This window comes from Eleutherodactylus coqui, chromosome 1, assembly GCF_035609145.1.
Source record: "Eleutherodactylus coqui strain aEleCoq1 chromosome 1, aEleCoq1.hap1, whole genome shotgun sequence".
In the NCBI taxonomy this organism is placed as follows: domain Eukaryota; kingdom Metazoa; phylum Chordata; class Amphibia; order Anura; family Eleutherodactylidae; genus Eleutherodactylus; species Eleutherodactylus coqui.
Window position 1 is genome coordinate 105,388,581 of NC_089837.1, and position 115,127 is coordinate 105,503,707.

Genomic DNA, 115,127 nt, shown 5'->3' on the forward strand with positions numbered 1-115,127 from the left:
TCATTCCCGAAGAGGAAAGGGGTTCGAGAGTGTTGCTATACCACAGGACCCTGGCGGACAAGCTGATGGTAAAATTCCCATCCGACAGCGCTAGTGGCAGAAGGCGCAGTTCCGAGGGCCAAGTAGCAGGGGAGGTGCGGAGATCGAGCAGCATGTACAGCCCAGGCAATGCAACAGTCTTTAAGGGCCTGGACAGCTTTATGGCTCCCCACCAAGACTGTGTCACCGCACCCCAGTCAAGGCTGAGTCGGCGGGAGCACTGTAAAAGGATGGTGAAGGAGTACATAGCCGATCGCACGACCGTCCTCCGTGACGCCTCTGCCACCTACAACTACTGGGTGTCGAAGCTGGACACGTGGCCTGAACTAGCGCTGTATGCCCTGGAGGTGCTTGCTTGTCCTGCGGCTAGCGTCTTGTCGGAGAGGGTGTTTAGTGCGGCTGGGGGAATCATCACAGATAAGCGTACCCGCCTGTCAACCGACAGTGCCGACAGGCTAACACTCATCAAGATGAACAAAGCCTGGATTTCCCCAGACTTCTCTTCTCCACCAGCGGACAGCAGCGATACGTAAGCAATACGTAGGCTGCACCCGCGGATGGAAGCTACGTTCTCTCTCACCATCCAAAACGGGGACATTTCTGCTTCATCAATCTGTGTATAATATTCCTCCTCCTCCTCCTGCTCCTCCTCCTGAAACCTCACGTAATCACGCTGAACGGGCAATTTTTCTTAGGGCCACAAGGCTCACTCATATAATTTTTCTAAAAATTTTTTATACGTTTCAATGCTCTTAAAAGCGTTGGAACTTTAACTTGAAACAATTTTTCGTTAAACTGGGCTGCCTCCAGGCCTAGTTACCACTTAAGCCACATTAACCAAAGCGATTAATGGGTTTCACCTGCCATCTTGGTTGGGCATGGCCAATTTTTACTGAGGTACATTAGTACTGTTGGTACACCAATTTTTTTGGGCCCTCACCTACAGTGTAATCATAGCAATTTCTATGTTCTTCGCCTGCACTCATGGTACAGAAAGGTGTGTGGGGTTGGCCTACACTTTAGCTACATAAATGTAACTTGGGCCTTGGCTATACTGCAGCTACTGAAATGGAACTAAGACTGCGCTCCCACTATACTGCTGCTTTGGAATTGTTCCTGGGGCCTGTGTAGGCTGCTACTATTACTTAAATGGAACTTAGACTATGCTCCTCCTATACTGCTGCTTCGGAATTGTTACTGGGGCCTGTCTTGAGTGCTACTATTACTGAAATGGAACGAAGACTGCGCTCCCACTATACTGCTGCTTCGGAATTGTTACTGGTGCCTGTCTTGAGTGCTACTATTACTGAAATGGAACGAAGACTGCGCTCCCACTATACTGCTGCTTCGGAATTGTTACTGGGGCCTGTCTTGAGTGCTACTATTACTGAAATGGAACTAATACTGTGCTCCCCCTATAATGCTGCTAGTGATATGTTAGTGGGGCCTGTCCTAATGCTACGGCTGAAATGTTACGAATTATGGGCTCTGCCTATACCGCTGCTAATGGTATGTCTCTGGGGTGTGGAAACAGAGGCTTCCCAAAGACATGATGGCGGCGAGGCCATTTCCCACCAACGCGGTTACTGTTAAGGTGCATATAACCACGGACACGTGGAGAGGACACATAGTGCCTCAAAAACATCCCCCTCCTCCTCCAACAATGAAAACATTCTTGGCAAATGCCTTTGCATTGGTTCGTCTGGTGGCAGTCCAAGAATTTCACCTTTACCGACACAACAAGAGAGCCCCCCCACCATCCCCCCGCCACGGCCCACTTAATCCTGGCCACATTCCGAAAACCAACAAAATAAAACCGCGCTACTAGGTCCGCAGTCACCACCACATTACCACCAACGCGGTTACTGTTAAGGTGCATATAACCACGGACACATGGAGAGGACACGTAGTGCCTCAAAAACATCCCCCGCCTCGGCCAACTTAATCCTGGCCACATTCCGAAAACCAACAAAATAAAACCGCGCTACTAGGTCCGCAGTCACCACCACATTACCACCAACGCGGTTACTGTTAAGGTACATATTACCAGTCTGACTGGGGCATGCAGACACCTTGACAGAATGAATAGTGTGTGGCACATAGGTTCCCCATTGCTATGCCCACGTGTGCAGCTCCTGATGGCGGTGGCACAGGATTATATTTCTCATTGCTTCTGTACAGCATTGTGGGCTATCGCCCCACCACTTTTAAAGAGGGTCGCTGTCTAGCCGTGCCAACCCTCTGCAGTGTGTGCCTGCAGTTCCTCCTCATGGCAGACGCACTTATAAATAGACATGAGGGTGGTGTGGCATGAGGGCAGCTGAAGGCTGGGCAGGGACAATTTGGTGTACGCTGTGGACACTGCGTCGTGCAGGGGGGAGGGGGGTTGGGCAGCATGTAACCCAGGAGAAGTGGCAGCAGAGTGTCATGCAGGCAGTGATTGTGCTTTGTTGTAGGTAGTGTGGTGCTTAGCTAAGGTATGTCATGCTAATGAGGGCTTTTCAGAAGTAAAAGTTGTTGGGAGGGGGGGGCCCACTCTTGCCGGTATTGTGGCTTAATAGTGGGACCTGTGAACTTCAGATGCAGCCCAACATGTAGCCCCTCGCCTGCCCTATCCGTTGCTGTGTCGTTCCCATCACTTTCTTGAATTGCCCAGATTTTCACACATGAAAACCTTAGCGAGCATCGGCGAAATACAAAAATGCTCGGGTCGCCCATTGACTTCAATGGGGTTCGTTACTCGAAACGAACCCTCGAGCATCGCGATAATTTCGTCCCGAGTAACGAGCACCCGAGCATTTTGGTGCTCGCTCATCTCTAGAGAATACCTAAGTGTAACAAAATACAAAACATACTAGCATATGCCACTCTTCAGGCAGCAGTAAAGTAATCTAGCACTATTGTGTATTGAGTAGTAACAACAATTTTGAATTACATTAGTTAGTTCTCGAGCCTAATATTGGAAAAAAAATTATAATCTAGACAATCAGTAACTTGCATTAACTATAAAAATCATCTAGTAGGCCTAATCCATAAACATTACATGAGGCTTACTATTGTCCTCAGCCAGTTATCTGCAGCTTCCATGGAAAAGTGTGCACTCAGAGCTCACCATTTATGACAGACCATTATGCGGTAACACAGAATCTAGTATGATTACTACCTTGTGATCTAGGACTGTAGACAACTTGTCATCTAGAAAGGCAGAGCGTAGCTCTGCCCTGATTTTCTACCATTTTATCTCCTGCTTTCAGAGGATTCTCTCTCTGGTAAACGGGGCTTTGAATTTTTCTGGCTTCAGCAAGTGAGCGCTGAAGAGCCGCCACTCGATCATTCACAGCCATTCAGTGATTGACATCACTGAATGGCTGTGACTGGCTGGCGCTCGATCCAATCACAGCACTCACTTGCTGAAGCCGTAAAAATTCAAAGCTCTGTTTACCAGAGAGAGAATCCTCTGACAGCGGCGAGGATTACACAGCAGCCTGCCGCAGTGCCTGGGATATCGTCGCGGGGGACACAGATGCTGACTACGAGGTGCGCCACGCCCCCGAAAATAAGACACTGTGCCTCTTTTGGGGCAAAATTTAATATAAGCCGGTGTCTTATATGCGGGGAAATACGGTATCTTATTAGGTAACCCATTGTAATCCCAATACAGGGGGTGTGATTTGGAAACAGAGACACTACATTATTAGTGAGTTTCGCACATACACATCTTGTCCAGGAGGGATACAGTCCATCATGACACTTTTTCCTGCACAAATAAGAAGGCATGATGATCCCCAGTTCATTAGAACTAGACAGGGGCCACCGAACCATGTATAACCATTTTTGGGGTAGTAGTGTTCTTGTAACAAACGGGTGCCAAGAGAAAATATATATACATACAATTTTTTTGTTGTTGTTGTTATATGACTTGACCTCCTTCATAATGAGGTAACGAGCAATATACACACACAGCATAGAGGAGGATATTATAGGAGCATGGGTATACATAAAACAGTTCTTCAATTTTCTACCACACGTACTTCATGATTTTTAACACACATATTGTCTCAATTATTTTCTAACATATTATTCAACCCAAACCCATGTTACTATAACCATAAGGGTTCCTGCACACTTGCATTTTTCTTGTGCATTTTTTTCACATGATATGGAGGCGTGTGAGCAGTTGCGCACAGGCAGAGGCAGAAGCATCATTTTGTATATCAATCTATTATGCGGCACAGTGTCAAATGCTTTAGAGAAGTCCAGATATACGAGATCAATAGACTCTCCCTGGTCCAGCTTAGAGCTTACTTCATCGTAGAAGCTGATCAGATTGGCCTGACATGATCGCCCACTCAAAAACCCATGCTGGTGAGGAGTTATTCCGCTGTTCTTCTTGAGGTATTCTAGGATGGCATCTCTCAGAAACCCTTGAATATTTTTCCAGTTACTGAAGTGAGACTTAGCGGCCTGTAGTTACCAGGCTCTCCTTTGGACCCCTTTTTTGTATATTGGAACTACATTGGCAATGCGCCAATCCAGTGGTACGACCCCGGTCTTGATAGTATCCATAAATATTAAAAATAGCAGCCTAGCTGTCACATCACTTAGTTCCCTTAGAACCCTTGGGTGTATTCCATCTGGGCCCGGCGATTTATCAATTTTAATCCTCTTTAACCGGCTCTGCACTTCCTCCTGTGTTAGGTATGTAATATTTTGCGAGGGATTCATTTTATTCCCCTGCATCTCGTGTGACATTTCCTTCTAATGGAGAAGAGGTCTATGCAAACCAATATATACTCTAAGACAGTGGTCCCCAACCTTTTTGGCACCAGGGACCGGCTTCCAGCAAGACCATTTTTACAAGGCCCAGCAGGGTTGGGCGGGACATGGGCGGGACTTTGGTTATATAGGGCGGGGTTATGAAGGGGGTTGGAGTTTAGTCCATTCTTATTTAATTATGACATTTAGAATGTCCTGGCAGTACACACATAGGGCAGTATATAATCTATCCCCCCCCAGCACACACATAGGGCAGCATATAATTTATCTCCCCACCCCTCAGTAATAAACAGCCCACACCTCTCAGTAATTAGCAGCCCCTCCCCCTGTAATAAGTAGCTCCCCCCAGTAATAAGTAGCCCCCCCCCCAGTAATAACCATCCCCCCAGTAATAAGCAGGTCCACCCCCACCGTAATAGGCAGCCCCCCCAGACAAAAAGCAGCCCCTTCCCCTGTAATAAGTAGCCCCCCCCAGTAATAAGCAGCCCCCACAGTAAGCAACCCCCCAGTAATAAGAAGTTCCCCCCCAGTAATAGGCAGCCCCCCCAGTAGTAAGTAGCCCCCCCCCAGTAATAAGCAGCCCCCCCGTAAGCAACCCCCCCAGTAATAGGCAGTCCACCCAGTAATAACCATCCCCCCCAGTAATAGGCAGCCCCCACCCCCAGTAATAGGCAGCCCCCCATAATATGCAGCACCCCTGAAATAGGCAGCCCCCCTCAGTAATAGGCAGCCCCCCCAACCCATATACTTACCTCCTCCCTGCTGTCGCTCTCTGTCTGCTTGCCCTGACGTCAGCCTGGAACGCTTCCTCCCCGAGTCCTCTCCTGCGGAACTAATGAGCAGGGGACTCGGGGAGGAGAATTGTGGCTGCACAGACGTCAGTGTGCGCCAGGATCAGCGCGATTACCAGCGGGGAGCTGCGGCGCCCCCACTGGTAATCGCTTCAGTACGCCGCGGGCCACAAAACACAAGGCAGCGGGCCTTGTGTTTAGAGCAAAATTTCCCGGCGGTGCCACGGACCGGCGCTGAACATCCAACGGCCCGGCTCCGGTGATTGGGGACCCCTGCTCTAGGAGACCTACCTCAGGTAGCTGTATGCGGTCATCTGCAGTGCCTGTAATGGTTAGTCTGGCTCGCAGCGAAGAGGTATGTTGACTAGTTGGTTTGGATTGTAACAGGCGCATATCATGCAGTCCAGTACAAACCCGGTCACAGGAGTGTTGCGACCTGGTGCAGAAAGAGAGGGGGGCAGGGCCACAGGGGATCCCAAAGGGATATCCCTATAGGGCAGAGAGAGAGGGAGCGGGGCTAGAGGGCTTCTCCCAGGGATTCCGTCATGGGAACTTGAGAGGTGGTGGGAATAGAGGGTGGAACCTTTTTTTTCTCCCTTTTTGTTGTTTTTGTTTCTTTGTTAGTTTTATAAAGACATTTTTCTAAAGCTGATTGGTGTCCGGCGGGCACCATTTCGGCCCTCCTATAAGGACTGGAGCAGTTGGCCGGTCGGGGAAGGGGAACACCTAAGGAAGATTGCAATAGATATGATTTGTGTATGTATATTAGAGGATGGTGACCATATACACCATGCAGGATTCAGCACGTGAGGGTCTATGATTACCATGTGATTGCATCTGGATGTTTAAGCTTTATTTGCTAGCTATAACTGTTATTATATATTTTATACGTTTGTTAATTGCTATGTGTAAAAAACATATTAAAAACATTTGAAATTAGGATAAATTCTAGAAACAAACAGAAATCTGCTCAGAGACCTTATTTGTCTCCATTTCAGCAATGATAGATAGCCCATGGTTCTATGAGAGAAGCTATAATATTTTCTATCCCCCAATTTGTCTTGTAACCTTCTCTTCTCCAGTTCTCTGTCTTTCCTTAGTTTATATTTAGATATTATGATTGTTTCTATCAAAGGAATGCAAGGCTGTTTTCCAAAGCCATGTACTGAGGTCGCATGAGAAACAGGTTCAATTGACCTGAGAGAAGTCACTGAACTTGTTGAGTTTTTAATAAGCAATGATAATAAATGAAATGTAATACATTATAATTATTTATGAGGCATCTTCTAGCCTTGTTTCAAATGTATTTGTGTAAATACTTCTGCAGAATAATAAATTGGATGACTTCCTATCACATTCAATGCTGTTTCTAAGCTTCCTCAAGCTTGAGCATTAACTCTAACAAATTTGGCCCCCTGAAAACATACCAGCTAGCGAATATTTGCACTAACAGATTTGGCTTCCCAACATTGGGCTGGAAAGTCATTCTTCTAAAGGCAGCTATCCCAGATGGAAGCATTTCTGCATTTTGGAATAGATGAAGTAGCTCCATAAAAAAAACATTAAGAAAAGCCATTTTCTTATGAAATTTCATCAGTCCCTCCCCTGAATGCATTAACGTTCTGTCATTGCTGGAAAGCAAGGTTATTGTAACCAATATGGTTCTCGGTGGGAGCCTCTGGTATTTTAGCCTGTGCAGACCTAGAGTGTAGTCAGAGGAGAGCCAGGAGTCAGTAACAGGTGATCATAGTTTGCAGTACAAGGTAACAAGCAGGTCATGTAGTCAGGAGGAATGCCAGGGGTCGGTAGCAGTATCTCTCAGTTTGCAGTACAAAGGAGGAAGCAGATAACATTGTCAGGAGGAATGCCAAGGGTTGATAATAGTAGGTCTAAGTACAATGAAGGAAGTAGGTAATGCTGTCAGGAGGATTGTCAGAGGTCGGTAACAGTATATCTTAGGTTGCAGATTAGCAGGCAGGTAATGGAGCTTGACTATGGCTTGTGAGGCACAATATTCATGCACTGTATCAGGCGTAGGGCCAGGCTTTTAGTGTGCCTAATCAAGAGCAGGGTGGAGCCAAGACAGGTAACTGGATCAGGGATATGGGAACCAGGCTAAGGTCCAGCAAGGCAGCTGTCCAGAAGATTGGATGGCTCAGCAGGGAGAGCTGCCAACTGGAGCACAGGAGGTCCTGGTTCCACTCCCTGACAGTCATTTTTGTCATGACACATTTAGTTGTTGATCAAAGAAAAAGTTTCCTCACTGCATCTTTCCCATAACGACTGTGCGTACACATAAAAGACGTACATGCATTCATTGTGGTAGAGTGCCAGCCGAGTTGCTTTCTCAATTAGTCAGATGGACTGCTAAAGAGACAAAAATCTCTGAGAACAGGACTGTGCCGTAAGGGCAGCTCACAGAACGCTTAGGCCGGCTTCACACGAGCGTGACGGGCTCCGCAGCGGAATATTCCGCAGTGAAGCCCGTCACGGCGCCCCCCAGAGACCCCATACTTACCAGCGGAAGATAGCGTGAAGACGCTTCCCCGCCCACCGCCTCCGCGTCACGTGACGCGCCGGCCGCGTCATATGACGCGGCGGCAGTAGGCGGGAAAGCGTTTTCACGCTATCTTCTGCTGTGTTACAGCGGGAGATAGCGTGAACAGACGGCTTCCATTGACTGCAATGGAAGCCGTCAGCGTGTACACCCGCGGCAAATAGAGCATGCCGCGGGTGAGGACGGGAGATTTCACGGTGCGAAATTCCGCGGTGGAATTCCGTATCGTGAGCATTGAGCTATTAGGTTCAATAGAACCTAATAGCAGGGGGCAACGCAGCGGATTTTTGCCGCGAATTTACGCGGCGTAAATCCGTTCGTGGGAAGGAGGCCTTAACAAGCAAGTTATGGGAAACTCACAGGGAAGCAGTGGATGGGGAATGGTAATGTCCAAAGGATAACTAGAGAAATAGTTGGAGGACACCTATGGATGAGTGATGCATGATAAATATAAGGAATACTAGTTATTAGGAAATTATAGTATCAGTGTTTCTGGTGGCCAATGCGCCACAGCTGTGCTACATGCACGTCACACACAAAGAACTGCTAAATACATTGTTCATCCCACACAACAGGGATCAGAAGCAGCACAGCAGTGGAGATGAAGGACCTATGATAACATCACCATCATGATCTGTCCTTATCACATGCCGGTGATGTTCATCCACAGTTATTTTTTACACATGCTATGAATGATTTTCAGGGACGGGCTTATATTTTAACTAGCTGATATACCCGGCTTCGCCCGAGTTAATTTGGTACTGGTGTTTATCTGGTGTTCACACGGAAAATCTTATGAAGTCGTGGTTACTTTAGAGATACTGAGGAAAAACATATGTTCACCATTTTGCATAGTTCTCTGCGTTACCCAGGAAACACCACGTGGAGGTAACCATGCGCCGTTTCCTTCATATAAAATGACATCAGGAAGTGAGAGAATTAGATTACGTACATAAAATTTGGACTCATTCTTTTGCGCTTATAATTGAATAATCGAGTTGGGACCTAATAACTTTTCATATTTATGACACAATCAATGCTTGTGCCAAATTTCATGTTTCTATGACATTGGGAAGTGAGAGATTTGGATTATGTACGTAAAATTTGGACGCTAATTCTTTTGCGCATAGAATTGAATAATGGAGTTGGGACCCATTAGCTTTTCCTATTTATGACATAATCAATGCTCGTGCCAAATTACCCGTTTCTATGACACTGGAAAGTGAGAAAATTAGATTCCGTACGTAAAATTTGGACGCTAATTCTTTTGCGCATATAATTGAATAATCGAGTTTGGCCCCATTAGCTTTTACTATTTATGACATAATCAATGCTCGTGCCAAATTTCCTGTTTCTATGAAACCGGAAAGTGAGAAAATTACATACCGCACATAAAATTTGGACGCTATTTCTTTTGCGCATAGAATTGAATAATGGAGTTGGGACCCATTAGCTTTTCCTATTTATGACATAATCAATGCTCGTGCCAAATTTCCCGTTTCTATGACACCGGAAAGTGAGAAAATTACATTCCGCACGTAAAATTTGGACGCTAATTCTTTTGCGCATAGAATTGAATAATCGAGTTGGGACCCATTAGCTTTTCCTATTTATGACATAATCAATGCTCGTGCCAAATTTCCCGTTTCTATGACACTGGAAAGTGAGAAAATTAGATTCCGTACGTAAAATCTGGACGCTAATTCTTTTGCGCATAGAATTGAATAATGGAGTTGGGACCCATTAGCTTTTACTATTTATGACATAATCAATGCTTGTGCCAAATTTCCTGTTTCTATGACACTGGAAAGTAAAGAAATTACATTCCGCACGTAAAATTTGGACGCTAATTCTTTTGCGCATAGAATTGAATAATCGAGTTGGGACCCATTAGCTTTTCCTATTTATGACATAATCAATGCTCGTGCCAAATTTCCCGTTTCTATGACACTGGAAAGTGAGAAAATTAGATTCCGTACGTAAAATCTGGACGCTAATTCTTTTGCGCATAGAATTGAATAATGGAGTTGGGACCCATTAGCTTTTACTATTTATGACATAATCAATGCTTGTGCCAAATTTCCTGTTTCTATGACACTGGAAAGTAAAGAAATTACATTCCGCACGTAAAATTTGGACGCTAATTCTTTTGCGCATAGAATTGAATAATCGAGTTGGGACCCATTAGCTTTTCCTATTTATGACATAATCAATGCTCGTGCCAAATTTCCCGTTTCTATGACACTGGAAAGTGAGAAAATTAGATTCCGTACGTAAAATCTGGACGCTAATTCTTTTGCGCATAGAATTGAATAATGGAGTTGGGACCCATTAGCTTTTACTATTTATGACATAATCAATGCTTGTGCCAAATTTCCTGTTTCTATGACACTGGAAAGTAAAGAAATTACATTCCGCACGTAAAATTTGGACGCTAATTCTTTTGCGCATAGAATTGAATAATCGAGTTGGGACCCATTAGCTTTTCCTACTTATGACAATCAATGCTCGTGCCAAATTTCCCGTTTCTATGACACCGGAAAGTGAGAAAATTACATTCCGCACGTAAAATTTGGACGTTAATTCTTTTGCGCATAGAATTGAATAATGGAGTTGGGACCCATTAGCGTTTCCTATTTATGACAATCAATGCTCGTGCCAATTTTCCCATTTCTATGACACCGGAAAGTGAGAAAATTACATTCCGCACGTAAAATTTGGACGCTAATTCTTTTGCGCATAGAATTGAATAATGGAGTTGGGACCCATTAGCTTTTACTATTTATGACATAATCAATGCTTGTGCCAAATTTCCTGTTTCTATGACACTGGAAAGTAAAGAAATTACATTCCGCACATAAAATTTGGACGCTAATTCTTTTGCGCATAGAATTGAATAATCGAGTTGGGACCCATTAGCTTTTCCTACTTATGACATAATCAATGCTCGTGCCAAATTTCCCGTTTCTATGACACCGGAAAGTGAGAAAATTACGAATTGAATAATCGAGTTGGGACCCATTCGCTTTTCCTATTTATGACATAATCAATGCTCGTACCAAATTTCACGTTTCTATGACACCGGAAAGTGAGAAAATTACATTCCGCACGTAAAATTTGGACGCTAATTCTTTTGCGCATAGAATTGAACAATCGAGTTGGCACCTATTAACTTTTCCTATATATGACATAATCAATGCTCGTGCCAAATTTCCCGTTTCTATGACATTGGGAAGTGAGTGATTTAGATTATGTACGTTAAATTTTGACGCCAATTCTTTTGCGCTAGATTTGAATAATCGAGTTGGGACCCAATTTATTTTCCTATTTTGGAGATAATTATGCTTGCGCCAAATTTCATGTTTCTACGACATCGGGAAGTTGGAGAACTTTTGGCGAGTCAGTGGGTGAGTCAGTGAGGGCTTTCAGCTTTATATATATAGATGGGCCAGCAGCCCATTGCATTTAAAAACATAGGCCCTAATCTGGACTGTAATGGGTTACCTAATAAACATGTACAATGTGTGGAACAACACATGGTAGAAAATCGGGCTAGAGCGTAGGATGTCCTGCTCTTTGAATGACTGTCTGGCGTCCTAGGTGGCAAGGTAGTTGCCATGCCATTTTTGTGTTACCGCATGATGATCTGTCATAAACGGTAAGCCCTGAACACACACTCAAGAGAGCTGTAGATAATTTGCCGAAGCCAAATGGTAAGCCCCAGGTAGTGTCTATGGGCATGGATAACAGGATAGTTTATTTGCCCTTTCACAGTATGAAAGGGGGATAAGTGAGAGCTACAGCCTATCTAGATTATCAAATTTTCACAGTATGGGGGAACTGGTTAATCAAACTAATGCAATTCTATCTTAATTGATTGTTGTTAATAATCAACACACAATAACGCTAGATTATTTTACAGCTGCCTAAGAGTGGCATATGCCAGTATGCTTTGAACTTTGTCACACTTGGGTATTCTCATGCATCATATACCTGACTACAATTTAGAGCAAAAAGGGAATCCTGGGAGCTAGATAAAACCTGTGAAGGACTCCCACAATGTTGAGTAATACTGAAGTAATAGCTCTGGGAGCATCAATAGTGGGGTTCTGGGGACTAGCCATGATTATTGGCCTCACACAGCATGTGATATGCCAAGAGACCTTAACGCTACCTTACAGGTCTTGATTTATTACTGTTGGATGTACAAGGTATTCAAAAAGCTGCTCTAAAGAATGGAGCTACAATTGCTGGTATTCAGTCCTGGATGTGAGAAATTTGAAGGTATGCGTTGTTTCAATCCGACAATTCGGAACCTATTCATAAAAATATTCACAATATCAAAAAATTAGTACAGATAATCGGGCAAAATCAGAACCAAGGGTGGTTTGATTGGCTTTTCGGTTCCTGATTTAGTGAATCTTGGTTTTGTCTACTTTTCAGTACACTTTGTAGTGGAGTGGTAAATTGTATAATCCTTTGCTGTTGCATTCCTAATCTAGTGGGTTTTATATAATAATTGGTTCACGGGTCCACAAATACACGGATTCTCAACTCATGTTATTAAAGGAAATCAAACCCAGACATGACTAAGTGGTTGCATAATGTTTGCTCTGGCTATAGCTGTCCCAGCACACAGGACACGAGTCTCCTATCTTCAGAGCTGAAAAGTACAAAATTTTGATCCAGCACCTATCTTTAGACCCAGGATTAGACTAGTGCCTCCTTAGGGGCAGGGCAGGGTAGAACTGAGAGGATTATAGATAATTCTTCAGTACATCCACCCTTCCTAAAAGTTAGGCAAGGCAACACATTCCTTACCTAATTGATTAGCTCAAGTTTCTGGGATGAAAAGAAATCATGCTAACTGTGGGTGGGCTATGTAACATGAGGAAACAGTCACAAAAGGGGGGATTTGTGAGAGAAGCCATAATATTTTTTTAGCCTCCAACTCGTCTTGTCACCTGCTCTTCTACATTTCTCGGTCTTACCTTAGCACATATTCAGATATTTTGATTGTTTTTATCGCAGGAAATTAAGGCCATTTACTGTTGTCTCATAAAAAAACAGCTTCAATCGGCCTGAGAGAAGTCCTGCCTCTAAAGAAAGGTCCCTGCACTTGTTGAGTTTTTAACAACCAACGATGATAAATGAATAATAAATTATAATTATTTACAAGTGAGGCCTCTCCTAGTCTCATTTCAAATGTCTTTGTATAAATACTTTGCCGATTAACTAATAAATCAGACGACTTCCCATTACATTTAATGCAGTGAGTGATTTCTACCTCAAGCATTAACTCCATCTGAAGCTTTCAGGGATCTAGTGTTTAAAGTGATGTGATTGGCAATTTCCTTCTCCTGGACCAATACAGACCCATGTCCTCTCCCATTCCGTGAAGGGACTTGATTTTTTTTTTTTACTGCTTTATGTGACTATATGAATGTTAAACATACTTAAATTCAAATCATGTTTCCATGTAACAACTGTCCAGTCTATTCAGTTTTTTTTTAGCATGAACAATCACACCAATAATTTAAATTCCAGCAAAACCTACAGTTTAAGCTGCAATATGAAATGGCTACATCATCTGAAAAACTGCTGCGGGTAAAGCAATCCTTAAAAGAGCAACTGACATAAGTCATAAAACTATTAAAAAAACAAACAAAAAAAACTATAGCACAGCTGCCTTTATATCCTTTTTTCCTTTTAAAATGCCTTCACATAGGCTGTAAATGCTGTGAAGATCTGCAGTATTTACAATACCAGCTTCGTGGATGAAATTTAAAGATATCTCATCCACAAAGCAAAAATTAGCATGTGAAATCTGCATGTCAATTTATGCTGCAGATTTTGACACCAGATTTGAACCTTTGCAATGTAAAGGTTGAAACCCGTGGCAAAATCTGGCAACTGGATTAGCTACAAATTTTCCACTGCAGAAATCTTGCAGTGAATAGAGCCTATATAAAGCCATTTTTAACCCCTTAGTGAAGGAGCTTTTTTGCTTTTTTCCATTTTTGTTTTTTCTACCCCCCTTTTAAAAAATCGTAACTCCTTTATTTATACATTGACGTCGCTGTATGAAGGCTTGTTTTTTGCAGGACGAGTTGTATTTTTGAATGGTACTATTTAATGTACTATATAATGTACTGAAAAACTTGGGATGGCTTGATAGGCAGTCTCCTAAGGCAGCCCTGGGGCCTTTCAGAAGGCCTCCAGCTGCCATGACATCTGCACGGCTCCCACAATCTCACTGCGGGGGGGCTATAGAGGACCCCCGAACATTGTTTGGGGGCATTTAAAGGGTTAATAGCTGCAATTGGCCACGCGGCCGATTGCAGCTATTGCCCGCGGGTGTCAGCTGTAATAAACAGCTGACGCCCACACTGTATGGATAGAGATAACAGCGCTATCTCCCTCCATACATGTCTTGTAATGGCAGGACGTAAAAACACTATTGGGCCATCACTAAGGGGTTAAAGGACTGTCTCCACCTCTAGCTCCAGCGGCCTGCATTGGTACTGTAGGCCACATCCTATTCACTTAAAAAGTTGCCTGCAGTACCAATCCAGACCACTACACGATGTAAAGACTGTAGGGAATAAAGTTACAAATTTTGTTGCATGCAATATTTGTGCTAAAATCTGGCGAGGGTAAAAGGGGGGCTGTACCCAGAAATATTCCAAAGACTTTCACGATTGCAAAGACAAAAAATGGCGCAAATTTAATTGTAAATCTACACCTGCTCATTGCTCAAATTTTATAAAGAAACGTGTGCTTAATAGATTTGGTGCGATTTGTTTAAAACTAGCATTTCAGCCTGTTTCAGGAACATGGGAGAAAATCCTGCAGTAGTCAGTGTGAGCAAGTTTATTACCTGGTAAAATATTTATGCCTTGATTTATTGTTCCTTTAAGTGTGCATCCACAAAGACAGTAAATGCTGCAGAAAATCCCCAGTGCAAAATTGGCAGCAAATGCAGAGAATCCACAATATCGAAATACACACCTAAATAATGTGGAATCTGCCATGGGTTTTAACCCTTTCCAATCCACTGTCTGACGTCTGAAGACATTAAGATTTAAGGCTGTACAACTCCGATGTTGGAAGACGTCCGTCGGGGTTCTCTTACTGTATATTGCCAGCCTCTCTGCTGTCGGAGCCTATTCAATGTGTCACCTCATGCAGTACTGGCTTTAGCCAGCATATAGCGCCATTGTATAATAGCAGAAAAAGAGTAAGTCCCCTGGGAAAACCAGGATACAAATTGGATTGGAAAGGGTTAACCTTTGCATTACAATGGTTGCAATCCATTGTCATAATCCACAGCATAAAACTGACATGCTGCGGATTTAGAATCCAATGTATTCCAAATATGCTGCGGATTCCACAAGGATAAGTTTTTTTAAACTCTCATCCACATATGTACTGTAGGGTTTCTGGCAGGAAACTCTGTAGCATTTACGCCTTGTGTGGAGGCACCGCAAGATCTTGTTCTGTGTCCGATGATGTCCAGAACCAGTGGATGTAAAATTCACAGCATTACACAGTCAAGCATGGAAGCTTCCATAACCACAGCATCAAATAAACATTAGAAGACTTTTTTGTCCCTTAGTTATTTCTTGAACATCTTACATTCAGCATTTCATACAAAAAAAAAAATAAACAACTCAATTGTCGACAAACTGTACACAAGGATTTGCGGTTTATAACTGTCTCTAGAGAAGAGGACAAGTGATGGTTGTGTGGACTGAACACCACGTGAAAAACCTTAAACAGAAAGAGAAAACAAATGTGGTTGGATTCTGAGTTCTCTGAAGTCCTTAACATTGCTTCCAGTGTTCCAGTTCTTGCAAATAGTTCTAGAATCTCCAACAAGGATCTCTTCAGCATGGTCACAGTTTTTATCCACTATAAGTTCAATTTTGGTTCAATATGGACTTTCTGTTGGATGATCTTATCGATTTCTTCCACCTCCGCTGCTACCTCCGCTACCCCGAGGACCCCCTCTCCATTGAGAGTTCATACTGCTGCTTGTACCAGATCCCCCTCTGCCCCAGCTCCCTCGATTACTCCTAGATGAACCTTCATCTTGTTCTTGAGAGCTGGAGCGGCTTAGTCTCTGTGACCTGGGTGCTGGTCCTGAGAAAGTCATTTAAAAAGAAAAAAAGTTATAATATAAACAGGAAGGACAAGAGGATTGTTGTATGCCTTTACAATATACCTAGGGCAATATAAAAGCGTAAAAGAAAAAGAATTAGGACCGCCATAGGGTGTCCTCACGTTTGTTTATTCTACCCCTGTTAAAGGGGTTGCCCGATTGTAAAACAATTCTTAAATATAGCAGATGTGTTGTTAAAACATCAAAATCAGCGGTTCTCATCCAGCGATCCAGCAATCAGGAGGCTGGAATCGGCACATGTGATGGGGGCGGAGCTACGCGATGACACGTAGAAGGGGCGGAGCCAGAATGCCGCTCGTGCCGGAACGAACGGATGGGAGAAGACCCTTCTGCACAAGCGCGTCTAATCGGGAGATTAGACGCCGAAATTAGACGGAGCCATGGAGACGGGGACGCCAGCGCAGGGAAGGTAAGTGAATAACTTCTGTATGGCTCATATTTAATGCACGATGTATATTACAAAGTGCATTAATATGGCTATACAGAAGTACTTAACCCCACTTGCTTTCGCGAGACAACCCCTTTAAGTCCCCCTGCTTTGTTATTCTAACACGTCTGCAGCTATACTGAAGAAAAAAAATTGTCAAAAAGACAACCCCTTTAAATTGTCTGTTTCCCAGGTGCAATACTTAAAACCTCCATTTTTCTACTGAACTAAACTTGCAGCATCATAGGGATCTATAAGTTGTTAAACTGGTTCAGTAGAACCGCTGGAGGCACACGTGGTACACTTCGGATACTGTTGAACATGGCTACAATAGATCCATCTGAATGTGGCCTGATAGGTACGATGGCGCAGACAGGCTTTAGGCATCAAGCTTGTATGATGGAATATCAATAATTACACCAAATGGCCACTTTGACAAAGCCAACTATCTAATAGTGCATTGGACCCTCCTTTGCTGTGGTTGACACATGGCAGGAGGGGTTAATTGATTCACACTGATTACACTGAATTCTGACCATTCCATCAGCACTGAGTAACTCAAATCTGAATCTGAGCAGGGGATGTTTTTCTACTACTCAGTGATCCAATTTTTGTGCTCTTATGCCCACTGTAGTCTCTTTTCTGTAAGACAGCAGTAGTGTTGGAACCAGTTGTCTGCTGTTATAGCCCATCCACGCTTAGCAACACGACTTGTGCATTCAGACAAGTTAGCTGTAGCACCAGCATCGTATTTGGCAGCAATTTTCTTGACTTTGCACTGCCTCTTCATCAGAAGGATTCTTGATATTCTCCTTTGACCCCTTTTGTATACATGTTGTTTACTTCCACAGGATCACCTTTTGCTGGATGCTTTTCCTTGATCACATCATTCTCTGTATATTTTCCCCCTTTGTTGTGTGAGAAAGCCTCACAAGGTTGGCAATGAACTACTAGCCCCAGCTAGTCTAGCTTTGATGACCAAGCCTCGTTGCAAGTTGCTTAGATTGTCTGAATCCACATTTGAAGAGGAATACAAGCACAGTTCAGGGTACGTGCACACGGCGAATCCAACGTGGATATTTCAGTGCAGATTCTGCTTCTAAAAACCACCGTAGAAATGTGTGGCTAGGTTGCATATTCTACCAGGGATCCACATGCGGATTTAGGCCTCTGGATGTGCAAAATCCATGTGCAGAATTCCCAATGCAATTCCTCACTAATCTGCGTGAAGAAGTGACATTTACAGGGCTAAATTCATGTGCAGATCTGCGGTAGAAAACTCTGGTTTTGAGGTGAAAAAATCCACATTGAATTCTGCAGTGCACACATACCCCTCAGGTTCTGCTTCAGGTGATTTCCAAATTTACAGACCTTCCAGCACCATCATAGACTCCTTTCTTTTTAACTCAACAAATCCCAACAAACGTAAAATATATACCTTTCTCCGTGTCATCCGATAGACCTGGTTCCATATCTCTGTGATCAGGGGTTCCAGGGCCATCATGCCAAGGTCTCTTGCGTGGCGGTAAGGAAGCCATGTCCATTCCTTGCAACGAAGAAGAGCGTTCCCTGCTGGCTGGGGAGAGACCTTCAGGGGTTGGAATGTCCCGTCGAGGGCTGCCTTGGAAGTGATCAGGACCTGGCACGTATATGATGGGGCAAAAATAGGTTTAAGGTGACTATACCCATTAGAAAGTAGTAGGTTGAACAAGTAGTCGTATGGCGAACATTCATTTAGCTGATGCAGACAGATATTTTAGTCCATACTGGCCATTACAGTTGTTCAAACTGGTCATATATGTTCAGTGACACTTTTTCATTCTAGACCTTTGAAAATGAAGAGTTACCTGCATCTCTGCCTGGATCCCGGGACTGGTGATTAGGGCCACGATCTGAAGAAGGAAACTGATCTGGAGTTGGGAGAAGTCCTTTTCTTGCTTCTGTTCAGCAAAGAAACATTGTCAGGAACTGTTGCTCTTATGGAATAACTATAAGCCTACTAAAGCACATCTGTATTCCTAATACTGCAATGCGTTCTAAAAATATTGAAATCCCACTTCAAAGGAAATAAAAGGAGTTACAATGCAATGCGAGTCATTGCTTGCCGTTATTTGCTATATTAGTAAGAAGTAGGGGACAGATGGAAGACCGTATGGCTGCAGGTTTACACTACACAGGATTCTATTTTGTAGCCTGCATAAAAAAAATTAAAAAATAAAAAAGTCAAAAAACTTCCTACAAATTAAATGTGAAGGCGCACGTAAGCCATGGCTGCAACAAATACAGTAACAGAAACACGTGTCTCAGCACTCATATACATTTAATGTCTGAATAAAATTGTACAACTCTTGTTTATACTAACCACATAAAATGTAAGGTTCTTAACTCCAATTTTGAGCAAAACATTTGGGCTCATCCGCCACATACAGGTGAACCATATTGGATGGGTTTCTAACTCTAGAAAGGAACGTCTCCTCTGGCCAAAGGCCTCCAAATGAACTCTGGGAAAGCAGGATACTTGGCTATATACTCTCATTGAAGCACCTGGGACAGATGGGTGAATATGGGGAAATAGGTGACACGAACCTTGCATTTTATGCAGTTAGTATAAATAACAGTTGTGCAATTCTCTTCAGATATAAAACGCTGATGGGTGCTGAGGCATGTATGTCTCTTACTCTATTGGTTGGAAGTGCTGAATTTTTTTTTTTCGTATGCACTGCATTGGTGTGGGAGTGGCTGCCCACACTTTAGTCCTGTACTCCTTTCACCCATGTGTCCCAGATGCTTCAATGAGAGTATATAGCCAGGTATCCTGCTTTCCTAGTTTATTTGGAGGCCTTTGGCCCAAAGAGCCAGGAATCCATCCAATTAATTTAGCCTGGATGTAGCGGATGGGTCCACAGATTTTAATCTAAATATGAGGTAAGAGGGTGGGGGTTGGGGTGTTCTTGTTGCTTATTTATTTTCTGTTTCGCTTTTTTTGCTGTTGTATTTGGCTTTCAGGCTTCTAGCCTCTCATTCTTTTTCTATGTCCTTTGATTAGCAACAGCCGATGAAGGTAAAATAAAATTTCTAGCCAAATATTATCTGCCAGGAGAAATGTATATAAATACATAGTAATGATGATTTTTCCGTTTCTGTATTTATGCATAATGAAAAACAAAGTTTGGTACGGTGTTAGCCAGTAGAGCAAAATGTGATTGTTCCCAGCTAGTGAAACCATGTAATTTTGTAGATCTGATACCTTTTAATGGCTACCAAAAATACATGATGTAATAGCGAGCTTGCGAACCTCTCGGGCTCTTCGTCAGGCTAAAAATGGAATAGATCTGAAGAGGCATGAATATTTATACACACTTTTAACATACATATGACAAGGCACAGGCATGTATGTGATTGGTTTGTACTTAAAAGGAATGCTGCAACAGAAAACAAACTTTTTTGTCTAGGCACTGATAAGGGAGTTAGTTTTATGGTCCCTGTTACTGTTGGGGTGGGGGGCCTTAGGCCAGGAATGCTACAAGAGGTACACAAACATTTTTAACTATACATTGATAAGGGATTATAAATTTATGGTCCCTGAATTACTCTTGATGTGGGACTTATCTGTGCAATAAATGTCTCACACTTCCCATTCACGCATAAATCCTGGGGAATAATTTAACCCAGTATTCAGCGTGTCAAAGGTGGTTATCAATTTATATTTCCAAATTCTGTGGTTTTGCGACTTAAAAACCACCCTTCAATATCAAAACTCTCATATCTCCTAGGTCATGTCCATGGTTATAGAAGTGCTCGGCCACAGGTAATTCTCTCATTCTGTGTTTAATCGTGTGGTGATGAGACCTCATCCTCGCTTTCAGTCTTTGCCCTGCTTCTCCAACATAAAGACCCCCAACATGACATTTACTGCACATGATCAGGTACACAACATTGGACGTGGAACATGTGAATGTCCCCGGGATCTTATAGTCCTGCTGTGTGTTGGGGATCCGTATCCTGTCCACAGTCAGTATATATGTGAACAGGTCTTGCAGCTCCTTATATTACAGGGATAAGTTCATTTTTGTGTGTCAGAGGTCAAAGCACTCCTGATTATAAAGTTCCTCAAGTTAGGAGGTTGCCTGTAACACAAAAGGGGCGGGTCCAGGAATATGGTTTTCAGACGGTCATCCTTGTGTAGGGTACGGTGGATTTTTGGCATTTATGCAACGTGATGTACCATCGAGATGGGCACCTGCGATGCCAGCTGCCTGTTTGCTTATTATGCTGGCTAAATAAAAGTTCCTTTAAAAAATAAAAATAAAAAAAAAAAGAGCTAAAAGCCTTACATTTTTATGTGGTTAGTATTAATAGGAGTTGTGCAATTTTATTCAGATATTAAATGTGTATGAATGCTGAGGCACAGGCTTCTGTTTTGTAGTTTGTCACTATGTCTGTAACTCAGGTGTCATTTTTTCCCAGACTCCTAACTGTAGAAGGGTGCATTCACACAATGCTGATCGGCTGCACATTTTGCCACAGATTTTAGTGCAGACTTGCAACGGATTTCACCTTTTTCAACTGAATTCAAATTGAAGACGGTAAATCTGCTGCAAACCAGCACTGGTAACAATGGCAAAGTCTGCAGCAAAACAAGTCCCTGTACCACAGCACATTTTTCATGGCACCTGTGATCCTGGAGAGTTGTTATATCCTGGAGCTGAGGGCTGTCTGTCTATTTAAGGCCCATTTAGACATAACGATTATTGCTCAAAATTTGCTCTAAATCTATCTTTTGTGCGACAATCGTTGTGTCTAAATGTGCCCATCTTAGTTTTTTGCCAAACAACGGTTTTCAGTTTCACTTGAAAAGCATCATTGACAGAACAGCTGATAAGACGGACCGAATGCTGTGCTCTGCCCATGGTGAGCTGATTACAGCTGATAACATTGTATCAGCTGTTCTCAGCTGTCAGCCCTGCCAGCAGATTAAAGCAAAAGTAATCAGGAAACAGCTGGAGGTCTGTTCCCTGACTACAACTCCCAGCGGCTCACACACTGCTACTTGGTGCTAGGCATTAGTGCCAAGTAGTAGTTTATGCAAAATTATCGCTCCAAAACCATTTTTTGAGCGATCATCTTTGAAGTGTAAATGCACCCTTACTCTTACTGTGCAGATTATTTATATGTAAATGACTGCACAGATAACAAAGATAGGGTCTCTTTAGGCCCATTTACACTGGAGGAATGTCAGGCAAATGATGCCCGACACTTGTCCCTGCATATACTCGCTCACGTGCTGTTACACAGGAGCGAGTATCTCTGGCTCTGTGACAGAGCAGCCAGCTGGGAAGCAGGGCGGCTGGAGGAGATTTCATTCCTCACTCTCCCCCACCCCTCTCCATTCACTTCAGCAGCGGCCGTTCAGTACTGAACGGCTGCTGTTTACACTGAACGATCATCGTTTAGGATTTTATGCAGTTTAAAATCCTGAACAATGATCGTTCAGTGTAAGCAGCCGTTCAGTACTGAACGGCCGCTGTGTTAAATACTTTTGCTGAACACAGTATTTGAAATATAAATAAAATTCGATTAAAATAACATCAAATTCAAACATCTTATAAAACGTATACTATAACCCAACTAACTAGTTTTAATTCAGAAAAGTGAATAGTAGACGTTAGGCCACCTGCACACGAATGGGTCGGATCTCGCATGAGAGAGCCCACAGCAGAATCTGGCCCTGTGCCCAGCCAGTGTCTGCATGCACTTGTCTTTTTGTCTTTATCTGTACTGTGGATGGACCCAGTAGCTCGCCGGACAAATTAAAAAAAAAAAACAAAACTTTTTTAATCTTTCCCCACGCCGACGCTAGGACAGGACACGGAATCCGCGACCTGTCTGCAATGTTAATTACGGATGGGCTGCGGCTCATACGGCTTCTATTGACTTCAATGGTAGCCATTCGTGCAGACACCGCACATAAATAGAGCAAGCTGTGATTTTCCTCTGCTTGCGGAAACCGCAGTTTGTTTACGCGAGTGTGCAGGAAGAAGCGATTTTCCATAGCATGAACTGGGGTTCGGACGCCCACTGCGGATTCCGCAATGCAAATCAGTTTGTGTGCAGGCGGTCTTAGGCTCTGTGCAGACTGTGTCTGAGACATAAATTTTAATTAACTGAAGACAGTAGCACTGGAATTCTGAAGGTGTCCGGAACCTTTATGTTTCAAATGTATCCATATGGCTCCCTTCACCCAGCAGAAGCCAAAACAGTCTTTTTGTCTTTGCCTTGCCAATATAACACTTTCTTCACTGTAAAAGAAAGTGCAACACACTGCGCTACCCAAAACAATGGATTACCACCCAAAAATGTATACCATGTGTTACATGTGTTATTACAACGGGAGTCAGTGAAAACATATACCCTGTATGCCTATACAGTGGCATACATCAGAGCCTTCTGGCAGTGCTATACATCAGGAAATCTTTCTGATGTGAATCTCCAGGCTTCAATGCAATGAGCACAGAGTTATAGTTTAGCGATAGGTACTGTAAATGCTTTTATTATAGGTCACCTCTCTGAGGACCACGACCACGTCCCCTGGAACTATCTCGCCCTCTACCAGGTTCATCCTTATCAAAGCTATCATTAGGACCAAACTCTTCAGAATTAGAAAATCCTTCTCTTCCACGAGAACCACGACCCTCATGCCTTGGGGGACCACTCCGACGGAAACTAAAAAAGTAAAAATTAATGTAGAGTGTTTTGTAAGGCTCATGAACAGACTCAACACAAAGCTTATACAACAGAATGGACAACTCCGAAGAGTAAGGATAGAAAATAAAGTGGCCACAAGGAGCAAGGTTCATGGTGTCAACTATGTCATTTGTCAGAGGGTAAAACACAGCATAATTACTAATTCTGACCCCTTTATTGCCAGACACAATGTACATCTTGGGTTTATATCTCTATGGTTAAATATGATGATCTATTTCTTATGTAGGACGATTGTTCCATCTTCACTGGATATAGGAACATGCTGCTTGCGCTGTTATAAGAAACCTCATTTAAACATACTTCTGTGTACAGCCCGCATATAGGTGGGTTCCGACTATTTTTTTAAATTTTAAATATATTTTTTATTTCGATTTTCATCATTTTCCTTATTGAACAAAAACAAATAAGAAACAGAACAAAAAGTGTTCCCACCCTCCCCCATTGAGTCTCTCTTGTGTATCCAATATATAGATCGTCCAGCATCCCGAGTACACAGCAGGAAAATTAGTCCATGGAATTTTCCATCCTTTCAGATTACCTATTTAACTTCATCCCTTTGAAAGTACAACTGACTATTCACTGAAGTGTAGATTGAGCTCATTGAGAATAGTGTACTTCACCCATACATGTACAACAACTTTATAACATTTGCTATTGTATTTTTACATTATATTGTGATATAAACAATCAACCAGATACATTTAGACACGGTTCCGACTATTTCAGTAGCAAAATGAGAAGCAATTCAGTACCACGTGATGCCTACTTATAAGAAGCAACCAAATGAGATGAGTGGACTATGAAAATACAAGCAACTCACCTATCATCTCTTTGTCCCCGGAATCTTGCTTCCTCAGAATCCCTGGCATACTGGTCATCAGAGTGTCTTCTTCCCTCCCATCGACTTGAATCTCTTCCCTCTCGGTCAGGGAAATCTCTATGATTTGAGGAAAACTGTGGGCCTGAACCACGCCTCCACTTTTCATCTTGCAATGGTGGACCACCACCTCTCCCATCAAAGTCACGCCCTCGTGGTCCATAACGATCATCCTGGTGAAAGTCATCTGGGCGCTCATGTACCTCAGAGTGTGGACCCCTTCTGTCAGGTGGTCCTCTATTGTCTCTTGAGTCCATCCACTCTGGTCCACCTCTAAAAGGACTTTGCTCACGCCTCCGTTCAGACTGATGATTTGAAGGACCACGAATGTCACCTACAAGGTAAGAAGAGGTTAAAAATATGACCATTCAAGAATGTGAAGACTGCAAGTTTCCATCAAATACCTATGTGGCACAACTTCGTAAGTTGGCAGAAGACATTACTTTTATAGATGTGTTTTCTTTTTCTACAAAAGGTATTTTAATGCATCCATGTACACAGAGTAGGGCCAGTTTCACACAGGCATATTAATGTGCCCATAATACAGTTGAGTGTTCCGGCCCAGCCGCGGCTCTACTGACTTGAACTCAGTGTACCATAGATTCCTCTGGGCACTTGGCCGCATTATGGGCACACAAATGCTACTATAATACACTTGTGTGAAACTGGCCTAAAAGAGTAAAATTAACTTTGTTTATATGAGAATCATCCCATCAGACAGCAGGTCACAAACATGGCAACTGAGTTTTGGGGCTATCTGCATTGTTTCTTGCCAATTTTTGTTCAGAATTAATCCTTGAAATGCCACAACAGATAAGCTGCTTTAGCGGCATTATAGGGCTATTGTTTGCTACTCAATCTTGAACAACACAATGTATATGCAAAGTCTTTGCAGCCAATGCTGCAATGGATAAAAGGTCAACAGAAAAAACTACAACCAAGACAAACAAAATACCTTTGTTAGCATTGGGTCCTTGGCCCAGTGGTAGTGGACGTCCTTGCGAGTTCGGCTGTCCTCCTAGGCCTGGTAATAACGGAGGAGGGGCCTGACCTTTGCTACCCTGAGGAATAAATTAGATAAAGGCTTATAACAAAGCCTTTCCACAATTGTCTATAACCATCCAGCTCTTGCCATTGTTAAAGAAAAGACCAACTGTGTTTAAAAATCTCAAAACCCTCTCATCTGGTTTGATATTGTTTAAACTCTTATTTTGCAGAAATACATATATATGGAAAATATGGAAGATCGACAATTATGAAAATATGCAATCTTATTAAGCTTCTTGAATTGCGCTTGCCATTTCTTCCGTATGCATGAATGTGCCACATTGGAAAGCTATAGGAAGGAACTAATGGAATTATATTTTGCTCATTTGCTCCATCTATCTCATCCCCTTCACCAATTTGCTTACCAGAATGTGTAAATTCTCAAACTCTAATGATGAATAAATAATGACTTATATTCGAACATAAATTTGTGCATGGCTGACCGACTACGAGACTAGCTACAGATTTGAACAGAAGCAGCCAGTTTCTCCATTAAAAAGAAACAACTCTTAGCTCTGTCGGCAGTAGAGACGGCAATTTTTCTTAAAATCCGGCATCTTAGTTAACACAACTACAAAAGTAAAGAATGACTAAAGCCCCATTTACATGCAACGATGATCGCACAAAATTTGTTCAAATGACTGATTTCGAGAGATAATCGTTGCGTGTAAATGCTTCCATCTTTCACTCTTAAGGCGGAACAATGATTTTTGGGTGAGCATAAAATCCATCCTTCAGCTGGAGAGAGATAGCAGGGACCGCATGCTGTGCTCTTACTGGGAGCAGATGATTACATTGCATTCAACTGACAGCTTGTGGAAAGATAATGCAACTGAGTGCAAATTCTAGACCACATGCTGGGGTTTGCAAACAGCTGCTAGAGGCTCATTTACATGCAAATTAAGCTGATCAAGTGCTAATGGACATTAAACAAAATAATTGCCAGAACTGCCAATCTTTTAATAGTTTGAAAGATTGTCTTTGCGTGTAAATGAGCCTTAAAAGGTTTAGAAGAAGATGCATAGTTATCACTTCAATCAGGATTGTTTGCAGGTTACTGCCAAATTTACAGGCAATTACAGTTTTTCACCAAAAATAAGAAGATTTACTTTTTATTCAAGACCAATATGTTGTTGTATAACTTTCCCAGTCAACTAACAGTTCCCTAAAAACACTGTATTGAGCTACATTTTAGAAAATTGAGTAATCGGGTAATTGAGATGACTCGTCAGCTAAGGTATTTGAAATCCTCAGCATTTGTTCCCCAAAAAGATCTCCGATTAGCGTTACATAACAAGGTTTCTTTAGTGAAAGGTCTTTAAATACAAGCCCCACCGAGGTTTTCAAGATTTCTTCAGTATTGGAAAAATATAATAACTGTCAGTGGAATTGCTCTCTATGGCATATCCTTAAAAGAAAACATTGTGTGTGATTGTGAGTGTGGGGTGGCGGTAGGGGGAGTGCTAAATACAGTTAGAATAGAGAATGTGGGTGTATTATGCAAAGTTAACTTTTAACGTTTTTCCGCTGCAGCCCTTTTTGTTTTCTTCGTTTTCGTGTTTCCATCCATACTTTAAAAAAAACCCATAAATTTAGTTTTCAGAAAACATTGCTAGATGGGGGGGCTTGTTTTTTGTGGGACAACTTGTAATTTTCAGTGGTACCATTTAATGTAAAGGTCCTTTGCCTTGATATGTAGGACATTTTCCCCAGATCTTATGGTGAGGTGGTTCCTACAAAAAATATAACCTATGAGTGTAAGTGATGGGTGTCATTCAGGCCATCAAAGAATACACTCTAGTTCTGGGTTTCTTCACAAAACTCTTCAGAGTGTCATCTGGATGTTGGATCAAGTTTGTATTAATCTAGCGCAGACCACAAGGGATTATGCGATTGTAAAATAGAGTGGTGAACGTCACCAAAGTGAAACCATTATGTGTTGTTCTTTGACTTTCACATACAGCAAGCATCAAGTCTTGTTCCTGAATCCTTGCCATAGGTCACACTATCTTTTTTATTTAAACACACTATCCATCCATACTACTACTTTATTGTTCTTTTGCCCATTTTAAGCTTTTTTTCCTGTTTGTTAGTCTCAAATATAGCCTTTTCTGTGCATCCGTGCCCTTGAGTTTAGCATCCCAGAGACGTATTTCTATTGCAGAGCAAGGACTCTGGTAATTGTTGTGTACTATGTAAAAGTTAACTGCTATGCTGAACATGCTGCCTGATTTGTGGCAGGTAGATTGATATATAGTTTTGTGGTAAAAAACTAAAGTATAACTTGTAATTGAAGCGCTTGTTCCCAAAAACAGTTCACTAATAGCAAATCTTTTGTGTTCTGTGCACTTGTAGTTCTACATAATTACATAGGTCTCTGTAGACTGCAAGAAAAACAAAAAAATTAGGACTTTCTTGGATGTCCATTATCGAGAGCTAAAATTGTCAATGTTAACCAGAACGTAAGTCTATACATTGAACTGGTTTTCGAGCAGATGTCCACTTTATCTGGGGATAAAGTATGTAATCGTTATTTAGAACCAGGGAATAAACTTTCACTTTCTCTGGCCAGTGTTCTAGCTGATCTATTAGGTGTCATTGCTGCGTACACCAAGCTTGTTTATAAATATATGTAATCATTACTCGGAACCAAGAAATGTGGACTGAACTAGTTTTCATGAAGATCGAAAAGAACATGGTCTTTTCTCTACCGCAGGGAATGCGTTCACAGAAATAATTATTTCTACCATTTGATAGAGTAGCCCCCAAGCAAAAGAATCTGTAGATGTAACTCATTTTCAGTAGTTTCGTAAAGAAATTGTTTTGGGGACAAGCTCTTCAATTTTTTGATTGGCTTATGAGTCCAATGGGTGGAGTGACAATGATCGACAGGCTTTGCTGTAAAAGTGTCCATGCAGAAGGAGTCGTCAAATATTGAGTAGGACAGTCTGTTGAACTGTTAAGTACAAGGATTTGAGTGAATGAAACACAAGATATACTGAATATTTTATCAAGACACTATACATCAATCTGCTCAGATCCTCCTGCTATAAGACACTGTCCACAAATCTGATAGTATGTTCAGTGTTTGCTGTAAGTAAGCAGCCAATTAGAGGACCTGTGAGTTGTGTTTTTGTCTTTTCCTTAGCCTTCCACTCATTTTTCAGTCCTTGTTAGATCCAGTTTCCTCTCTTCTTTCTGGACAATAGTAAACCCAGAATCTTCCTAGTTTTACACATAGAATAATCTCCATTTTGTAAAAGAACAAGTTTCTTCATAAATGGTTTTGTTTCCATCATTTTTGATCCCAGAAGGGGGGAAAAAAAGTTTACTGTGCATTTACAAGATATTTTTATGTATTATTGATGAATTAAGCTAAGAAAACTTTCCATCAGCGTATTAGAGAGTTATGGCTGCAGAAAATGGGGAGTTGAATAGATTTAATATAAAAATAATAAAAATAATCATTTTTAACATAAGTAACCTCCTAACTATGCTATTAAATTAATGTAAAAAGGTACCAGCATGTACAAAAATGTATTGGAAAATATTTTTTAAAAACATTTTTGCGATTCCATATTTACAGTTGCAAAAAATATATAAAAATTGCCTGGATTTCTACATTGATACTAAAAAAAATGCAGTCTAATTGTCACAATTATAGACAGTCTAATTTAACTATTAAAACACAAACAGTTGTACTATTGAAGTATTTGAGCGCATTGAGTAAACATCCACACCTCAGGGAAAATAGTAAGTGAAGCCTTGAATTTAACAACATTTCTTTATCAGTAAATCCCCTCATCAAACTTTCACCAAAAGTGGGAAATGTTGGAGAAATGTTTGAAAATTTCTCCTTGCAAAAGTGTTTTAGTTCATCAATATTTCTGGGATGCCTTGCGTGCACGCTCTCTTCACATCATGCCACAGTATCTTAATGCAATTAAGGTCAGTATTCTGATATGGCGATGCCAAAACTCTAATCATCTTTTCCAACGATTCTTTAGTCGATTTACTTGTGTTTTGGGTCATTATCTTGCTGCATCATTCATTGTCTTTTTTGCGTGAGGTCATAGACTGCTATCTTTATATTCTCCTGTAAAATGCTTTATACACTTTAGAATTTGTTGTTACCTCAATTTTCACACGTCGTCCAGGCCCTGAGGCAGCAAAGCAGTCTTAAACCACCATGCTCCCTAAACCTGTAGAGGTTTTTGCAGTTTGCAGAGTCTTCTGCAAGTCTTTTGCAGTTACCCTTGGCTTCTCTCTCACCTTTCAGGATTGCTAATAAATGATACACTAACTGAAGTTTTTGCATTTTGTAGTCTTTTGCAGTGAGCCTTGGGTTCTTTTTCACCCTTTTTCAGTATTGCTCATTGTACTCTTGGAGTGATCTTAAACAGGATGCCCATTTCTAGAGAATGCAGAATCCAGAATTTTATCCATCTGTATTTAATTTGTCTAATTGTGGAGTGATATACACCGAGCTTTTAGCAATGCTTTAGTAGTCTTTTCCAACTTCATGCATTTCTATAACACGTCTTTTGAAAGTTGTTTGCATCAAGGCACAATTCATAATAACCAATCTTTCTTAAAAACAGATGTGTCTATAACCAAGGTTTGTCAGCTTTTATTTAATGGGCAAAGCACCTGTGAAACCCACAATTCCAGTATCTCCTTAAGTGAAAAACCTTTTTGAAAGAGTCATTATTAATGCACAGGTCAACTTAAGTTTTCTCCCCACACTGTTGATGTTTATTCAATGTGCTCAAAGATGTGAACAAAGCAACTGTTTGTTATATGACAATCTAAATTAAGGAAGCATAATCAGACTATAACTAAATTAGTAATCAATGCAGAAAGCTAGGTAATTTCAAAGGGTTCACCTACTTTTTCCACTTTTAACACAAACATGGGGTTGCACACGCAACACATCACAAAATATGTAATAGTTTACTTTCTCTTTGAATGGAGATATTTGTTACATAGTTGAATTTCTTTGCAATGTTAACGTCCTGTGAGATATGGCAATATTCAGGTTTTGGAACGCGGCAGAGAAGGATTCCGAAACATGAAGCAACACTCACTATATCCTCCTCATATAGTAAAACCTCATCTACTTTTGATATTAGAAGACTACCTATTACTACAGTGTTATCTGCAAAGTTTATGCTATACAATCAATAAATAAATTTTTGTAACGCACTGATTCTCATACTTAATCTTTCCACAGTAAATTAAGGATTCAAACATGGAAAAAAATAGGATTGGGTGCCATAAAAGCGCTGTTTTAAGTAGTTTTTTTTTTTTTTAACTTGCACGCTTGTACTTTAGCAAATGGAAGTTTGTATTTTTCTTTACAAGATACACTTCATATAAAAGATTGTGATAATGTTCTGATAGTTTGCAATTATGTACTCCTGTTCCATTCCAGCATCACATATGTAATAATCGCCTAAACAGCCCACAGCCATTATTCAATGTTCTGTAAATCAATGGCGATTTCAGTTTTCATAAACGGTGTACTAGACAAATTCATTAAAAGGTGTTGTCCGAGTTCATATTTTTTAAATTCGCGCTTCCCATATAGAAAAAGAATAACCCATCCCATGCTCACATCTCCTGGCTCCACACATGTCCAGCGCTGCACCCCTAGTCTCTCCACTTGTCAACACAGGCCCAGCGTGAAAGACGGAGCTTGCGGAGAGGAAAGAATAGGATGTATAATTGCTTTTCTACATGGGAGAACAAATTTAGCAAAAAAATTAATTGGGACAACCTCTTTAATACAAAAGATTCTAATGAGGTCTTGAGGTGCAATGCAGGTTCGCCTTAAATAAAAACCTTTCCAGTGCAGAGACTTCAAATGATGCAAAAAAGTTAAAAAATTTATTATCGTTAAAGAATTTCAAAATACTTTTGTCCTTTATAAAAATGTATAGTATAAATCTGTAAACTCAGCATTAACCATTTACAGTGCAGGCACACACTGACAAACGTTCACTTGTAGTTGAACTTCTTGGCTAAAGCAAGGCTTGAATCAATCCGACAGTTTATTCACAGGTTTTCTTCAAATTCCCTCTCAGAGGAATTATATTGAAGGTTTACTATTTTATAGAGTTCAACCATAAAACCATGAAGGAAACCTAAGTACCATGTATATTCTGTTATTACCGACTCAAAAACAGCATCAATATACTGTCAGATTTATCTCAAGGCAAGCAAAAACACTTTATGTAACAGACTTCATAAAGTCTGTTTTCAAGTAAAAAGGAATCTGCTCCAGGTGATTTGTATGGCTTGTAGTGCAATGCATTTGAAAACTGAAAGATCACAAGGTTCTACATAACCGGTTTCAATCAGAATATTATGTGATACTAGACATGGCGCCTCCTATCAAAGTATTTCCTGTCGTTATTAAAGGCAGTTACCTGGTTAAAAGGCCTAGGACCATCTCCCAGTAATGGGGTTTTCTGTTGTGATTGGTGAGATGCCCTTGCTGGATTCTGCGAATTGTGAGGGCCTTGAGAATTTCCTGTGGGACCTTGGGCTACTGACTGTCCACGAGTATCTTGAGAAAGTCCCAAATTTGACCCTCTGCTTTGGGGACCTCTCATTTCATGAGGACCACTAATATCCGGAGGTCCTCTAACATCTTGAAGATTTCGCATGTCTTGAGGACCTCTTATATCTTGAGGGCTTCGTATGTCTGGAGAAATGTGCATTTCGGATGGTCCTCTAGTGTCCTGAACACCCCTCATATGTTGTTGGCCACGCATATCATGTGGCCCTCTTATATCAGATCTCCTCATATCCTGCGGACCACGTACATCAGGTGGCCCTCGCATGTCGTGTGGGCCTCGCATGTCATGTGGACCTCCCCTCATATCTGGAGGACCACGCATGTCAGGACCACTCCTCATGTCAGGTGGGCCACGCATGTCCGGACCGCCTCTCATTTCCGAAAGGCCACCCCTCATTTCTGGAAGACCACGCATATCTGGACCTCCTCTCATTTCAGGAGGGCCTCGCATGTCAGGGCCACCCCTCATGTCAGAAGGACCACGCATGTCGGGTCCACCCCTCATGTCAGTAGGACCACGCATGTCAGGGCCACCCCTCATATCAGGTGGTCCTCTCATATCCTGAAGACCACGCATGTCAGGAGGGCCACGCATGTCAGGAGGACCACGCATGTCAGGAGGACCCCGCATATCCTGGGGGCCACGCATGTCAGGAGGGCCACGCATATCCTGGGGGCCACGCATGTCAGGGGGACCACGCATATCCTGGGGGCCTCTCATGTCAGGGGGACCACGCATATCCTGGGGCCCTCTCATGTCAGGGGGACCACGCATGTCATGAGGTCCACGCATATCTGGTGGTCCTCGCATATCATGAGGACCTCGCATATCTGGTGGACCTCTCATGTCTACAGAGCCATGCATATCAGAGAGTCCTCTCATATCCTGAGGTCCACGCAAGTCTGAAGCTCTGATGTCCTGAGGGCCATGTATGTCTAAAGGACCTCGTATATCTGGGCCACCCCTAATGTCTTGAGGGCCTCGCATATCAGGATGGCCTCTCATATCTTGAGGTCCATGAATTTCAGGGGGTCCCCTCATATCTTGGGGTCCACGCATATCTGAGGGTCCTCTCATATCCATTGGTCCTCTAACATCAGGTCCATGTCCAAGTAATGCTCCTGAAGGGCCTCTCATATCTTGTGCGGGATGTCCCATAAGCATTCCTTGATTAGGACCTTGCTGGACACCTCTAGGAGCAACACCCATTAAAGGCCCTTGTGGACCAGGACCACCCTGCATCCCATGATGAGGGGGTTGAACTCCTCTGGGACCTTGTGGCATTTGAGGGGTCAAATGACCAGGTGGTCCAGGATTACCTGTAGGACCTTGTGGACCCATCGGCCCAACTGACACTGGAAGTCTAGGCATTCCAGGATGCATTTCCTGTGGTCGTATGTTTTGTGGACCTGGACCTATGAAACCTTGTGGACCTGCAGATACTTGAGGCCCTTGAGGTCTAAACTGTCCTTGAGGTCCATGCTGCATATTCATTGCCATTGGTTGGGATGAATGAGGTTGCTGGAAATTTAGTGGCTGCTGAGTTTGTGGTCCTGAGGCAGAAAATGCTGAAGGAACTTGTGCAGGAGCTCCTAAAGGTGATGCAAGGCCTTGGGACTGCCCTGGAGCTTCTGCTTGCTTCTGTGCTATTCTTTCGATCTTTAATTGCTGCAAAATGAAAAAAAGAAGATGTAAGATAAAAGTACAGTTTTTCAAGCATTACTGCCATGCTACTATCTAACAGAACCGACCAAACAAGTGAGACTGAACAGATTGTACGGACTATAGTTTAATAAGTAGAGCTACTCCGGCCACCAGCAAGTCATTTTATAAAGAATCAAATAAATGAACATGGCTAGTTAACAGAAGACCTTTAAAAAAGGTCTCTTATGGACAATTCTAGAAGTGGAATTTAGCTCTCATAGCAGGTGTGGAAAGCTGCTGGAAGCGTCAGAGTTGACCATGCATTTATTATAAAGTCCACCATAAATTTCAACAGGAAAAATGATTACAACACATAGCAATGGCAGCTAATTACCGGGGAGTTAAGCAGCCGAATCTGCAAGGATTAGCTGATCGTTGGGGGAGCTCTGCTTTTTATGTAGGGCTTGTCATGATGAACCAATCGCTTTAACTTAAGCTCTAACTAAGGGAGTCAGTTGCAGAACCTGCAGAAGTTTGACCATTCTTCCATTTGGGGTACCTGAACCGAGTGTGTGCTGCATGTACATTACATGGTCCTCAGATTGCCTGAGACACCACATGACAGCATCCGAGCCAAACTTATTCAAAGAAATTCCCTTTAAAGTGTACCTCAGAAAACTAGCCATGTGCACACATGAGGAATAACACTACTTCTGGCCATTATAAGAGGTGTAGCCTGTATTTTTACTTTGCAAGGTGAATATCTGATTTCCAGGACTTGTGGGAGGAGCCTGCTGCTATACTGTCCTTTATAGACTGCAAAGAACTGCAAATTCTGCTCTGTCCTTATCTTCCTCCCCTTTGCTCTTATAGACATCAGTGAAAAAAAAGAAAGAGAGGACTTATATGCCTCCCCAAACAACTTCTCTACTTTGGCATGTCTCCAGTCACACATTTGATAGCAGGCACTAGACAAGGAACTAGGAGGAAGGGAGAACCCCTACAGGCCAGCAATTTAGAGTGATTTTTAAGCACAAAAATGTCATTTTAGCTAAAAGTATATTGCAGTTATCACGCTATCATATAAGCACAAGTTATTTGGAAAGTTCATAAATTATAGTTCACATTGCTTAACATGAAACAAACAAAATTTTTAATTCCAGAACTTAGCATATACCTCCAGCAATTGTGGGTTGGTATACTGTAGTGTTGCCATCTCCTGTTCAATTTCAGCCTGATTCTTTTTCTTCTCATCGGATTTTACTTCTTCTTTCCGTTCAGGGACAGCTTCTGAAGCGGGCATCAGCGGCACTTTATTCTGCAGCCATGCCTGAAATTAATAGTTGGTATAAAGTTAGACAGAAGTGCCTAAAGATGTGCCAGACTTATCATCCAGCATGAGTCACTGATGTATCGGGCACATTTTTAAATAGTCTAGTCAATTTGCAGTAATAGAAAGTATTAGCGATATTCTGCTGCCTGGGAGCAGGGGAGAGAACTGTCAGTTCTCCGCTGTAAGCCTATCTCACAGATAGGCTCACCGTGGAGAATTGCAGCATGCTGCAATTTGAATCCTGTGAGCAGAGAATCGCTATGATTCTCTACTCGTGGACAGCAGGGCTGCACTTTACATAGCAACGCTATGGAAAGCGTGCACTGCGTTATCCATGGCCGGATTATCGCCGCAGATAACGCAATGCAATAACGCCCCTGGACAGGCAGCCTAAATCTGCCCCAATGAATGCAATGATTTTTAAAAGCTTTGCATAACTTAGACATTAACATCAATGTCAGTTTATAACTTCCAGAGGCTTCTACTCTAGCAGTTCATTACTTTTTCCTTAGACACATGAACCATCTACAATTAAAGTAAGTAAATTTTCAAAGTAGCTGGGTATACAAATGGACACAACAAAACATTTACAAGTGGAGTGTTCTATATCATAAGACGTTGTTTGCACAATGTAGCGCTACAGATATAGTCTTGCTGTTCCAAAGGGTTAATACGAGCTCTTCGAAGAATCACGAGTCACGCACAATGATTTGTGTAAATTGCAAATGATTCCGTTTATTTATTAATCAGCCAAAGAATGTATAGTCCTTTAAGACACATACACTGAAGTCAGGTGACTAAAGTCACCCAACTTGGCATAAATATAACTTGTTATGCCTGTTTATTACGGATTAGTAAACTTTAGCACATGCAGTGATGTTGATCTCTGGGTCTCTTGGTCACACGCCATCACTAATCATTAATTGGTAATCTGTAAGTATTCTTAAGGTTTATATATGTATAGAAGATCAAATAAAGTAAAACAGATGCTGAAGGATTCCATTTTTAAGCACATTTCTAAGACAAATGTCCTTATTAAGTGAGCTGTCTGGCTATACATTTGTGTGAGCAGATGTCAATCACAGCTTTCCCTCTTTTAGGCCATGTAAACTTCCGATTGTCATATTCATATGAATGTGTCAAGTAAGTTACAGAAAATGGAAGGGGAACAATATGGTGTTCAACAGACACTATGGTTTTTCTGACAACATGGTAGGATTGTCTTCTACTAACAACTACAAATATGGTGGATGGGTCTATTAGATCTAGCCAAAGCTGGGAAACATTGAACGATCATGTTTTAATCTAGCATGATGGACAACATTCAGTTGGTCTTGATACCCGAAATACTGATTTTTTTTTAAATTGAATATCCTGATCGCATAAGCAGTCTATAATTTTTGACAGCAAGAAGAGCACATTGTGTTTTTCTTACCATCAAGTACATGGAAACCATGGTGGAGTTATTTTAGTTAATGGGATCCATTGGTTACGGTTTAGATCAGTCAGATGGATGCAGCATAGCACCATGACTTCTGCTATAAACTGAAACAATGTGATCATAGTCTTTCAGGTAGTAGTTTGGTAAAGAAAAAAATAGTTGCGAAATAGAAGAGGCATCTTCACCAAACAGTGCAATAAAATACATATGAAACATTTGTTAACTAACTTGTTGAAACTGAGCTGGTATGGGTTTGGCATATGGAACTTTCTTCTGTGGGACTTTTTTCTGGTCTTTCTGCAACACCTCATCCATTCCCCAGTCCAAGCCTGGGATTGTCATTTCAACTGAATTGGACTCTTCCTTTCCTATAAAATAGGACAGTAAGGTTATACCAGGTGACAAATAACAGTGTGAGTGTATGGGAAAAAAAAATTAACAAAACTCCCAACATTGTCTTACCCATCTGTTCTTGCTCCATTGCCATTTTCAGCTGTTCAGGAATACCCATTCCAGGTATAATTGCTAGATTGTTTGGTTCAACGTCATCTAAATAAGTACATAATATACTAGTAAGAAAGAATAATTGTATATAAAGGCAAAATATCAGTTTGCTAAATTGTGATAAAACTACAAAAGCCTGAAAGTGGCCACATACCTTCAATAGCTGTCGGCTGACCTGCCGAACATGCTTGTGTTCTCCACATGGAGAGGGCAATAAGCCACTGCCAGACACCTTTGGTGGCAGCTAATTTCTCAAGAGAACAAAGAATTGGGCATGTTGAAATCCAACGTGACCAACCCTTTTTTCTTGACATCTGCAATTGCCAATATTCATCTTATATGACCACCTTGAAGCATATAAAACCATAAGAGTGCAAATGTGACTACACGAAGATACAAGTGGTTACCATATTCAACACCATCTTCTGACATGCCAGGAAGAAGATTCAGATTATAACGATCTCGCATTTTGTCCCCGGGACGATTTCTGGTCCAAAATTTACTAAATGGAAAACAGGGTTACTCATGAGAACACACAGTACAAAAAAGCAGTTGCCGTCTATAAAAAGGCTTCATGAGTTTTAATACCTGGTGTGATCATTAGATCCAGAACACAAAATATGGCCAAGGGGATGCCAGGCAAGACTCCAGATCATTCCTTCATGCGCTATCTCCATACCGCCTACCTCTTTTTCAACACTGTGGAATAGTATAAGAGAAATATAACACTATAGAAATCTGGGCCAAAATGTTACAATTATACCTCCAGTAATAACACAAGAGGGATATTATACGTACCCAACATGCCAGAACAACAGGGAGCCATCAGAACCACCACTAGCAAACAAGCCCTCATGTACTGGATGCCATGCAACAGCTACAATAAAAAGAGCCAAACTAAGATCACTTTTCAACTGATCTGGACCATTATTTTCTATTCTCACATTGATATATCTCCTGACCTGTTGCCTCTTTTTTGTGTCCTCTGAAAACCTGAAGCTCTTCCCGGAGATTGCGGATGTCAAAAAGCTTGCAGAGATGATCTCGGGAGGCAGTGAGGAGCCAGTTACCATTCAGGTTCCACTTCACCTCCATCACAGTATTTTTATGAGCGTGTCTAATTAGATACATAGGAAAAACAATTTTACTTAATTTAACCCATAAACGATATGGTGCAAACTGCATAAAGGAAAAGGGACATCAGATAATGGCCTAAATATTGCTCTCTCATTAATCATTTAACACTATTATTTAAAGGAGTATTCCCATTTCAGCGAGTTATCCCCTATCCACAAGATAGGAGAAAAACTTGCTGATTGGTGGAGGATCCCAGCTGATCCCAAGATATCACTCCCCGAAGCATCCTGAAGGTCTCACGGCATTGGGTGTGCCTGCACGCCGTTACTCCATTCACTTGATTGGGACCATTGAAGAGTGCAGAGTTCAAGTGCTCGGCTATCTCTAGTGGGCCCATCAAAGTGAATGGAATGGTAGCCACTGCAGTCGTCACTTCAGGGAGGAGCCAGGAATGAAATCTAAAAGGTGGGACAGTCCTTTTAAAAAGGAAGTATTAGGGGCCTTAAAATGGAAAATGTGACCACCTCTCCGTTGACTTCTAGGGGAAAGCACAGAAAAGGCTGAGTGCAGCGCCCATGACTTCTGTAAAGAGATGCTGTCCTGACTTGGTGAATGGGAGTCAAGGAACGTTTGCACAATTTGGCCACTATGGTAGTTTGTGCCATACAGTTCCACTTCTAGAGAAATTAAAATATAATAACTTTCAGGGTGTGGGATTATTTACTTACAGTGTTGCAAGACTTTGGCCATTTTTGGGATCCCAGAATTTGATTGGCTGTTGACTGTCTTTGCTTCCAGACACAAGGAGTCCTTTGGTTGGGTGCCAGTCAACACACTTAACATCAGCACCATGCCCTAAGAAGTGTAACAATTTGCACTGTAATGGCTGACAAGAACATTGGAGGACTGTAAACTGGTAGTGCCCAAAATATGAGCAGCCAGGTGAAATGGAAGTTGCAGTAATGTCAGTATACACTAAAGATATCAAATGGAAAACATGCAATTATATTTTAATGTATATTTAATAAAATTCCCACTCTCCCTCCTTCCTGAGCAAGTGAAGCACTAGTGCATATTGCCATAAACTACAGTAGATTCTGTATTTTTCGGTTGAGTTAATAGAGACTTTGGCCGCCTGCAGACGAGCGGGTCGGATCCGGCGGCGAGAATTCTCGCCGCGGGACCCGACCCGAGCGCCTGCTGGGATGAGCGCGTACTCACCCGCGCCCGGCGGCCCCGGCACTTTCATGTGCCGGCTGCCGGGCAGCTGGCGCATGTGCAGACCGGAGCCGCCGGCTGCGTGAGTCCCGCACAAAAATAGGACATGCCGCGGTTTATTTGCCGTGCGACATTTCGCGCGGCCAAACCGCGGCCGTCTGCATAGGATTGCGTTTGTTAATGCAATCCTATGCAGGCTTTGAGCGGCGGAAATCCCGCCGCGGGATTTCTGCTCGTCTGCAGGCGGCCTTTAAAGGGAGTTTTCTAACAACTGGATTTTGGCACATCTAGGCCACATTCAGACAACAGTTGGAAGAGAGTCATATTTTCAGACCCCGCATTGCGTTTACAAGGGTACAGTGTAAGAACTGAATTATGAATATAAAAATACATATTTCGGTTCCCCATCACCTCCCTAACAGCACCATAACTTAGGTTCTCTTCAACTGTAACAAATCTTAACCCTAGAGCAATTTGAATTAAAGATATGCCAAGGGTCTTGAAAATCTCTATACATACATGACATATGCAGTGCACAGCGGATGTCCTGAAAAATTAGAAACCGCTGGAGATCAGCAATCAAACCTACCTCGTAGAATTCTCTCTTCATGACAACGAAGAAAGTCCCAAATTCTGACTGTACCGTCATCAGAACAGGTGGCAAATTTATTATCAGTAGGTGAGAAACTGTAGAATAAAAATAAGCATCATGAGGAAAATCTTAGTAACATGTTGGAAATATTTGTTTCATAAAGATTCCTTGCTGGTTGGACAGGCTTAAAAGGGATTGTTCCACAAAGAATATTGCTTATAGTTAAATCCAGTCCATAATTCGAACATTTATATTTTACACGTACTTGGGGGAAAAAAATGCTTATATCCCCAGATATTTCAGAAACATCAGAATAGTGCCACTAGCAGTTTCTACTCTGTGTCCACCTCCGTATACGTTCCAAGGTGGCCACAAATGCTCAGCCTTGCTTCTCACTCAGCTACATGTGGAGGGATCTCTGGTGTAGTGAGCAGCTGCTTCTGAAACTGTAGCGTCATCTTTGCTTGTCAGAAGGGATGCTAAGCATATGATGAGTAAGACAGCGGTACTGCAATTGCACTTAGTATCTCTTTTGACAAACAGAAGCTACAGCAACAGAAGCAACCGGACTCATCAGGGAGCACTCCACATACCCATTGGAAAAGAGAGTTAGAAGCAAGACTGAGCATGTGTGACCACCTTGGAACATTTATTGAGTTGGAAGCAAACACCATTCCATAAAAAACAGCAAGTAACACTATTCTAAACTTATTTCTGGAATACCTGGCGATAAGCATTTTTGCATTGTTTTTAATAAGTACGTACAAGAAATATAAGTTTATAATTATGGGCTGGATAGAATTATAAATGTTCTTCATGGAATAACCCCTTTACAGGTCATGGCTAGGACTTAATCTTAAAGTTTAGCACCTTCGGCTTTCAAATTATACTTTGTACAGAAAAAAGGGAGTCTATAGAATTTGTATTTTACTTGTTTCTGTTTTTTAATAATCTAAGGCTTATTATATTTTTTAAAATAAGGAAATAACTACAACCCAACAGAAAATTAGTGCGAAAAAATACAACGTCCATTCCTGATCAGATGGTGTCTCAAATAGATTTTGGTTGTGGTTTACAATACAGTTTAAAATGAATTTACCGAAGTGGGGGTAGGTACCCTAAGCTTAGCCAAGCATTGTTTCTAGAGCCAAAGTTTTTAACCATGAAAATAAATGGATGGCATAGAGGAAATTAAATAAATGGAGAGAACAAGCAAAAGCAACAAAAATGTTAGGCCCTTTTTACACGGGCCAAGAAACCGTTGAAATTCCCGCGTCCAGCAAGAATTTGTACTATTATCAGTCTAAATACATGCATAAATGAATTTGTTGGTCCTCAGTTTCTGCATGCATAAACGCTGAATGACAGATCAGCCCATGTAAACAGGCAGTCATTCATCTGCACCCGACAGGTCACCCCATGTAAATGATGAGTCAAACATCTGCGCCCGACAGGTCGTCCCGTATAAAAGCACCCTCATAGTGAAATTAAAAACTTTTAAAAAACTTCTGTCTGAGTTATAGTCACACATCAGACGTTTTGATTGTTGGGGTGCCAAGGCCGCTGCCAATCGCTAAAACAAAGGAGAAGGAGCACCTGTACGGCTTTTATCAGCTTTGATTGGAGCATTTTAAGTAATCTAACACGTGTCTAGATTCAAACAGAACGCTCCTAAAAAGGAGACCTTATTGCAATTAGGATGTTTTCTGCATTTCATTTTTAATACCAACTTGGAAGGGTGATAAAAATTTGAGTTTGCAAGAATGCCAGGTTGAGAGACTGTTTTAGAATGCTTTCCACCAAATTTGGTCAGATATCCAACATACAGTTATAAAACTCTGTATACAGCTGGACTGGACATCATTCTGTCACAAGTCACAACCAGACCATTTAGGTGCACTATTTTCAGACTGCGTTTCTTTTCAGTAGAGCACTCCAAAACTTTTGAATTTACAGATTCATCTTCTGTCTGGATAGGAGACCTCCATTTCTCATAATGCTTTGTAATGGCCAGGGACCAAGATCCATTCTGATACATTAGCACAGTTCTTGCCACTTATAAGGGAAAGTTATTCAAAGAAGAAATTGTCAAAAATATGACACCACTTGAATTTGAGAACAGAAAACTCAATTACGCAAGTGGAATGCTAAGTACTAAACCTTGCACATTTTTATTTAAATAGAATGTTCGTAGAATATTAATTTCTGTTGATAAGAATTTTCTAAAGGATATTGCGTTCATCTTCAGATACATTTAAAGACCAAGTACTTTAGTAGGCTCTGGAAAATTGGTCACCTGTGCGATTCACTAACGTAATCCAAATCTCCAAGCATGCTCTCAGCAAATTGAAGGCGTAGAAACCAATCGCGACGACGTGGAGATTGAATGGAGCAGCGGTTATGAATGCGTGCTGTCGCTCTATTCATTTTCAATGGGACTGCTGGAGATAGCCAAGTGTTTATACTCTAGTATTTCCATCAGTTCTACTGAAATGAATGGAGTGGCACTGCATGTGCCCCACTGAAAGCAGTCTCCACAGCATGCGCGGGGCACGTAACCGACGTGCCCAGCGCATCCGCACAGCCGAAGAAAGAAGATCCGGCCGCGACGGGGAGAAGATGAAGCCGCGGCGAAGGGAAGATCTGGAGCGGGCGAGAGGTGAGTGAATTCTTATTTTTATGTCTCATGTCCGCGGGGCAGGAGGGACCCTCCATGGAGAATCCGTACATGGAGAATCCGTAGCGGGCCTGATTTTCACAGTGGACATGAGGCCTAAGAGCAGAAAATTATTCTGGAGTAAATTACAACCCTCTGTAATAGTAGCTTTCTCTGCACTCTATCCTCCTGATCTCCACCATCCTCTGGCCCTCTCATACAGCCCTCTGTAATTGCTCAGTGGGAAGGCAGTGAATGCATGTTCAAAACAGGGAAACAGGCTAGAAGAGGAGCCAGTCAATTTAATCTGACAGAATTTGCTAAACTTTCAATCCTCCAGTCTGTAGTACTTTGGAAAACAATATAAAGCATATAAAATCAAACAATTAAAATGTTTAATGAAAATCAAAATTAGACAAAGCCTGCATTTTGAATAACACATTGATAAAAAAGTGTAAAAAGGTGTATGTAACTTCTTGTACAGTTTTAACAAACCATGTGCATATCTTCAGGCTTCTAATTCCAAATACTATTTTTTTTTAGTGTTCAATTAACCAATATGTCATTTAGGAGTAATTTTTTCCATTTTCTTTATATAAAGGCCTTCTCTGGTATAGCCGCTATATAGACAGAAAAAATAAAATGCACAGAAAACTAACATAAGAAATAAAATAAAAGCAGTGATGGACACCTCTATAAGAAGGTATTGACTGCATGCTTATTTAAATTATTTTTAGTTGGAGTTACCTTATCTAATGTCTACGGAATTTCTAGCTCATGATTTTCTTTAGGATTCCAAATGATATTATAGGTTTTGACTAGGAAAAAAATAGGAATGCTACATAATTGTAAGGAAACGGTAGGCCGGTGAGAATGAAACTCACATCCCCGAAGTCAGCACTCCCTGCACAATGAACCCATAACCTTAGTTTATGAGTCTCGTACGATGTGACTTCTTCCCTTTAATAACCAAATACAACCAATTATATTTAAAGTTAAAATCACTAATTACTTCAGGAGGGTTGTTGATCCATTGATTTATTCTGATTGCCAGATTGGAGTCAGGAAGGAATTTTTCTCTGCCTTCTTGAAATGTAGAAATTTGGCTTCTTCGGGGGGTTTTTTTGCCTTCCCCTGGCTCAAACAGGTGGTGGGGAAAGGGAGGTGGTTATAGGCTGAACTAGATGGACACAGGTCTCTTTCAGCCTAATATACTATGTTACAGGTCCATATGCATACACAAATTTGATTCCAGTACACAAAAGTTATCAATTTCCCAATCTCATTGGGGCTAAAAAAAATCAAAATATGTTTGCTTTTGTATGGATTTTTGAAGTCCAACTATTTGACTGAAGATATTGTATTTTAGCTTTACTTTTGATGTCTTAAAAAAAATTTGCGTCTTAAGTTTTCACAGAAAACATTAAAAGAGTCTCCAGGGAAGTCACAGGTAGAATGTTTCACAGTTGACAATGATAAGACTATGGTTTCTTATATAATTAGCTTCAATAATAAGTAAAAATTACTACAAGAAAGGATATTATTGGGTGTCAAAAGTGTGATTTAGGCTTCCTTCAAATTAGTGTCACGATTTACGTTTAGAAAGGAAGCCATGACACCGTCCCAGTTTGTTGTTAATGTGTATAGCAGTAGTTTAACTACATACGACGTTTGTGTTGCGGAACACGCGAGATGTCTCACCTTACAGACTTTCAGATAGGGCAGATTGTTGGCGCCTGTCTAGTTGAAGCCTGTCAGCAAAAATACCAATTTACTAGTTGTATCTAAAAGGTACGGTATTAAAAGTCATGACTGTATATACCCTTGAAGGTAAAAAAAAATTGCCTGCTAAAAAGCAATAGTGGCCAAAAGTGTAAACTCGGTGACAGAGACAGTAGGGTGTTGAAGACGACTGGCGGACGAACTCAATAATCATTTCCAGCATCCTGTCTTGACCATTACAGTGAGAAGAGAACTCCACAAACCGGCAGAGCAGCAATTCACAACCCCCTGGTACAACAAATGAATGCATGAAGAGGACTCCAGAAGGTGCAATGGGCACAAATCCTGGTTTGCCGATGACTTGAAATGTGGTTTGATCTAACTCCTTTCATGATTTTCCCTACCACAGGACTTGTTTATGCCTGGTGAAAGCCAAAGGAAGCCTATCATTGCACGTGTTTGTTTGCCATAGTCAAGCATGGTAATGAATATTTCATGGTTTGGTCAGCCATTGCATGGTTTTCTGCAAGACCCATCATTATCGTAAGAGACTGCCAAAGAGTATACTGACGACAGTTTGGTCAATCCCAATGGTGCCAACATTGAGTCCTAAAGGATATGCCATTTTCCAGGATGATAATGCCCCAGCCCTGCAGCTTACTATGTCCAGACGTGGTTTCTGGAGCTAATGTTCAGGTCTGGTGATTGTGCTGGCTAGTTGCTGAACCTTATCAAGCCAGTCTGGTCTGTTTTGGAAATAAGAGTGAGAAAACATTATCCCCGCCACCAGAATCTTCACTGGGGATTGAACAGTTATTGAATCATGAGTGACCTAATATTCCACTAGACACCATTCAGAGCTTGTAGGAGTCCAATCCGAACAGAACTAGGACTGTAATAACTGCCAAAGGCAGTCCTACACGTTGATAGAAAAAGCTCAAGCAACCTCTAGGTAGTTCCATAACTTTGGTAAACCCCTGTATACTGCTCTATTCTTACAGTCGTGAAGAAAGCGAATAATGCTGGCCCTTGATGACTTGCATCCTGCATTTTCTAAATCAGATTTTCTCCTCTGTAGATTGCATTTCTAAATTGTCAGCTTTCCCTGAGCTCAGCTTCAGTGTGGGTAGAGACTACCTGTCATGAAGTCAACCATATGCTGCACACAAAGAAATCCTAATCCCGTTTTACTGTATCACACCCATAGAAGCAACAGCAACATGGAGGACATTACACAGCAGTACCAAGCAGTGTTGCTGCGAATCCAGCACTAGGATGAGAAAGTAGAAGTTGCAGCATGTGTTGGTGCCTTTCACTGCAGGTGCTTTTTTCTTTTCCTTCCTTTGTGTTTTATTTGGCAACTACTATAATCCATCACTTGAGTGGTCAGTACAGGAGGAGCCTGATAAGTGAAGGAGACATTAACTATAATAAAGCTTAATCTTTGCTCATACTATTCCTTTATGAGAAAAAAATAATAGTTACTCTAACAGAGCTGGTGAAATTATGGTACAAAAAAAAACATTTAAAAAGAAAAAACGATAAAGAGTCAAGCATCTATATCCCGATAATACTGAGGTATATGTATGGAATATTTATAGGATCACAAAGAAACGTAACCAAAATAAATAAAAATCCCAAATTGTTTGCATTGAACAATTCACTGCTGCTAGGTCATTTCACCTTAGTTTAGGAGAAATGTTCTCTGGTCTTTAAGATTAAAAGGGAAGTCTAGAAGCAGCACAAATAAAGCGTATATACCAAATGGCCACTTTATTCTAAACACTAATGTAGCAGCATGGTGAACCTTCTATGGTCATCAGAAACACAGAAATTTGTTATTGTGTAGATTCCACTACGTTTAACTCATTCTGCAGGAATATTGGCCCATGCGGAAAGAAAAAAAATAGATGAGCGTATTGACATGATCTCACCAGAAGAAGGGTTCATCTGAGTAATGGGCTTGTGCCAAATTCTGACCCTCTCACTGCTATGATGCAACAGACATCAGACTTCATCTAACCAAGCAATCTTTTTCCACTGCTCAGTGATTCAATTTTGCCAGTTTTTTTTTAAGACAACAGTAGAACTAAAACGGATGGTCTGCTGGTATAACCCATCTGTGCTAAGGTACGACACAAGTTGTGCATTTGTACTCCTGAACACCAGCATTGCATTTGGCTGCAGCTTGCTTAAATGAGCACTGCCTGATCATCAGAATGATACTTGACATCTTCCTCTGTCCCCTTTCGACAAAGTGTTGTTTTGGTCTACAAGCTCTCCTTTATCTCAATGTTTTCCCTTGATCACACCATTCTTAGTGTACTCTTGACATAGTCCCACGAGAAAACCCTAAAAGGTTAGTAGTTTTTGGTATGCCGACCCTGACTAGTCTAGCATTGATGACCATACCTCCTCCAAAACCATTCAGATCGCTTGATTTTCCTATTGAAATTGATTGACAGAAGGCTTGCTTACTTTATCTTACAATGCATTCTAGAATCATGCGCCTAATTTCCATACACAGAAGCTCCAAACATGAAAGGGCAAGTGTCTCCAATGAAGTCGCAAATTTGTGTCCATGGGAGTGGACCTTATAAACATAACATGAAAAGGTTCTAAAAGACACCCTCTTCAATCATGTTTAATGTGTGTGGAACCTGGCAGGTGTGCAGTTTTCTTGAAGCAGCAGCACAGGAGCAATAAGGTGTTACACCACTTGAAGTCAACAGGCCTTGTTATGCATGGACATGCTGGGGTTCTTTGCAGCTAGTCTCCGCTCCTCTAATAACAATTATTTTTTAAGGGAAATTAAAATGGATCTTCTAAACCAGAAAACCACTTAAAGCGGCCCTCTGATCCTGGACAAAAAAGATGGCTGCACTGCTTCTCTGACTACTTCATGCACCCTGTGCATTAGTATGCATTGACAGAGTAAGAAACTACATGGCGCTCTGAACGGCCAGCAATGAAAAACAGGTGCAGTGTCTTAGGCTGCCTGTCCACGGGCGATAGTCATAGCACGATAAATTGCCCACGAATCACGCTACGAAAAGCTTTCCATAGGCTAACTATGGAAAGCGCAGCCCAACATCCACGAGCGGAGAATCATAGCGATTCTTCACTCACGGGATTGAAATCGCGGCATGCTGCGATTTGCCGTGATTCTCCGCTGTGAGCCTATCTATTAGATAGGCTCATCAAGGAGACCTGTCAGTGCTCTCCCCTCCTCACCCGCGGCAGAATATTGCTAGCAATATTCCGTCACGGCTGGGGACAGGCAGCCTTAGACTAATGACACATAATAATACACGGCACGCATGAGGTAGTCAAAAAAAGCATCTTTGTTTGTCCAGGCCCAGAGAGTCACTTTAAGAGCTTCAATTCTTGTATACGGGTGCCAGTACGACACTTGCAATGATTGGGCTTGTCAGGCAATGCAATTCGTTGATATACTTCTTATACAAATCAGAATCTTCTATCAGGAGTTAAATATTTTTCTTTTCCATGAAAGGATATCAAACACTTACTTATTATAGATTACTAAATCCAAAATGTACAAAACATGAAGGAAGCATTTAAAGGAGTGCTGATTTTACAGAATTCATTACTTGTGTGTGGTGTGGGCTGCATTATACAGTTGTGAAACTAGCTTTCTGTAAATCACAGCTTACTTATGCAACATATAAAACATATATCCTGTAGAAGGCCCCTAACAGTCCATGAATGTTGTGCACTGGGAAAATCTTCATGTATGCTTGGCCACTAGTAAACTGATTCTTCATCAACTTCTTGAAAATGTCTCAAGATTGGTTATCAAAGCAAAAAAAAAGTCGTATGGCTAGTGTGATAATTCTTTAGCGACCAGTGTATTTTGTTTTTAAACGAATGGTATAAATGGCCATCCTTTATTGCCATCTATAATGCGGTTTAACCCCTTAGTGACGAAGCCTGTTTGCGCCTTAGTGACGGAGCCAAATTTTGGAAATCTGACATGCGTCGTTCAACGTAGCATAACTCCGTAAAGGCTTTACACATCCAAGTGATTCTGACATTGTTTTTTCGCCACATGTTGTACTTCATTTTGGTTGTAAAAAGAGACCGATAGAATTTGTGTGAATTTGTGTATATTAAAAGTACCAATATTGGAAAAATTTTGAAAAAATTGTCATTTTCCACATTTTCAACTGTAATATCTCAAATATGTCCAAACATACTGTACAAATTTTTGATGAGATATATTTCCCTCTGTTTACTTTATTCTGAATGCACACTTGAAAAACTTGTGTTTTTTTAACCATTTATAGGGCGTACAAATTTAACATTACTTTTTAGCATTTTGAGGAACACTTTGCTTTCCTGCACCAAGCCAAGTTTGCAAAGGCTCATGAGTGTCAGAATAATAGATACACCCCCCCCAAATGACCCCATTTTAAAAACTACACCCCTTAATGTATTCACTGAGGGGTGTCATGAGTATTTTGACCCTACCAGTTTTTTTCAGGAATTAATTCAATTTAGAGGAGAAAAAATAAAATTTCATATTTTTGCAAATATGTCATTTTAAAGACATATTTTTTTCCTATAGTGCCCATGAAAATGAGGATTTACACCCCAAAATGGGTACCCCCTTTTCTCCCGTGTTCAGAAACATACCCATTGTGGCCCTAAGCTTATGTCTGTATGCACAACGGGACCCAAAATGAAAGTAGTCGGTGTCTTTCAGAACATAAATTTTGCTTGAAGGCGTTTTAGGCCCATAGCACTTTTGTAGAGCTCTTGAGCAGCCAAAACCAAAGAGAACCCCCACAAGTGACCCCATTTTGAAAACTAGACCCCTTAATGATTTTATCTAGGGGTGTACTGCCCATTTTGACCCCACAGTTTTTGAATGAATTCAAGCAAAGCAAAAGGAAAAAAATGTGATTTTCGCTTTTTTGGCAATTCTGTCGTTTTAAAAACTGCTTTTTTTGTACAGCACACACATGAATGAAGATTTGCACCCCAAAATGGATACCCCTGTTTGTCCCGTGTTCAGAGACATACCCATTGTGGCCCTAATCTTATGTGTGGATGCACAACGGGGCCCAAAATGAAAGAAGTAGTCGGTGGCTTTCAGAACGGAAATTTAGCATGAAAGTGATTTAGGCCCCATTGCCCACTTGTAGAGCCCTTGAGCGGCCAAAACGACAGAGAACCCCCACAACTGACCCCATTTTGAAAACTAGACCCCTTAACGAATTCATCTAGGGGTGTACTGTGTATTTTTACCCTACAATTTTCGAATAAATCTAAGCAAAGCAGTAGGAAAAAAATTACAATTTTTATTTTTTTGGCAGTTGTGTCAATTTAAAAACAGGTTTTTTTGTACAATGTACATAGGAATGAAGACTTTCACCCCAAAATGGATACCCCTGTTTGTCCCGTGTTCAGAAACATATCCATTGTGGCCCTAATCTACTTAAAAGACACATGGCTAGGCCTATTATGGAAGGAGCACCCGTTGGATTTCAGGGTACAACGGAATAAATTCCAGGCCCCATCGCCCACTTATAGAGCCATTGAGCGGCCAAAACGATAGAGAACCCCCACAAATGACCCCATTTTAAAAACTAGACCCCTTAATCAATTCATCTAGGGGAGTATTGTGTATTTTGACCCCACAGTATTTGAATAAATCTAAGCAAAGCAGAAGTAAAAAATTACGGTTTTCATTTTTTTGGCAATTTTGTCAATTTAAAAACTGTTTTTTTTGTACAGTGCACATGGGAATGAAGACCTTCACCCCCAAATGGATACCCCCATTTGTCCCGTGTTCAAAAACATACCCATTGTGGCCCTAATCTACTTATAGGACACATGGTTAGGCCCATAATGGAGGGAACACCCGTTGGATTGCAGGGCACAACTGAATAAATCCCAGGCCCCATTGCTTATTTGTACGGAAAAAAAATTGACTCCCTAAAAATACACACACACACAAACACAAATACACACACACACAAACACAAATACACACACACACAAACACAAATACACACACACACAAACACAAATACACACACACACAAACACACACACACCCCTAGCCCTCTGCGCCCTTTTCGGCGTTCCCCAAATCTTAGATAAAAGTAATAATGTGAACTGTGTATTTCCGAAGACAGGGGTAATTACGGAGGCTGGTTGGGATGGGTACATGGGGCAATAAAACCGGGTATCTCCTCCCCTCTCCTCATGCTTTTTTGGGGGTATTTAGTGACCTCAGTGGCGGGTATGGGGTGTAAAAAGTGGCGCTCTGTGAGTCTCCGTAAGCCTGATGAGGTGTGGCGGTCTCACACAGAAGGCGCTCAACAAGCTGCTCCTGGAACTGCATGAAGGCGAGCGTTCCCGGGGCTTCTTGTAAATTAGATATCACAGTAGGCGGTCTGAATAACGCCGGGCTCACATGGCTGTAGGTGGAATCCGCTTGCCGAGGCCCGCGGCGGATCCCAGCTGTGAGCCTGGCTGTGACCCTGCGTACGGCCGCGTAATGTACTGCGCATAACTGCCTACTCACACAGGCGGTCATGCGCAGTACCTTTTTTTTGTTTGTATTTCCCGCACCGTCGCTTAGCGATGACACGGGTACCCGCAGCCCGTATACAACGTAGTTGCGTATGGGCAGTGGGTATATCCACGACCATGGAGCCCAATAGGCTCTATGTTGCAGATATCTGCAGTAAAATAGAACCTGCTGCGTTGTCTTTTCTGCGAGTGGATTACACAATTCCGACCCGCTAATGTGAGCGGAATTGTGTAATCCAATGCGATTGATCTGCGTATTACCGCGGATCAGACGCATGCAGAATCCGTAATTCCTATCCGGTCATCATTCTCACCGATCGCATCGGTGAGGGGAGATGAAGCTTCACCTTTTTTTTACTTTTACGTGTTCACCATTATCCATTGGATAACGGCGAACATGTGACGAGGAACCGCTCACCGTGGCCCCCCCCCCCGTGAAATCTTCAGGCTCTCGGCTAAGTTTTGTAGCCAGGAGCAGGGAAATTTTCAATTATCCTGGCAATCCACAGCTTTTGCGCATGCGTCCGCCATTTTGGCGACGGGCGCGTGCGCAGAAGCTGGGGTAAGGTTCGCGGATAAATCCGCGGGCCTTAGGTACGTCATTTCATCCTACCTCATGGATATGATCCGTGGGGGGGGAGATGAAACGCAAGCTTTTTTAACTTTTTAAAACTTTTTTTTTTTTTTTAACTTTTACACTTTTTTTTTCACTTTTTACAGTTTTTTTTTTTAAACTTTACATGATCACTGTCATCCATTGGATAACAGTGATCATGTCCCCGGTATAATCTCTCTGCTCCGGGCTACACATGGCAGCCAAGAGCAGAGGGATTTTAAATTTCCCGGGGCTCGAGCCCGTCTGCGCACGAGCCCGATGTCAATCATCGGGCGCGCATGTGCAGACGGGGATTCGGGTCCCGGGACATCGGGGAGGACTTAGGTGAGTATTTTCACCTCCCCTCATGGATCCGATCCATGAGGGGAGGTGAAACTGACTTTTTAAAAAAAAATTTTTTTTACTTTTTCACGATTGCCGCTATCCAATGCATAGCGACGATCGCGTGCCCGAGGCCGCTCACAGCGGTCCCCGGTAACACCTCCTGATTCCCGGCTACCTTCAGGAGCCGGGAGCCAGGAGATTTCAAATTTGCCTGGGGCTCCCGGGCTTCTGCGCATGCGCAGAAGACCGCCGGCGGGTCCAGGGGGACCCAATCTCCGGGGGACACCGGGGACAAGCAACGTGAGTATTTTCAGCTGCTCTGATGGATCCGATCCATCAGGGCAGCTGAATCTTTACTTTTTTTCACTGTTTTATTTACTTTTTTGCGATCGGCGCTATGCATTGGATAGCGCCGATCGCAATGCCATTGGGAACCGCCCGCATCCTGGGATGACAGCTCCATGCTGTCGGCTACCTGCGGGCACCGACAGCATGAAGCTGTCACGTCCTCAGGCAAGTGGGCATCAATCCAAAGAGGATGCATAAAACTACGTCCTCTAGGATTAAAGCCCACTTTCTGAGTACGTAGTTTCCCGATGGGGCAGTCGTTAAGGGGTTAAAGAAATGCCTGGGAATGGAGAAATACGCTAAATGCTCTTTATAAAACAATAAAATGTCAGTTTAGAAAGTAGGTTAATATAGCTGAGTTTTATATAACAAAATATACATAAAAAAGGTAAAACAGATAGATAAGCAGTACTATTTCTAAACACATCACAAATTAAAAGAGGTTGAGTGGTTGTAAACTACTGATGATCTACCTCAGGATAAGTCATCAATAGCCCCGGCCACCTACCAATCAGCTGTTCGCCAGGTTGTATTGCACGCCAAGCTCCCACTGAAATGAATAGGAACTTGACCTGTAATACCAGGCCTAGCCACTGCAGTAAGAACAGAGTTGCTTGCTTTCTGCAGAAATCTGCTCAGGGCACAAGCAAGACGGCCTGGCAAACAGATGACTGGTAGAGGTTCCCAAGCAATTGACCCCCACCAATCTATTATTGATGACTGACCCCGAGGATAGACCCATCAATAGTTTATAACTGGACAACTCCTTTCAAGGGAATGTAAAATCAGATGACATTTTTAACCCCTTAAGGGCTAGACAATTTTTATTTTTATTTTAGCATTCCAGACCACATATTTTTTTAAACTCGGGCAGGCCTTGAAATTTTACAGGTCATGTTGTACTTTCTATCTTTTCATGTTTTTAGGGTGTGCAGACCTACAGCTACAAGAAAAAGTAAACTCTTTAGAGCTACCTGAATTTCTGCATTAATAATAAAATGTGGTTTGACTGTGTATGTTTAGAATTGTGACCTGGATAGCAGTCTAATAACACAAACAGTTACACCGTTCAGGTCTTTAAGGCCGAATGCAAATGGCCGGGTCGGATTCCGACTGCAAGATTCTCGCAGTGGGATGCGACCCTGTGCCCCTGCAGTGACCTGCGGCTTACCTGTCTGGCGTCCTTGCTCTGCTCTGTGGATGAGCCGGCTGGCACACAGCCGTACATGTGCAGTGCAGAGCCGACACGTCAGCAATGACGCTGCAGTGCAAGCGTCTGCGAGACTTATACTGAAATAGAACAGGCCGAGATTTTGTTATCGCGCAAGTTTTCTGTGATCAAAATCGCGGCTATCTGCATAGCATTGTATAAACCAATGCAATCCTATGGCAGCATGCAATGGCAGAAATTCCATGTGGGATTTTGCCACGGAATTTCTGCCCGTGTGCATTCGGCCTTATTGAGAACATTGAGTAAATGTAAACAGTGCAGAAAGAAAAAGTGAACCTCTGTTAGTAACTTCTCCAAGAGCTAAACGGCAAAAAATACTTCAGTAAAAGCAGATGAGATTGGATGTGTGGGTTTCAAGATACTTCGCTCATTAAAGGGGTTTTGTCATTGAAAAAAAAAATTTCTATACTCACCCATTCCTCCCCCGTCAGTCTCCTTACCACATCTTCACCTGGCTGAGCTTCTGAAGTGCCCCGAGTCAGCTCAAAGCACGCTGGCCGGCTTGTTATGAAGCTGGCATTCCTCGCATTCCTTCTGGCCGGGTCAGTGAAGGTCAGGTCCCTATGCTGTAGCGTTCACTGCCTAGGAAGGAATTCTAATCTATTTCAGAGGCAGCTCACATGAGCAGTCTCTGAAGTAGATCAGCACTCCCCCTGCTGGCCAGTGAGCTGTGATGTAACGTTAATTGTCTGGCAGGAAGAAGACTGCCTGTGAATGTATGTAACCTCACAGAAAGCAGAAGAATCAGCCAGCTGGACGGGAAATGATCCTCCCGGACTGCAGGACACAGGAGAAGATCAGTGAGGTGAACATCTGGTAAGTAGACTGACGGGGAAGGAATAGGTAAGTTTTAAATTTTTCTTTTTTAATGCCAGAACCCATTTAAATAAAGTCACACAATGCCTGGCCACTGACAAATTTGTTCATCTCCAGAAAGACTGGTTAAATATGCAATATTTCTTGGGGCAAACAACCACCAAACCACCTCAAATGTGTAAAAGACGCATGATGCTGAAAAAGCATGTTTTATTTAAACACACTAAATATATATCCACAGTGCAGGAAAAAGTGAGTGTGTCTATTACTTCTCCAAGAGCTAACTAGCGAAAAGTGTTTCAAGTGAGGAAAAAAAAACGTTTGATACCATGGTGCCAGTAGAACAAAACATTGCTCTCAGTGAGAAACAAAATCATTTTGTAAATTGGATACCTCTGAATGGCTGACACATTGTTAGCCATTAAAACGTCTATCTACATGATCATCTTGTTTAAAGAGGAGGAAATTTGAAGTGTAAGTTTCACAGGTGTTTTCCCATTAAATGAAGGCTGACAAAGTCTGGTTACTGATAAGTCTATTCTCAAGAAAGATCTGGAGGTGTAAACTATGGCTCAATACAAAAAAAACCTTCTGAAGGCCTCAGAAGATGCATTACAGAGACTTGTGACACCAGAAAAGGCTACAAAAGCATTGATAAAAAAACTGGGTTTAGTTCAAACCAGTCAACTACAAATAAAGAAAATTGAGAAGTGCCCCTGTTTAAGATCACTCCAAGAGCACAATGGGCAACTCTAAAAGAGATGCGAAAGAACCTAGGGCCAACAGCAAAAGACCTAAAGGAGACTTTACAAAAACCTCTGTTCATGTGTCTACCATCAGAAAAAAACTAAGGCCGCCTACAAACGGTCGGGTCGGATCCTGCTCTCGAGAATTCTCACAGTGGGATGCGAACCCGTGCCCCTGCACAGCCCTGCGGCTCACCCACTCACAGCATCTCCTCTCTGCGCTGTGTGCCGGCTGCCGGCACATGCGCAGAGAGGAGCTGGCCTGTCACCACTGACATTTCTGTGCGGGCCTCTGAGAGACCTACACAGAAATAGGACAGGCAAATCGCAGCTGTCTTCCTAGGATCCTATGCAGGGGGCCTAAACCAGAATGGTGTTCATTGAAGATCGCCACAAAGGAAGTCACTACTGTTCAAAATAAACATTGTGCAAGCACAGACCGGCGCGTGTACAGATAGTCTAGCCCTATTGTGGGCAGACTCGACTCCACTGCGCATGTACCCGTCTGTGGTTGTGTGGCATATACAAGAGATTTGGTAGGGACTGCGGTTCACATAGGATGCATTATCCACAACACCCATCAGTCACAGGGAGAATGGTCGGGAATTGGAGGGCATTCTAAAATTAGCACGCACATCCTGGGCAACACGATGCCAGGAGTTTGGAATGGCGTTGCTGAAGCCTCAGACTGATTGCAGCAATCAGGTAACTTTCAGTGACACCTGCTGTACACTGGAACCATTGCGGGGCAGCAGCGCTGGATTGCCGTGGCAGAGGACAGGCAATTACTGCTCCTTTTGCTATTTTATCACAGTGGGCCCTATCAAGGAAATGTCAGGTAACTAGACAACCCCTTTAATGCAATAGTCCACATAACCTTCAATGCAGTGGGAAAAGATGAAAGATCTGTGCAAGGCAATGAAAAAAAAAGTATAAAAGGTAAATCAATGTAGTTTGATTTCACATATTACAGAAAGCAGAAAAAACAACAATGCGAGATTAATCATGTCCTAAATTTAGACAGTATAAAATTGGAGGAGACACAAAAACTATTTTAAAATGTATCACAATGGTGCACTTTGTGTGATCGCTTTTGCACATCTTGCTTGATAATTTAGACAATTCTCTCCCTTATGCCACCTCGTCTGTTGTCTTAATGTACACTAATATTTAGCATTTTAAAAAAATGATACGTGTTGAAACTTCTCTTTTCCACTGTCAAGTAAGGGCTCATGCCCAAGAGCGTCGCGTAATAAACCCGCAGATTTACACTGCCGGAATACCGCGATTCTAAACAATTTAGTGCCTGTGAGCGATTGCGAAATTCTGCGGTCTCCATTAATATGCTATATTAATGGAGATCTCCTGCAGCGTAAATCCACGGCAAATAGAACATGCCACGATTTATTTCCCGCTGGGGAAATCCGCGGCAGAATTCCGCAAGTGAGCATTGGCAGGCAGAGACCTATCAGGTTCAACAGAACCTAATAGCTGTGGATTTCGGCTGCGAGAACCGCGGTAGAAATCTGTCCGTGGACATTCACCCTTAGGCTGCATACAGAGTTTCACTAAGGCTGTCCATTATAATTTTTATCTCAGTTCTGTTTTTGGAGCAAAACAAAAAGGATCCATTTTTACATATTGATTTCAATGGATTTGAAAAAAAAAAGGAAAGCATCCTAAAAGCTTTCAGTCCGCTTCTGTTCCATTCATTTCTGTTCTTTTAACTTAAATAGTTGCATCACTGAAAAAACGTCTCTTTAGATCAGGGCATGTGAATAACGAAAAAACCTATGGCAAAACCAGCATCCACTTAATGGACCCAAAATGCTGCTATTATCTTCGTAAAAAATAAAGCCGCCGTTTTTCTAAGGCATCAAGCTAGCCAAACACAGATTAAGGTTAGCCAAAAACTGATTTCTAAGATAATAGCCAGCAATATGTGTTTGGAGACAGCCCCACAGCATATATTAGCCATATTGGATTCCAACATCCAACACATTCCAAGGTTTCTAGATGTGTGGGGTAACATCTTATCTTCCTGCGAAGATGAACAGCTAGCAAATGCATGTTTTGACAGTTCAACCATGTATGTTTATTAGGAGTCAGGAGAGATAGTCAACTGTAGTGCCAGTTAAAAAGTTGTAGAGAAGTTTTAGGAGTAGTCAGCTCTCTGAAAAATGGCAGAGGACTCTATATAATGATTTTAAATGCATTGGCAAGAAAAAAATCTGGTATGTTAAAAAGGTGAAATAAAAAACAAAAACTTACCTATTTAGTACTTGCCCTCTCCCAAGGAGTTTCCCAGCACTTCCTTGAGTGGGCAGGGTTATGGTCCACCCCCACGTGACAGTTCAGGTTTATCAGGAGTATGCAGTGTATTGCACTCTTCACAGCAGGTCCTTCACCCGACACACAACTGTTGGAAAATAGGAGCAGGCGAAGTGTAGACCTGCCCTCTCAGACAGCTACGTCACACAGCATGTCCTGTATAAGTGGCAGGCCTAGAAAGAGTGGTTATATGATCAACAGGATGTCCTGTAGTCACATGAACCATTGAACTGCCAATGTTACGTGACAGCAGGTGAAACTGCACATCAGAGCCCAAAGCTGGAATCAATGTCTATCGGTAGGTACTTGACGGTGTAGCCATATATTACTACAAAAATATTTTCAGTAAGTGGACGACCCCTTTTAAAATATTTCAGTTTGTATACTTGTCCTTTTGAGCTCAGTGATCTAAAATGAACTGTAAAAACTTTACATATAAAATAGGTGTATCATCAATAGCATATACATTCATTTGCCATTTCTGCATTTTTCTGAGCTTTTAGAATTTGTCCATGCTGGAAGCTGCTTTTCTCAACGTGTGGGAGGTTCAGCTTGCTTGTCTGCCTGTTTCTAACCCTGAGAAAGCCTATATAAGGTGTAATGTAAATACACGTAAAAGCTCCTCATTCACAGACTGACACTTTACCCTCGTTTTAAGCTACAAGCCTTAAAGATAAAGAATATATTTTTAACCTCTAACGTATGAGGTACAGCTTTCAAGGAAATAGGATACAGAACTTCCAACAGCACCTGTATTATGATTAACTTGTGTATCACATTGCAAAATAACAACGAGGCGGCTATGAAAGCAAAGAGTATTCTTCACCGTGCTTGGGACTCTAGCCAGTGGAGACCAAATATACCAGAAGTCAGGTATAAATAACTAACTATGCCATGGACCCAGCCTGCACAGAAATATAAGTTACCATGGTCTACTAATAGAAACAAATAATGTACAGCTTATTGGAAAACGTAGGTCTTGTGAGCACTGTCAATTGATTTTTTTTCTCTTTTTGATTATGCCTTTACCTCCTGAACAGTTACATTAAATTTGGAAGAACCTTCCAAAAAAAGGTCACTTTTCACTGCACATTTTGAATTTATGCCTCATATAAATATATTTGACACAGAACAGGTCTTAAATGCATTTTTAACCAGTAAGTAATTTTCCTCCTTTTGTGTTCTAGTGGTCATAACTCCTTTTTCATCAGTGTAGCTGTAGCACACCTTGCTTTTTGTGGGACGAGATCTAGTTCTTATAGCAACTAATTTTCGGTATGTATATTGTATTGAACAACTTAATTTTTTCTGTGGAGCAATTGAAAGCAAAAAATTTCACCATTGTTTTTGGGGATTTATATTGAAAGGGGCATCTGTACCAAGAGGTGTATTGGCTGTGTAACGCCTGTTGCAGCTAACAAATTAATTGCATCTACCAAGCCATTCAGCACAAAGAACGAAATAAAATATTCTAGCCGCAACCAGACTCATATCAGTATTTACTTCACTCAATATCTCCGCAATGCACAATACTGAAATCAATAACAAAAGCACTTCATAAAATGCCTATTGTGGTGAATTTCATTTACTGGCTAAAGGCCCATTTATACAGAGCGATGATCGCTCAAAAAAAAAAATCACTAAAAAGCGATTGTTTGAGCAATAATCGGTGCGTCTAAACACGCAGCCATCGTGCACTTTTCTTGCACTGCTAGCTGATCGTTAAATTTAGGCCAACTTAGAAATCGTCAGGCGGTCTTATCAGGACTGCACGCTGAGTTCTCCGTGGGTAGTGCTGATAGTATTGTTTCAGCTATTTAACCTGTCAGAGAACAACGGAGCTGAAAGCAGATAAGAGCCCTCCAGCAATATTAACTGCATTCAGCTAAAGGCTTCATTTGCACGTTAATAAGCTATTAAGTAGCTGAGTAGCTACTTAATAGTTTATGCAAAATGATCACTCAAAGCTTTCCCTCAAACTGTCGTTTAACAGATTTTTGAGAGATCATTGCTCTGTGTAAATGGGCCTTAAGCCAAAATAACACAGGAGTAGTTTCAAACATCCTACTGGAGTTTTCACAGGAACCTCCACTTGAACAAAATAACAATAACTAAATTAATACAGAGTATAACCCAGCCCAGTTGAAGTAAAACAAGGAAAGCCAAGAAAAATCACTTCACAGAGTTGAAGCGCAATTGGTGTATCTTTAAGGCAAAAAAATAAACATTTCCTGAGGCACAAATCTGCAGCAGAAATCCGCATGGGCCTGCTTTTCCCCGTGGACATGAGGCCTAAACGAGGAAAGCCAAGAAAATGACTTCAGAGTTAAAGCGGAGTGGTGTATCTTCAATGGAGTAAGGGAAAGAAAATAAAAAGGGTATTGGGTGTAGCAGAAACAAATGCAAATAACCTCCAGTCTAGAAGCAATATATCCATATTTGCTCTTGTAAACTAGTTTGAAAATAATAGAGATTGCTTATAGACTGTGAACAGAGACGGAAAGGAAGGATCTAGCTTGTGGAAAATGTAAAAAAAAAATAAAAAATTTTGGACCAAAAAATATGCACCCGTTATTCTACTCCAATAGTTGAAAATTTGTCCTTGATATCCTCTGCACTTCATACAGCCATTTCCGAGGAAAGAGCTGTGTTCCTGAAACGCGTTGATATTGGCAGTTTTTAGTAAGCTAATAAGGCTTAAGATAAAGAATCTGGTTAATTTCCTTGCTTTAATGATTTCTTGACTAAAAAGAGTTACGCCTTTGATCAAAATTTTAAATTTTACGCAATCTAAACTATTACTCCCCGTTTCACACGATGGCGAATAGTGGACAGGCAAAACCTTATTTTCCTGGATTGGGAGAAAAAAAATGTAATTCATACTCCCAGCAGAAGTTGCTCCACCCCTTTTCATCCCTTCTCTTTGGAACGTAAGCACCGACACCACGTGCATAGCTCCCGACCAGACCTCCCCAATGGCTACGAAAACTGATGAAGCCCAAAGAGGCACTATGCACTTCAGAACTAGAATGTTTCAGTGGCTGGGGTATACGCTGTATTAATTGGTTATTGTTATTTTGTTCAAGTGGAAGTTCCTTTAAAAACTCCAGTAGGACGTTCATAACTACTATGTTATTTTGCCTTTATGCATTAGGAAGAATTTCATTTAATGGCTATTTTAGGGTCCAGCTTTGCTGAAAAGAGATGAACAGAAAAATAGCCATTTTGTCCTTTATTTTTTTTTAATGCAATTAGCCGTGCTGGATAAATTATTATTTTATATGTATGAGTTGTTATCGATGTGGCGATACCAATTATGTGTAGGGGTTTTTGCTTGTTATCTTTTCGATTTTTAAAGCCTTGTGTAAGGGGGTGGGGGTGGGGGGGATACTTCTTCTCAAAAAACGTTTAGATGCCATAGCTGGCAATGACTGCTGCAACTGCAGGGTTATATGGTGGAGAGGAGTGATCAGATGAGCAAGTTCTCTTTTTTTAAAAAAAACATCTTTTATGGGAAAAATAAGATTTTTTGTACTTACTATAAAATGTCTTGTCAGTCCATTGAGGGACACAGCTGAAAACCGCAAGGTATAGAAAGCTACTGCCACTAGGAGAAGGCGGACACTGAGTAAAAAAAAGTGTTAGCTCCTCCAAGCAGCCATACCTGTCCTGCAGGCACCAAGCTAACCAGTTACTCTGCAAGACATAGGAGCAGAATATAGGATATTTAAAAAAAAAAAAAAAAAGGTAACAGTTACATCGAAACAATAAGAACATTAAAACTGCAACATAGTTAGAACCATGTGCAAGTTCAAAGCGAACTGTCCCATCAAGGAGGTTGATGTCTGAAACTTCTTAGTATCTCACTGGGTGGGTATGGTGTCCACAAATGAACTGTACAGAAAAGATTTTATGGCAAGTACAAAAATCTTGCTCGGGTGTTGCATAGGGGATATAGCTGAAGACCGTGGGATGTTCCAGAGCAGTCCCTTACGGTGGGAAAAGTGTACAAAGGACACATGGAGTCATTTTACGGCCATCTGCAAAACTCTTTGCCTCAAAGAGGCAGTAGCAGATGCATAAGTGTGCATTCAGAAGAACTTTAAAAAAGGTGTGTAAAGGACCACATAGCAGCTTTGCACACTTGGAGAGGCACCCACTGTCCAAGTAGATGGTGCTGTAACACGGAAGGGAAGCTCCCGGTCCTTGGCACGATAGGCCTCCTGCCTCTAATGACCTGAGCCAACGTGATACGACAGTCTTGGAAGAAGCAAGGCCATGTTTCGGACCATCTGGGATCCTAAAAAGAGTCAGAGCACCTGAAAAGACGTCAGAGTGGTAGATGGTACAGGCTTGAACAAAATCCAAATTTGTGAAGGGCGCATTTCCTCAGATTAGCTTCAAGGGGACAGAATGAAGGTAAGACGAGGTCTTCATTGATGCGGAAATCCATCACCACCTTAGGTAGTAAGAAGTGCACAGGATATAGGAGCACCCTGTTCTGATGGAAAACTAAATGAAGGTTTGGCTGACAAGGCTACAAGATCAGAAACTCAGTGGATCTAGGTAATAGCTACCAAAAAGGCCACCTTCCTGGACAAAAGAGGAGCTGGGTTTCTGTGTAACAGCTCAAAAGATGACTGCAGCCCATCCATTAGCAGATTGAGGTTTGAGGGCGGGACTGGAGAATGATAAGGAAGAGTGGCGTGGGTGATCCCCTTGTAGAAAGGTAAAGAAATCCAACTTAGAAGCCAGGGGATGTTGGAAAAGAATGGAGAGCGCTGACATCAGATCCTTCAAAGAGCTGAGGCTCAACCCTATTATCTAGAGGAAGGAAAGGAGGCAGGATAACGAGAAACACATAGGATGGAAATTGTGTTGGTCGCACCAGGGGAAGAAAGCTTTCCAAAAACAATGATAAACCCGGGAAGAGGAGGGATTTTTAGCCCTTCAACATAGTGCAAATGACTGGTTCCGCAAATCCATGGGTTCTCAGCAACGTGGCTTCAACTACCTTGACATTAAGAAGCGTAGACAGATTCGGGTGGAAGAAGGGTCCCTGTAAAAGAAGACCTTCTCCACGAGGAAAGGGGCATGGAGTGTGGATGAGATTCGTGTACCATGCACGTTGAAGGTCTGGAGAGATGAAAATTCCCAGGAGGTCTTTCATTTTAATTTTCAGTAGTCGTAGGATGAGTTAAAAGGGAGGGAAGACATACAGGAGATGAAAGTTAGTCCAGGGAATTACAAGTGCATACACTGCTTGAGCCTGGGGGTACTGAGACCTCAACACAAAAGTTTGGAAACCTTGTGGTTGATTCTGAACGCCATCAAGTCAATGTTCGGATGACTCCATTTTCGACAAAATGCGTGGAACATATCTAGGTGTAGCTACCATTCTCTCCTGAGCCGATGGTCTCCCTGCTCAGAAAAACTGCTATCCAATTGTCCACGCCTGGTATGTGGGCCGGCAAGAGTGCTGGAAGATGATCTTCGGCACATGTCTCGATCTTCACTGCTTCTGCCATGACTACCGAACTACGGGTCCCACCCTGAAAATTTATTTACGTGACAGTTGACGTGTTGTCCGTTTAGACCAAAGCTGGGAGACTATTTATAGCTGAGAAGCAAAGCAGCAGGATAGCCCTAAGTTACAAGTTTATCAAAAGGGCAGACTCCTTTACTATTCAAGTGCCCTTCAGTGTGAATGTATCCCCCTCCCAGCCACGTAGGCTTGTGTCTGTGTCAAGTAGCTGCCAGTGCAGAGTCAGGAAGGCGTGTTGCAGATAGAGCTATGGAGATTAGAGTCATCAGAGAAGGGAGCGTTGAAGGTTTCAAGATAGACAGATCTTTAGATTCTCTCAATCTAAGATTTGTCCCACTGAGAAAAAAATGGGCGACTGGAGAGGCCGAGCGTGGAATTGGCTGAATGGAAGGAGGAGAGCATCAGCCCCAGGATTCTTATGCAGTGTTGAAGAATCAGTGGGATCCGAGATTGAGGGTAGCGATCTTACAGGAGATGTAATTTCTGCAGAGGCAGTAGTACAAAGGCAGGTGCTTTGTTGAATAAGACACCCAGAAAGTCCAGACGTTGCAATGGTGAAAGGTAGGGCTGGAGGTGGTTGATGACCTACTTGAGCCAGGACAGAGTTTCCAATGTGATGTGGAGAATGTTCAGGTTGTCTAACTAGGTCAGAGCCTTCACCAAGATGTCGTTGATAAGGTACTGCCACTATTCCCTTGGAGTGCAGAAGAGCCATCACTAATGCATGAGTCTTTGTGAAGACTTGATGGGCAGTGGCCAACCTGAATGGAAGGGCTGTGAACTAGAAGTATTCCAACCAGATGGCGAAGCAGAGAAATCGCTTATGCACTCGACAGATGGGGATACGAAGATAGGCATCCTTGATGTCGCTGGATGATAGAAACTCCCCGATCCCATGGACGTAATCACAGATTTCAGCGACTCCATGCAGAAGTGTCGAAGTTGACATACGGATTAAACTTCTTCAAATCCAGAATGGGTCTGACAGTGCCGTCCATATCTTGGGTACCACAGAGATTGGAAAGAACCCCTTGAATCGTTCCAAGGGAGAAACAACAATTATTACTCACTGAGAGGATAGCATATGTATCACATTAGTCAAAGCGTTGGCTTTTCAAGAAGACACTGAAGTTCTGGAGCTGAAGAAGCGGTTTGGAGGCGAAGTGAAAAATTCTATGGTGTAGCCCAAGGAAAACCGCCCAAATTCAGGCATCTAAGACTTGAGCAAGCAAGGTCTTCCTGAATAGGGAAAGTTGTCCCCCACCCGGATGGATTGGTTGTGGGCCGCATTTTATGCAGAAGATTTGATAGAGAAAGACTTAGAGGGCTGTGGTGAATGGTGCCAAGAGAGACGTGGTTTAAAGGAGGGTCTATTTTTTTTAGACCTGCAAGATTACCTTGTTATCTGAAGTACAGAGCAATGAAATGAGTCATAAGGAGGACTTTTCTTATGTGCAAATCTCATACAGTTGGCTTGATTTTGTGGTAGGTAGAAGCTCTTACATCCTGTGGCCTACCGAGATAATCTCATCCAGTCTGGCGCTCAAGAAGCGCGAGCAAACAAAGTGAAGACCTATTAAGGACCTCTTAGAGACAGCATCTGTGGCCTAGGAATTAAGCCACAGAGTTTGGCACAAGGCTACACAAGCTGCTGAGGCATCCAGTGAGGCTTCACAGGTAAGTTTCAGCACCTGGTCTATCTAATGCGCAATCTCAGCTAATTCTTCTCGAGGGGAGTTGGAAAAAATGCAGAGACATAATTGCTTAGCCCATTTACTAGTGGCCTTACTGACCCAGGTAGAAGTAAAGACAGGCCAAATGCAGAACCCACTACCTCACAGGAAGTTTTGGCTAGTGATTCCAATTTCTTGTCAGATACATCCTGAAAGGACGAAGCATCCGCCATAGGAAAGGTGGTGCGTTTTGCTAAGCGGGACACTGGGGTATCCATAGAAAGTGCTATTTCGTTGTGACTATTGTCTCTAGAGGAGAGCCTGGAGCATGTCCTAGGACAGGCTGGGGAAAATGTGCAGACATAAGGTGGCTGAAAGCTTGCTTCGAGCAACACAGCCTAGTCTACTTCCAGGGTATACCACATGAAAGGTAATGTATGGAAGAATTGTCAGTCAGATTTGCACAACGACAGACCATCTGCATGGAATTTTGACACTACAGTGAGAGCATGCAAAAATACACGGCTCTGGCTGGGCCCTGTCTGGAGCCAGTCTGTATGGCACTGCAAGGAAAGAGCAATAAAGGAGGGAGATCTTATCCGGTTCGGAACCTGTCTGAAAGCAGAGCTGGAATGCTGATAATTCACTGGAAGATGAAAGAGAAGCATATCAGAGGTACCACTGGTCCAAGCACATAGCAGACAAGAATGTGGTACTGCGGATAGGAAGAAAACATGACCTGAGGGCAGACTCGTGAGCAGGAGGAAAGCATACAATTAAATTTTAAAAATGTTGGCGTCAAGATGGCAGATTGGAAGAAGGGCAGGAAGCTCTCTGCCGGCCACAAGTACTTATTGGGGAGGAGGATCGTGAAAGTAGCTGCCCATAGCTGTGAAACCCAGGGGAGAAGCCCTCCCGCGGTCTTATGTGGATGCCATGCCAAAGGAGAGGGGAGGCCCGTGCTGCCTTAGTATTAACCAACCCCCTCCTCCCCCTGGCAGTTGTGTGGTACACGCTGTGCTGAGAGAACGGGGGCACCGATAAGAGGCCCATAGCAGAGCAGTCAGTTGCGTATGCCACAAGAGAGAATGTTGCAGTAGTCCTTAGAGACGAAAAGGGCTTTAGAGGAAAAGTAGTCACCCTGCCAAGGTATGCTCATGTGCAGAGTAACCACAAGAGAGCCTAAGACAGCGACAAGGTGATCTTACAGAAGACTGGAAGGGTAAACTGGAGGAAGGGGACTGAGGGCTGGACGGTGGTAGGAGAGAGGAAAGAGGAAAAGGGATAGAGGGGCGAGGTCTAGATACTTACCTTTCCGTAGAATTAAATATATAGCTCCCTGTTTCTAGCAGTGTGCGGCCCAGTGCTTGCCTACCTTTGCCAAGGATGGGAATGCTCCAAGGTGTAGGCAGAAGCTGAAAACCAATGAACTGAGAGGTCTGCTTCACATGAACACAAAGCTAAAAACTGGTTAGCTTGAGGCCTGCAGGAGGGGTATAGATGGTAGAAGCAGCCAACACATTTTTTTCTTAGTGTTTGCCTCCTAGTGGCAGTAGCTATAAGCCATGTACTAAGGCCGGCTGCACACGGAATTCCACGGCGAAGCCCGTCACGGCGCCCCCCCCCCCAAACTTACCTGTGGATCCGGCGTCCTAGCTCCCGCATGACGCTTCGGTGCGCCGCAGCGTCATGTGACACGCCGGCCACGTCACATGACACGCCCACCACGTCATATGACGCAGTGGCGGTAGGCGGGGAAGCGGTTTCACGCTATCTTCCGCTGTGCTACAGCGGAAGATAGCGTGACGGACGGCTTCCATTGACTGCAATGAAAGCCGTCCGCGCGTACAGCCGTGGCAAATAGAGCATGCCACGGGTGAGGTCAGGTGATTTCCCGGTGCGGAATTCCGCACCGTGAGCACTGAGCTATTAGGTTCAATAGAACCTAATAGCTGCGGGCAACGCAGTGGATTTCCGCCGCGAATTATGCGGCGGAAATCCGTCCGTGGAAAGGAGCCCTTAAGCTGTGTCCCCCAATGAACTGGACGAGAGAAAAAAAAAAACTTATGTGACAATAAGAGAGCAAATATGCTCTCTGATTGCTTGGGGGTGATAACAAAAATTAATTTCACCTCTCCTCTAGGGCAGGGAGATATACAGGAGAATGACAAATCTTCTCTGCACTTCAAACAGCTGTAGCTCCAGTTCTGTAAGAGCTAAAAACATGCTTCCATATATTACTATATAAAAGTAATAACTCAGAAAAACCCTATAAGATTAGCAGCCTTCTATACCCTTGAATACCATGGTGCTCCAAAAGTACGTCAATGCAGACTGATCTTACTCTGGCCACTCCTGTACTTTCAGCTACATGTTAAACTCTCTTCTCCCACTTTCTTTTAACTGTATATACATGTTTAAGTGAACATTTAATAACTAATAAAACGTGGTCTGATTATGTTGGTCTATAACTTGGACAGCCATCTACCTTAGCTAAGCACAAACTGTTGTACTGTTCATGTATTTTTTGAGCACATGGAGTAATTATTCACAGTGTAGCGAGAAAAAGTAAACCTTTGCTAACTGGCAGAAAGTATTTTAATAAAGCAGGGGAGATTGGAACTGTGAATATTAAAAGGTGCTTTGCTCATTAAATAAAGACATACATGCATTTAAAAAAAAAAAAAAACCACAATTTGTCTATGTTTTTTTAGACTATTGAGGAAAAACTAAGTATAAACAAAACACTTGTATTCAGAGTGTTATATACTGGTTGGTCATATACCGTACATTAAACGTCTGCCAGCTCTTGCTCTTTGTGCAATATTTGGTGTTAATTATTGTTAATACGTCCGGTGTACACCCCAAGGCAATTTTTTATATACTTTGTGCTGTGGACTGTGATATGATGGTCATCGTCATGTCATGCTAGCGGAGCTGCTGCTGCTGCTACTATACCGCTAGCAGCTGATAAAGTTTAAGGTTTAGGGCAGCAGTAGGGGTGCCCAAGGAGAGCACCCTGAAGGGTGCAAGAAGACACCTGAGAGGCAAATCAGGAGACTTATAATGCACTGAATGCTCTGGGTACGTTTGGCAAATAAGAAAGATGAAACAATACCTCTGCAGCGCCACCTACTCACCCCCTAGGTGTCTCCACACATTTTTTGGGTGCTCTCTAAAGTGAGTGGATCACGCTTAAAACCTTTCCATATGATAATTATGGAAAGCGCAGCCTGATGTACACGAGCGGGAAATCCATAGCAATCTTCTGCTCGTGTCTAAAAATCGCAGAATGCTGCGATACACCCATCATTAAAATAGGCTCATCTCTGTGACCTTTAATGCTCTACCACGGCGGAAAGAGGGGAAAAAAAATAGCGCTCACGATATTCTGCTGTGGCTGTGGACAGATGGCCTTAAGGAGAGACAACACCCCTCTTGATCCCTGTCCTTACTCAGAATGCCATATTATTTATAGTGGCCATTCGGAGTACTACAGGCTTCTCGCCTTCATTCTTGCTAATCAGATATTGATGGCCTATTCTGAGGCTAGGCCATCAATTTTATAAGGTTGGATAAACCCTATACAGTAAAAGGTCACATTTTGGTCGCTATTCGAAAGCACAGGCATCATGAAGTCATGGCCATAGCACCTGTGTGCCATAAAGAATTGCAGCTGCAAACCAGTCAGATTCACAGGAACCTTTTAAATTAAGCTCTGAATTATAGTTCGGGGCACCTGTTCAACAAGTGCATCTTAGGACACCCTTAGCTTAAGCTGGCTGTACAATTTTAAACCTCTCAACATTAGATCCGATGGACATTTATGGCATATCGACAAGATAGATTAAATGTCCGATAGGTCTGAGACCCACAACTCTCAAAAAGAGGTTCTCGAGAACAAAATAGAAAAAGTTTACACTTGTTTCCTAAAAATTTCCTGTTTACAGTTGATGGAAACAATCAGCTCTAATCCAAGTCTTATTTATGGATTGGAAAGGGACAGGATAAGTATGATAAATATGAATACATTTGATCTTTGCGATTCTGTGTGTATTGGGACTTCAAGCCAGGACCTCCTGTTCCCAAATGGCCGACCCTCCTGTTGAGCCAGGCCTTTCGACAAATTCCCCTGCATACCCTAGCCTTGTTCCTGTTTATCTAGTTCCCTGCCTCCTGGTCATGACCCCACCTCTGTCTTGATTGTACTTTCTATAAAAGCCTGGCCCTGACACTCATGCGTTGTGTGATTATTTTGCTCTAGTGTTAAATCCAACTTCTTTTCTGCCTGATATTGCTACAAGACTTCCCGATACCAACTTCTGACTTCCCTCCTGTCTACATTACCCACCTCATCCATTATACGGCTTATAGTAATTACTCGTTCCTGACCTCTGGCTTTCCATCTGACTATGCTTTTCGCCTCATCCAATTGTACTGCAACCAAGACTTCCTAATAACGACTACTGGCTATCCCGACTACGCTCTAGTGACATGCAAGCCAAGGCTACACCAGTGGCTGCTATCCAGCGCCGGTAACACGTTACAGTCTGCAATGCATGTGTTATGTCAAACTGTTTAAATACATTTCTAGAATAAGGTTCAATCAAAGCTACTCCTGAGCTGTGAGTGGCACTATAGAAATGTTCTGAAGATTATGACAGCTAGCATTCACATTTTTTTTTGTCTCAACAAGTTTTATAATTAGCTCCCATAATGATACTGCAGTATGAGCACAATTTTCTTTTTCTTTTTTTTTGCTATCACATGTAGAATTTTAATTGCAAGTAGGCACTGCTCTTTTAGCGACCTTCCGCTCGTGACAACCAATAAGATGATAAAAGTGCAAATCCCCCTTTAGCTAAAATTATGTATTTGTGCTGCAAATATGCTGCGCAGTGCTAGCTACTAGGGGGTCTCACTTTATTCCAACTTGCTTTCTTCCACTTTGTACAGGAAGTGATTTGATTTTCTGTTTCATGCTGCATATGGTCTATGGTGAGAGGGGTGCAGGTGGGGTGGGAGAAAGAATCAGAGACACTGATACAGAGACACAAGCACAGTTTCTACTAGACAGTTTCTCGCACCCAGTGCTGGATTCACATGTACACTACCTAGTGTTGCTGTATAATGTTCTCCATGCTGCTGCTTCTGTGTATACGACATAGGGTAGCAAGGTCTGTTTGCGCAGTTTATGGAGACATAGTAACAGCTGGTCTACACGCACCAGGTCAGAAAATACTGACAATTAGAGATAGAGAGGAAAACTGGTGAAAATACCAGATGCAAGACACATAATAGCCAGATATAGCGTTCTTCCTAAAAGGTACACACGACAGCTTATTCTGAATTCACAATGTCCATCAAGTTTAGCCTGTTTCCGTTCCTCCCCACCCCTCCTTGTATTGTCCCCTAATGTATTTATACATATTTATTTGGTCGCCCCTTAACAGCCTTTTTTCTAGGGTGATTAATTCCAATTGTCCCATTCTGTTTATTAATTTAGTTGTACTTCTTTGAACCCCCTCAGACAGTGCCATGTCTTTCCAGAGTACCGATGTCCAGAAATGTACAGAGTATTCCATGTGAGGCCTGACAAGTGCCTTATACAGTGGAAGAATAAGGTTCTCCTCCCTCACCCCTATACCTCTTTTAATGCATCCAAAGACTTTCTGCTTTTGCAGCAGCTGACTGGCATTGGTTACTCCAGTTTAGTCTACAGTCCACTAGTACCCCCAGGTCTTTTTCCATCTCACTTTTCCCCCACCACTACCTCATTTAGTGTATTTTGGTGACATCCGTTTCTCCTGCCCATGTGCATAACCTTACATTTATCAATATTGAACTTCAGTTGCCATTTTTCTACCCAAGCCTGCAACTTATCTAGGTCCTTTTGCAGTATATTGTTCTCGTTGTATTAGTTATTCTCATGTTACTGTCCTGCAACTAGTTGTACCTGCCACCCATGTGGCATTTTTGTTTTTGTCACACCAGTTTAGCTGTCATTAAGTCTCAGTTTTGCAATATTGTATCTCAGTTTCAGATCTGTCATGTAAATCTCGAGCAGTAGTAAACATTTTAAAAAGCAACTGACTGAACACACCCTTGAAGGGGACATGTCATCATACAAGGATATAATCATCAAGGTGGTGAAGCGGCAGAAGTCAGTGGCGGGGAGAGCTTTAGAATTCAAATAAAATGTATTAAATTTGATTTTTTTTTTTATTATTTAGTTTTCTGGATTTTGGAAAGTCTTTTCAAAAAGATTCCCTCTTTAAAGTAATGCCCGAATATTTAACAAGTACCAGGGTTTCTTGACAAGAAGAGAAACATGGGGAGAAAGTGAGTAAATCAGATTCACTAAGCCTGCAATCCTCAGCAGAGAAATTACATTTTTTTGAAGGGCACTAGGATGTGCTGACAGATTACTCGGCAACTTCTGATGCTACCACTGAGCAGTGGTGCAGATACATTTAGATGGGGCCTTCAGGACCCCCATTCGCAGGATCAGTGGAAGGGGTTGTCCCAGCAGCCACCCCCAATCCTAACATTGTGCATGGCTGCTTCATAGTTATTAATTGACGACGCTTAAGATGGCAACATATTTCCTCTGCAGAAATGTGGTATTACAGGGTTCCCCTTCAAATCAATTAAAACCATTTAAATAGCTCAACACCACTAACAAGTATTTTCTCCATATTCAACAGAAAATGCCACTCTTATTAACTACTGCAGCCTCAGAATTATTCAACATCCTTGAATTACATTCTTCAAATAGAATGCAAATTTGCAAAAGAGGCATTGTTTCAAGCACACCTAATGCAACTAATAAGGACTTCACTAGTTGCATCAGGTGTGCTTGGTATTAAAACTTCAAATACCTGGACTGTTTAAGGCATTATTATTGACTGACATTTTTTATGTTAACCATATTTTTAAGTCAAGAGAGCGGTTCACAAAAGGTTAAGAGATCACCGACCTTAAATATGGAAAAGGATACAAAAAGATTGCAAAAGGCACAGAATGTTCCTAGAGATAAAGTTGGAAGCATAGTTCACAAGATCAAATTTAAAGGAACATTGACTGGACATTGCAGAACGAGGAAGCCATCACCACACTGCTGAGAGGCAGGTGGTCAAAAACCCTGGAGAGGCTGAAAAAGACCTGCAGAAAGACTTGGTGAGTGCAGGCAGTGATGTTTCTGTTTGCATAGTAAGAATATTAAAATGCTGAAGTTCTTCATGCCCGAATTCTAAGATGTACATCCATAATGACCCAAAAGCACAAGAAAAGTTGGCTCCAATATGTTGAAAACCATATAAACCACAAGGATTCTGTTCTTTGAAGCAATGAAACAAAACTGGAACTTTTCAGGCCTCTGGATCAGCCGTATGTCTGGAGGAGAAAGCATGAAGCATATGCTGAGAAGAACACCTTGCCTTCAGTGAAACATGGCGGTGGATCGGTGATGCTCTGGGGCTGCTTAACTTCCTCTGACACTGGAAATTGAAGTATGTGGAGGGCAAAATGGATTCAATCAAGTATCAGGAAATACTAGGAGAAAACGTTATGCCTTTTGGGAGGAAGCTGAGGCTTGGGCATCTTTTGACCTTTCAACAGAACAATCTTCATACCTCTAAGTCCACCAAGAATTATTTCAGAAGTAGTTCTGGACAAGTCTGGATTGGGCATCACTGTTACCTGACTTGAACACCACAAAAACACTTTGGTCGGATTTGAAGAAGGTGGTTGCATTAGGCAAACCCAAGAACATTAGTGAACTGGAGGCAATTGGGCATGAAGAATGGCCTAAGATTACTTCGGAATGCTATCAGAAGCTAAAGAGTCTGGCTATGCATCATGTTTGCAGCAGATCATAACAGAAAAACGTGCTCTACTGGGCACTAAAGATGCTTGTCGTGAAGGGGTTGAATAATTCTGAGACTGCATTAGCCATTAAAAGTGAATCTTGTTTTGAGCCATTTAGATTGTTTTTTTGTTGCAAACAGCTGAAAGTTTGTAAATTTGCCAAACTTGCAATGGGGTTAAATTTGCTGATTGCAACTGTAAAATTCCAAAATAATAATTTAAAGCAGAATTCCTTGGCATTCAGTACTTACCTCAAGTCACAATAGCCTTGTTTCACGATACTTCAATGAAAAATAAGCTTGAGTAACCTGTCTATACAGGATTGCGTATGCTCTCCTCAACATAAAATGATGAAGTTAAATATCACTGTCAGCATGGTGTATGCTTTCTGGTTAGGCTTGGTATGCCCCAGCCACTTCAGATTTTAAAAGAAAACCAAACTCTAGTAATGCAATGTGTTGGCTCTGCAATCTTTATATCACTCGGTCTGAAACATTGAAACTGCTCCTTGAAGACATGGATTGCTTACCTAAAGTTCAGCTATCTCAAAGTTGAGCAACCAGTCCACTACAAGAAGAGTTGCGGCTCATTGACCAAACTTCACAAGTCCGCAACAAGCTAAAGATTCTCCTTTACTCTATTGATAGCTTTAACGACAATCTCAAACACGGAAGAAGCATTAAAATTGTAAAATCAATGCAACCTCTAATATTACTAAGTGCATGGGGCATGCCCATTACGTATGTTTAATCCTCATCAGAAATGTTAATATTTCTCTACCTTTAAAAAAAAAAAAAAAATGCAGTGAATCAGTATGCCCTAATATGGCAGATAAAAAATTTAAAAAAAACAAAGTTTGCCTAAATCTGGAAACCCTTCATTAAGTTCTAAAGCTAGTTCAGTAGTGATCAAACGTTTCTCCTTTGCCTAGGACATTAAAAATATGATGGCAACTCTAAGTTTAATTTAAATAGTCAATTTAGTAATTAAGGTTCTTTAAAATGGTCTTCTAAAATTTAGCACACTTAGGCAAGTCTGATATATTTAACAATTATATCTTAAAATTAGAAAGGATTCACAATAAGTTATCAGGTGCTCGACTGTCATGTTTTAACTCTTTTCCGTAAATCAATGGTAAGAGAGAATACAGACCCATTTACACGCAAAAACAATCTTTCAAATGATTAAAGCATTGACCGTTTTAGCGATCGTTTTGCATAATGTTAATGGACACTATTGTCCATTAAGGCTGGGTTCTCACGGGTCGCATTCCCAGCAGAAATCTCGAGGTTTTGCCACAGCGAAAAAACGTGATTTTGCTGCTGGGAAAGTGCAGCTTCAAAACTTGTGGCACTGAACCGCGGGTTTTGGAGCGGCTTGGTCGCATGTTTTTCCGTTGTGGCCGGCGCTCCCATATAGAGGAGCACGGCCGCAATGGGAAAAAAATAAATAAAAATAAGACATGCTGCGGCCGGGAAATCCACGCCGCAGCACCGGCTAATGCCGGCTTTGCCGTCCCGTGTGGACGAGATTTTTGACAAACGGCTGGCTCTTCCACACGGCTGGCTAATCCTGGGATTAGCGAACGCAGGCGGATTTGCTGCAGCGAAATTCCGCACGGAATTTCCGCAGCAAATCCGCCCTGTGTGAACCAAGTTTAACACTTTATCAGCTTCACTTGCGTGTAAATGAGCCTCCAGGAGCCATTCGCAGAACCCAGCATGTGGTCTGATCTCTGCACACAGCTCCATTGTCCTTGCACGGGTTGCTGGAAGAATACAATGTAATCTCCAGCTCCCGTGGAGAACACAGCGTGCGATCTGAACAATGGATTTTAAGCTCACCTAAAATCATCGTTCAGATAAAAGGTGCATGATGGTAGCATTTACACGCAACAATTGTCACTCATTTGCGGTCGTTTGAACGAATTTTGAGATATAATTGCCTGTAAATGGGCCTTGAGAAATTTTGTAATATAGCTCAGTCCAGTGAATCTTCATGCACCTATCAGCCCCTTCTCTTCGCTCCTGCACAGACACTCACTCTGAATGTACTTATATCATCTGTAGGCAGAAACTAATCTAATCTCTCTGTATAAGGATTTGCAGTACATTCAGAGTGAGTAATCAGTGAAGGAAGGAAGGAAGGAAGAGGAGAAGCTGCTGATAGTGGATGACGAGGAATTCTGTGATAAAATATATTAAAAAGTTTTCTTATATTCGTTTGTACTATGCATTTATGAAAAAAAGATTAAAAGGTTTAGTTCTTGTTTAAAAGGGATTCCCAGGACCTATACATAGCAAGTATTATCGTATGTTGTCACCACCGAAAGTGTGGTGACAAGATACAGGCTGTTTGACAGCCTGGACACGCCCCCAGTTTGTAATTGGCTGCAGGGCTGCCCCTCTCTGCTCGGGCTCTCAGGTCCTGGTACTCACTAAAAGCGGCTTATCCGGCGGCTGTGACAGCGGCTTCAGAGTGCAGTAAGAGTGGCCGATAGTGCGCCGCCACTCCCTCACTGTCCAACGACACTCTGTGGTCCCACGTGTGCTGCCAGTGCAGGGAGGCCAGTGTCGCCGCCAGATAATTCGCTGTTCCACCAGGGAAGCCGCAGCGGAACCTGAGGGAGCGCCGGCGCAGCATCGGCAGTGTCCTCGCCGCCTGTAGAGTCCCACCTCCAGCCCCGCTGTCGCCCGTCTTACTCCTGATGGTGTGGGGGAGAAGCCACCGGAAACAGCCGCTGGGCGCCACATGTGAGCACTAGTGAGCTGCGATGGGGCGCCTGATGCAGTGGCGGAGAAGCCACCGGCCAGACCCGGCGGTCCATGCGAGCGCGGCTGACCGACGCTGGGGAGAGGCGCTGCCACCGGCCACAGAGTACCGCAGTAGTAAAAGGACAGCAGGGGGTCCATACAGCGCGGAGGTACACAGGCCAGGAAGGACAGTCATAGGGCTAGGAAAAAGACATCCTAGGACCTTCTAGGACTTTTCGCTATTCCACCAATCGGGAGCTAGGGGTGCGACTGGTGCGTTCCTCCATGGAAGCCCTGTCAAACCCCTAGCTTTCGGTGGTGACAAGCTACAATACTACCTACATAGCATAGGTTCATCAATGCATGCTTGCTGATGGTTGAATGCTCCAGTGAACACGACACAGTAACAGCTTCAGTTCTAAAGCACAATGCCACATTTGTATGACACCGTGTATCCTCCATACAAACGAAGTGCAGTACGAATCCCCATGAATTGCACATACATATGTTGTAGCTGCTGCCACATTTTATAAATATTGTGCTTAGTATAAAGGTTGTAAATCTATTGAAGGATTTTCACTTTAGAAACATGTTGTGTTAATTTGTAATGTGCTGTTAATTTAGCTTACAAAAAGTAACGTCAATAAATTAAAGGGGATCTGTCAGCTGGAACATGCCATCCAAACTGCAGGCATAATGTTATAGAGCAGGAGGAGCTCAACAGACTGATATATAGTTTTATGGTGAAAAATTGAGTAACTTGTATTTTAATCATTTAAATCTTTGCTCATTCTGATTAGAAGTCCAATGGGCGGAGCTATCAATTATTCACAGCTGATTGTACATACAGGGATGGCTGTCAATCCCTGATAGGACAAATGATAGGACAAGTGGTTTGTACTGGATCTCAACCACGGTGGGCGTGCAAGTGACCTGTTCAGCCTAATTGGATGTACACAGTGCTGCTGACATCTTGCTTTTCTCTGTAATCCCTGATAGGACCGCACACTGGACCAGTCAGCTCAGAATGAGCATAGGTTTAAATGAAGAAGACACAGATTTTACTATATATCAGTTGGCTCAGCTCCTCCTGCTCTAGAACATCATGCTTGCAGATTGAACTGAATGCTCAAGCTGACAGATTCCCTTTGGATGTAATTAGCTGGATCATGTGCACTAATTTAGTTAAAAGCTATGTAATAAATGTACACATATTGCCAAAAATATACCAAGAATAGACCTGCTTTAAAAAAAAAAAAAAAAAAAAAAACACAAAAAGGAAAATATAGGGGAAAGATTGCCAAGCCTTCCTAATACCCACATATATATGAAAAAATATATCCCCCACAAAGGTCTTCCTGTTTCCGGTAGGATTTAGCACCGTGGGAGTAGGTGGATTTATTTCCATCGTAAGTGTAGCTGTCAGTTTTATTGTATGAATTTGTGCTTTATTTTGCATCTGTGAACTATTAGAGGCACAGAATTCTTTATTTATAAAGCAAACGTCTTGGCATACACAGTTTGTGCGAGAAACAGTACACAATGCTGTGATTGAACACAATGAACAACAGGAATGGACGTGCATAAGATGCTGTTTTAACCTAACTAAGCCTGCCCCCCACTGAAAACATGAAGACGTCAAATTAATACAACATAGAAGGCAGAGATTAGCAACATCTATGGAAAAGGGTAGAGTGGTTATAAACCTGGCCTCTCTAATCGCCTCCTTATGCGCCTGGAACATCTTGACGTTATTCATGTTGGATTGCCAGTACTTCACATATCCGCTATGATCGGCAGTCAACATCCACATGTCATTATGAGACCAGGTCATAGCTCGGACTGGACTGTCATGAGCCTAAAGGGAATGCAGAAAAGTTAGAGACTTCTGTTTTGAACACCAAGAAAAAAACGTAATGCAACACATTTAGAACTTATTCACAGAGTGCAGTTTAATCAAGTGGTGATGGCAAAATCCATAGAGGAGTTTAAGAGGGACTAAATTACAGGATAGACATTAAATAGCCAGAAAAGCTGTTGATCCGAGAAACTTGTGACTATCAGATTTTGAGTCAGGTAGGAACTTTTCAAATGTTGATCCAGGGATTATACTGACTGCCATTATGGAGTCAGGAAGGGATTTTTTCCCCAAAAAGGGGTAATTGGCTTTGGCCTCGTTTTTTTTTTTTGCCTTCCTCTGTATCAACAAGGGGGGATGGAAATAGGTTGAACTAGATGGGAATTTTTTCAGCCTAGCATACTATGTTACTATGATGCTATGGCCTGCCCTCCTGATGACTAATGCTTCCCCCCAACTTCATGCCATGCTCCCCCTTCCCGCTGTTATAAGTAGGAGCAGTGTGCAAAATAGGATCTATGTCAGAAGCAGCAGCAGCACAGATAACTACATGAAGTTATACAAACTTCAAAGCAACCAAAAATGGTAAGAAATGTTTCATGAAAACTACATAGAAAGTTGCTCAATTTTGTGTTTATGAAGAAATGAACAATAAAAAAAGTTTGTGCAAAGGTGACCATAGCGTTTAAGATGTACATCCCACTTGTCCATTTGTTCAATTGATAACTTATTGTACTAATATTCTGCTAGAGGGGGAAAAAAAGGCTGGCATAACGTAAAAATGAGAAATTGGTAAAACCTTAATTTGAGAATTTTGGAAATGTAATTCCTAACAATTACAAGCATCCAATATCAATTAAAAATACTGTTTTGAATAGTAGCTTTGTCAGGCTCTTGAGTGTAGTGGTCCATAAATTTATTTAATCACTGAGGTCCCACCTGTTAGAAGGTCACTGATCTCATAATCTAAGGATATGAATTCAGTCTTTAAAAGAGAATCCCTTTAAAAGGGAACCTGTCACTATCATTGAGCACCATAAACAAAGTGATTGTACTCATAGGCAGGTTCCGAGGAGTCCCAAAATGTAGTTTTTATTCTCGTCCGACTTCCCATTCCTGCACTGTCACCTATGGGATTCAGCGGCAGTAGGCTTCTATTTGCAAGAGGTGTGTGTGTGCGTAGAATCCGCTATGTGTCCAACTTCCATGGCTGGCCGTGTGGAAACAGAGTCAGACGAGTATAAAAACTACATCCCTGGAGTCTTCCGAATGTGGATTATGAGCACCATAACTTTTATAACCTTTAAAGAAAACTTACTTTCCCTAAAGACATTAGTTCAACTTTGGAGTCACTTAGCTACTAGAAAACTTGGTTATGACCAATTGCCTATACTTAACCCTAAATACTCATGACTGGAAGTGATTCTAGTGATATACATTGGAATTGCATACACATAAGCTAAGACTAAGCAGAGGTAAACATATACTTCCCAATGTGTTGCTTAGAATACAGTTTGAATATATCGCTATTAAAGGGGTTGTCCCGCGGCAGCAAGTGGGGGTATACACTTCTGTATGGCCATATTAATGCACTTTGTAATGTACATTGTGCATTAATTATGAGCCATACAGAAGTTATAAAAAGTTTTTTACTTACCTGCTCCGTTGCTAGCGTCCTCGTTCCCATGGAGCCGACTAATTTTCGCCCTCCGATGGCCAAATTAGCCGCGCTTGCGCAGTCCGGGTCTTCTGCTCTCTTCAATGGAGCCGCTCGTGCAGAATGCCGGCTCCGTGTAGCTCCGCCCCGTCACGTGCCGATTCCAGCCAATCAGGAGGCTGGAATCGGCAATGGACCGCACAGAAGAGCTGCGGTCCACGGAGGGAGCAGACCCCGGCGGCCATCTTCAGCAGGTAAGTATGAAGACGCCGGACCGCCGGGATTCAGGTAAGCGCTGAGCGGTTTGTTTTTTTAACCCCTGCATCGGGGTTGTCTCGCGCCGAACAGGGGGGGGGTTAAAAATAAAAAAAAAACCCGTTTCGGCGCGGGACAACCCCTTTAAAATTACTAACGTTAAGAAATTAAGACATGTCAACAACATATGACCTTATACCACCTAGTCAGAAAACTAACCTGTAAAATGGTCTCAAAATTAAATGTGAGACCATTCCATAATGTGAATTCCCCACTTGAAGCTCCAGTTACTAGACGGCGACCTTCAGGGGTCCACTGTAAAGAGACAAAAAGTAGAACTTATAGTTTTACATTCCCACCACTAATATATACCTAGATCTTTAAAGGAAATATCACATTTAACAAGTCAAAAATATAAGTCAAATACCTACCCGCACAACAAACACGGGGCACTTCACTTTGTTGGTAGATGTACGCACAAACTTTGTAGTTACAGCATTGAGGGGATTGTTAAGCATTCCAATGGGAGGCACCAACTGTACAATAAAACAAATTAAGTGTAATAGTAAGAAGATTTAGACACTTCATGCAGCTATTTAAGAACTGAAATGTACGAATAGCTACAATGTTCAAGATCGTTACACACAAATTCTGAATCTGTTAGTAGAAGTTCACACGTTTTAACTCCTTAGAAGTCAGAGTATTACGGTCCTAAATGACCAGACACTAATGATATAGAACATGTGGTGGTTTAACTGCCCTAACGGTTTTTGGCCTACCAAAGTTACCACCTTCGGTGAAGCAGGGGGGATTTTTTTTTTTTATATATATACAATTTATTTATTTTTTTCCCTAGTTTTAGTAGGTGTAATGTTTACAAAAAGGTAAACTCTTATAGTTCTCTACTTTTAAAATCAGCAAATTTTTGACTGAGCTTGCTTTTGTTATGTTTTATAAACTTTTTCATCTTGAAATCCCCCTGCGAGGGGTATATATCTATAGTTACTATATTGTAATAATTTGAGAAAAATTAATAAAACTATTTGAAACTAAAATCAGCCAATTTACACTAGAATAAATTATAACAGTGTTATTTTGTTTCCTTTGTTTTGCTACATAATTTGTATAGACCAAGATTTTGGGATGGGATTATCTATTGTTGGCATGGGAGCTAATTTTACTTGTAAAAATCTTTATTTTTTTTTTTAAATATACAAGTTCTCCATGTTGTCATAAGAGATCCCCGGGAGGATCTGATTGCAATTTGGGAGTCGCGAAGGAATTTTTTCCCCAAAAGGGTTAATTTGCTTCTGCTCTTGGGGTTTTTTGCCTTCCTCTGGATCAACAAAACAGGAGGCTAGACAGGCTGGACTAGATGGACATTGTCTTCACTCAGCCTCACGAACTATGTTACTATGTTACATTCATTTTTTCTTTTGAAGTTTTAACCTGCAACTGGGGCATCCATAGGAGCCCCAGTTATAAATGAAAACAGCAACCCCTTTATTGTGATAATCACTGGCAGAGATGATCTGGGTCTTCTAAAACCAAGCAGCTTTGCCATGTCGGGGAGCACACGGTTGCCATTGAGCACTATACATGCTGAAAAAAAGACGATGCCTGCAGTTCTGTTCGGCCTGCTCCCGATAGATTACAGGAGTTTTAAACCAGGTTCATACATTTATAGTGGGTGTGAATTTAAGCCTAGTAGTTCGTATCATATCACAGTGCATGGTCATACACAGGTATAAGAAAGAAGTTAGAACACAAGTAAACATTATTCATATACCTAGCTAAAAGACATTTCCCTTTAGCGAACAGCCATGTTGCAGGACTTCATAAAGCATATGTGGTTGGTTATTCTTGAAGAAAACACAGTTTCAGCTCAATAAAGCAGCTAAACAATTAGCAGTTTGACTTACATCATTATAATATCCGGCATCTGGCTGGATGGCTCTCATGTCTCGTTGATCTCTTTGCCATACACGATTCTGATAAGAAAGCACACAGTCAAGCAGCAACTCGAGGGAACATAAAATAGAATACACACACAAAACATTAAAAAATAATCACAGCAGCTCCCATCTTATCTGTACTTAGATGCTATTATGCTCCAAACTGTAAATCAAAACTGTGAGATACAAGTAAAACCTCTACTAGCATTGACAGCTACTAAAGGCCGGTTTTGAGTAAGGCCATTTTTTTTAGCCAAAATTTTGTCTGTAGTAAAATTGGTTGCCTCTAATAACATCGGTGTGTGCCGGCCCACGTGACCTTGCTGCTGAACCCACGTGATGTCCTGCTTGACGTCTCCTCCTCCTGCTGCTGCTAATGCAACCCAACTTTCATCATCAGCAACAGGTAATACACTAGTACCGTACTGTACAATTGCACTCCAATGTAACAGCACAGAGAACACAGTGATAACGCTGGGGACAGAGGATGATGTCAGCTGCAGTCCTATGTAACAGCACAGAGAAGACAGTAATAATGCTGAGGACAGATGATATACTGTAGTATAGCAAATGTCACCTGCAGTCCTATGTAACACCACAGATAACACATAGTAACATGCTCAACAGATTAAATGTTAATTTATTCTTTACAGTAGTTTTTTATATTCATTTATTTTTGTTATTGGTATTAAAAAAACATATTTATTCTCCATTAAATGTGGGTTGGTGTGTTTTTTGGAATGTCTAGAACAAATTAATAGGATTTACATTGATTCCTATGGAAATAATTACCGTATATGCTCGAGTATAAGCCGAGGCAACAAGTTGTACCCCAAAAAACTGGGAAAACCTGTTGACTCGAATATAAGCCTAGGGTGGGTTTATACTCGAGTGAGGTCCGTGCACCATTGCTTTTAATGGGGCCGCCGCTGCTGCAATGGACTGCGTGCAGTGATTTTCGGGGAAGGGCTTGAAATATAAGCCCTTCCCTGAATATTATCTCTAACGTGTGGAGAGAAAAAAAACAAAACAAAAACACACTCTACTCTCCGCTGCTATCGGGGTTAACGCGCGTCCAGCTGCTTAGTCCTCCGGCAGTGAAGTGAAGTTCTTTCAGAAAGGGCTGTATCTGATTGGCTAAGCGCTCAGCCATTCATTAAATTACAGCTGAGCGCTGCCTGTGATTGGTCACAGCGCTCAGCAATCAGCAGCGGTGGACCCATTAAAAGAAATGGTGCACGGACCTGCCCTCCAGTATAAGCTGAAGGGGGCTTTTTTCAGCATAAAAAAAATGTGCTGAAAAAGTCGGCTTATACTCGAGTATATACGGTACTTGGAGTAGCAACTGTTTCAGATAAAGCCAATTGCTTTCGGCCGGATTACCAATGTTAGTAGAAGTTTTACTGTATATATAAAATTAGTTCCATACAAAAATAGGGAGAAATCTGTCAATCCATCTCAGCCGGGTTAGAAGATGGAAGAGCTATCCAGTGGGCACTTTTCCTTGTGCACAGCAGTTCACAGTAAAATATATTGATTGGCTCCTTGATAACCATGAACTAGTATTCATACTACAACAAAATTATGAACATTTGATAAATCAAAAAAAAAAAGGCAAATTCTATAAATGAAAAATGGCATACTAAAATCAACTTTTCATAATTTCTATATTCTTTCCATGAGGTCAGTCATGAGCTCTATATATGTAATTGGGAGTGCTACCCTAGAGTCATCTAACCCTATGTACTGCTCACCTCCAGGTACTTTATGACGGAAGGATTGTAGTCTATAGTCTTGCGATTCACAGCTTTCCTCATGCGTTTGCCATCAAAGGTGAGTTGTTGCATGGCCTGCTGCTGTGCGTAGTCGGGGCGTTTGTAGAACAGCTGACGGGGTGCCTGATGCTGGAAGCGTGGCATGTGGAAGAAGCGAGGGGGCGAGCCAATTTCTGTTGCCATTGTGATGTTAACAGAGGGCTAGGATACTTGAAAAGGAATGAATCGAATGTTAGAAAACAAAATACATTAAAAAACACAACAAAGTTTACACATTGACTATTCTTAGGTTTAACATGTGATTACAAATCAGGGACCACAACATGTGATTACAAATCAGGGACCACACTAACACTGGGGAATACTTACTAAGAAAAAAAAGCTAGAATTGTGGTGGAGAATGTTGTAAAATACCATTTACTATTCTCATATCAGGATTAGAATTTTATTCAACTTTCTCAGACAGAATCCAATGTGTGTCGAAAAAAGCCAAACAAACATGTTTTTAGGTATTGGCCCCTAGCTTATTTCCATCCTCATTTGCCTTCTACGTGGCTGGAGCAGAAAGGTTGCTAAAGTTGTGGTCACCGGGATGTGGCACTCACAAGTACATCACATTCTGTCAAAATATACTAATTGTGACATCTCTTACATAGTATATCTTACAGGATGCTCTTATGTGCAATACATCGGCTCTACCACCCGTAAATTTATGCCGCTTTCACACAGCCGAGAAACAGGTGCAAGATCTGTGCGTTGCGTGAATGCAGTCATATACAGTACATGTTTTCCTGCGTGTCCTATCTGATCGTGTTCTTTGGAACCTTCAATGGGACCTTTAATGCATCACATGGCCCTCGCATGCCGTGCGATGTGCATGCAAGAATTCGCAATGAAATCAATGGGAAGGGTAACCCTTCCGATCCTCTATTGCGCATGATGGAGGATTAGAATTGCACAAACGCGATTTTGCCTGTAAAATGCCTCGCATTCGCGGGTGAATCGCACATTAACATGAGCGATATCGGGCAGAGTTTCACGGCCGGATATCACACTCACGTGTGTGCAGGTAGCTCAAAGGTCCAATTACAGACAATGATTAATTGCTCAAAATTTGTTCTAACGAACTAATTTGAGCGATAATAGTTTAGTGTGAATGCACAATCGCTCCCTATTTGTTTGTGGCTTGTTAGGCTGACTTTTCAGTCCAATTAATAAAAAAAAAAAACCTTGTTGGCTTCTCTTACACTCCCTTCTCAGTGTTTCATATAGGTGTTGGAGTGCTGAGCGAGAAGCGGACAAGAAGTCGGCAATCCAGCAGCAAGTCTCTGTAAACACTCTGCACGAGCGCTGACGACCTTAGCAGTGACATCAGTGCTCGTGCAGTCACTTGAAAGACTGTCGGCCCGTGTAAAAGGGCCCTAAGAGTTAGAATATAGGAATATGTTTTGGGAATCTTCCATGCCACAATACGTAATCATTTGGTGCCTCGTTACACTTTGCACAACATCACCATGGCAATACAAGTGCACTTTAAGTGATTAACCTTTTTAATACCAAATCGTACAGTGCGAGGAAGGGACTGGCAAAAAAAAAAAAAAAAAAAAAAAAAAAAAAAAACTTTTAGCCTGAGAAGCGTACGGATTATGGAGAGGTGTACTTGTTCTCCTTTCAGTATGAATTCTAGACAGGATTTTATTTCTATTGATCATTTGTTTTATAAGATTGCCCTGCTTGTACAAGTGGACTAATAGTCCACTCTATATTTTTTGTATAGCTCACAAATGTATAATTAAAGGGGTTGTCCCGAGGCAGCAAGTGGGTCTATACACTTCTGCATGGCCATAATAATGCACTTTGTAATGTACATTGTGCATTAATTATGAGCCATACAGAAGTTATAAAAAGTTTTATACTTACCTGCTCCGTTGCTGGCGTCCTCGTCTCCATGGTGCCGACTAATTTTCGCCCTCCGATGGCCAAATTAGCCGCGCTTGCGCAGTCCGGGTCGTCTTCTTTTCTGAATGGGGCTCCGTGTAGCTCCGCCCCGTCACGTGCCGATTCCAGCCAATCAGGAGGCTGGAATCGGCAATGGACCGCACAGAAGCCCTGCGGTCCATGAAGACAGAGGATCCCGGCGGCCATCTTCAGCAGGTGAGTATGAAGACGCCGGACCGCCGGGATTCAGGTAAGCGCTGTGCGGGTTGTTTTTTTAACCCCTGCATCGGGGTTGTCTCGCGCCGAACGGGGGGGGGGGGGGGGGTTTAAAAAAAAAAAAAAAAAAAACCCCGTTTCGGCGCGGGACAACCCCTTTAAAGGGGTTGTCCCGCGACGAAACTGGTTTTTTTTTTTTCAACCCCCGCCGCCCCCCCCCCCCCGTTCGGCGCGAGACAACCCCGATGCAGGGACGTACAGAAAGCTTACCGGAGCGCTTACCTTAATCCCCGCGCTCCGGTGACTTCTATACTTACCTGTGAAGATGGCCGCCGGAATCCTCTTCCTCCGTGGACCGCAGCTCTTCTGTGCGGTCCATTGCCGATTCCAGCCTCCTGATTGGCTGGAATCGGCACGTGACGGGGCGGAGCTACACGGAGCCTGCATTCTGCACGAGCGGCTCCATTGAAGAGAGCAGAAGACCAGGACTGCGCAAGCGCGGCTAATTTGGCCATCGGAGGGCGAAAATTAGTCGGCACCATGGAGACGAGGACGCCAGCAACGGAGCAGGTAAGTAAAAAACTTTTTATAACTTCTGTATGGCTCATAATTAATGCACAATGTATATTACAAAGTGCATTAATATGGCCATACAGAAGTGTATAGACCCACTTGCTGCCGCGGGACAACCCCTTTAAGGTTTGGTTTCCAGTTGATGTATGCTGTGATCGTCACACTTAAGAACACACACATTTTCCGTTTTTTTGTTTTTTTTTAATGGACTATGCACCCCATTTCTTTTAACATGGTTCCATAAATGTTTACTATTTTTACTACTTAAGAGACTTCCTTTAGTCTTGTGTCAATGACCTGGGAACCGGTCTGGTCTGTTTTTGTTTTCTCCGTGCTTCTACAAGGAATGCCTAACCAGCCTGACGGCATTACACTGTGGGCGGTGAGCTGACGCCATTTTCATTTATTTACAGTTTATAATTACAAATATGCCCACCCTTAGCTTATGTACACACAGCAGATTCTGCCCCAAAAAAGTCAAAATCAACATCTTTCTGGCACAGACTTAGGGCTTATTCAGACGACCGTATATCGGCTGGGTTTTCACGCCGAGCCGATATACGGTGTCCTTGTCTGCAGGGGGAGGGGGAGGGAGAGGATGGAAGAGCCAGGAGCAACTGAGCTCCCGCCCCTTCCCCGCCCCTATTTGCAATGGGGGGGCTGGGTGGAACTAAGCGCCAGTACTTAGCTCCGCCCCCGTCTCGCCCCCTCCTATTGCAAATAGTGGCAAGGGACGGAGAGGGGGCGGGAAAGATGCAGATTTTTATGTGGTTGGAGGCAGAATTCACAATGAAAATTCTATCATGTGAACATACTCTTACTTTTTTCTGTGAATTTTGTGATAAGGTTTGAATTCTTACAACATACATTCTCGCATAGACACATGTTGAGCAGGGTAACAAATTGTTTTCCTCAACACTGGTTATCTGGAACCGCACTTTAAAAAAAAAGGACACATTAGTATCAACCATCTACAAAAAAAAAAGGGGCACAACTAAAAGTAGTTGCGAGTTTGCAAGATATACTAAAGATGTGCACCTTTTTTGGCAAAAAAAAGTTGATGTAAGTCTGTCAGTCATGAGAAAGAACAAAAAAAGAAGCATCCAACATGCCTACAAGAATGCAGCCTATTGATAAAATCTCCCTCCTTGCACTGCATCTAAGCCAAGCATAACTTCAGCATATCTGTGCATATTAATGCAATACTCAATGAATCGGAGGCCTCCCACACAAAGCCATATTACTGATGCATAGAAATCTATGTACCCATACCGCTTTATAGTTTACTGTGCCATACACTTTATAGTTATCCTTCAATGTGTTCAGGGAGTGGAGGGGGAGATACTTCATAGAACGCCCATGGACGCATTATAAGACTGCTTGTGTGTATTTTTATACTGGCAATGACAGACAATACAAGTCAGGATGCCACTATGATGAGATCCCAAGCAGATCAGGTTCTTTTAGAAAAGGCACACCACTCAAAAGGAAGTCTGTCAACAGTTTTGTCAATGCAAAACTGCTGCAAGCTCCTTGTAAAAGGCCAAGAGCATGGATAAGAGATATCTGTGCGTCAGCAAGTGCAGCACGGATTATAAAAAAAAACACAACACTTTTATTCCTTGCTTTTCAATGACTTTAGTAATCTGAGGTTAGGGCTTCCTTCAGTTCTCTCCCCTTTGTCGTCCAATGAGCTGTGGAGCAGCTCCTACTGACAGCTGCAGCCGTCTCCGGGTTGGAAGTTGCAACAGTCAATAAGAGCTCACTGGACAAAGGGAAATCAGCTGAGGACAAGTCCTGCCCGGCAGAGCCCTCCTAGCAGCAAGAGACGGGAATAGTGGTTTACTTTATGGACGCTGCACATACTGACAGTAGACAGGCAGTAAACCTGCTGAGATTCCCGTTAAGCAAAAACCTTGCTGACTACTAAAACACAACTAGATGACTTCACAGGGTAGCAGCTTCATGCTTACTGGAAACACTAGACAGCGATGCCGTATGTATGTCTAATCCATAGAGCATACCTGTATGCCGGTGATCCCCTCTCTCTTCAAGATCTATAGGAGCAGATTTACCAAAACCACTTCAAAGGCAAAGTATATACATTATATATATTATATATATATATATATATATATATATATATATATATATATATATATATATATATATATATATATTAGTCCGTAGCAAGTATATACCAGCTTTCATTTAGCAGAAGCACTTTGTAAAGCGGGATGGAATCTGACTGCTACAGCCCACTACTCCACATTTCCTGTGCACTACTGAGGAATCTCTGAACCCAGCAAAAAAACCTGAGTGGTTATAAATAAATGATACCAATAGAAACTGCAGCTTATCATGCAACGAACAAACCCTAAGGCCTCGTGCACACAGGTATGCATGGATTCGGTGTGCGGAATCCTCCCGTACTCACTGCCGGCGGACCCTGCATATCTGTCAGAAGTCTTTCTTTTTTTGTAATGCGGATGCAGATTTCCCTGCGCCGTCACCTAGGCGATGATGCGGATCCTCATTGCAGAAGTGCCGCTGCAGGGACAGCTTCCATTGACTTCTATGGAAGCAGACCCCGTGTATCCGCCTGCAGCGAAATGCAGGCGTGCGAAGCCACTTTACAACCCACGCTGAACGGCACGAGTTTTAAAGATGCATTTCTGCCGTGGAAATCGCGCAGTATTTTCGTGTGACCCACTGCGGTTATTCTGCAAGATTTAAGCCCTGTGTGACCGCAGCCCAACACAACTAAAGGCAACAGAAAAATGAAGATGAAAAGTTCCAAGAGATTATTGCGTATTTAACCTCTTAAAGGACACAAACCTTTTTTTTCCTCCCAACTTTCAAAAAAAATCATAGCTGTTATTTATCCATCCACGTAGCGGTCAGAGAGCTCATTTTTTGCGGGATAAGTTCTATTTTTCAATGGTGTTAGTTAATGTAGCATATAATGTACTAAAAAAAACAACTTGAATTCCAAGTAGCGTGAAATGGAAAACAAATTTAAAATTTAAAAAAAAAACAAAAAAAAAAAAAAAAACGCAATTCCGTCATCTTTGGGCCAGTGGGGTTGTTTCTATGGCGCACACTGTAGTAAAAATGGCATGTTAACTTTATTCTACGGTTCAGTAGGATCATTACGATACCAAATTTGTATCGTTTTTTTTGTTGTACTTTAATAAATATCCTTGGGAAAAAAATTAAATTTATTTTCTGCAGCCGTAACTTTTTTATAGTTCCTATCGACATTTTCGAGTACCGTATATACCGGCGTATAAGACGACTTTTGAACCCCGAAAAATCTGCTCTGAAGTCGGGGGTCGTCTTATACGCCGGTAATACAAAAAAAAGGTGTGTCAAAAAAAAATAAAAATCATTACTCACCTCCCCCGGCGTTCTGCGGCGCTGCTGCAGGCTGTCGCTCCCTCCTGGTCCCCGGCAGAGCATTGCTTTCTGGACGCAGGGCTTGAAATCCCCGCCTCCAGAAAGCTAATACTGTGATTGGCTGACAGCGTGTGTTAGCCAATCACAGCCATTCAATGACATCATTGAATGACTGTGAATGGCTGAAGGCACGTGTGTTTTAGCCAATCACAGCCATTCAATGATGTCATTGAATGGCTGTGATTGGCTGACGGCCCTGCGTCCAGAAAGCAATGCTCTGCCGGGGACCAGGAGGCAGCGACAGCCTGCAGCAGCGCCGCAGAACGCCGCAGGAGGGGAGTACTGATTTTTTTTTTTTGCTCCACTGTATTCCTGGCGTATAAGGTGACAGTTGGGGGGTCGTCTTATACGCCCCGTCGCCTTATACGCCGGAATATACAGTACATGTGATTATTTGATGGCTTTTTATTACATTTTTTTCTTGAAGACTGGGTTTAAAAAAAAATATAATAATTCTGACACGCATTTTTTTTTCTGAGGACATTCACTGTGCAGGATAAATAACGGGACCTGACTTTTAAGGACACCATGATTATATGGGGAAAGTTTTTTTTTAAAAAACATTACTTTATTATTTATAAAACTTTTTTTAAAACTGAGGTTTTTGTCTCTCTTTTATGGTCATTTGATCACTTCCGCAGTATGATGCAATATAACAGTATTACAAAATACTGCAATCTGACAAGCAGCATCAGAATTGACGGCAGCATTTCAAGCGTTAACAGCCGTGATCAGCTGTGAGAACAAGCCGGGACCCACGTTGTATGGAGCGGGATCGAGTCACGCTACGGCTCCATACAAACCGAGCATGCCCAGGACGTAACTATGTTCTGGAGTATTTGAAGGCTTGTACCAAGTTTAGAAGTTATACCCTATCCACAGGATAACTTGCTGATCGTGGGGATCTCACCGCTGAGACCCCTATTGATCTTGAGAACAAGATTCCCAAGTCCCACTCTGCCTGTCACTGTAGGGTTAACTTCTTCCCCTGCAGCGATCTCACACTGAATGGAGCGCTGGCTGAGCATGCGGGGTCGACGCTTCATTAATTTCAGTGGGGAAGACAGCAATACCCAAGTGGTAGCCGCTCGGCTATCTCCACAGACCCAATAAAAGTGAATGCGGCACTAGTAGCTTTTGTGACCAGCACTCCATTCAGTCTCCTCCTCACTGCAGTGTGGAGAACAGGGGACACTGAAACACCCCATTTCTCACGCTCAATAGGGGTCTCAGTGGCGGGAGCCTCACCAATCAACAAGTTATTCCCTAATCTTGGTAGAACCCCTTCAAAAGGGATTTTACAGGCTTTTGCTATGGATGAACTATCCTCAGGGTGGATCATTAGTAGCAGTTCAGTTGGAGACCCCCCCACTGTCGGCACAGATGACCAGGTGAAGTGTATAACCAGCTTCGCTCCCACTGAAGTTAGCAACCACAGGGACTGTTACAGATTGACTTCTATGTGGAGAATACTGAGGGTATGATCTGTGTAGAGGTCATTGTGCAGAGAGTGGGAGGAGGTGAGCTGTGACCATTACCTACTGTGAACGTTGAATTCCGTGTTATCTCTATATAGGCCTGTCACTGTAGTTCTGCCTGTGATTATAATGTGATGCATACAGAGAAGAGATTTCTACAGAACGGAAAATTTCAGACTGTTGCAAGAATCAGGTATGGCCGGCTGCACCTGCACGGATTTGCATGGCAGATATGCAGCTAATGCTGTTCGTTACATGCTATCTAAAAGTGCTTTTTCCCTGCACATTCGTGGAATCAAATTGCGATTTCCGCGAGGAGAGGAAAGAAAAAAAAACAAAACGCTGCATGCTCTATTTTCGTGCGGATTCGTGCCCGATGCGCGGCCCTTCCGCAATTGACATTGTGGTTCCTCGTCACTGCCTGGCGACAGGAATTTAAAAACAATACTGTGCGAGTTTGATGGCGAGCAGCCTGGACCATCTGCAATACAGATCATTACAGGTACGCAGACGCCGGCCAGGCACAGGGGCGGATTCCGCTGCAGGCTCCCACATGTGGAATTCGACCCGTTCGTGTGCTGCCGGTCTAACAGTGCGAAAACAGCAGGAATTTTTGGTTTTTTATATAGATAGCAGCATAAAAAAATGTACAATTAAATCACCAAAAATTCTTAGAAATTTTGTTTGAAGAGGGCCCGTCACCCAGCCTGACATGTCCGGTTTAGTAAATACCAGTACATTCCTCCTAATATAACAATTCCGGATTGTCTTTCCTCTGACGATGCGTTGTACCTTTTATGAATAAACGGACATTCGGGAGTTACCAGTTGGGGGGGTTTCCTACCACAGTCTGACATCGCCCAGTATGAGACAGTGTAGGAACACACCCGCTGATTAGGGGAATGGTAAGACCCAGATGTCAGTTTATTCATACATTTCTAGGCACAGCAGTCATAAGAAAAGATAATGCAGAATTGTTATTTAATGAGGAATACAAGTATTTACTAAAACAGACATCAGGAGAACGGACCCATCGAAAAACCGGATTCATACAATAGGTCAGTTTCTAATTATACATTGCCTTTAACCCCTTAAAGGAAGCGTGTCAAATAAATTTGGCCTATTAACCCAATAAACTGTTATGTATGCGCTACTGTAAGGAACCCAGCGTTACCTTTATCATTTGCCAAAGTGTCTCCTATTCGAAGACAGAAGACAACCCCACACCGAGCCATCGGGGCAAATAGACAGAAGACAACCCCACACCGAGCCATCGGGGCAAATAGACAGAAGACAACCCCACACCGAGCCATCGGGGCAAATAGACAGAAGACAACCCCACACCGAGCCATCGGGGCAAATAGACAGAAGACAACCCCACACCGAGCCATCGGGGCAAATGCACAGTGACTTCTCAGGCCGGGCGCTGCCATCCGTTCGATGCAAGCGCACAGGAGGTGAAATGTAGGACGTCTCTGGGGGAAAGAGCTAGGGACGTCACTCAGCAAGAAAGGGGGCGTTTATTAGGCAGCAAAAAGCTGGAAGAGAAGCCCGGACCACTGGCAGAAGTGGACCGCCCATCGGACATTGTGGAGTTCATTAGCACATAGCACGGGACAACGTTATTAGCCAACATCTTCACATAGCAGACACTTTGGCAGAAGATAACGGTAACGCTGGTTTCTTGATGATAGCGCATACATAACAGTATATTGGATTACAAGGTCAAATTTAGGTGACAGACTTCCTTTAACCCCTTAAGGACCAGACACTTTTTAGGGATTTTACTCATGTGGTAGTTTTACTGCCCTATTTTCTTCCCTTTAGCTACCAAAATTATTTTTGCTGCGGTTTTTTTTTCCTGTGACATATAGCGCTATTTTTTTATATCTTTTGCACTGACTATATATTTTTTTTTTTTTACATTTCTAGCCTTTTTAGCCAGTTCCAATCCACGGTCTGACATCCAAAGACATTCTGATAGAAGGCTGTACAGCTCCGATGCCGGAAGACGTCCGGCAGGGTATTCTTTCTGTATTTTACTGGCCACTCTGTTGTCGGGGGCCTCTCCAGCATGGCCCATACCACAGTACTGGCTCTAGCCAGCCGATGGCGCCGTTGTATAATGACAGAAAGAGAAAACCGTTGAATTTAAAATTGGATTGTAATGGATTAAATTAGTATACTTACGCTAAAATAAAGTATGGGAACGGGTTTCGCATTTGGTTTTGGACCTTTCGATATATATTATGTATGGTTCTGGATTACAGGGCGCATACAGCGACTGTTTTGGTGGGCGTCTGCTTTGGATTATTTTCTTTCTTATGTATAAATTGTTGTTTTATTCTGTAATTTAGTTTTACTGATGTATGTAATGATTTTTTTTTTTTTTTTTACCATCCATGCCCCCCATGACGTCATGTACGACCTCTGGGAGACATTCCCTTTTTTTCCCTCAATACTTTCCCACTGTAGCTGCACCATAGGAGCCCCAGTAACAGAGAAAAACATCCCCTGTACTGAAATTAGTCACTGGCAGAGCTGGTCAGGGTCTGCTACGACCCTGCAGCTCTGCTGTAGCAGGGAATCCCGGCAGTCACGTAACCTCCTGGCTCCCGTAGTGAAAGTTACACTTACACTTTAGTACATAGCGCTCATTGAGTGAAGTGTACTGAAGAAAGGAGGAGGCAGAAAGGGTGAAAACCCACTTCTCCCTTCTCCTCCAGGTTATCAGCTGTGACTAACAGCTGACAACCCATCCTGCTTTTGATTTATTGTAGAAGCAGTAGGCTCTAATCCCTGACGTAATTTTACATACGGCGGTGCTTTAAGCCTGGGACCAAGCGCTGTATATTTACAGTGCCTGGTCTTAAAAGGATTAAGGATGTCTTTTAGGCCATAAGGATGTAGCAATTTTATCTTTTTTTATATTTTCATCATCGCATTCGGAAAGCTACAACTTTTTGTTGACATTCCTGTATGAGGGCCTGCTTTTTTACAGAATTTGTTGTAATTTTCCATGTAACCATTTCAGAGAAAGTATAACTTACTAAGTATATGTTAAGGAAGTGTGTCACCTACTTTTAGGCCTATAAGCTAAGCTTATGGGCAATAAGTAGGTGACCCCTGGAGTTCGGGGATGTGTTATTCTTACCTCCCTCTGTTTCCCCCATGCCCATGCTGGAAGCGCCACTCAATACACTGAGCGGCGCTGTGTAATGGGCGGGCTACTTAGCAGTGCCACTCATGTATTCCAGCGCTGACACTGGGTGAACAACAGGGAAGGTAAGTATAACACCTCCCCAGACTCAGCGGGTCACATACTTATAATCTAAGCTTATGACCTATAGGGCTAAAAGTAGGTAACAGATTCCCTTTAGCCATTAGCACTGTCAGATCAGCACCAAGACATGCAGGGGTATTGTAGCATTAATTTTTCTGCCAGCGCTTCCATCACAGAAAAAACATCATTCTTCTGCTGCAAACGACTCGTAGACCGTCCGATTGGCGGTCCGCTTGGCTCAGACTGGTCCTGTACCTCTGCTCATAGTGTTCCTCAGCTTGCTTAATAATTGACTTATGCGCCCATCAGAAGGTCTATGGCTTGTTTACATACAGCATGTGGGGCAATAGAATGATGGAAGCGCTGGCAGAAGAAATAATGCTAGAATATCCCTCCACGTCTTAATCTCACACTGCTAATAGTTAATAAGGCTAATTTTGTCTGACTTCCTTTAACTCTTTCCACAGGTAAAATGGAAAGAAAACAAAAAAAAAAACCTGAATTCAGACATTGCGTTTTTAAGTTTAATATTTTGCTCTAGTGCCCACGAACCACGTTACCTTTATTCTGCGGGTCAATACTACTACACAAAGCCAATTTTTTTTTTTTTTTCAAGAAATTTGTGTGTCTTTAAATTCTGAGACCCATCACTTTTTTGATTTTTCTGTTAAAAGGGTTGTGAGACTTGTGTTTTTAAAATGGAATAACTGATTAAAAAGTCGTATGTACCCCCAAAACACTACCAAAAAAACTGCTGTTGAAAAGGCAAAAAAAAAAAAAAAAAAGCTTTTTCTATGCCTGCCCCCCTCACCTGATTGCCTGTCACTCTTTGGACATCAAAAGCAAAAAATGGGGCTGTAATATATAGCTCACGGGCAAATTTCAATCAAGCACAATACAGGCACAGATTTTGTGGTAGCGACTTTTGGCCCAACCATGCTTGTGTGAAATTAGCCGTAGGCCGGGCTTAGATGAGCATATTATCACACGTTACATATGACACCGCAACACTGTCATTTCTTGATCTGTATTGGCCTCCATATTTGGGGTCATTGAAAAGGGACAAAATCAGCGCATGCTACACTTTTTTTTTATTTTTAAAAACACAGTCGTGAAAATTAAGCTAATGTAAAAACACACACACACATTACGGTTCATAAACCAGGGACCAAAACCGGAGTGAAAATACACGTCTGACAGCGGTCTTGGGCCGAGATCTCATACAGCGCATTTGTGGAAGATGTTTGGTAGGTGAATCTGCAGCAAAATACAGTACAACGCAACAACACTGAGCTCCAATGTCACATTAAGGGAGGGCGTCATCACGTGAACGGAATGATGACGTCAGCATTCGCGCCGCGAGGAGGGGGCGTGGCCAGAGCGCAAGAGATGCCAAATTCAAAATTGTAAAAAAAAAAAGGGGGAATCTGAGAGAAGACTTGCTGGACGTTAAGATAAGCCTTGCGGCTGCAGGCTTAGTGTCTCAAGAGTGACTGCAGCACTTGAGTAGGAGTGCTCCAGCACTGGACATTCCAGACCCAGGGGCGACATCGGGGGTTGTAAGTAGCCCATGGGGCAAAAAGCATATACATACTTGTTGCAAAGGTATTGTTATGCTTATTGTGGTATACCTCTATGTTTGTTGCCAGAGGGATAAGAAAGATGCCCCTCCCAAGACAAAACCAAAAAATGCGCAGAATGCGAAAAAAGTTTGCCATCCACATACACTAAACTGCTGTGCAGGGCTTGCATAGCCAAGTTAGTTAAGGGGGAGTCGGCCATAGGCGCCCCTATAGTCCATAAAGATATTGTGATTCCAAAAAAAGTTCAGCAATTTCAGACTTTGGGGAGCAGCCAGCTCCCGAGGAATCCTCAGACGAAAACAACTAAAAAATATTTTCCCCAGGAGGACCTTTTGGAACTCATAAAATCAGTGAGGACCACCCTCAAGATGGAGCACTGATTCAGGACGGAATCTTCGGAGGATTTGGGGGAGGGCGTAGGCATACTTTCCCAGTCCATGAAAATCTAGTGAAATTAATCCAGAAGGAATGGAATAAACCGGACGTAAGCTCTTTTTCCACTTAAGGTGTTAAGAGGCACTATCCATTTGAGGAAGGGGTGTGTGCAGGCTGGGAGGAAATACCCTGGGTGGATGTCCCAGTAGCCAAAGTGGCGAAACGCACAACACTCCCGTTCGAGGATGCTACACATTTGAGGGACCCTATGAACCACAAAACGGAGGGTCTCTTGAAGAGTACCTGGGAAGCAGCCACTAGTCTGTTCAGGCCCGGGGTAGCGGCCACCGGTGTGGCTAGAACCCTAGGGGTATGGTTGGAGCAATTAGAGCTTCATTTGTCCAACAAAACGGCAAGAAAGCAGATCCTGGATTCACTTCCAATCCTAAAGATGGCTACGAACTTTCTGGCAGACGCATCAGTGGAGACGGTGAAGCTCTCAGCATGAACAATGGCACTTTCCAACTCGGCTAGAAGGGTGCTGTGGCGGTCGGGGAGAGACTAGGGAGCTTCGCAGATCGATAGGCCCAATCGATCCCCAAAATCCTACACCACATTGATACCGAATAGAGCTGGTATCCCATCCAAAGGAAAGTTTCTAACTACAGGGGGCTCATTCACATCAGTTGCGTTTACTCCAACAGGAGATTCGAGACCTGCTACATTTAAAAGCAGTATCTTCAGTACCTCAAAAGGTCATTACTCCAGGTTGTTTCTGATAAAGAAACCTTGTGGGAGGTCACGGATGATCATCAACCTAAAACCCCTGAAGGCATACATCATGTATCGGAGATTCAAAATGGAATCGATATCCTCAGTGGTGAGGCTTATAGGAAGGGGGTGTGTATGGCATCCATAGATCTGAAGGATGCGCACTTCCATGTACCAATCCACGCAGATTCCCAAAAAACCCTCAGATTTGCATTAAACATGGGGAGAGGAATAAAACACTTCCAATTCAAATGCCTCCCCTTCGGAAATTCATCAGCCCCCCCCCCCCGAATCTTCACAAAGATCATATTAGAACTAGGGGCCTACTTAAGACAGAAATTAATCTCGATCGTTCCCTACCTAAACGACATCCTGGTCATATGCGCCTCTCCCCAAGCACATTAAGGGTCCAGATAGCGGCCTTTAGTGTCCTGTTCGACACCAAATTATCCGAACTCAAGTGGGTCAGTAGGTTCTTGACAGCGGCAGACAGGCTGAAGCCAAGAACCACAAATCTATTCCCTGACTGGAACCTAAATTGGGCCCTCAGGGCTCTGTCTTCAGAACCATTTGAGCCATTAGAATCACTCCCGATAAGAATCTCTTCTTAGTGGCAATTACTTTGGCCAGGCGGGTTAGCGAACTACAGGCTCTATCCACCCACCACCCCTTTCTTAAAATCACAAACACTAAAATAGAGTTTAAATCAGATCCTGCTTTCATGCCTAAGGTAGTGTCACCTTTCCATCGAGCGCAGGACGTGGCGATTCCCTCGTTTTTCGATAAACCTAGAGACGCTCGGGGAAAAGAGTTTAACTGTCTGGATGTTAGAAGAGCCGTCCTGCGATGTATTGATGTCACTGGAGACAGGATAACAATTTGTTCGGCCAATTTTTCAGTCCAAACAAGGGTAGAAAAGCCGCGAAGAGCTCCATAGCCAGATGGATCCGTCTGGCTATTATAGAAGCCTGAGACTGTGTTCACACAGGGCGGATTTGTTGCGGTTTTGCTGTGTTTTTTCCGTTGCGGTTTTGCCGCAGAAGAACTGCTTCTGCGGCAAAACCGCTTCCAAGGTTATTTTTGTCTTGCGTGTTTTCTTGCGGAAAATCCGCAAGCGTTTTTTTACTTTTGCTGCGTCCATAGAGGTCTATGGACAAAAAGGCGCTGCGGAAAAAAGTCAAAAGAATTGACATGCTGCGTCTTTAAAAACCGCACCGCAGCTGCATTTCTGCACTGCAGCAAAGCGGAAAAAGTCCGCCCTGTGAGAACAACTTTTTGCCCAAACACATTTGTGCTGCATTGCACTGCAAATGCAGCAGTTTTGCCGCAGTGCGGTTATGCAACGGCGATCCGCAGCAAAACGGCAGCAAATCCGCCCTGTGTGAACCCAGGCTAAAAAAGCATTACATAAAGAGGTCCCCTCGGAACTTAAAGCCCACTCTACAAAGGCAGTAGCCTCTTCGTGGGCCGAACATAGTTCAGCATCTGTAGAACATATTTGTAAGGCCGCAGTATGGAAAAGGCCGCATATGTTCATTAAGCATTACAGGGTAGATGTGCGGTTAGATGAGGATTTGGCGTTTGGTCATAAGGTCCTCTCAGCGGCGATCCCACCCTGAAAAATTCATTTAGTTGGTACGTCTCAGGTGGTGCTGTCGTGGAGACGACTGGGAAAAGGTGGATTATACCTACCAGATAATCGGGTTTCCAGGAGTCTCCAGGACAGCACCAGTACCTTCCCCACCCCACCCCCCCCCCCCCCCCCGAAGGAAAATGTATAACTTAATTTACATTCATGAAGACATAGATAAAATACCAGGCTTGGTAATCATTTTAGTTAAAGCTCCTACCCCCCAGAAATTCGTTAGAAATCACTGAGGAACGTGGGAGAGGGGGGAGCTTTTAACCTCTCGGTGTGTTCCTGTCCTATCAGGAGGAGGCGATCTCAGGTGGTGCTGCCGTGGAGACTACTGGAAACCCGATTATCGGGTAGGTATAATCCACCTTTTTTTGTATTTACATGGGACGATTGTGGCCCATTTTTGTTCGTTTGAACGAATTTTGAGCGATAATCACCCGTGTAAATAGGTCCTAACTTGTAGTTTAAATTTCCGCTTTCCATTATGGGAACATCCTGTGCGGGATCTGATCAGCTGTAATGGAGTCGGTTCACCTCCCAGCCCTCCGACCATGCAGCGTACAGATAACAGCCTAATGGCTCGTTTCCATTTCTTTCAGCCTTTTGTGGGAGGTGTGTGTCATGTATTTCCTGCATACACCTCTGATATACTATATTGAAATACTTCACCAATTGACCACAACACCCATACCGTGTAATTAGGTTATATTAAACAAGGACATTCCAGACCCTCAGGAATGTGAAGTGACCTTTAGGCTAATTTCACACATCTTGCATCACTTTGAGGAAGTAGCGATCCTCCAACGCGGCTGACAGCGAGGATTACGAAGTGTTTCCCATTGTTTTCAATGGGAAACTTCACCTCATACTCACGTGCGCCTAGCACACGGCGCAATGCTTCCCCGCCCCATTGAAAACAATGGGTCATTCAAGGGGATTCCCAAACATAGGACTTGCCACGATTTTTTCCTGCATCGGAAAAAAACAACAAAAACCACTCATGTGTATGACCCCTTTCAAAAGAACGGGGTTCATATTTGTGCGAGATTCGTGCATCTTGCAACGTACAAATCTGGAGCGAGCTTGTCGGCCGTGTGAAACCACTGTAAAAACTGTGCATGGAATATATTACAGCCCTGTGTGCCTCTTAGGCCTCCTTCCCACGAACGGATTTACGCTGCGTAAATCCGCGGCAAAAATCCGCTGCGTTGCCCCCTGCTATTAGGTTCTATTGAACCTAATAGCTCAATGCTCACGGTGCGGAATTTCGCACCGTGAAATCTCCCGTCCTCACCCGCGGCATGCTCTATTTGCCGCAGGTGTACGCGCTGACGGCTTCCATTGCAGTCAATGGAAGCCGTTCGTTCACACTATCTCCCGCTGCAACCAGCGGAAGATAGCGTGAAAAAACGCTTCCCCGCCTTCCGCCGCGCGTCATATGACGCGGCCGGCGCGTCACGTGACACAGCCGGCCGGCCGCGTCATGTGACACGGTGGGCGTGTCACATGACGCGACGGCGGTGGGCGGGGAAGCGTCTTCACGCTATCTTCCGCTGGTAAGTATGGGGTCTCTGGGGGGCGCCGTGACGGGCTTCACTGCGGAATATTACGCGGCGGAGCCCGTCACGCTCGTGTGAAGCCGGCCTTAAAAGCATCCTGTGTCTGGTAGTTATCTAGTGCAGATTAAGTTCATCATGTGTATATATTAAATAAGTCTTTAGATTTGCTTCATTAGTCCTGAGGAAGACCCCTGAGAGGTCTAAAAGCTCCCTATAACATCATGTATTTTTGTTAGCCATTAAAAGCTATCATATCTACAAGATGACTTGGTTTCTCTAACTGAGAACAATTATCTTAAAACTGACACATACGGCGTTTGTCGCCTGCATGTCACGTACACAAAACAGTAAAAATGCAAGTAATATGCGTATTTGCTGCATTATTAAATTCCCATAGTGGTGCGTAATACGCACCAAAATAGAACATGCTGCGTTTTTCATACGCGCGTGAAAAGAACGAAGATGTGAGTGACACAATCAAATTCAATGGGCTGTTAGCACTGCATAATATGTGCGTGAAAAAAATATACATTTAAGGCCTCATATTCCACGGCCATTTTGGTAAAACATTGTGGGTCTAGCCACGCCATTTTACCGGTGTTTGTACATACTGGGTCTCTAGGGGGAAAAAAAATTGCATATGGCTGCAAGTGCACTGCGCATGCCACGCGTATATCACACACATGGACATGCGCAGAGATTATTTTTTTTATTCCCTGCCGTTACATAATGGAGTTGTCTATGAAAACGCCACCCGCACACAATGCATTGAGTATGGACAGCATTGCATACGCCGGTTATACCAAGGTATAGTGCTCATGCTGTGAGGTACACAGAAATACAGCATGCTGAGATTTATTTCTACACGCACATGTGCATGGATCAGCGAGAGTCCATTAACTCCAATCACCACGTAACGCATGCGTAATATAGGGTGAAAAAAGGCCTGTGGACATGAGACCTAATATGCAGGCGACATCCTTGTGTGGGTGAGCACATCAAACGTGCATATGTCATGCGTGTAATAGTCAATGCTAAAAGCCCATTGATTTCTGTTGTGCCAATCAGACCTTTATTATGTGCTTGGAAAAAAAAAAACAGAATGTCCTAAATTGGTGCGCAATACACAGCCATATACGCCCTGGGGATTCAACATACGTAGCAAATACACACATACCGGCTGGAGGTTCCATTGTAGATCCGTCCAGAAATACACTTTTGCTTCTGTCCCAAAACTAAGCAGACCCTATTATAGCCATTGGGGTACGCCCGACGAAACGTTTCGGCCCTGGGGATTCCCCTTTCTTGCTTCCGGAACGGAGAAGAAAAGCGGAACCCCAAGCGCAGATGTGAAACCACCCTGACCACATTGTGGCAGCTTGTAGTGTAGCGGCGTCTCTCCCCTGTGACTATATGCAATCCACTGAACAGAGGTTAGCCCTCATGAACACAGGGGGATTTGATTTGCAGAATCTGTGATCGATACCCGCACAGGAGATCTGCTGTACTAGTCGCCCAGAGGACAGTATGGAGCTTCCTCAGCCTTAGGGCTCCCACACACGTGTGTGAGTTTTCTGTTAACGCGATTGTCAATGGGACTCTAATGTTAAAAACTCAATGCAACGCGCGTTTTTGGTGCGTTGCGTTAACATTGCAAAGTCCCATTGACAATCGCGTTAACAAAAAACGCAATTGTGTGGGAGCCCTCATGCAGATTCTATTTGTGGATTCCACGTGCGGAAAAAGAAGTCGCAGCATGCTCCATTTTACCGCGGTTTCCACGCGGATGGGTCCATTGATCTCTATGGAAGCGAGCGATACGCAATTCAAATGAGGATGCATTGCGGATTTGGTTGGTTGGAAACCAAATAGGGAGGAGGAGGAAGGCAGTACCTTTGTGCTTGCTGGTTTTTTTCCCCGCGCAGACGATCCACAGTGCATCCACGATCACTGGCAAGCATTTGAAAGTCTTTCTTGCACTGACTCGCAGGTCTCCCGATGCGGAAATCTGCACGTGCCGTGTACATAAGGCCTTAGGCCCAATGTCCACATACAGACTTGCAGAATCCGGGCAGCTGCACAGATGATCCGCAGTTCAAGGCGCCGATAGAGAAACATGGACGTCCGCAGCCGAATTAAAGCATGCAGATTGGTTTTACGGACCTTTTGCTCTGGAAAACAAACTGCAGCGTTCTCCATTTCAGTGCAGGTCCTGCACAGACGGACACTATTCAAGTCAAGGGAACCTGTTCAAGCCATGGCCCGTTCGCAATTAAATTGCAGACGGGACGTGGATTCCGCGGGAAAGCAGGAGTTTAAAAAAAAACAAAACAAAAACCACTACCCTGAGCATGTGCGGCGGGGGGCTGGCTGGCGCTTCCGCACACGTCGGCAGTGAAGAAAGCATAAGACCTGGACAGGTAGGCAGTGTCCTCGGCCGCGGGCAGGCTCGGACTCCACTCTGGGCTTCCGCATGCAGAACCTGATCCGCGCGTGGGCATAAGGCCTTATTGTTACTGTGTATATTTTTATACACACATAATATATTATATATATTACACAAATATACACTCATGGTCATCAGTATTATTCAACCCCCAACACAAATTCGATTTCCCAAATTTAGAAACAACTTTCAACTATTTGCCAAAGACGGAATGCATTTTATTTGCAGCTGGTCATGTGACCAAGGGTCCTCTAGTGAGCACTGAAGGCCCCGGGCAGAGGGGTGAAGAACTCTGAGACCGTGGAACTCATCAAAAGTGTCATTTTGTGTTGAAACAACTTGCTAGTTGTGTTGCACTTTTTTACATTTTTGTTAGGAATCGCTGAATGTTTATAAACGAACCTAATTTGAGGATAGAAAAGTGTTGATTGCACCTGTACCACTGCAAGTGGCCTGGACGGGTGACAGGCAGAACTGTCAGAGTCCCCTTAAGCAGCCCCATAACCCCGGGCAGGCAGCTCAGTGATGGAGGACAGCTGGGGGAGAGCACGGACAACAGCCAGTACTACCCGCTGACTTATCTACAGGCCGCCACAGGGATGAGCGGCGCCCCCTCCCCGCAGCACACAGCGGAGGTGTCAGCTCACTCTACACCAACCACAATGGGAAAACAAGCCGTACATACGAGAGGATGGACACGGCCCGCGGCTCCTCGGTCCTCCCTGCGCCGCGACAAAAGGAACGACGACCACACCGTCACGGAGCTCGCCGCTAGCTCCGTTCTCCCAGTTACTCTCTCAGTTTCCGGTTCCGGTCTCTCACTTCCTGTAGTCCGACTGAACCGCGCTCCGCCACCAATCACGTGACAGATTACGCCCCGCCTCCCACTTGTCAGCTTCATCCAGAATCTCAGCACGACGGTTTTTTGTTTTATTTTCAATCTAACTTTAATACTATAGACAGAGAAACAAGTACAATCTGTGCGCCGTGAAATCAAGGCTTCTTTGTAAACGACGGTGGTCAGGGATAGTAATGTCAGGCTTCCGCAGCGTTTAGCTTCATCGGTTTTGTGTCTCAGGAGTTGTGTAAATAAAGTTTATTGAAACCTGCACCGCGTGACGTCTTCAGCTCCTGAGAGTCGGCTGTCAGGCCGCAGCAGTGTCACATGCAGGGCAGCCTGTGTGGGGGCTATCATGGACGTACGTGTAGACGGGGATCATTCTGTCCAAACTACATTTCTGCACTTTTTTTATGTTTTCCTACATTTGCACAACAGAAATAGTTAAAAATGATTTTTTTCCTTTTTTCTTTGGCCCGTACACTTTTCCTCTTCTGCTGACAGCTGTGTGCGGCCAGTGTCATTTTGATCTATTGCATATTTCACGTGCATGGGAAATGCATGCCTTTATCGCGCATGTTTTCCTTTTCACTGCCTTTTCTTGTTCATGTGGTTGCTATAGTAACCTGCATTAAAATGCATCAAACTTGCATGCAAATCGGACAGTGTTTTTTCCATGCTCCTATAGGAAATAATAATCTTTATATAGTGCCAACATTCCACAGCGCTTACAGAAACGGGGATATAGAAAGACAAAAATACAAACACCACAGTTACATAGTAATCAGTTGATGGAAACAGTAGGGGTGCGGGTCCTGCTCCAACGAGCTTACATACTACAGATAGTGGGGTGATACAGAAGGTAAAGGGGCTGGAGCTGTGCACGGTATGGAGAGTGGGGGATGCTATACACACAGACAAGGGTCAGGTTGAGCGGTATAGTGGCTGAATCGGTATGACTGCAGGGGGCGGTTGGTTATGGCTAGCAGGGATTGCAGTCGGTAGGACAGGGAGTATGTTATCAGGCGGAGTACAGATGGGTTTAGGGGATATGGTATGCCTCATGGAAGAGGTGCGTTTTTAGAGCACGCCTTTTTTTGAATTAAAGGGGCACTCAGTCTTTCGTTGGCGGAGCGTAGGGCCCGGGCTGGGTGATGGATTGAGATGTGGGAGGCAATGTAGGGCGGCGTGGTGCTGTGGAGAGCTTTATGGATGAAGGTAGCGAGTCTAAATTGAATTCTGTATTTAACGGGCAGCCAGTGCAGTGACCGGCACAGGGCAGAGGTGTCCGAGTAGCAGCTGGACAGGAAGATGAGCCTGGCTGCCGCATTCAGGATGGATTGGAGAGGGTAGAGTCTGATGCAGGGGAGGCCGATCAGCAGCGAGTTGCAATAATTGAGCCGAGAATAGATGAGGGCAACAGTAAGCGTTTTTAGCGTGTCCACAGTGAGAAAAGAGCGGATTCTTGCGATGTTCTTGAGGTGCAGCTGACATGTTCGGGTGAGAGATTGGATGTAGGGGGTAAAAGAGAGATTAGAGTCAAATATGACCCCAAGGCATCGGGCGTGCTGGGAGTTATGGAGGTGGCACACACTGAGATGGAGATATCAGGATGAGATCGGTTAGTGGTAGGAGGAAACACCAGTAAGTCAGTTTTAGAGAGGTTTAGTTTTAGGTAGAGAGAAGACATAGTGTTAGAGACAGCGGACAGACAGTCGGTGGCGTTCTAGAGGAAAGATGCAGAGATGTCACGGCAAGAGGTGTATAGCTGGGTGTCATCAGCATAGAGGTGGTATTGGAGGCCAAATCTCCTGCTGGTTTGTCCAGTAGGGGGTGTGTAGATGGAGAAGAGGAGGGGGCCGAGGACCGAGCCCTGGGGGACCCCAACAGCAAGGGGAAGAGGAGGGGAGGTAGAGCCAGCAAAGGAGACACTGATTGAGCGGTCAGATACGTAGGAGGAGAACCAGGAGAGAGCAGTGTCCTTTAGGCCGATGGAGCAAAGCATACTGAGGAGGAGTTTGTGGTCAACAGTGCAAATACTGTGGAGAGGTCGAGGAGGATCAGTAGGGAGTAATAGCGATTCTTGAATAAGAATCACCTAAAAATTGGACATGCAGCGATTTTTTTTTTTAAGTTGGATTATCAGTCTGAGAGAAAAATCACTTGTGTAAAATAACCAATTTAGATGAATGGGTAGTTTTCCAGAGTGAGTTCTGTCCGTCAGGATTGGACAGAACTCATGTGACTAAATCGCCCCTATGAATGTAGGTTAAAAATGTTTTCTTTTTAATTGTGGGATGGGGTGTAGTTTTTGTTGCCAGCATGTTGTGATTTATAGGACTTTTTATTCATATATTTTTCAATTATATTGTGAGGCAGAATTAGAAATTTTGTAATTTCTTTCACAGCATTCACTGTGGGGGTTAAATAACAATCACTTTTTTGTTTCGGACATTACGAATGTAGTGATACTAACTGTTTTTGTATTTTTGCTTTTTTTACAGGACAAGGAGTTTTATTTAATCTTTTACATTTTTTCATTTTTATTTTAGTTCCTCTGGGCTCTTTAACATCCTCTAGATCAGAAATTCCTATCATACACTGCAATACTTTCGAATTGCAGTGTATTACAGCAGACTGCCTATTAGACTGACAGTGCCTAATAGGTTTCTGTAGATGGACAGAACCGCAGGCCATTGTTAGACCTCCAGCTGAAATAGCAACCCATTGGCACCCCACAATTGTGTTGTAGGGGACTGATGGGGTACCAAAGAGGGAACCCCCCTCCCTCTGTAAACTATTCAAATGCTGTGCTCAATATTGACTGCAGCATCGAAGCGGTTAAATGGCTTAGACCAGATTCAGTGTCAGTCCCAGCCGTCAGAGTAGAAGCCCGACTGTCATCAAGCAGTCCTGTTGTACATCCATGTGACTGTTAAAGTCAATCATTGACCTAAGCAATGACGTTTGCATGTACGGCATGAAAGCACTGAGGGCAGTAATTGATTGCAGAGGTCTTGTGGATGTGTGTAATGCCATTGCTGCAGGACAAGTAAACTAAAGCCCCATTTAGACTCAAAGATGATCACTCAAATTTAATTCAAAAGATAGGATGAATGACAGTTTGAGTGAACATTTTGCATAAGCTGCTAATAGGCACTAAAACCCATTAGCAGCTTATTAACTTCATTTGCATGTAAATGAGGCTCCCCAGGCTGTATGCAGAGAACAGCTGGTGGTCTGTTATCTGCATACAGCCTTTTTGTTCTGCCATGTGACTGCAGCTGAATACAATGTTATCAGCGCTCCCGTAGAGAATCACAGCATGCGGGTCCCTGCTATCAGCTCTCCGCCTGAACAATGGATTTTAAGTTGAACTAAAAATCATCGTTCAGACAGAAAGTAAACAACGCTAGCATTTACACGCAAAGATTATTGCGCAAAAGACATCGTTTGAGCAAATTGTGAGAGATAATCATTGAGTGTAAATGGGGCTTTAAGGCCGAATTATCGTTCAGAGTTTTTCAAATCCCTGCACTCCTGTCGGGTTTCAATCAATAGTCATCCCGTGTAAACGCATGCAGAGACTGAACAACTAGCCCTTCAGTATAAACAGCAGCCATTCAGTTCTGAACAACTCTCTGCTTACAGTGAATAGAGGCAGGAGGGAGGAAAGATACTGCCCGGCTTCCATGCTGGCTGTGCTTTGAGTGATACTCATTCCTGTGTAACAACACGTGTCAGGTATCGTTTGCCCAACAGTTTGTTCTGTGTAAATGGGGCTTAAAGCTGGTGAAGACTGTTGCAGAGGCGGAAGATTTAGCATGAGTTAGTCTGCTTTCACACCTGCGTTAGGGCTCAGTTCAGGGTTTTCGACTCTGTGCTCCATTTTTGGAGGAGAGAAATTGAAATAAAAGATCCATTTTTCCCCTATTGATTTCCATGGGTTTAAAAAAAAAGAAGGAAAGCAAGTGGAGAGGCCAGGTTTGTATTTTTTGCGCTTTTTCCCATCCAAAAAGACAGGAAACTGACGGGATGAAAGCCTTTCTGTCTGCTTTCCATTCTTATTTTTTTTTAAACCCCATTGAAATCAATGGGGAAAAAAACTGATATTTTTTTTCAGTTTCTCTCCTCCAAAAATGATGAAGCAGACAGACAGAAACCCTTAACTGAGCCCCAATGTGATGGTGAAAGCAGTCTTTTGGTTATTTTTTTTATCTTATCCCATTTACTGCTGTTAGGGCCAATTCACAAATCCGAGTTTTGAGCCGTGTGCTGTCTGTGTATTTTATGCTTACTGCTTCATTATAGTCTGTGAGGCTAAACACATGAGTGATTTTTCACACAGACCAATGTTTGAATTCAGTGGGAGCTGTACCTGCCATTCCCAACCCGAACCGCTGCAGGGGGGACAGAGCTGCTGTCAGCTTTCGGCTCCATCCTGGACTGACAGAGCCCGATATTAGTTGATCGCTGATGATCCCAAGCAGCAGACCTCTGATGACCAACTATTGATGACCTATCCTGAGGTTGCATTGTTGACAGGCTACAGTCAGCCTGTTTATGGCACGTCACAAGCTGCTGCAGCCAATCACAGGCCTCAGTAGTCAAAAGAGAAATCCATCCCTAGGAGTTGTTGGAATGGAATGAAACTTTATATGTGTGATTGTAACATTGGTATAAATAAATAGATACTATATCAGAGCAAAAGAGTAATTTATTGTGAAAACTGAACACTTAAAGGGAGGCTCTAGTACCTTGTTGTACCTTTCTTGGATGCAAGATGTGATAGAGACAGGCATATAGGCTCCGTATCTTGTGGCGTATTGGTCCACATTTGCTGTAACTGAGCCTCTAGATCATGGAAACTCGTAGGCTGCCGAAGTTGGAATCCCAGAAGGTCCCATGTCACATAAGTGACATCCTTGCTGTTTGTGGCCAAGCATTAACCTGCTGCAAAATACCTCTTGGAAGCCACCATGAGGGGAACACATGTGGCTGCAGGATGTCCTGAACATATCGCTGAGCTGTCAATGTCTCTCACACCACTACTAGCAGTCACCGATTTGTCATGTGGATGCCCCCCCCCCCCCCCCCCCCAGACCATCACACCAGCAGGGGGGGCAGTGTGCAGCTCCACAGCAAAGGCAGGATTGAGGCACTCGCCCCTAGGTCTCTAGACATGAATACAGCCGTCATCAGTGCCCAAACTAAACCTGGATTTGTTGCTGAAGACAACCTGATTCCACCCCATAGCAGTCCAGTTTCGTTGTTCATGACACCACTGCAAACAATGGTAGGTGGGTGTCAAAGGCAGTACATGTAATGGGTGCTGTGAGATCAAATGTCCCTCAGCCAAGCACCAGTAATGGTTCTGACAGACGATAATCCACCTGTCTCTTTATGGCGGACAACAAAACAGTTGAAACTGCTCGTGCTTCTCAGACGATCCGACAATCCTTTCTACTGGTGTTCTGTCAAGGGCATCTTGAGCTCGGTTGCCTTGTGTGTGAGCCTTTATGCATCCACTGGTCTGAACACCTCCTAACAGTCTGGTCAGAATGGTCCAGGTGATGGGCAATTTATAGATATGACCATTCAGTTTCTTACATTCCAATTATGTTCCTCTTGTGAAAATCTCTTTGATGGTGTCATAGAGGAATGTCTAGTAGTCAACAAGTTCTATACAAGCAGAAAAAGATGTATGTTTCGTCTTCCAAATGACCAAACTCAGGATTTCGACAGAACTAAGACGGCATTGCAGAACTCACACAGAATATGGACACTGAGAAACAGACTTCACACCCGCCAAATCGCAAACTAAGACAGAACCCAGAAATAGTGAAACAGATTCCACAGACAGACTTTAATACTCGCCGACAGTCCGCAGGACAGAGAGACGGACTACATACTCGCAGAGAGGCATTACCAAAGACTGCCAAGCGAACAAAACACTCACCTGCATACCTGCACGGCTAGCCAGATAGAATAATTATAGGATGTATGAGGTATTCGTTCGTATTTTGGCCAAGATACTTAAGCCCGTGAGCCCACTTCACTTGTCTCGCGGGTCCCTACTCTAAAGAGACAACTAACCCCAGGAAATGTGCCTGCATGTGGGGCGATCGTCCCAACAGGATAATGAAGGATCCACAACAGGACTTGCACAGAAACCTGCATAGACACGCAGGAACAGAACACTGTTCACAATGAACAAACAGGGAAAGGCCAGCAGCCACAGCAGAGGAGCTGGTCTATATGAGAAGCAGACCTAGAGGATCCACACCCAGCAGAGTGAAGCTACCTCTCTCAAGACAACATACAGGCCTACACCGTAAAATGGACACTAATTACACTGGTCAACAACAACAAAAAATTCTGTATCTGGTTTAAAAACAGGTTGCTTTAAAGGGGTTGTCCCGCGCCGAAACGGTTTTTGTTTTTTTTCAAACCCCCCCCCCCCCCCGTTCGGCGCGAGACAACCCCGATGCAGGGGTTAAAAAAGAACACCGGACAGCGCTTACCTTAATCCCCGCGCTCTGGTGACTTCTTACTTACCCGGTGAAGATGGCCGCCGGGATCTTCTACCTCCGTGGACCGCAGCTCTTCTGTGCGGTCCATTGCCGATTCCAGCCTCCTGATTGGCTGGAATCGGCACGTGACGGGGCGGAGCTACACCGAGCCCCATTGAGAAGAGCCGAAGACCCGGAATGCGCAAGCGCATCTAATTTGGCCATTAGACGGCGAAAATTAGACGGCAACCATGGAGACGAGGACGCCAGCAACGGAGCAGGTAAGTGAATAACTTTTGATAACTTCTGTATGGCTCATAATTAATGCACAATGTACATTACAAAGTGCATTAATATGGCCATACAGAAGTGTATAGACCCACTTGCTGCCGCGGGACAACCCCTTTAACTAACTTTGGGGTGCTGAATTCAGTATAATTCAGATTATCTCTATCATGTCACATTTCTGAGATACATAGCACTATTACATAGACAATAATATAGTATTGCTAAATATTGTCTGGTTTTAAACACAAGAAAAAATGAAAAAACAATTCTCTGTATCTGTTTTGGAAACAGGATAACTTAACAAATTTTAGGGTGCTGAATTCAGTAGAAGAATCATAATCTATCTATGACGTCACATTTCTGAGATACACAGCACTATTACAAAGGCAATAACACGGTATTGCCAAATATTGTCTGGTTTTAAATACAAAAACAATAACACTCAGAACTTAATAATGTTTTTCTGGTAATGTATTTGTGAATGAAACTCAAAAAATACTGATATGCTGAGGTGAGAATGAAGAGCAGTGCTTCATGCAGATTACAACAAACACTAAACTGCAGTACAGATAGGCTCATGCCAGTAACCTTCCTGCTCAACTACACTGTTCTGCCATCTAGTGACCATTTTTAGAACTTCACTGTGTATTACATTCAAATAAAATGTTTAGCTCAGTCACTGATTTAATTTTATGTAAATAATTCACCAGAAAAATGAGCACAAACACAAAAGCCTTTTTCTTTAAAAATTGAAAAAAATCTAAATTACATAAAAACCTTACGTGATACATCATTTCTAAAAGTAAATTCGGATTCTACACCCAAAAATCCATAAGGATTGATATATCGCACACCAGATGCAAAAATGCTGTTGAGCAGTGTTATCAATCATCTGCTGAGGTTCCATGAAGTGGTAAAATCTTGATGTAGCAATTTCCAAATGTAAGTCCTATGAAATCATGGTACGTCCTCAAATATATAAAAGCAAAGAGAAGCTGGGCAAGCAGAGGATGAGACAATGAAGGGACGTCCATGTTGGTTTGCCCTGGGGACTTTCTGTATTGGAAATAGCTGACATCTTTGCATTGTAAATATTATTAGTCATTCCACTGAATAATTTTCCTGAGTATGGAAATTCATACATTTAGATTGCAGTCGCCATCGGGCTTTTTACTAGTAAGTACATCCAGGAGACTGCCTACGCCCGGCCTAAACTAGTATACAGTCCTCAGGCATTATAGTGGTGACGGAGCCTGTGAAAGAAACTATATTTTGTATTAATATACTTTGTTTTGTACTTCAGTAGAAACGCGCTTATGTAAGACATAGGCCCCCTGCACACGGGCGGAAATACCGCGGCAGAATTTCCACCCGTGCCCGCCTGCATAGGATTGCATTACAAAATGCAATCCCATGCAGACGACCGCAATTTGTCTGTGTGAAATCACACGTGGAAAACAAATCGCGGCATGTTCTATTTCTGTGTGGCTTTCACAGAGGTCCGCACAGAAATGTCAGTGGTGATGGGCCGGCTCCTCCCTGCGCATGCGCCCGCTGGGTGGCAGGCGGCGCATAGCAGAAAACAGCAGACACCGGGAGCAGGTGAACTACAGGCCTCTGCAGCGGCACGGGTTCGCATCCCGCTGCGAGAATTCTCGCAGCGGGATCTGATTCCGCCGTCTGCAGGTGGCCTTACTGAGAAGAAAGCAGGATGTTGTACAGAAACCTCCCTCACATACAAAGATGATATGGCACATTATACTAGACATTTCTGTTACACCTTGGCATACAGCTGTTAGGGTAAAGAGGCCCTTCTGTATGCACAGTGGTAATCCTGTGTGCTCAGTCAGTGTGATAGTCATGACTGTTTGCAAAGTATATGATTCTCAGAGCAAACTACTAATGGTCTTCTTACACAGGACGACAGTCGGCTAAAAGACTGCACAAGCGCTGGCATCACCGCTAAGGTCTTTAGCGCTTGTGCAGAATGTTTAGATTTGTCGCTGGATTGCGGGTTTCTCACTGAGTGCTTCACCTTCTATGTAAAGCGCTGAGCAGGGAGCATTTACACGGAACGAGAAGCCCGCAATAGTTTTTATGCTGAATGAATTCAGCGATTACTAACTGCGAACAAATAGTGAGCGATTTTTTTTTTCCACTACACAGTTGTTGCTGAAATTCCTCCACTTGAACAAATTTTGAGTGATAATCATCTCTTGTAAATGGCCCATAAGATGCTGATATTTGTAGTATGTGCAAAGATAAGTGTGGGTAAATATTTCTTCTCCCAGTTATATTTAGATTAGCCTTAGGTTGGTGGCACACAAACGGATTCGCATTCACACAGCAAATACCGTTCAGAAAATGCTGAGTAAAATTGTTTGTTCCTAAACACTCGCGGAAACGAATAGCGATTTCCACGAGCGGAGGAAGAATCGCAGCATGTTCTATTTTCATGTGGATTCCACACGAACGTCTTCCATTGAAATCAATGGAAGCCATCCAACCCGCGACCCATCCGCAATTGACATTGTGGATAGGTGGCAGATACCGCGTCATCGCCTAGCAACGGAAAAACAATTCAGTACTGCGCATGGCTGCAGTCATCCGCAATACAGATTTAAACAGATACACGCGGTCGTCGGCCGGGAACAGGGCCGGATTCCACTGCGGGCTCCAGCATGCAGAATCCGTCCGATTCTTGTGCCGCCGGTCTTAAACACTGTCACCATCTCACAAGGTCTAGCCAGAAACAACTACCAGATAACATGAGAGCCTTGAGCTGAAATTTTTTTCTGAGAACAAATAGCATATGCATGGGTTAATGCAAATAAGGGAGATGGAATAAATCCTCCACAGTGCCACCTATTGAAAGGCAGCATTCCTTCAAGCCAAAGTCAGACTTTTTATACAAGCCTTGTTACAATGACCGGGAATTAAAAGCAAAGCCAGTCTCCTTACTTAGTTTATAGTATATAGTTGCTCTCCCTAAGGAGAAAAGATAGCGTTTCTGACCCATGGGTTAATGTTAACATCTGCTATAATTGGTTATATGCTATTAGGTTAATACTATGTGCTAATAGATTGATAAGAATACAAGTTACAGTTAGTTACATAGTAAAGTAGTTTGTAAGGCCAAATGAAGACAATGTCCATCTAGTCCAGCCTGTTTATCCTCCTGTGTTGTTGATCCAGAGGAAGGCAAAAAACCCCAAGAGCAGAAGCCAATTAGCCGTTTTGGGGAAAAAATTCCTTCCCGACTCCTTAATGGCAATCAGACTGTTCCCTGGATCAACCCCTAATAGTTCCTACCAGCCTGTATACCCGGATTAACAATTAACCTAAGATTTATATCCTGTAATATCCTTCTTCTCCAGAAAGACATCAAGTCCCCTTTTAAACTCCTCTATGGATTCAAGAAGAACATATCAGAGCTTGAGCATTAACAAAGGCAGGCAACTAAATAATAAATGGCACGGGCGGACTACAATACCCAAAATTGGGACTATTTAGTTTAGAAAGAAGATGGCTGAGGAGCGACCTAATAACTATGTGTAAATATATCACGGGACAATACAGAGATCTCTCCCATGATCTGTCTATACCCAGGACTGGGACGGTAACAAGGGGGCATCCTCTACGTCTAGAGGAAAGAAGGTTTCTACACCAACCTAGAAGGGGGTTCTTTACTGTAAATATAGTGAGACTATGGAACTCTCTGCCTGAGGACGTGGTGATGGCAAATTCGATGCTGCGATTTGTTTTCACTCCACATTGCATGAGTGAAAACATCACAAATGGGAATGAAAACATTGAAAATCATTGGTTTCATAATTCTGCATTTCACTCACTCTCGCATAGCTCAAAAATATGCGTTTTCTCGCAAGTGCGAAGGCACCCTCAGTGACACAACTCGCCATAACAGAGGGCAGATTGGCGCTAATAAGCACTCACCACTATTGTCATCATCTTGTTAATATTCACTTGTTCAGTATAACCAGACCATCCCGAATAACAGAATGTTCATCATTCACTCTCCAAAATCACTAATAGATGGTTAGCTTTAACACATTAGTGACTTCCATTACGCTTTTCTTACACTTGTCACTAATGGGAATTGTGGTATGTGTGCTTGTCTGATGACAGTTGGGCTTCAGCTTTAATGGCTGGGATCAGTGCTAGAGCTTGTCCCAGCCATTTAACTTCTTGGATGCCGCAGTTAATGTTGACCAGAGCATATAAGTGCTTTATAGATGGGAGGGAGGCTTCCTACATGTTACCCCTGTAACACATTTGCGGTGGTGCTAATGGGTTGCCATCTCAGGAAGTCTAATAATGGCTTTTTCTTTACAGAAACCTATTAGGCTCTGCTAGTTGCAGTGTGTAACATGCTGCTATAATACATTGCAATACTGAAGTATTACAGTGTGTAAGAAGAATCAGTGATCTAGGGAATGTTGAAGATCCCAGGGGTACTAAAATAAAAAAAATGTATAGAAAAAGATAAAAATATGTACAAAACAATTGGTTTCACATTTATAATGACTGAACGCCGTAAAAAAAAATTTAATTTCTATTTTTGCATATCCTACCACACCAAAAAACAGGAATAAAAGGTGACTTAAAAGCCATGTGAACCACAAAGACTATTGCAGTATTTCAGTGTATGGTAGGAATCAACGATCTAAGGGATGTTGAAACTCCAAGTGGGACTAAAAGAAGAAATCACAAAAAACCCTTCTTGCTATATAAAAAAACAAAAAAAAGCCCCACAAAATTGATATCACCACATTCGTAACGAACAAAACAAAACAAAAACGTGATTGTTTATTTAAAGGGAACCTGCCAGGTCCCCACAGCACCATAACATAAGTTCTGCTGTAATTAGGGGATGTGGCAGGGAGCCGGGTGATGTATTTTTTTTATACTCAGCAGCTCCCGCATCCTCGCCCTCCAAAGATCACGCAGTGCAGGAAATTTTGACTCTTTTAGGCCGCCTGCACACGGGCGGAAATCCCACGGCGGTATTTCCCGCGGGATTTCCGCCACTGAAAGTTTGCATAGGAGTGCATTACAATACGCACTCCTATGCAGACGGCCGCGGTTTGGCTGCGCGAAATCTCGCGCGGCAAACAAACCGCGGCATGTCCTATTTTTGTGCGGGGCTCGCACTCACCCGGCCGCCGGCTCCGGTCTGCGCATGCGCTGGCTGCGTGGCAGCCGGCACATGAAAGAGCCGGGGCTGTCAGGCACGGGTGAGTACGCGCTCGTCCCTGCAGGCTCTCGGGTCGGGTCCCGCGGCGAGAATTCTCGCTGCCGTATCCGACCCGCTCGTCTGCAGGCGGCCTTAAGAGTCCCTGCCATGCGCTCTCCTATACCAGTCTATGAAAGAAGCGAGCGTGTGGGGCTCTGAAAAGTGTCAGATTTTCATTTCCTGGGCAATAGCGCTGGATCAGGTGAGTATAAAAAATACATTACCCGGCGCTGCGTCACGTCCACTAACAGCACTATACTTTAGTTAATAGTGTTTTGGGGACGTGACCGATTCCCTGTAACCCCACAATAATTGCTACAAAAAAAAATATTAATCTTATATATAAAATGTAAAATCTGTTTGT

The 115,127-nt window shown here is 42.9% G+C and overlaps 1 protein-coding gene across 2 annotated transcripts; it reads right to left on the bottom strand.

Moving 5' to 3' along the window:
- Nucleotides 1-15,849: 15,849 nt before the first annotated feature.
- On the bottom strand, nucleotides 15,850-102,693 carry WDR33 (WD repeat domain 33). 2 transcript variants are annotated; one of them, XM_066598674.1, is made up of 22 exons: nucleotides 102,557-102,693; nucleotides 82,531-82,760; nucleotides 80,744-80,812; nucleotides 79,253-79,357; nucleotides 79,041-79,136; nucleotides 76,758-76,909; nucleotides 39,855-39,952; nucleotides 38,776-38,902; nucleotides 37,933-38,087; nucleotides 37,769-37,847; nucleotides 37,559-37,669; nucleotides 37,378-37,472; nucleotides 36,929-37,015; nucleotides 36,695-36,834; nucleotides 34,870-35,022; nucleotides 31,896-33,716; nucleotides 25,373-25,478; nucleotides 24,361-24,751; nucleotides 23,338-23,498; nucleotides 18,623-18,715; nucleotides 18,214-18,414; nucleotides 15,850-16,308 (listed from the first exon to the last, which is right to left on the bottom strand). In XM_066598674.1, exons 2-22 carry the CDS (start codon nucleotides 82,732-82,734, stop codon nucleotides 16,124-16,126), a joined length of 4,629 nt encoding a protein of 1,542 aa, XP_066454771.1. In that variant the 5' UTR covers nucleotides 82,735-82,760; nucleotides 102,557-102,693; the 3' UTR covers nucleotides 15,850-16,123. The 2 variants fall into 2 exon arrangements, with proteins under 2 accessions (XP_066454771.1, XP_066454776.1); XM_066598679.1 differs by having other exon boundaries at nucleotides 102,553-102,693.
- Between the last annotated feature and the right edge of the window lie 12,434 nt (nucleotides 102,694-115,127).

Bases quoted from the DNA above. Each gene is read 5' to 3' on its own strand.
- WDR33 (XM_066598674.1), bottom strand. From the start codon at position 82,734: ATGGCAACAGAAATTGGCTCGCCCCCTCGCTTCTTCCACATGCCACGC. The intron at 18,415-18,622 runs GTAACTCTTCAT...TATACGTGCCAG, and splicing joins GGATCCAGGCAGAGATGCAG to GTCCTGATCACTTCCAAGGC. The intron at 16,309-18,213 runs GTATATATTTTA...TGACTTTCTCAG, and splicing joins ATCGGATGACACGGAGAAAG to GACCAGCACCCAGGTCACAG.